Source organism: Amblyomma americanum, chromosome 9 (assembly GCF_052857255.1).
Source record: "Amblyomma americanum isolate KBUSLIRL-KWMA chromosome 9, ASM5285725v1, whole genome shotgun sequence".
Lineage (NCBI taxonomy): Eukaryota > Metazoa > Arthropoda > Arachnida > Ixodida > Ixodidae > Amblyomma > Amblyomma americanum.
Window position 1 is genome coordinate 60,329,582 of NC_135505.1, and position 144,179 is coordinate 60,473,760.

At 46.9% G+C, this 144,179-nt stretch overlaps 3 protein-coding genes and 1 long non-coding RNA gene across 5 annotated transcripts; 2 read left to right on the plus strand and 2 right to left on the minus strand.

Moving 5' to 3' along the window:
* Positions 1-1,603: 1,603 nt before the first annotated feature.
* LOC144104543 (uncharacterized) lies at positions 1,604-8,588 on the plus strand. Its single transcript, XR_013308566.1, has 5 exons — positions 1,604-1,681; positions 2,351-2,371; positions 2,612-2,626; positions 6,260-6,364; positions 7,907-8,588. It is a non-coding gene; the product is annotated as an uncharacterized LOC144104543 (long non-coding RNA).
* A 3,223-nt stretch (positions 8,589-11,811) lies between these two features.
* LOC144103367 (methylthioribose-1-phosphate isomerase-like) lies at positions 11,812-30,747 on the minus strand. The gene is made up of 4 exons (XM_077636106.1): positions 30,603-30,747; positions 24,300-24,481; positions 18,501-18,734; positions 11,812-11,930 (listed from the first exon to the last, which is right to left on the minus strand). The coding sequence occupies exons 2-4, from the start codon at positions 24,457-24,459 to the stop codon at positions 11,812-11,814; spliced, it is 513 nt and encodes a 170-aa protein (XP_077492232.1). The 5' UTR covers positions 24,460-24,481; positions 30,603-30,747.
* A 9,763-nt stretch (positions 30,748-40,510) lies between these two features.
* Positions 40,511-109,540, plus strand: LOC144104568 (uncharacterized). 2 transcript variants are annotated; one of them, XM_077637658.1, is made up of 9 exons: positions 45,110-45,373; positions 46,818-46,979; positions 47,401-47,505; positions 62,566-62,707; positions 68,486-68,542; positions 71,321-71,401; positions 79,294-80,484; positions 88,479-88,535; positions 108,919-109,540. In XM_077637658.1, exons 3-9 carry the CDS (start codon positions 47,503-47,505, stop codon positions 109,194-109,196), a joined length of 1,809 nt encoding a protein of 602 aa, XP_077493784.1. In that variant the 5' UTR covers positions 45,110-45,373; positions 46,818-46,979; positions 47,401-47,502; the 3' UTR covers positions 109,197-109,540. The 2 variants fall into 2 exon arrangements, with proteins under 2 accessions (XP_077493783.1, XP_077493784.1); XM_077637657.1 differs by lacking the exons at positions 45,110-45,373; positions 46,818-46,979; positions 47,401-47,505 and adding an exon at positions 40,511-40,730.
* A 19,584-nt stretch (positions 109,541-129,124) lies between these two features.
* On the minus strand, positions 129,125-130,387 carry LOC144103368 (uncharacterized). The gene has a single exon (XM_077636107.1). It carries the CDS (start codon positions 130,385-130,387, stop codon positions 129,125-129,127), a length of 1,263 nt encoding a protein of 420 aa, XP_077492233.1.
* Positions 130,388-144,179: the final 13,792 nt, after the last annotated feature.

Sequence of the window (144,179 nt, forward strand, 5' to 3'; positions counted from 1 at the left end):
CTAACTTATTATAATCCCACTTTTCCATGGGATGTGGCTCTATTGCTTCCTCTAATCACGCCGCTATTTGCGGTATTTGTTCGTCATTTAATTTTCCGCACTCTTTTTGACTCCCCTTCATTTCTCTTTTGAGCAGGGCTCCAATGTGTAGACTAATACGCTTATGATCACTACCGAGGCTGTACTTCCCCTCTTCGTCTATTTCCATCATTACAAGCTTGCTATACATCCCCTTTGCAGCGCAGCAGCGCCACCTGTACTGTGGAAGAAGAAATAAAGTGAACACAGCCTGCGATGAGATCCGAGAGGTGGAGGAAGGGGTAAGGACGCCATTTTGTCTCCGCGATTTGATGGCATTGGCCGTGACCGAGAGTCGTGACCAAGACTGTGTGCAACAGAAAAGTGCACGAAAACCTAGCATGCATGCTTATTAAAGCCAGTCATAGTAAAAACGTCTTCTCGCTCGATGCGCCGCTATGGAGGCGCCAGCTAGCAGCCACCTGGAGGGAAAGTTAACTGTGGAGGGAGCGTCCAGCGATCGAGAACCTTGAAGCCTAGTCATAAAAATCAAACGCGTACAAACGTGCATAGCACCAGTCGCTCGCGTATCGATTGGGACATGGGCATGCTGCGCGGTCTTGCGTGGGCATCGCTGTCGCTTTTTGCGCGAAGGCCAAGAAAGGGCGTGGTTTGCAGGAAGCAAATGCAAAAAAAAAATGTTGGGGTGTTTTAGTCATTCACATGAGTTATAGCCTGCCGGACATACACTGATAAGCGAATCCTTAAGACCTATTAAGCACTACCAGCTAAAAAAATTAAAGGCGCATTTAAGTCCCCTTCTCTTGCCTATTTTGTTACTTAGTAATGTAATTGATCACTGATAGTAAAGATTAGTCACAGATTTATTATAATTAATGATTAAATAATCTTTAATTGTTCATTTTATTAATTCAACATTATTAATACGGTTTATTAATTATGAATCAAATAATTTCATTTTTATTGCTCATTCAATTCTAAAGGAAGTACTAGTAATTCTTCAATTTCATCAAATACTCAGAGTAATTGGTGAACTTTATTGCTTTGTGTATTCAATTATTTTATTTAATCATTTAAGCTTTCCATTCCATCATTATTAATTATTACATGATATGCTGTGTCCACACTTCCTGCCCACAGCCCGTGGTGACAAATCCTGTCCACGCCACTTGTGAGGCAAGAAATTCTTTCGCATTAAATACCTTGAGTTCCCAGCCAGTGTCACTCCTGACCAAGGGCAGAATTATCGCTATGTAGGAGTATCCCGAAACGACTCGTTCGAGCTAATATCATTGCCTGCCAAAGTGCGTTGGCTCTTAATTAAATTGATTCATTATAGGGGGACACTAAACCTTAAATAGTAAGGCATTTTCTGTGCACGAGAACCAACTGCCCTCATCGCTGCACTTGCATGCAGCCGTGGCTCGATCTGCAAAAGGATGACACCAGTTACCACTGAGCAAAGACTGCGTTGTGAAAAAAATTGAAATGCCACAGATGCAGAAATGGCCACATTTCTAGGTACAGATCTTGTGTCTGGCTGACAGCAGACTTTCTCATTGCAGGATAGCTTAAGCCTGAACGCACCCTGTGGTTGCGATACGCACGATGCTCGCAGTGTTCCCTAACCAAGGCACAAGCGGTAAGCATTGCATATGATTAAGTCCGGCCTGCTGGCGTCTCTATTATGCAGGATCAGTCCACTCGCAGCGAATTTCTGGGTACAATTCACAAACGACACGTGGTGGTCATGTTCAGTATCACTGGGCTCAAATGTACAGTCGGGGTCAAGAGTCACTGGACCACATGTTACTCAAATGAAGCCGCTAGCTCTGCTATTAGCTGGTGGCTTGAGGTCACACTTGTGGAGATGAAAGAACAAAATTTTCGTTTTCACCTCCACTAGTGTGGTCTCCAATCGCCGACTAATAGCGGGACTATAGGCTTCGTTTTGTTAACATGTGGTCGAGACACTTTTGACCGTGACTGTACATCATAATTATAGAGTTCCAGCAACTTTCTCCGATCAAAGAGATTTGGAAACTAACCTGCATGCACTAGAATGCTTCCATGTCAACGTTCGATTGCCCCGAAGTGCTCCAGATTAGAAATTTTAGCACTCAAAGCTCGGTTTTCCTCGGCTCTAAAGTGCTCCAAATAGAAAACTTTGTTCTAAAAATTGCTCCAAATTCTGATCTAAGAACCTGCCTCACTGTGTAATGTCACTTCTGAAGCACGCATCAGAGCAAGTTTCATTATACCATAACAGCAAGCGTGTTGTGTTATTACGTGCTTATTTTCTTCTGTGCAGTCACACACAGGAGAAGCTTCTGTAAGTAAACCTGTGAAAATTCGTTTTGTGAGAGTGAGATCAAAATTGGTCTCTTCTGAGGGTATTGCAGAGGTCTAACAAATACGGTGAATTTCTTTGAGGGCTATAACAATTAATGCAATTTCATTCGAACAACACACATGGATAAGGGAGCACATTTTGTACCTTCCTACAATTACACTGTGTAGCACTCACCATGCTCTCGCAATGATTGTCACTGCATTTATCTTCCACTTTCAGTTGCTTTAAAGATATGTAAGTTGCACTGCATGCTATCTCATGATGAAACAAGCAGTTTAGAAACATTGCACAGTAAAAAAAATAGGTAAAAATACCAGCCTAGAAATGTTTTAGACAGCACTGTTATGTGGCGAATTCATCCGAACTTACAATTCCTTTTCCAATTCTTTGTGATTTTCGCAAATGCATTTTATACGGTATATATAGAGACCAAGATGAATGTCTGCACTTAACGCTGAAAAATAAACAAGAAATAATTTCTGTCTTGTATCGTCCACCAACTGGGAATGTTGCACGCTTCTTAGAATTTTATGAAGACTTCTTGGAATTTATTTGTAAAAACAACCTTAGGCTCATCAATGGTGGTGATTTTAACATAAACATGTTAGAGGAAAATAACTGTGTTCCTGACTTTAGCACAAAACTGGTTTCATCTGGTTTCATAAATGTGATTAAAACACCAACTCGAATTACATGTTCTACATCATCCATGCTAGATCTCATTGTTACGAATCTTGACACTGAAATTTACAATGCAGGCACAGTTGCCTGCGACGTTAGTGATCACTGTCCTACTTTCTTAACATATCGCACTGATTCACTGGACAGGAATGTGAAAAGGGAAACATTTTTTGTTCAGCGCATTACCGAAGGAAAGCTAATCTCGTTCAAGAATGAAATCATGAACCAAGATTGGTCTGCCGTGCTAAAAAATGTGGATGCGAATGACGCGTATAACGAATTCATAAATCGTTTTGTGTGCATCTATGCTAAACATTTCCCTTTGCAAACTATCGTTCCAACAAAAAAGATTAAGAAACCATGGGTCACTCGAGAACACTTACAAATGATCAAAAATAAAAATCGTCACTTTCATTCTTTCTTGCGTGCACGTTCAAAAGAAACTCTAAAGGAGTTTAAAATATTGCGGAATAAGCTAAACGCTGAGCTTCGGAGAGCCAAATCTTTATACTATGAGCAGTTATTTGCAGACTGCGCTCGACAACGCCCGGATGCTGCATGGAAAGCAATAAACACTGTTTTGGGTCGTAAAAGTAAAAGTTCCCTTCCGGATGTTTTAACACATGAAGGTGGTGAATTGAGCGGTAAAGCGCTTGCGGATTACCTTAACAATCATTTTGTGAGTATTGCAAATCCTTGTGACTATCCTCCAGATACAACTGGAATCTCCACTAGTACAATGAAAACAATATACCTTCAGCCTACTGATGAGCAGGAGATTTATAACACTTTCATGTTGCTCCGAAACAGTAAGGCGCTTGATATTGAAAACATTCAAATCATGCCGATAAAGTATGTATTGACCTTACTTACATCCGTACTTGCTTACATATTTAATTTAATACTGGATTCGGGCGTCTTTCCTGAAAAAATGAAATGTGCCAGGGTTTCTGTAATCTTCAAGGGCGGCGACCCAAACTTGGCAACAAACTATCGCCCAATTTCAGTCCTCCCTGTATTTTCTAAGGCACTAGAAAAAATCATTTTTGCTCGTATAACTAACTTCTTTAACAAAGAAAACATAATAACAAATGCACAGTTCGGTTTTAGGAAGGACAGATCGACGGAAACTGCTTTACTAACATTAAAAGAAAATATTTTACGAAACATAGAAAGTAATTTGTTCTCGTTGGCTGTTTTTATAGATTTCAGCAAGGCTTTTGACTGTCTGGACCATAACATTCTTCTATCCAAAATACAAGCTTACGGGATCCGCGGCACGTGCCTAGCTTTGCTGAAGTGCTACCTCAGCAACAGGTTTCAGAGAGTGTTTATCAAAAACTGCAGCTCATCCCTTTTTCCAATAAAGAGTGGCGTACCCCAGGGAAGTGTGTTAGGTCCGCTGTTGTTCAATACATACGTTAATGACTTGGTGAATATTGATAATACAGTAAAACTAGTGATATATGCTGATGATAGTACTATTCTTATTTCTGGCCCAAATGCTGATGGTTTAATCATGCAATGTAATGAATTTTTAGCTAAGCTATCCACATGGTCCAAGTTAAACAGACTTCAAATCAATTGCACTAAAACTAAAGCTATTATATTCCGCGCTAAAAACAAATTAGTTGAAATAAATCACACTATAACCTATGAGCACCAAGAAATTGACATCGTTGACAACCATAAAATATTAGGTGTACATTTTTCCTCACATTTAACCTGGGATGCTCACATTGATCACCTTCGTAAAAAACTTTCCTCGATTACAGGAGTTATATCGCGCTGTCGTACTGTACTTCCACCCAAGATAAAACTTCAAATATATCATGCTTTGTTTAACTCTAATTTAAGATACTGCAGTCTAGTTTGGTGCACAACCACAAAAACCAATTTAAATAAACTCCTGGTTTTACAGAAAAAAATCATCCCTTACATAGCAAATATTGAGCCCATGGAAACTACAAAGGGTGCATTTGAATCATTCAATATCATAAGTGTAGACAAGTTGTATGAATTTCGCCTATTACAGTCAATCTACTTTTCCTCCCCTGAAGTTACTAACATTCTAAAGTCCTTGGCATCCTTAGAGCGACGAAATATTAGCGTGCAAACAAGAAATGTTGATGCGTGGGCAGTTCCTCATTTTCGTACATTTTATAAATATCAGTCACTTACCCATAACCTCCCTACAATACTAAACAAATATAGACACACAGTGGGCTTGAACAAAAAACAATTACAATCCTGTTTTGTGCAGTTGTGATCCATTAATTTTTGTTTGTTGTTTCCGCGTATGTGCTTTTCAGTTGTTTTATTTTGGTTTCAGTTCATTACTGGTAGCTTTTGTGATTGACATCATTATTACCTGTCACAGTAACTGTTTTATTATTTCCCTATTACTGTCTACCTATGTACTATTCATCTATTATGTTTCTATTCTTTACGCTGCTGCCTTGTAATGGTCTCTTGGGCCTCGTCAAGCTTTTGTGTAGCTTTTAGCCCAAGAGACCATCCAGCTGTCTTCTGGAAAAATAAAGATGTATTCTATTCTACTAAATTCTTTGATATTAGCTGATTCTGTTGCTCTTATGGCTGCAGGTGCAGTATCCATGCGATGCCAGCAGTGGTGCTGAAATGGCTGGTCCCTCGCAAAGCATCTAAGAAGGCACAACTACTGCTATTTGCAAAGATCCGCTGCTTGCAGAGCAACACAATGTATTGCCAGGGGAGATAGCAGCAGAAGAACTCTAGGAACAAGAGGGGGGGTCCTGAAGGAGTGGGAAACAGGTTCTTCAGGAACCATACCTGCCAAAGAGGAAATACCAGTTCCTGTGTCCCCTCCGATGCAAAAGAAGCCTTGCCACAGGCAACTGCCCTTCGACCGCAATCAAAGTGATAGCTAAGATGCAGTGACAAGATAACTGCTTCATTTACACTTCTGCATTGTGCAAAAGTACGCTACACTATTTGCCTGTGCCGGTTGGCCAGTGAGCGCAACCCACTTTTGGAACCTTTCTATTTCCTAAGTAATGGATTAAATTTTTAGATTATTTTTCTTGTCCTCATTTAAGGCTGTGGTCGGCAGCTTCATGCGCTTGTTTTTTTGGTAGCATTCTGAGCGAAAATGTCAAGTTGACTTGCTTTTGTGTGTCCTCACAATAGCTGTGTGTTCTTGTCCAGGTCGCCGACCTGAGACAAGGCGCTGGAAATGCAGAAGCCACAGCGGGACCATCTCTGCAAGCCAGGAGGGTTGCAGTCACAACACCAGCATCGAAAGCAGGCATGGTGAGATCTCTACTAGACACTACTTGCTTTCACTCAAAGCAACAGGTGGAAGAAAGTGGGACTCCTGTAATCCCCGATTCGTACACAAATTGATCATTACTTACTTCAAGAACATTGTAGTACTTTGAAAATTATCAGTTGGATATTACATGTTGAATGTTGCAATCAAATGCATTCTGAATGTTGAAGTTTTCTGTGTTAACGGAAAGTAAAGGAGGTTCTGTGAGGTTGGACTTCACAATTCATAGATAGCTCTGTCAGGAAAATTATATTGTTTTTAGGCCTAAGCAAACGTGAGGCTTTACATTATAAATCAAGAGGTATTCTTGAAGTCTGGGTGTTCAAGTAAGTGCAGCAATAAAATCTGGCAGTTCTTCCTCCCCATACTTTTTGTTCCATACCTCTGGCCTTCGGAAACATGCCACAACCACTTATAATGCACATTTCATAAAATTCATATGTGATCGAATGTGAATTTGTTCCAAACTTGAAATTATCTCAAAATGATCAATGGAGCTATGTGGCCACTGAATGCAAAAATCAGATGTACACTAATGAACTAACTTGGAAGGCTGTGAGTGGGCCTACTATTACAATTAAGTTCTTGAAAGGATCACTGAGGCAACAGGGAGTACTTTCTAATTTCTGATGGCATGCCGGCTGCAAAAACTATATCAAGTATAAATTACTGGAAGCTCATTCCCCCAGCCTTATTCTGCCTACCGTACGCTGTGTCGGTGTGTTTAGCTTATGAAAAGCATGTAATAAATGTAATCTTATGAAAAAATATTTTGAAGTTCTGAGAAGCATTGCTTGAAAAGTAATATGTCCATCACCTTTCCTAGCAGGTTTTCTGTGAGAAGCACCTTAGTCTCAAATGTTTGCTTTCATAAGCCAGGTGGTGCTCATGGTCCAAACACCATTAAGTTCCCACCATATCCTTGCATGCGCTCAGGTTCTTGTAAAAAAAATTGCTCACCGTTAATTTTTTTGCCTGTGTACAAACTTAGGGCGATATGTGTAATCATATCTACAACATATCAATAAAGTGCAATGAGAAAATTCCGATATTTGTATGTGCTATTATTGCCAGCCTCCAGCAATGGAGTTGTGCTCGCTCTATGCTGCCCTCCTCATGATGAGCGCCGTTGCTGTAATGTTCTGTCAATTGCTACTCCATAATGTGCAGTCGTCCTGCCTTAATTCTCTGTGCCGCACGGCAAAGTTCTGGCCCACTTGCTTCGGCATGTTAAAGTGTGAAAGAGTTGCTAGCTACCACTTGTCCTCTCTCTCTCTTCCCAGGCCCTGTTCATGTCGTGGTTCTTTTTACCCTTTAACATCTTCTCAGTGTTTCGAGCGCACTGAAATATGGCTGTGCCATTCTTCCCAGCTTTCAACATTGCAACTGTAGGTAACAGTTGGGAACTGTCAGTTTGTTATTTCTCGCATTTGGAATAGCGGCCCAAGACAAATAATGCACTGTGAATCATTGTGGCAAGAGCTGGTGGAAGTCAACAGTGTGGTCCCATCTCTCTCATGCAGGATCCGCATTGGTACAGGAATGACGCGAAGCAGGGTCTGCTGGAAGGAACCAGGCAGCGGCTGCAGGAGAACGGGTGGGTTGCGTGGCGCCCCCTGGATTCCCTCATGGAGCTTTTTCAACCTTTTCCTGTCCCTGCTGCATTCTTGGCCATCCAGGGGGAGCTCGTGACCAACGTAGACAGAGCCTAGCTGGAATCATCACCATCAGCGACATGCTGTTTGCTGCACAGCAGCTGCAGGCCACTTCCAGTGGAAACTTCTAGCATATAATGCTGCTTGCTTTGTCAGCGCTCAACTTTTTTCATGGAAAAGCAGCAGTGGTGCGACTGTTGGCAGCTGATGGCTGCTTTGTGTTCGTGATACATAACTTGCTGCAGTGCCACCCACTGAACTGCCAAGTGTTACACCTACAGCGGGTGTAAAGTGACAGAACACTTTCTTCACTGCCTATTGGAAGTGAACTGAGTTACTTCTCCTGATGCATCAGCTCTGAGATCACTTGTCCTGTGTGCAATGTGTTGGCATGCTCAGAGGTCCTGTTTGATCCGTAACGCACTTGTTTCCCCTCCCACAGGTGGCACCAGTAGTCCACGAGGAAAGTGTGCTTCTCTTGTAGCATCAGCCATTATAGACAGACCTTACACCCCCCCAAGATTTCGTGGATGCTAACCTGAAATCACGATTACTAGCAAAATAACAGGCACAGACAGGACACAAAGCAAGTTGATAGTACGACTAGCAGTTGTCCTGCCGTTTTGTGTTCTGTCTGCATCTGTTGCTTTGCTAGTAATCGTGAATTCAGGAAGCCAGTACCAGCTAGCCCTCTAATCTCTCTAATGATTACTCATGGATGTCGGCATGAAATGACATCACCATGACCAGTGTGTGACCCATTCAAACGTCCTAACACATGCGAGAGTCTCTTTAACAGACAATGCTGAAGCTTGTGTCACATCATGTGAAAGCCTGCAACTTTTTTCCTACTGCAGAAAAAAGCCACTTTCCGTCCCCTTTGGTGTCCCAAAGTGAGAGGTTAGTACTTCAAATGGATGCTGCAATTTGACCAAGTGGAGTAGATGGCAGCACATATGATGTCAAGGGTAGAAGGTGTGGGAGGCAGCACAGTAGCACTGGCTATGAACGGAGCCCTTCAGTTTCGCTGGTTGTCAGACTCACCTAATCTGGGCATAAGCAGTAGCCACTTTCTGGTACTGGGCTGTAGAGCTGGCCATTGATGGCAATTGTGTTTTCTCCACCACAGCCATGTTTTGAGCAGCACTGAATGGTTCATGGGCAAGGGCAGGGCATGTAATGAAAAGGCAGGATAACCAGTGGTCCTTAAGAGTAACTGAATGGATTCCAAGCCAAGGCAAGCATACCAAGGAGCAGCAGAAATTTAGGTGGGCGGATTATATTAAGAAGTTTGCGGGCATACGGTCGGCGTAGCTGGCAGAGGACAGGGTTAATTGGAGAGGCATGGGAGAGGCCCCTGCCCTGCAGTGGGCATAGTCGGGCTGATGATGATGACGAACAGTTCATGTACATGCCACCTGTGGCACAAAAGTCTGCTGGCCTCAGAGTTTTGGGCCAGTCCGAGGCACAGATTTTAAAGCACGAGTGCTGTGGGGAGTTCTGCAACCATGGTGATCAGACAACTCTAAGCCGACAAAATGTCGCAGCAGGATTACTGTTCCATTTCCTGTTGCTTGTTTTTAGCTGTGCAGTTTCCCAGTGCTGACATTTCTTGGCGTCTTGAGCAAAAAGTCTCGGAGAGAGGAAAGGTTGGCTGAGGGAATGGGTCTCTGACCTGCTGCCTCTCATCAGGGCAAAGGGAAGGAAAGGAAGAGGCAGGGAGTACATGGCAAGTGGTAGTGTCATAATAAGATGAGCAGCATTTAGTGCTAACTTGCGATAAGTATTATTTTTATGATTGTGGGCACACAGTGCGCTGTAATTTTTCACACGTTGTACAGGATTGTGTCAACATGTTCTACAACTCTTTGTGGAAAAGAATTTTGGAGCAGCCACACCTTTATGAGTGTTGGATCTCATTGTAGCGATGTTTTGTCGTATGGCTGCATAACAGATGACACGAGCTGCCAAAGCTACTGACAACTTTACGTGAGCAGCCTGTTGCCTGGACACTGTTCACTTGGATCAGACTGAATTGGACAAAAATGATCATACCATACTCCTCCCCAATGACTTTTTCTGGCAGTGCAGCAGAGGCTACGGAGCACAAACGCCTTCTTTTCCTACACAGCAGTATGTAGTCCCTACTTGAAGTTATCAATTTTCTCTTAAAACAGTGTATTATCAGTATTCATTATTTAAGGCATATTTCTGACACAACTACTTTTAACCTTAGAAAGTCAAGAAAAAAATGTTTGTCATTACAGCAAATCTGCTAGGCACATCTTGTTACAAGAAGCTTCTATAGATGGTGCCAGTTCAGCCATTGATGAAATTAAAACAGAAAACAATGTGCCAGGCGGCCAGGAACACCATCGTGCAGCCACAGGCAAACTATTTGGTGGAATGACACAATTATGGATGCTCCGTCCCCGTAGCCTTCACTTCATTGCCAAGAAAAGCTGTCGCCCAGTATGGTCGGGATGCGGGCGATATGTGATATACTACATGCAATACAACGGCGTTAATGAGTATAGTGTGTATTTTCATATTTATACATTTCATACATACTGCATGTTACTGTTTTGGATATAGCATCCGGTGCTGTTCACTATGTCATAGCAGGTGTGATATTTTGCTGAAGTGGGATTGGTCAAACTGCTGCAGAATGCACTGCTTTGTGGTAGTTGTTGAACTTTGTTTGCGATTAAATGTGGTTACAGCACTTTACATTGCTCCTACAGGTCTCCAGTCTACATTTGAAAGGTTGAGGAATTTTCAGGCTGCTTGCTGTTAACAGGACATGAAATAAACATGCTTATCAAATTAAGATTTGATTCTGTGCAATGCCGAAGGCCTTGAGGTTCGGTACAATTTAAATTGTTTCAACGCAACTTCACGCTGAATTTTGCAAAAACAGGTTCAGTAACATTAGCTTTAATTGCATAAAGAACTGCAGAATCGTAATGACATCATTACAAACTGTAGGTGTATGTGTCACAAGTCAGAGTGATGGAAATAGGGAAGAAGAATGGGACACAAATGTTAGTGGTCCAACAGCCAAGCCACCGGTGCAGCCCTTTGAGTCGTCTCCATCTCCACTTGAAATTGTCGGTCTCGACGACGTTGGTCCTTTCCCGAAAACCCTGGCTGGCATCTGCTGTGACCTCATCACACTCTACCTTTTCACCAAGCGGGTTGAAGCCATGCAGTTGCATTCCATGCACACTGCCTGCTTTCACACCATGGCGCTCCCTCAAGTAGATCCACTTCCCATCACTTTGTTCAAAATACCGTTACTAAACACAAGAGCTGCCACATACCAAAATGTTAATCTACCTCCATGTCAGAACCTGTATGGAAAAGGCTCTTAGAATTTAATGGCGCTCTTATTTGGAATACTTTGCCTCTAAACATAAACCAAGCCCCTAATTTTACTCATGCTTTAAAGAGGTTCTTTTTTCAGAAATATTGTGAATAAGTGACTTCATATTCATTTTTGTATAAACTATGCATGTTATGAGCTATTGTGTTATGGATTGCATTTCCTGTTTCATTTGTTCGCATGCTGTATTTATTTTGTATCCTATGTTGATTATGGACCCGTTACTAGCCAGTGGCTATGGGTCCATCAATGTTTGTAGTTCGCAAGATATGCAATAAATAACGAATGAATGAATGAAAAAATACACATCATCATTTTCAGAAGGGACCATTTCAGAATGGCTGCCTACTAGTCACACTGCTGCAATCGTGCAGTGCTGCTCAACAATTCAGCTGCTGAGGCTGTCAAGCACTCGTGACGCTGGGAAGACTCCTTTCTTAGTGACGATGCCTCCGGTGATGAGCTCGGCTGGGGTGACATCGAGGGCCGGGTTCCAACTCCCGATGTCTGCAAGTGCGACAAACACACCAGTGCTGTTTTATCCTGGTGGAATTTACCGTATTTACACGCATAATTTGCGCCCTCGCGTAATTTGCGCACCATTAACTTTTCACCCAGGTTTATAAAAAAAATGTTTTACTCGCATATTTTACGCACCGTGGTGCGCTAGACCACCATCATGCACGCCGGCTCTACCCTATGGCTCTACCCAGTAGCATTCGGCTATTCCACGTGTTTGTTCGGAAGGCTTTTTGATTCTTTTGTGCACTGGGCGTTCGTGGTGGCGTCTGGGGCCGCTGTTACAATTGCGGCAGCACCAGCGGCATCGCCGCTCGGAACAGCCGGCAGCGCTTCCGGGGAGGATCGGCAGCTGATAGAAGAGCCGACACCGCTCTGGTTGATGCATGGGCTGATGCATGTGCCTAGACTGCCAGCTATGGTTTTCTTGTTGGTGGCTCTGACGGGTTGTGTTTGGTTGCTCGGTTGTGTCTTGCGATGGGGTATCACAACTATACGGCAAGTTTCAAACTGTTTGTGATACAGTTTGCGGAGGAAAACGGGAACCGTGCCCCTGCCAAGCAGTACAAACTGAACGAGAGCCACGTTCGTTACTGGCGAAAGCAAAAGTCCCGGGTGGAAAATGCAAACCCGCGAAGGAGAGCATTTCGGGGACCTAAGGAAGGTAAATTCCCCGCTGTTGAAGAGGAACTCGCACAGTATGTTAGTGAACATCGGGCCTCAGGTATCGTCGTGTCGTGAGAGATGCTTCAGTTCCAGGCAAGAGAAATTGCACTTGAAAAAGGAGTCCCTGCTGCAACCTTCAAGGCAAGCAGATGGTGGCTGACACGCTTCATGAAACGGCATAATCTGTCTCTGAGACGAAGGACAACCCTCTGCCAGCGTTTGCCCCCAGACTATGAAGAGAAGGTGCTGTCGTTTCACCGTTTTGTGATTGCGCTCCGCAAGACCGAAAACTTCATGATGTCACAAATCGGAAACGCAGACGAGACACCGCTGACATTTGACATGCCCCCCAATACCACAGTGAGCGAGAAAGGGGTCCAATCTGTCGCGGTGAAAACAACCGGCTGCAAAAAACAAAGGTGCACAGTGATGCTGGCGGTGACTGCAGATGGGAGAAAACTACCGCCCTTCGTCATTTTTAAGCGCAAAACGCTGCCGAAAGTGAAGGTGCAAGGACGCATTCATATCCGTGTCCACGGAAAAGGATGGGCAAACGAAACATTAATGCTTGACTGGCTGGACACTGCGTGGGGAAAACGCCCAGGCGCTCTGCTGCGGCTGCCGTCAATGTTGGTTCTCGATAGCTTCAAGGGTCATCTCGTCAACAGTATGAAGCAGAGGTTACGGGAGATGAAAACAAACCTGGCTGTCATCCCAGGCGGCCTAACATCAGTCCTGCAGCCCTTGGATGTTTCCCTTAACAAGCCATTTAAAGACAATGTGCGGAAGTTGTATGTGGAATGGATGGCCAGTGGAGAACATTCCTTCACTCCTACTGGAAGGATAAAGAGGCCTCCTTTGGAGACAGTCTGTGAGTGGATTTTAGCAGCATGGGATACGGTTTCTCTGAACATCGTGCAGTACAGTTTTAAGAAAACTGGCCTGTCAAATGCGCTCGACGGAATTGAGGATGACGCTATTTGGGACGCCAGTGATGGCGGTGAGAACAGCCGCGATGTTGTCAGCGATGGCTCGGAGTCCAGTTTTTCCAGCAGCGACTCCGACTAGTATATAGGTTGTTTGTGCAATAGTACCTCCCGGCCAATTCTTTAACAGTACCGCGTGCAGTTTGGTCGACGCTCGCGCGGTACTGTTAAAGAATTGGCCGGGTGTACATTTTGTGTGTGGTGTGATAACTGATTTATTGATTTGCGGTTGCTTTCTCGGATGAAGTTACGAAAGCAAACTTACGGAATCCGGAACTATCGAACAATTGGCAGGGCTGCGAGCGTTGGTGCCGCTTTAGCGTCTTACTGAGTTTCGTGCATGCTCCTTCATGCCATCCCGCAAAGCGGGGAGGGGAGAGGGGGGGCGGAGGTATGCGGCCTTTCACTTGGAGTTAACTTTTTTCAGGAGGCAGCCAGTGTGCGGCGCGGGTCCGGGTGCTGACTTATACGCAGCAACATACACTATGCCTATGTTGTGCGTTATGACCTTTGTGGAGATTTTTTAAGTCGCACTCACGAAATCCCCGCGTAATTTGCGCACCCCCTTCCTGGAGCCCTAATTTCTGAATAAAAAGTTCGCAAATTATGCGCGTAAATACGGTACGTTCTACAATCATGTTTAACAAAGCATTTTTTGTTACTGTTAGCCATTTTGGACAATAGTATACTGTTAAAGACAACAATAAAGTAATATACACACTACAACTGGCAACTGGCTTTTGGAGAAGATTGTGCAAAGCACTGCCCATCCGCTTTTGTACATGATTTGTACAATCTTCTTTTTCAACTGGTATAAAACCATATACCTTTGCTTCCTCTACCGCATGAAAATGCTTGCTATCTCCATCGCAGAGCATTGTGGTGTAGCGCAGGCCGTGCCGCTCCAATGATCGTTGGAAGAGCATCAGAGCTGCATCCACCTCCATCTGCCCGGATTTCCAATCTGTATTCTTTTGGCATACATTCTGTGCCTTCCATGCGTTGTACTGGGGGTCCTCCTCTTTGGGTGCATTTTTGCAGCCAAGGCAGTAGTTGCACAGCACTACATAGTCTAACACATAGCCTGAAAAAACCTCTATGACAGAGCCCACACCAATGTGGGACTGGTGCCCTCTCGTCATCCACGTTCCATCGAAACAGACTGCGATATTTCCGGGATTACCGAAATTTAGTTCTCTGTATAGTACTTTCACTGAGGAAGCACAATCAGTCAGCACACTTTCAGCAGTTAGCGTCACGGCAGGCTTCAACTTAGACTTGATGTGTGCTTGGTAGGTCTTGTTGTGAAGTCCCCTGTGGGAGATTCCCATGGTTGAAAAAAAGTCATTCAGTGCTGTTTGGCCGTTCCCTGTAGTTAGCGCGGCCCGGGCAGCAAGAATATTTACCTGGAAGGGATTGCACTTTGCGCTTCCAGGTAGACGCCGGGAACTCCCACTAGCGCATGACATCGCCGCAAACAGAACACTCCAAGCACAACTGTACAGCAACACCGTATTCGCGAGTGCTTTTCTGAATGGGCACGTCGCCACCGCACTGGCGGCACACGGTTTTTTCGAGCAGCCGGTTGATTGCTGAAAGATCGACGATCATGTACGTTACCGCTGCCGTCGCCGCCGGGCCTGTGTCGCCTCTCTCAGTGCGAATAGCCTGCAGCTTGCGCTCGGTAGCAGATATAGAAGAGAGCACTGAAATTCGGGCATCAACTCGTTCTTGTAGTCGCTCCAAGTCTTGGGGGCTCATAAACGTCGTGTCGACGCGCATTCGTTGCTGGCGGCCACCCGTGTCATCGGAATCGGCCGCGGAGACGCCCGTCGAGACACTTTCAACTGTCTCGCTTCGATCACCTGCTTCGAGAGCGCACGGACGACCTTCCACTGCATCCTCATGCTTGTTAGAAGGCTTTTTACACCTTTTACCGAACTTGTACGCACTGCAGAACTTTAGATACGGTGGAGACATAGCTCACTTCCGAAATCAGGCTGAGACTTTTTCAAAATGGCGTCGTGTCCATCGGCAGCACAGACCCTAACAAAATGGCGCGGGCCAATGAGCTGCACCGGTTTTGACACGTGACGGGCAATGACCAATGGCACAGCGAGATTCCGTCTTTCCTTTTTCTTCTTTTCATGGCTAACAAAGCGACGCTGCGCGTGCAGCTCCGATGGAAAGAGGAACAGACGCTCTTTCAAACGAGACCAGGATGGCGGCTTTCCGGCGCTTCATTTGAAAATGGTGGGCGGTGCAAAATGAGCATTTTTGAGGTTCTTTCGCGAGACTTTCGGCCAGAATACTCCCGTTATTTGGCTATTTCTGAAAAACTATGGGTTACTCCGCTTTGAAACTTCACCCACATATAGAGAATGACCTCACGGTCACGAATATTCCAAAATTGAAAAACTGATTTTTTTTTCGCAATTTTTTCGGCCGCAAAGACCCGTGTCCCCACTTAATCCCTGGAATAATGAAATTTCTCCATTAAACTTATTTCTTACAGAAATTATAAATGCACAATGATTTTATGTATTTTGTTGTGTTTACAGTATATTGCTCTCATTTATTTCATGTTACTACAACTTTCACATATACACCCATGTTACCATTTTACACTCGTTTCTTGTGCTCTGCCATAATTCATGTCAATTCTGTTTTTACTTTTTGTTGTTTCGGCATTAAGTTTACTGATGATCTGCTTACCCATTCCTGGAATAGCCCCACATAGGGGCTGTAGTATGAGTAAATAAATAAAATCACTGCCTTTGTGCACACTTTAAGGGGTCATTACCATCAGCCTAACCATGGACATTGCAGGACAAAGGCCTCTCCCATATCCCTCTAATTAACCCTGTCCGGTGCAAGCTGTGGCCACCATATCCCTGCAAACTTTTTTATCTCATCAGCCCACCTGTCTCTCTGACACCCCCTGCTGTGCTTGCCCGCTCTCGGAATCCAGTCCGTTGTCCTAATGGTATCTTGACTAGTCGCTTTCGAGTGCTCTAGAGCGCTATGAAAAGAGATGTTGCACTCGGCTTGTCGATGCCAAGCGCCCTTCTGTGTTCGGCCGGTTCCTTCGAAGTGTCGGCCTCCAGCGTGGCGCGCTCTCATGCGCCCGAAGAATTCCAAGCGACCAGATGCTACGGATCACGTGGATACTTCTCACTAATCCGAGCATAGTGTCAGCTAGCCGGCAATGCATGATGCCATGGTCACAAGTTGCGGGCAGTGAAGTGGCTTTGTGAGAGCATTTCAATGTTGTAGTACCCAAGTCCTGCACTAGCTTTAAGCCAGCAGAGTTCATCAGTATGTGCCAGAATTTTTTAATGTTTCTACATTGTGCGTAGCAGCAGTGGTCACTGCGATGTCAATGACTGCGCCAGTGGTATTTGCAAGTACAGAAAAGGCTTAGCATGAGGTACCCTGTGCGGCGCATTTACATCTGCATTTTACGCGACAGCATATGCAGCTCATTCGATTGAAAAGCGTCGGCATCGTAGTAATTGAAGTAGTAGTTGTATTTGTCGGCACCGCGCATTGGAAATATTCCGGGGCTGCGTAAAAATCAGAGGGCATGCACACTCAATGAATTAAAAACACGTGACCTAGGCCAGGAATCGAACAAGGGCCTTTGAGGTTTCAAGACGGGGACGCTTCCACTTCACCATGAGGGCTCGCTCGACATTTGAACATGAATAAAGGCACCTCTAGTGAACGCACGGGTTTCTTAGAACTTTACCTTCGAGATCTGTACTGAGGCGTACATGAGTAATTATGAGCATGTAAATTACAGATGTCGGAATTAAGCGAGTACCATGCGTTTCTGATAAATTTCCTCCGTGCTTGGCGTGCAGTCGTAGCGCCATCGTGCGGCAACCACTGCAAACCCCTTCGCCATGCATGGCGCTGGCCCGGCAGATGGCGTGCATGTAGGCGACCTTTCCGCGTCGGAGTAGTGTCGTTCATTTCTGACAGATACGATGGAACCGCAGCCAGCTACGAGCGCTAGTGCGGAGCAGCGTCTGTGTTTTGAGAGACCTCCTAGAGACTCAGAGCGTTTTGTCAAACGGGCAAGGCATCACGCCAAATGGGCAATAGAGTTCCGTGGACTCCTTGGCAGCGCTGCAATGCACTGTTGCATCCCACTCTTAAAGATAAAGTTTAAACGTCCTCCAATTTTTTAGACAACACATCTTCACAGCTTTATTTTGTGTTGTGCAAATGTAGTGAAGGTCTTCATTAGTGTCATCATCATCATCAATGTACACACTGCAAAAAATCTGTGTGTGCTTGGCGGAAGCAGTAGTATGTTTTGGTGGCTCATGGCAGCAGTGTCAGCTGGTGCAATAATTGGGTAATGATCACGCTAACCAAGCTCAAAAGTCATGTGGTGCTGAAAAGAGGAAGAAATATGGATGCGCTCTGACATAAAGGTATGATGTGCAGTCTTTTGGCTGGCACCAAGCGAAGCCAAGCAAAAGTTTTTCAGGTTTAGTGTCCATAATGTGACCACTATGAGAGCTTCTCACATAATGTCTTGACGATGCATCCTCCGACTAGGACTCGGCTTCTGATTTGTGTGCTCTGGGTCAGAGGATTAATGTGACCAGTTGAAGACATCATAAAAAACGTTTTATTTTAAATTCTTTTTTAATAATTCGCATCATAATAAAACACCAATAGGAACCATCGGTTGTGCTCTGTTTGCATTACATGCCCTGCTCATTTCTTGATTAAGAGGCACAAGTTTAGAGGGGCATAAATATGACAAAGTTGTTGGTGGCTCGCAAAACTGCCTTCTAGTGCTATTTGTGCACTCGTGCAAATATCAAAATCTCTTCAAAGTGTGCCACCTTTCTCAAGTCACTACTGGAAGGGAGAGGAGGGTACGCACCAATTTTGTTGGCCGTGTCGCCATTGGCGGTGACTCGGTCAGCCCCGACCACGACTGCGTGCACTCGTCCCGTGGCCAGCAGGGCAGCGACCATCCTGTCACTGATGAGTGTGGCTGGAATACGATCGTGGAGCAGCTCGTATGCCGTCAGCCGCGAACCCTGGTTGTAGGGGCGCGTCTTGATGCAGTAGGCGAGCTCCAGCCGGCCACTTTCATGTGGACGCCACACCACACCTGTGCACGTGCATATATGTCATTGTCACCTTGCGTGTCATTGTTTATGATACCTCACAGGAAGTACACATGCAGTACATGTGCAGTGTGAACTGCCTTCAATCGTATTAAATGAAACACTCAAAGAATTTGCGTTACGAACTGGCGCACAACGAAAAGCTAAGGATGTTTTCGTATTGCATGGCATTTTGGCAGGGCTCTAGAGGTTCCACGGTATTCTCCAATATCATCCAGGCAAATATCACTATCATCATCATCATCAGCCTAGCTGTGTCCACCACAGCAAATGAAAAAAAAATTGTTTTTTGGGGAAAGGAAAGCTTTAGTATCTGTCCCACATATCGTGGACAACGTAACTGCAGGGTAAGAGAACAGATGAAGGTAGGAGTGAAAAAATAAAGGTAGAAATAGGTGCCGTAGTGGAGGTCTCCAGAATAATTTTTACCACCTGAGGATTTTTAATGTGCACTGACATTGCACAGCACACACTGCCTTTTGCATTTCACCTCCATCGAAATGGGTCGGGTTTGGGTTTGAACTCAGGTACTCCCCCTATCGATGCTCAGTTAGCCCTGCAGAAGCCATAGCCACCTCATATCAGTAACTGATCTGATCCACCTACCTGATTCTCTGCTGTCTTATGCTGTGATTTTCTTTCCATGGTGGTATCCACTCTTTTAACTTAAAGCGGCCATGACACCATTTTTTCAGACTCAAGCTGTTCACTGCATGTTGTTCACTATACAACTCGGCACAACTGGACAAACTATGAGGTCATTTGGTGCAGGAAATAATTTGTAATTGAATTTTTAAAACTTCTGAATGGTGTGGCAGTAGGGCAACACTGGCGCAATCGCGGTTCGTGATGACATGAACTGACAGTTATATTCTTGCTCGCGACTGAACAAGTGAACTGCGCAGTGTGCATACGGGTGTGAGTTGTTCTTTGTTTCAGGCTTGGGGTGTAGTCAGGTGAAGGGGGGGATTTGGAGGGGAACAAAGGCCTGTGTCCTTCCCTTTTCTTTCTAGCTTTTGCCTGGTCTTGTGCCACGGCCGCACACAGGTAGGCGCGTGCTCTGCTCTGCACCGACCGCATGCGCAGCTGCTTTGCAGCAGACGACAGCACTGTCAGTTTATGACGGTAATCAGACTGCTTCAATACGGCCGTCGCTGCTAAGGGGAGGGGATTAGAGCCGATAACATTGCAGCCTATCTACGCGAAATGTCTAAGAACGATACTAACCGCTACAAAAAGCCTGGGACGTCCATTTGGTTGCTCATTGTGAACAAGGGAGCTGCAGCGCTCCCGAAAGGTCATTATTTGTGTTTGACCTTGGTCACTGACCAGTGAATCTCATTAAGCCATGATTCCTGACCAGACGGTATGCCGTCGAACCCTCGACTACACGATAACATTCAAATTACAATTTCTAGCTCAAATGCGTGCGTAGAGCCCTAAATTTTTTTAATGTATATATGATAACATCGTGGCTAGTAGCTGCAACGCAAAAGCACGATGTGTTGGGAGACCATGTCATGTCCTCTTTAAGGGTCCACCAGTGATCCGGTCTCCACATTTCATCCATCAGCGTGTTACCGAATCCGTGCTCCTCTCTGTCTCAGCACTACTCAGACAGTCTTCTTTTCATAGGTCACTGCACTGCTCTTTTAAATTTTATTTCGAGCCTTTTCCCTACCTTCCATGCTTTGGATGAGTATTAGCAGGACTGTATTTTCCGGTGTACAACTCGCTTTTTTTTTCTGTACTTTTTGGTCGATATGTATTGCAAAACAGTGCGATTTACAGAGCCAAAAATGACGTGCCGTTGCACATCATCATTTCCTGTTCCCAGCGACTATGCTTGAAAATAAAATTGACGAGTCAAGAAGAAAAAATTGAGTGAATCTTGAAATGTTATCTTATGAATAGAATCGCATAATTTCGCCACTGAATGAGTCGGCTGCTGCGTCTAGTCCAGCCAAGCTCTTCCAAGTGTCGATTTCGGCATCAGTTCTGTCAGTATCATTTCCATTTGGCTTTGCACGCATTGTGCACTGTTCTTGCTCAATATGACATTATCTGCGAGTTGAAGGAGCTACAACGCAAAATTAAAGTTGCGTGGCGTTTGGACTGTAGACTGGGAACTGGAAAGCAGAGAAGTTTGACACAAGTGAAAAAAACCATCAGAGACAGGCACAAAGCCATAAGGATGCTTAGGTTAATGAAGGCAACATAAAACAAAGGCAGACCGTGGGGAGAACGCACGCCAGCCAGAGCCACACTGTTTAAAGAAAGGATCCTCTGTGTGTTTTTACAGCACTTACAGAATGGACAGGTGCATCTAGTACACCGATGAGACTTGCAAATGTTTTTTGGAAAATACAGTAATACAGTAGCATCTCGACGATGCGATTCCGTCTGATACGAATCCTCACAATTCCCTGGGCAGAGCGCATTGTGTGTATAATGTGCCGGAATTTGGATGTTCCGAACACTCTTCCGCCCCGCTGTGTGGACGATACAAATGTGCAAGTCATGATCACACCTTCGAACATTAAGTGCTGCCTGTACATTGCTTATGCCGGCATTGCCACACATTTGAGCGGTACGCACTGTGAGCATGTGAGAGGCGGCACTCAGCCTGCACAATGGCGACGTCTCGAATGAGAGGTGGCGCGCGGCTGTAAATTCCGCCAGCCGAAAAGAAATCTCTGCAAATGCATTTCCAGTGCTTCTGCATATGAATTTTGCTCCTTTTGGATGATATGAATTTCGGATGATGCAAATATTTTTAACAGCCCCATGAGGTTTCGTATCGCTGAGATTCCACTGTATATATTTCTTTGGCGGGACACCAGCGCACTGCTTTTGAGAACTAGAGTGTGCCTTGTTTTTTTTTCCGCATTATTTTTAAGCCTACTGTTGTATGTTGTGTATTTGATTCCCTCAATAATGTGCTGCAAAAATTGCTTACCACAGCAATGTCATCAGCCAATCGGATGTGTTGCCCAAGTGTCATTAATTCTTAAACCTGGTTCTTTTCCACTAAACCCTCTGACTGTCTTCTCTAGGCATCAAGTGAATAACAGCAAAAAGATTGTTGCACTCCTCAAGCCATGCTCGGGATGGTACCTGTCGACGACGAATTCGGCACTAGGGCATGCAATGCAGCGCGACCGGTGTTAATAAACATGACAGTTGGAAACCCAACACTGCTCCGACAACATTGCTTCGACAATATCACGTCACTCTGAACGACACCCTTCTTAATTGGTATTTGCTCACTCCTCCCATGATGGACCACGGTCTGTGTGCCATCCTTGTAGATATTTTTCAACATATCTAAAGAGCTCTGCCATGCCCTGCTTATGCAGTGCCTGCATGACTGCTCACATTTCAACTGAATCAAATATTTCACCATAATTGTAAAGTATACATCAGGTGTATGTTACCGGTACACACCTATGGGACTTAAACATAGAAACGAATGAAAATGGTTCAACCTAAGTTAAAGACGACGTAGCAAGCTATGGAAAAGACAATGATAGGTGTAACGTTAAAAGACAGGAAGCGGGCAGAGTGGGTGAGGGAACAAACATGGTTTAATGACATCCTAGTCAAAATGTAGATGAAGAAATGGGCTTGGGCTGGGCATGTAATACGAAGGCAGTATAGCCACTGGTCCTTAACAGTAATGGAGTGGATTCCAAGAAAAGGCAAGCGTAGCAGGTGGCGGCAGAAAGTTAGGCGGGCTGATTAAAAAAAAGAGGTTGCGTGGGTACGGTGGCTGCAGCTGACACAGGGCAGGGTTAATTAGAGAGACATGGGAGAGGCCTCTGTCCTGCCTGGATGTAGTCAGGCTGATGATGATGACGATGACGAATCTACGAAGACTATAAGTAAGGATTTATTGTATTCTTCATTTCTTTATAGCCCGATTGATGGCATGATTACTGTAAGTTGTCGAATTGGCTGTGTGAATTTTAATGTCCCGATCCCATTACCAGTCGCCTCAATAAATATCATGTAAGCAATAGGTAGCAAGCTAAGCAATTAGTGCTCTATATCGTCCTTCCTATAGATTGAAATTATTCAAGACTTCTTCCATACTTCTAGCACAGTCAAGGCCATGAGACACTGCATGTACAGAATGACAAGATTTTCTAGCACAATGTCCCCACTGTCCTCCAACAGGTCTCTAGTTATCCGATCCCCACTTTCTGCTTCTTCCGCTCAGCATCGATTTCAAAGCTTTCCTTACTTTCTCAACCGAAAATTTCATTTCTTTGGGGCGCTACTTCAAATATTAGTACTATGACTACTCTAGCTTGCCCTGCCACTTTAACTACCCTCCTCATATAGCCAATGATGTTGCCATCTTCGTCTCTTAATGTCTACATCTTGCTTCTGCTCATGGCTTATCTTGTCTTAACTTGCATGCACGCTTCGTTCACGCTTCGGTGCTTGTTATGTGTCTTCTCCCGGTTAAACATCCGTGCGCCACTTAAACGGCTCAACAAGTGTTACCTTATCTGCGACATTCAAAAGAGAGCAAATCATTTCATTGGTGTTAGGACTTTCATGCTCTAGCTGTTCTTAATCAAGTTCTGTAATTCTGTCAACATTTCACTCCTACTACAAGCTGCCACGGTGGCTCAGTGGTTATGGCGCTCGGCTGCTGACCCGAAAGACGCGGGTTCGATCCTGGCCGCGGAGGTCGAATTTTGGTGAAGGCGAAATTCTAGTGGCTCGTGTACTGTGCAATGTCAGTGCCGGTTAAAGAACCGCAGGTGGTCGAAATTTCCGGAGCCCTTCACTGCGGTGTCCCTCATAGCGTGAGTCGCTTTGGGATGGTAAACCCCCATAAACCATAAACCAATCTCCCCTATTACTCTAGAGGCTATGTCGTCACTTCCTAAAGTCAACTCACCTGCCTTCCCTGTCTTCGCACTGAAGGAGACCATATGTACTAAGTTCTGCATTTTCACGTTACCCACTGCCTACTCAAAATCTTCATAGAACCTTTCAAACATCTCACCATCGTGACTGGTTGCCAAGGCGCACTATGGCACAAGTTATTTCATCATCCACACAAGACGGGGTCAAAGACCAATTTTCCAAGCCTTTTTTTTGCCGTTAAGCCAAGCTCCAGGCTAGGAAAAAAGCTTGTACCCGTCACCAATGGGTATCCGGTGGCATTGGGGATCAAACCCCGCACCTCCCGCATGACAGACGAATTCCCAAACCACTGGGCCAGCACTGCGGTCAACCTTGCACTATATTACGGCGGTTGCCACTCCCTCAATAATGCCAATGTGTTTGCTGATGTTGCTGCTGTGCTTTTACTGGTAAGGAACCCTGCATCATACCTGTGGTGGTGGATATTTGCAGTGACATGGGGATTTGAATCGACCACTTTGCGTACATGAAACTGTGAATGCCATGCAGCCATGCTATTGCGCTCCTCTAAATGGAGCAACCATGTTTCAAATTGCTTTCCGGTATTTAAATAGAGCGTCTAAAGACTGGCACTTCCCCTAACAGCAACGCGTTGGCCTGCTCACCGAGTGCAGTGTCGTAACCCGCCGTGGCCAAGCTGCCCGTGTTGCAGTGGGTGAGCACGCCCAGCTTGCCGTCACCAGCCACTGCCCGACAGTTGGCCACCATGTGCCCTGCTCCGTACCGGCCAATGGCTTGGTTGGCGGCCACGTCTGTGGCTAGCATGCCTTCTGCCTCAGCACAGATGCTGCGTGGACGTCAGCAGATCAACACTCATTCAGCCTCATTTGAGAACAAAACAAAGCCCAGATGAAAGACAAAACGTGCGATTCATGGTTCACCTCATTCCTTTTCACATCAAGGGCGTGCAGTGAGGACAAGGATTATTTTGAATAATAGTTCAAATCCACCATCGTAGACAGGAAGATAAATACACTTCTGGAAGATGCATGAGCAATAGAACAGCAGGCACTGAGTCAATGCTGCCTGTATTAGTGGTTTTTGACGAAAAGGAAATGGTGCAGTATCTGTCTCACATATCGGCGAACACCTGCTGCTGCACTTTTCCCCTCCTCGCTAACTTGTTTAAATGCTCCCTCCTAGCGACTGTTCCTAGACTAATTCCAGACCAATCTAGGCTAATCTGAGACCTTACCATCCTATGAACACTACCTCTCCTCTTGCCTAAGACCTCTGCATCTCAGATACTGCCAGGATGGGCACAATCTACAGTCAAACCCGGATATATCGAACTCGTAAAAAAACGGGAATCACTTCGATATATCGTGTAATTCGAAATACAACTTTTAACAAATTTGGCAATGTACAAACCGCACCTCAGTAAAAAGCATTCTTTATTTGATAAAAACATGTACGGTGGGACTATTAATGCGAGAAATAGTCGTTGATCTTCTTCTGCTTTTTGATTTTGAAAGCATTATTAAGCATGCACTTCTCAACGTTATCGAGCGACTGAGAACAGCTGAGCCCACAGCCTTCTATTGACTCACAGTGACGGCGAACAACGCTCAGCGCGTTAAGTGCGTCGGAACACGATGGCGGGTACGAACTCGTCGTATCCTGACAGTTACTGTCGCCGGCGGCATCCCTAGTGAGGTCGGCAATGATGTCTTCGTCAGCGAGCTCTCCGGTTGTCGGAACATCGTCGTCGACGGAGACGAAGTCTGTTGCTGCAGTCCCATCACAAACAGCACCCGGGAACTCGGCAAGCTGGCTAAACAACTCATCAAGTTCCTCCAGCGGTTCACCGCTATCCAGGGGTTCATGGTGATTGTTTGATGAGCTCGCGCCAGCCTCGCCGGAAGCAGAGAGTCCACAATGACGGAAGCAGTTCTGAATTGTTTCTTGTTTGACGTCGTTCCATGACTCATTCAGCATGGTTATTGCTCCCAGGAGGTCAATTTTCAGCTCCCGGCCAGTGCGGAGGTTTAGCAAAAGCCTCTGCACAAGTCGCTTTCTGTAGCCTGCCTTCAGTGCACGAATGACACCTTGGTCTAAAGGCTGCAGCACCGACGTTGTGTTCGGCGGAAGAAAACGAAGCTCGATGTTGCTGACGCTGACGTTGCAATGGTGGGCAGAGCAGTTATCAACCAGTAAGCAGACCTTTCTGCCTTGGCTTACCAGGTCGTCGTCCCAGGACTTGAGCCACTTGCCAAAAAGTTCGCTTGTCATCCAAGCTTTCCCATTCGATCTGTAAGACACCGGGACAGAAAGTGCGTTCTTTAGGCACCGCGGTGATTTGCTCTTTCCTATTACGAGCGGTCGAAGCTTGGTTGACCCGTCGACGTTGGTGGCGAGCAACACGGATATTCTGGCTTTATTGACCTTCCCGCCGTGGGACTTGTCATCACGACAGGCCAGCGTTCTGTTCGGAAGCATTTGCCAGAATAAAGCAGTCTCATCGGCGTTGAATATATCACGAGGATGGTACCTTGTTTTAATGTCGTTCCAATTTTCATCAATCCACTTTTGCACGCTGCCGAGATCTACAGCGCGGCTTTCACCGGTGACAGCACGGCCGACAATGCCGTGACGCTCTTTAAACCGCTGCAGCCAGCCTGAGCCGCCTCTGAAGTCGTGTCTGTTCAGCATGAAAGCGAAATCCTTTGCTTTCTGTTCGATCATTGGGCCAGAAACGGGGATGTTTTGCGACCTAACGTCAACAAACCACTTATACACTGCAGCCTCTACGTCTTCAAATGCAGCCGTCCGTACTCGTCGAGCGCTGGTGGTAGCAGCAGGCCTCTTGTCCGCCTTAGCCCTAATGTCGGCCTTATTTTTCAAAATCGTACTCAGCGTGCTTCTGGGGATGCTGTACGCTGCGGCGACATCCGACTTCTTTTCTCCGCGCTCAACTCTTCTGATGATCTCCAGCTTTGAAGATATGGTTAGGTTCTGTCGCTTCACAGCAGCCATCTTTCACGAAGCGGACGAGCTCACCGCTCCCACAAAGCAACGAAGCACACGGAACAAAGCAGTCGCAATGGCAGTCGCGCGAGTCACATACCAGAATGCAGGCGCACGTGGCTGCGAGTAAACAGAGTGCGCGGTCGAACCACTTCTGCTAGGGGTGGCTGGGTGGCTGTCTGAGGGAGCGAGAGCAGCGCTGGGACTCTATTTATAGCAGCGCCGTGCGAGCGCTGTTGGGCTAAACCACTTTGGCCAAGTGGGGGGGGGGGGGGGGGGGGATGGATGTTGGCGCAGCTCGCCCGGCCGCCACGCGGGAAAGCCAACTTCTGGAGCAGTTTTGCGCGGCTTGAAGTTCGATATATCAAGCGCGGCTGCTATTTTTGTTCGATATATTAGTATTTTTTGCTATATATTCTCATTTTAGCAATACAATGTTCATAAATTGTTCGATATACGGGGTAATTCGATGTAAACGGGTTCGATATAGTCGGGTTTGACTGTATTAAGCAAGTTTAATTTTCAGTCACCCCGTTCAGGCTCTTTTACATTCACTTCCTGTTCCAATGTTCATGGAAGAAAATATTCTGACTCTTCGATTACAATTTTGTCAACATTTCACTCCTACTACAAGCTGCCACGGTGGCTCGGTGGTTATGGCACTTGGCTGCTGACCCGAAAGACTCGGGTTCGATCCTGGCCGCGGAGGTCGAAGCTGTTCTAGGGAAAAAACTGTATTTAGAACTGTTAGTTATGCCGAAAATGGGAGAAAGTGGTTTGGTTTATGGGGGTTTAACGTGCCAAAGCGACTCAGGCTATCAGAGACGCCGTAGTGGAGGGCTCCGGAAATTTCGACCACCTGGGGTTCTTTAACGTGCACTGACATCGTACAGCACACGGGCCTCTAGAATTTCGCCTCCATCGAAATTCGACCACTGCGACCGGGATCGAACCCGCGTCTTTCAGGCCAGCAGCTGAGTGCCATAACCACTCAGCCACCCCGGCGGCCCAAAAAACGGGAGAAAGTGAATGCTCATGAACATTGAGTCATTCTCACTAAAGGAGGTTTAAGGCTCTCTGAAAGGTTGAGTTTATTTTGTCCTGTTAAGCTATGATAGAGGAAACCGAATGTCAATTGAGTACACTTTCTGCAGGTTTGCTGCTGCTGAGACTACCAAGCACTCGTACCGCACCGCATATGTACACAATGCAGACATTGAACAGCAACGCTTGCTGTGAAAAAGGTATTTCCCTAGTACAAAAAGCTTATGGACGGATGCGCATGGGATTTGTTATGGCATAAATGCAAGTCAAGCTAAACTCGTGCACTTAACAACAGGATGAAGAATGTGGGTGGGTGGAGCCTCAAGCAGGCAATTTTTCACAAGCATGAAGCAGTCAAGCAAAATACAATTAAAAGGGCCACAGAAATGAACAAAAAAATTAACTGATACACATAAAGGCAGTGTACAAAACACATCACGTTAAAGAGCCAAGCAGACACCAAGATATTGTTTAAAACAGCATAAGTAAAAGAATTTCACAGTTTGGTTTTTCTTTTTAAGCATGCGTCACAACCCACCCCCCTCCGCTGTCACAACTTGTGTTAGAAAGTTGGTAACTCTGCCCACCACAAGAGCTGGCGGCCGACTTCTAATACATACCCCAATAAAACTTTATTCACTCACTCAGATGCTTTGGAGTGCCTCTATGTAACCTGTATGAATGCAGGTACCATGCAGATATTAACGCAATTTTAACAAAGCCTATCTGTATTTTTTTTACTGGAGCATTAATTTTCCAGAGCATGTAATATAGAAAAAGTACCTTCCAACATTTTTTAATGATTGCTTGGTTATTTTTACTTGTTTTAGATTGTACACTTCTAACTGTTTTCTCACGTATGCATGGCATACTTTTTGGTATTCATATTTTTCTTTCATTTCGTAAGCAAAAACTAGGAGCAAGTCTAATAATGCAATCTCCGGGTTTTCCACTAGCCTCCTTTTGCCTCTTTGGACTGCTAATCAGCTGGTGCACATCTGAAGGTGCGTTATTACGTTCACCTCTCTTGCCTTGCACACTCTCCTCCTATTTATATTTTTAGCAAGGAATCTTAAAGCATTGTATGTGTATCGTTGGCACTTTTGTTGGGTTATTCTGTGACCAGCAATATTTGCAAAAATTAAATAAACAATGGCCGCTGAATTTGTTGTCGCTTGCCCTTACTGCTTTGTCTACGCATCTTGTCTCTGTAGTACCCTGTAGTAATAAATAGCGAAATAATTTTCCCACGACTCTGAGTAAATTTTTAAATCGCGGGGTTTAATGTATCAAAGCAGCACACAGGCTCTGAGGGATGCCATAGAGGAGGGCTCTGGATTAATTTAGACCACTCGAGGTTCTTTAATGTGCACTGACATCGCACAGCCCGTGGGCATTTCTGTATTTTGCCTTCATCGAAATGCGGTCGCTCTGACTGAGACCTAACCTGCGAGCTTGGACCAGACTCTGTGAGTGAAAGGGGATAGCGACTTCTGTTGATTTTCTTGCCTCTATCATGCTGGAAAATCATGGACTTTCAGAATGTCTATCTCCACTTTAAACAATTTGGACCTAAGGTGACTGCCTCATACTGAGTTTCAGCATTTAAGCCCTGAAATCTGGGGTGGTGGTATGTTGGGTTTGAACATTTCAAAGCTGCATGCAAGCCACGAGGGGCACAACAGCAGAAGGCTTCAGTTTAATTTAGAGCACCCATGGTGTTCTAGATTAAACTCCATTAAAAGCCTTCATTAAACACTTTCATTAAATGCGTTCATTAAATGCATTCAGTGTGCTCTAACATGACATCAGTACCTTCAGCATGAGCACCATTGCAGGTAGGATGAAAACTATATAACCATGCAACACAACTAGCTCACCTTTTCACCGTGCTTTTAGACAGTGCCGTCATAGATACACCCTCCTCATATGCAATACAGCAAGCCAATGGAATTCTTTAACCAATAAACTCTATACACAAAAGCACGTTAAAGCCAGGAAGGGTGATCAAAAATGGTCAAAAACCTGATGATGATTGCTCGGGACCCTTGAATTTAACTATGCTGTACTCATTTGAAAGGACTGAATTGTACTGAGAAGATGAAAAGATGCAGTAACGTACACGTGGTACACAGAAATATTGGCACATGTAATGATGTGCATTGATCTTGTTGTTCATGCATTCCTTGATCATGAATTACCACCAACCCAGCCATATTTCTGTACTTGTGAACTTGTGCTCTCTTGCTGGGCTCTGTTACACTCGGGTCTAAACAAGCATGTATGCCAGTGTAGAAGGGTAAGTAATGGACTCGGGTACCGCATGCAGCTCCACACACCTCATTTTACCGCTCTGCTTTTGAAACCCTTCCTTAAGACCGACCCTATAGTCTGTTGTCTGCGCTTCCCAGAATTCTAGGCAGACGACAGCGGCACACAACCGCACGCTTGGCAGTGAGCATGCTAATATAGCTTTAAAGGTTATTCACGAATGCCGTAGCTAAAGAATAGTTAGTGGCTTCCGCATACAGACGCAACCAACTGAGCACTAATAAGTCAAGGAGGTCACATATAACTTCCGTGTAATGATCCCACAAAAGCAACTCAGCTTACCCGCACTGCATATAATATGAGCGCGAACACTTACCGACCAGACGAGAGAGATTCTTCTGTACTGTACTATGAGAGAGCTTTCTGTACTTGTGCTCTCTTGCTAACAATAATATAGCTTTACAGACTATTCATGAACGTTATAGCTAAAGAATAGTTAGTGGCCGTCGCGTACAGACGCAACCAACTGAGCACTACTCAGTCAAGGAGGTCATATATAACCTCCAAGTAATGAGCCTACAAAGCAACTCAGCTTACCCGCACTGCGTACGAGCCCCAACACTTACCGAGCAGATGAGAGAGATTTCAGAACGAGCTTGCCGGCACACACGCCACATTGTTTCCGAGTACGAACGCCTGCATACACCGCTCGTAGTACTACGAGGAGACAGCGCTATCTTCCGATGGAGAACAGGCTCGCGATTGGATGCTCCCGATAAGTCGGTCGGCCGCTCTGCATGCACGCAAGATCAGCGAAGAACCGAATCACCCGTGTCCACCACTAGCCTCTGGCGTTTCCCAAGAGCTTCACCGCAATGTGCTGTTATCAGGTTTTCCTATGAGCGCAACGACACTCAAAATAGGCTGGTTCTTTGAGCAAGCAACGGCCACAGTTCCAGATTCCACAGGCGTCATGAAGCTGTAGTTTGCACAAAAAAATAACATACTAATTTTAATGCAAAGATTGTCGCGACACCTAGTCGCAAATATATAAACATTTATTGGTTATTTTTGTGTTTAGTTTTGCATTAGAAGATGCAAATTTTACATTCCAGGTGGCGCATATGTTTGTGACTGGGTTCAGGAGCTTAGCTGAGGCGGATGAGGCTAGCTTCGCATGTAAGATGTGTAAGTGGTTTGAGGACGCCGTTCATACATTAAAAGGGGAATGGGAAGCTGGGTTTAATGAACTTAGTGCGGACCTGAAGGTAGAATGAGAGGCACGGATTAAGCTGGAAGCTCAGGTCGCCGATTTGATTAAAAAGGAGGAGGATAATGCCGCCCTGTTGAAGCGAATTGTGGGCGAGATGAAAGAGCGGGAAAAGCGGACCCAGCTAAAAAACAGGTTGAAGCGCTCAGGTCGCGGCCGGCAGGGCACCCCAGTTCGGAGAAGTGTCAGGTGGGGGCGAGGCTCGTCGATCCTACAGTGCTGTAGCGCAGCAAGCTTTGAGTGAGAAAAATGAGAGATGAAAGAGGTTAAAGCGGGCATGGAGACTCGCGACAATAGCGTAAAGTGGCAGGAGAGTCAGCTAGAGCGATCCGAGAGGCCAACAGATGGAGTTAGGAAGCGAACGGTTAGGGCGCAGGAGGGTTCTGGTGGACAGGGACTCGAACGTAGCGAGGGTTGTGGGAGGCGTTCTGACGGCAGTGAAGGCAGACAAGCGGGTGCAGATGGAGGCTCAGTCGGGGAAGTGCATGGTGGATGCAATGGCCAAAGCCCGGGAGGTGGTGGGGGGCAGCATGGATGGCTTGTCGTTATCCATGCTGGTCTCAATGATGTGCTGCAGGGGAGGAGTCAGAATCTTGAGACGCAGTTGGAGGTGGGGATGCGTAAGCTTAGAGAGACCTCTGAGAGTGTGCATGTGACCATATACACAATCCCAGAGGTCCAGAGGCAGGCTGGCGAAACGGAAAGGAGGGTCGTTGAGGCTAACTGTGTAATTAGGCTATTGAGTCGACGACTAAGATACGGGGTGATGGAAGTCAACAGGAAAGTGTACGAGGTTAGGCCCCACCCTTTTGCACAGGATGGCATCCACTACGGTGGTGCCACTGGCAAGAAGGTGGGTAGTAGGATAGGTCGCCAGGCAACAGCTTTTTTGGGGGGACCCAGAGCTCTGAAGGAACCAGTGTAGAGAAGGAAGAATTAAGATCAAAGGGACAATGCAACCATAGGGGAAGAAAGAGATGCAAGCGCCAGGGCCAAGTTAATTCAGATATAGGTTTCATTAACATGCAAGGTGGCAGGAATAGACTGAATGGGAGGAAATAGAAGAACAGTTAAGGCAGGAGGAATTAATGGTATATGGTTTAGTGGAAGCACATCTTAAAGAGACATGGAGCAACCACCCTGTAACCCAGACTACGCATGGGAATATTGCAATAGAACAGAGGGCAGCAGAAAGGGTGGTGGAATTGGGGCATTCATTCATAAAAGTATTAATTTTCAAAGGGTTAGACTGGGATGCAAGGAACATTTATGGCTAAAAGGAACAGTGGCAGGCAAGCAAACACTCCTTGGCTTTGTATACCTGGGGACAGGGACTAATGCCAAAGAGGAAAACAGGAAAATGTTAGAATGTATTGCAAGCGACATTGATGAGCTAGGAGGACAGGGCGAGATAATTATATTAGGCGACATGAATGCACACATAGAAGACCTGGATGGGTACACGGATTCGACAGGAAGCATGCTGCAGGACATGTGTGACAGGCATGATTTAGTTGTATGCAACAGCATCGAGAAGTGTGAAGGGCTCATAACATGGGAGGCACTCGACGATAGATTATGCACTAATGTCACAGAGGATGTATAATAGATTAGGGGTAATGAACATAGATGAAGATGGTTCCAGAAGTCTAGGTAGTGACCACAAGCGTATCAAGTTGAGCTTCAGAAGAAAAAGCAATGTAGGACTGAAGCGAGATGAACAATCAGAGGGGAATTTTTACTCAGAAAAGCAATTGGAAGCAGCAGCCAAACAAATCGAGAAATTAATTTTTGAGAATAGTGAAACAGAATGGACTTATACCAAATTAACTCGATTACTGGAGCTAGAGCTAGCTAAGGTGCGAGTAAAGCTAAAAAGGAAAAGATACAAACCCAAGAGTTGGTGGGATGAGGAGGTCAAGAGGGCAATAGAAAAGCTCCAGGAAGCGTCCAGGGAACGCAGATATTCCAAGAAGAGGGGGGAACCAAAATCCGAAGTAGACAGAAAATGGGATACCTTCATAAAGTGTAGAAGGGACGCATTCAATTTGATTAATGAGAAAATTAGAAGAAAGGGTGCCCAATGGATGTCAAAAGTAAATAAAAAGGATAGAAAAGCAGCCCAAAAATTCTGGAAACATCTAAATGATGTGAGTAATAAGACTGGGCTAGAACAAAGGTTTATTGTTACAGATGAGGGTATTCGACTAGAAGGGGGTGAAGCAATAAAGCACATAGGAACAAGGATGACGGAAAAATTTACAGCAAGGCACGTGGTACATAATTTATCGAAGGAGGATAGACCGGTTACAGCAATAGCTTCACTTGAGCAAGGAGAGTGGGAAAGGGCAGAGAAGAAGGTTCCTAGTTGCACATCAACAGGACCAGATGGTATCCCGATTATGTTGATAAAGAAGTTAGGACCAAAATCCAAGCAAACATTAATACAGGTAGTGAACAAAATGATAGTGGATGAGAAAGTCCCCGATGAATGGCGATTAAGTAGAATGAACATGATATATAAGGGAAAGGGGGACAAAGCAGACGTAAGTAACTATCGTCCCATAACAGTGACATCTGTGGTTTACAGGGTGGTGATGCAAATTATAAAGGATAGACTGCAGGCTTGGGTGGAGAACGAGGGGGTGTTAGGGGAACTACAGAATGGGTTCCGGAAACAAAGGAGGTTGGAGGACAATCTATTTTCATTGACACAGTGTATAGAAATTGCAGAAAAGGAACACAGGCCCTTATGGCTAGCATTTCTGGATATTACGGGAGCCTATGACAACGTTACTCAGGAGCATTTGTGGGACTTACTGGGCACACTGGATGTGGAAAATGGAGTAATTAATCTTTTAAAAGATTTATATAGAGGTAACCTAGTGCTCATAAAATGGGAAAAAAATGTATCAGGGCCTGTAGATATACAGCGGGGGCTTAGGCAAGGATGTCCTCTGTCCCCTTTGTTGTTCATGTTGTACCTGCAAGGGTTGGAGACCAATCTAGAGGGGAGCGGACTAGGCTTCAACCTATCTTTTTTCAAGCAAGGGGAATGGATTAAACAGACATTACCGGAACTAATATATGCGGACGATATAGTGATAATGGCTGAAAACAAGGAAGACCTGCAGAAGTTGTTAGACATATGCAGTACAGAGGGAGATAGATTAGGCTTCAAGTATAGTAAGGAAAAATCTGCAGTCATGATAATTAATGAAGAGGGCGGCGAGCATAGAATACAGGAGTTTGTGCTAAAAGTAGTGAATGAGTACAAGTATCTTGGGGTGTGGATAAATAACAGTGCTGAGTATCTGACAGAGCATGAGAAGTATGTAATGAATAAAGCTAGTAGGAATGCAGCTGTCATGAAAAATAGGGCACTGTGGAATTACAATAGGTATGAGGTGGTAAGAGGGATCTGGAAAGGGGTGATGGTCCCTAGCCTGACCTTCGGTAATGCGGTCCTGTGTATGAGACCAGATGTTCAAGCAAGGCTAGAAATTAAACAACGGGGAGTAGGGAGGTTAGCTTTGGGAGCACATGGAAATACACCAAATCAGGGGGTAGAGGCGAGCAGTAAGATAGCATTTGAGGAACGATTGAGAAAGATGGAGGAAAAGCAGTGGGCTAGGAAAGTTTTCAGATACCTGTATATAAAGAATGTTGACACGAAATGGAGAAAGCGAACTAGAAAATTGGAAAACCAGCAATTATCGGTCAAGAAAAAGGTTAAAGAAACAGAGAGAGCTTTGTGGAGAACAGGGATGCTGACCAAATCGGCACTGGGAACCTACCAGACCTTTAAACAGGAAATTGCCAAAGAAAACATCTATGATAATTGTAGGGGAAGCTCTTTGTTGTTTGAGGCCAGGACTGGAGTTTTGCGGACTAAGACGTATAGAGTCAGGTACCATGAGATAGACACTTTGTGCATTGCGTGCGGAGAGGAGGAGGAAACGGCTGAACACGTACTTGATACTTTTCTGTAAAGGGCTTCACCCTACAGTGGAAAGCAGCAGGGCTGACTTACCCAAGGCAGTGAAGGGAAAGTGGATTTTAAGAGGTTAGAAGTAACCAAGCGAAGGTTATCTGATTGGTGGCCAAAAACAAGAGCCAGACAGGAGTAAAATTTCACAAGACATGGCTAGGTGGCTTGAGCCACCGCCCGATTTAAACGGTTCAGCCGTATCCATCCATCCATCCATCCATCCATCCATACATCCATACATCCATCCATCCATCCATAATTATTGTTGTTGTTGTTAGCCTATCAAAAGATGGCACATACCCACACTGGGGGATCGGCCAAGAATCGGGTGGCTATTCACCTGAACGCAGTTAACAAAAAGGAAAAGCACGTGGGAGCGTAACACCAGTGAATTTTTCGTCTTGAACAGAAAAGGGATGAGTGTTTTGATTTTAAAATTTTAAGAATAATAATAAAGAGAGGGATTAAATATTAATTATTTAGTCAAAATGTAATAATTGACAGAAAAGAAAAGGTTGGAACACTTAGCAAAGCAGTCGGTGAGATTCTATTAGGAAATTTTGAACAGCGGTGCAAACAGACCTGTGGCTGAACCCAAATGTGGTGGCGCCAAATGATAGCAAGAGCGGGCTGCTCAAACTAAGGCCAAAGATGCTGCAAGGGCTCCTCCAGCAACCTTTTTCTCAGTGAGTTGAATCGGCGACAATACAGCCAAAAATGTTCAATAGATTCAGGCTCACGGCAAAATGCACAAAGGGGAGAGAGCGCCAAACCCGACTTGTGTAAATAGAAATTTAGAGGGGGGATGCGGCAGCGCAGCCTCGTCAGTGATAATTCAAGCTGCCGAGAGCAACAAATTTTCCTGTTCCAATAATATTTAAGGTGCTCATAATCCACCGATGTTAAAAGTGATGTGTCTTGCGTGCTTAAAAACGCACGTCGCCGATATCTAGATGCTGTAATGTAGGCTGTAGCCGGGATGATTGGCAACACGGGGCCGCTGAGGGAAGCCTTTGCGAGATTATCAGCAATCTCATTTACTGTCACACTGCTGTAATCGGGAACCCATACTAAATGAACAAGGCTCAAATGCGGAGGAAGTAGGGATAAGAAAGTTGATAAAATGGGACCGTCAACCTGTGCAGCGGGGGACGAACACAAAGATAAAGAATCAGTAATTACTGCAACTGCTGTAACAGAGGGGTCTAGCTTGCGTAGATCAAGTACAACTGCTAGAAACTCTGCTTGAAAAATAAGGGTGAAATCTGGAAGGCGCAGAGAAAAGGACCAGTCTAAATGCGAGCAAAATATTCCCATACTTGCTTTTTCATTGCATTGCGATGCATCAGTGGCTATTGCTATATCTGTAGGTAGGGTCCTCAGATGATCTTCTAGAAGACCATTTAGAATACTCGGTGGCAAAAGTTTTGCATTTTTTGGGAATATGTCGTCGAAAACAATGTGGATAGTGGGCCCATTCCGAAGCGCAGGAAGGATATCATAAATGTCTACACCTAAAGTCGAAACTATGCGCATCTCAACGTTGTCGTGCGCGTGGTTATTGCGGCCACAGTGGCGCCTTGCTTGAAGATTTCGTTGCAATGACTTGCTGCGCAATTGGATGCAATAACAGATCTCGAAAAGGCAAGAAGCTTTTCTCCATACCTAGCGGCGAACGAAATGAAGCTCGGCGGAAGGAATGGCTGCGGCGTATCAGGCGAGCACACTTCAACCCGACGTCGACGGCTCGTCTGTGTGAGGTAAGTGGTACGTGTGAATTGCTTTAGTCTTCATGACACCCTTTGACGGCTTGCGATACTCTATAAGTTAGGCGAGTGTGCGTCCTTGCGATGCAGCGTTAGCGCGCTGGTGCCGTAGACAATTACGTTAGTACATGGACCTTGTTGCACATCCGATCGTACCACCGGCAGAGCCAGTTCTGGGGTTTAGGCGCGCAGCCTTCCTAGGTAGCCAAGTCAGCGTATGTAGTTGTCGTTTAGAAAATCAGATTATAGTTTGTGGTGCATGAGAGTCAGTTGATCAAATGAAAAGCTAGTGACAATCACCTGGTTACTCGTATGAGAGCGAGCATTTGTGCTCTCGGGTACTTTGAAAAACTCAGCTGTTTTAGCAATTTAATTACCCGAGCCGCAGTACCGCACTTATTTTGCTCCGAACCTCCGCTACTGTGCATCTGCTTTTCTGATTCCGTTGCTCATTTGCATCATACTATATATATATATATATATATATATATATATATATATATATATATATATATATATATATATATATATATATATATATATATATATATATATACAACTGGTTCTGTGGTTCCGCTTTTTGACCGTCTTAATGGAAACTTGCAGGGAAAAAAAAAATTGACAGCACCTCGCTGTCCACAGGGATCTACGACTCCAGCGCCAAAGTATCGCCAGTGTTGCCAGATTGGGCTATTTATAGCCAAATTGGGCTACTTAAAATATTTCCTGGCTGCTTTTTAGATAATTTGGCGTTGCGGCTATTTTTGGGCTATACGCTCCCAGAACATTTGAATGGCAAAAAAAAAAAAACGTGTTTTGGGAAGTGCGCTACGTTTTATTAGTAGCTGCTGCAGCTTTTTCGCGGTTTGCTTGCATTCTTTGCTTCCGTCTACGTGGCGTGTTTCCATGGTGACTGTCGCGGCATTTGTTGGCTAGGGATTCTGCGTACGGCGCTTTTAGCCAAAGCCGCTCTCCGGCTCGCTTGCTTGAAAGTGAAACTATAGTGCCTAGTGAAACCATGCATGCTTGAAAGCTGCTGCTGTTGTGCTCGCTCTGTGTGTTTGTCTCGCCTCTTCACCTGTTTACAATGGGGAAGTGGGCAAAATACCCGAGGAAATACCAGAAAGAATGGGAACAGAATCCACATTTCAAAGGTAGGTATCTGCTATTAGCTGATTTATAGTTTACGACAGATTTATGGCATAAATTCACAGTTTACTATTTTTTAAATAGACTGGATCATGCCTTCGAGACAGGAGGGCAACGGAGACGCCATCGACATGGTATACTGCAAAGCATGCAAGTGCAAGCTGAGGCCGCATGTGCAGGACCTCAAGGTCCATGTTACGAGGCACAAGCACATTCAAAACATGAAATCGATGAAGCTTGCGGCTGCAACCAGGCCCATCGAGTCGCACTTCAAGCCCGGGCCTTCGAAACCAACATCAACTCAGTTGAAGATTGCAGAGCTGCGCCTGGCAGCGCATGTCGCCGTGCATAGCTCGCTGTGCTCTGCGGATCACTTGGCTCCGCTGTTGGCGAGTACGTTTCCCGAGTCAAATGTCGCGGTCGGAGTAACGCTAGGACGCACCAAGTGCACGGCTCTGGTCTCAAAGGTTCTTGGACCTACCTTCCGCGAGATGCTACTTGAAGACATCGGAGAGCAGCCCTACTCACTTATCATCGACGAGAGCACGGACATTTCATGCGAAAAAGAGATGGGCGTTGTCGTTCGGTACTTTTCTATGAAAGCAGATGATTTTCAAACCAGGTTTTTGGGACTGATTCGTATCACTGATGCGTCTGCTAACGGCATGTTTGCGGAACTCAAATCTTTCCTTGAGTTATGCAACCTAGATTTAACTAAATGTGTTGGCATTGGTACGGACGGTGCCAGTGTGATGTGCGGCCGGCACCACTCGTTATACTCTCTGCTAAAAGAGGAAAACCCAAAACTGATTCTTGCGAAGTGTACTTGCCATTCCCTCCACTTAGCCTGCAGTGAAGCAACCGCTGCTCTTCCTGCTAACATTGAGTTTCTTGTGCGGGAGTGCTATAATTGGTTTTCATGTTCACCAAAACGACGAGAGCAGTATCGCCTTATCTACTCTGCTATCAATGAGACTGACCCAATCAGGTTGGTCAGCATAGCGAACACGAGGTGGCTGAGTGTTGCTGCAGCTGTGAATCGCATTATCGACCAGTGGACGGAGCTGCGGTTGCATTTTCAGCTAGCTCAAAGCACAGAGCGGTGTTATACAGCACGACTACTGCACGAGATGTTTCGAGACGAAAAAAATTATCTGTACATGCTTTTCATTCAGCCCATCATCTCGGAATTCGACAGAGTCAATAGGCTATTTCAATCGGAAAATCCTGATCCAGTTAAGCTTTTTGAAGATTTAGATATGCATGTCAGGTCGATGCTGTTTAGAGTGGTCCTGAAGGAGCATGCTTGTCCAACAGCAGATTGGGAGAAGCACTTGCTACACGTACGTGCGTGTAACTACGGAACCGTTTTCTCTGACGCCTTTCACAAGAGCTCGCTTTCAGACGGCGAGAAGGATCAGATGCTGGACCGCTGTCGTGTGTACCTTGTGGCGTGTATCAAATCACTGCTCAAAAGGCTGCCTGACAACCTAGAGCTACTCCAGAACTTCAAACTGTTGAGGCCCAGATGCATTCGTGACACGCCGTTTCGTACATTTCAAAGAGTCATTTCCATTGTTGCAGCACCGAATAGCACATCAACCCTTGAAAACGAGTACGGAACTTTGCAGTCGATGCTCCCGTCTCTCGCACTGAGTGACAATGTGAGTGAATTCTGGCGAGCGGTCACGAAACTCACTAACAGTGCAGGCGAACCTCTCTTTCCTAACTTGTCGGCAGTTGCCTTCGCACTTCTGTGCTTGCCAGTGTCAAACGCCGCTGTAGAGAGAGTTTTCAGTCAGGTCACGTAACTAAAACAGACCACCGAAACAAATTAAGCGTGCGTACTTTGGAAATGATACTCCATGTGCGATGTGGCTTAAAGGAGTACGGGTGCTGCAACAATTTTGAACCAAGCCCGCGTTTCTTGGAGAAGTTTAACAGTGCTGTCATGTACGAGTAGTGATGTGAATGAATGAAGGGCATAAACTGGTGTGCGGTAATCTGAAACATGTTCCTTGAGTCGCCATGTGTCAACGCGGGTAAGATTTTTATAGCCTAGTCAACTCGTTTTTTTACAAATGCGATATGTTTCACATTCTGCTGCTTCACTTGTTCTAGTTAACCGTAGGTATTTTTAGTCACAAGTTTATTGTTTTCTGTTCGAATTTTTAGTTCCGAATAAAAAAACTTCCTCTCACTTTCCGATGGGCCATGTTGGCTACATTTTGGCTACTAACTCTCTTGGCCTGGTGTGTGGTTGGCTATTTTTGGGCTACAATTTTTCTATACTTTGGCTACGGCCCTTCGCGCCATCTGGCAACACTGAGTATCGCTTGTTACTGGCTTGTATCAAGCTTGAGATGGCCGTACTGCTGCCGCGCTTCGCATCAACATTGCTCTGTATCACAAAATGCCGAGCTGTTGCTGTGCGTACGGTTGTAACAACCGCCCCACACCCGGCAGGAGGTCCTTCGCCCTTCCTAGTGGTGCTAACGATAAAGCTCGCAGAGCTGAGTGGATTCGCAGGATCAACAGAGCCAACTTCAAACCTACGCGCCACTCAAACTTATGCGAGGTAAGGACGCCGTTTTGTCTCCTTGGTTTGATGGCACATGGGGCCGTGACCAAGAGTGTGTGTGCAACAGAAAAGTGCACGAAAACCTAGCATGCATGCTTATTAAAGCCACTCATAGTGAAAACGTCTTCTCGCTCGACGCGCCGGTATGGAGGCGCCAGCTTGCAGCCGCCTGGAGGGAAAAAAATAACTGTGGAGGGAGCGTCCAACGAGAACCTTGAAGCCTAGTCATAAAAATAAAGAAACGCACAGAAAGAAGAGTCCTCCCCCCCGTTACCATATCACGCGATGGCGAGCGGTGATCTTTATCAGCGCTGCACGCGCATGCGGACCATCGCCGAGAAACTGAGACCATCTACCTAAACTATAACAGAGACACTTTGAACACGCTCAGCGGGCGCCGCATCATGAAGTGCTGCGTGCCCGAGTGCAGGAGCCGCACAGAAATTGTTTCGTCGGAGCTTTCGTTCCACCGGTGAGTGAATATTTCTTCAATAGTGCTGCGGTGAAAACATGCGCTTTGGTTTTGCATGGAAAAGAGCCGAACGGGTAAATTCTTTTTTTCAATATTGCGCAACAGGTTTCCGAATGACCCTGCAGCCGGAAAACAGTAGACTGACGCACTGCAACGTTCGGATAACTGGTTGCCGACAAAATGGAGCGTTTGCTCCCTGAATTTTTATGCAGAGGACTTCAAGGCTGCGACAGGCAGTTTTCGCCAACTGACAGAAAGTGCCATGCCATCGCTTTCTCTTGCTTCAGTAAGTAGCATGCGTGTATACCAATTGACCATTTGCGGAAAAGCGAGCGCCGCCTGTCGTGCAAATTGAGAAGCTCCGCCGGTACCTTTGGTTGGAAAGGGGCTCTCGAGCAAGCATGCGCAAGGCAGCGTTCAGCAGCTCACGTGCACTTGTTTTGTTGTTTTAGTGTTGTTTATTGGCCGGAAACGTGTGTCAGCTAACGAAAGAGTATGATGGAAGAGGAGAACATCCCATTTCCGTTTTTAGAAACAGGGTGTAGCGGATTATTTTCGCGTTGTAGCCTGAAAAACGACCATGTGTGGCAATACCTGCACTCTGCTACCTCAACGGAGCGCCGAATGACCAAGTGAAAATGTGCGTGAATGTGCGCCTATGCGCGGGCGAGTGTGACAGTATAATGGGATGCACTTTCCTAATGCACACACACGTTTACGTTTGCGCTTCCTTGATAGGGCCGGAGTTTCTGCTAACTTAACACACCTTTTGCCTCAGGGCACACTTAGCTGATTATTAAAGGACCCGTTGTACTATCTCAATCCCGGCTCGTGCTGATACGGCAGAGCGTTGCTTTGCGTGCTAACGGGCCTCTGGAGCGTTAGAATGCGCGGATATCCGCGAGGCTGCGCTCGGCCGTGCTCCCGCTGTTCAGGAAGCACATTGTAGCGTTAATGGTGAATGTTCATACTAGTATCTATCATTCGGTTTTCCTGCGTCGGTGGCAAAACTCTTCTAGAACGACCGAGCAGTGTGTACTCGGCAGTAAGCGCGAAATAAAGCAGCAACACCCGTTTCGAAACGTGCTGGATGTGCGCATTACTGGCCCCATCAACGGGTTCGTCTTTTGCGCCTTGTATGTCGTCGCGACCTTTATTACGTACAAGTCTCGCTGTTGCAAAACACGTGGTTAGCTTAGATAAATCGCGTTGCAGTTACATGTCAGTTACGTGGAAGTTACAGCTCACATCAGTCGTCGCACTACAGCGCAGGAATGCACGGCTGGCTCATGTTTTCCAACCAAAAACCAAACCGCCCAGAGAGGGCGCTGCCTGCGCCTTCACCACGCATGCGCAGAAACTTCTCCGCAAATAGTCAATTAACAGCAGTGGTTATGAGCAAGTAGATCACTGCATTACATCTTTGTGTGCTTAGTCACCCTAATATTTCAGTGAGAGTGAATACTTCTTTTATATGAGCGACTACAATGCATATATGCACAATTTTGTTGCATTGTATACAGCACGTTCAGAACTGTCGCGGTATACCACATGACACCAGGTGGGACAAGGTCTGCCGATCACCGTACATGGTTATGCCATGATGAAGTAAGGCTGATCGCACACAACGTGCTGTCATTCCCAATTGTAGTGCTCAGCTTAAAATCTATACAGCAATTATCAATCCGCTCTGTCTATGCACGAATACGCTAGTTCGCAGACATTGTGGTTTTCAAAGGACATGGCGTTGCAGAGGATGAAGAGAGGACGCGAGAATGCCGCTGCAGGTCGGACATACAAGATGCCTCAAGCAACCGCGCCGCTCATTGGTAACTTGAGATGCTTCACACCTGCGCGGCATCATCAAAACATATCTCTTCCTTCGCATTCTTTCGTTTTCAAAAGGCATTATCTGGTTCTGTTGCATTTTCCTCATTTTGTTCCCCCCCCACACGCTGCTTCTCGTTATCAGTGTTATCTCACTTCTTCGGCCCTGATACAGCCGTCAATTAGGCGAGCCTACCTTAGTCAATGATTGTATTTAAGTATGATGGCAATATCTGTTTGTAGGCCCTACATGTACGCACAGACATACAGTGACAACCAACTTACATGTGCAGCATATCTTTGCAGTCGAGCCCACTGAAAACGGTACATCTTGAACACTCGTTTAATAAGAATAAAGATGCTGCGATTGATATTGTAGGGTTGTTACGCAGAGTCTCATATGGTACGAACATCCGTGGACACAAAATTCAGTTACAACAAACATGCACAGCACCAGGCACTCGCGTATCGATTCGGACGTGCTGCGCAGTCTTGTGTGGGCGTCGCTGTCGCTTTTTGCGCGAAGGCCAAGAAAGGGCATGTTTTGCGGGAAGCAAATGCAAAAAAAAAGTTGGGGCGCTTTAGTCAGTCGCATAAGTTATAGCCTGCCGCGCACGCACTGGTCAGCGATTCCTTAAGACATATTGAGCACTACCAGCTGAAAAAAATTAAAGGTGCGTTTAAGTTTCCTTTTGTTGCCTCCTTTGTTACTTAGTAAAGTAATTGATCATTGGTGCTAAAAATAATCAATCATCAATTTATTAAAATTATTAAACAAATAACCTTTTATTGTTACTCTATTAATTCATCATTCATAATTAGTTTTATGAATTATAAATCAAATAATGTCATTATTATGTTTATTGTTCATTCACTTCTAAAGGAAGTGCTAGTAATTCTCCAATTCCATCAAATACTCAGAGTAATTGGTAAAATTAATTGCCTTATGTATTCAATTATTTTATTTAGTCATTTAAACTTTCCATTCCATCATTATTAATTATTACAAGATATGCTCTGTCCGCACTTCCTGCGCACAGCCCGTGGTGACACATCCTGTCCACGCCACTTGTGAGGCAAGAAATTCTTTCGCATTAAAAACCTCAAGCTCCCAGCCGGTGTCACTCCCGGTCAAGGGCGGAATTAACTGTAGTGCTTCACAGGCAATAATTAGCGCTACGTAGGAGTAACCCGAAACAACTCGTTTTTGTTAATATCGTTGCCTGCCAAAGCACGTTGCCCCTTAACTAAACTGATTCATTATAAGGGGACACTACAGCTTAGATATTAAACCGTTTTCTCTGCATGCACAAGAACCAACTACCCTCGTCGCTGCATGCGAGTGCAGCGGCGAGATGGCTGGATCTTCCGCAAAAGGATGGCACCGGTTACCACTGAGCAGAGACTGCATTGTGAAAGAAATTGAAATGCCACAGATGCAGAAATGGCCACATTTGTAGGTACAGATCTCGTGTCTGGCTGACAGCAGACTTCCTCAATGTGGAATACCTTAAGCCTAAACGCACCCTGTATTTGCGCTACGCACGATGCTCGCAGTGTTCCCTAACCAATGCACAAGCGGTAAGCATTGCATATGATTAAGTCCGGCCTGCTGGTGTCTCTATTAAGCATGATCAGCCCACTTGCTGCGAATTTCGGGTACAATTAAGCGACGCGTGGCGGTCATGTTCAATATAACTGGGCTCACACGTACAGTCGGGGTAAAAAGTCTCTGGACCACGTTACTCAAACAAAGCCACTAGCTCTACTATTAGCCGGCGGCTTTAGGTCACACTTATGGAGATGAAGCAGTAAAATTTTCGCTTTCACCTCCACTAGTGTGGTCTCCAGCCGCTAACTATTAGCGGGGCTATCGGCTTCATTTTGTTAACATGTGGTCAAGAGACTTTTGACCCTGTCTGTACATCATACTTATAGTTTTCCAGCAATTTTCGCCAATCAAAAAGATTTGGAAACTAATCTGCATGCGCTTGAATGCTTCCATGTCAACGTTCGATTGCCCCAAAGTGCTCAAGATTATAAATTTTAGAGCTCTAAGCTCAGTGCTCCTCAGCTCTAAAGTGCTCCAAATAGAAAACTTTGTTCTAAAAATTGCTCCAAATTCTGATGTAAGAACCTGCCTCACTGTGTAATGTCACTTCTGAAGCACGCATCAAAGCATGTTTCATTATACCATAACAGCAAGCGTGTTGTGTTATTACGTGCTTATTTTCTTCTCTGCAGTCACACACAGGAGAAGCTTCGACAGTAGCTGCAGCAACAGCAAGTAAACAATAAGTTCTGCATGAAGAGGATTATTATACAAACATGAAATGAACCTGTAAGTAAACCTGTGCAATTTAGTTTAGTGAGAGTGAGATCAAGATTGGTCTCTTCTGAGGGTATTGCAGAGGTCTAATCAATGCAGTGAATTTCTTTGAGGACTATTACAATTAATGCAATTTCATTAGTGCAAAACACATGCATAAGGGAGCACATTTTGGACCTTTCTACAATTGCACTTTGTGTAGCACTCACCATGCTCTTGCAATGCTTGTCATAGCACTTATTTTCCACTTCCAGTTGCTTTAAAGATATGTGAGTTGCACTGCAATCATGCTATCTCACGCTGAATCAAGTAGTTTAGAAACATTCCACAGTCAAGAAATAAGTAGATATACCACCGTAGAGATGTTTCAGACAGCACTGTTATGTGGCGAATTCATCCAAACTTACTGTTCCTTTTCCACTTCTTTGTGATTTTCACAAATGCATTTTATACAGTATATACCGGGTGTCCTAGCTAACTTGAACCAAGGGTTAAAAAATCAATTATTAGAGGCAGACGAGTGAAAACAGTTGCATATTACTGACAGCCGTCTTGCGCACCACAGACAATTTTTTGTTTTGCAAATAATTAACAATTTATTAAGTTTTATTATCTAAATTTATAAATATTGACATTAGACAACAAATTGCATTTGAAGAGTTGTCGAGCACCTTCAGAAACCCCCATTCCACCATTTACGATAAGGAAATCCTCACGTGCGTTTTTTTTTTCCCAGTTTAAAAGAAAGCCTGCGAAATACAAAATAAACCACGTGACTAACGCACTTGCGCGCTAAGATTGTGCTGCTCTCAAGCGTGGTTTGAGCAAACGAAATCGCTGCAGCCTTGACTTGACGGCCCCGCAGCTGTGGCAGGCCGATATGATGGTGGTGGTTTCTCGTCTGCGTCAGCCAGTGGCACACATGACGTTGCGGGCTGCCGCCGCCAACTTATCGGCCTGCCGCTGCTGCGGGGCCGTTGAGCTAAGGTTGCAGAGATTTTGTTTGCTCTAACCATGCTTGAGAGCAGCACGATCGTGGCGCGCAAGTGTGTTAGTCACGTCGTTTGTTTTGTATTTCGCGGGTTTTCTTTGGAGCTGGGAAAAAAAGACGCTCGTGAAGATTTTCTTATCATAAATGGTGGAATGGGGATTTCTGAAGGTGCACGACAACTCTTCAAATGCAATTTGTTGTGTAAAATCAATATTTATTCATTTAGATAATTTAACCTAATTAAACTATTCAATAATTGTGAAACAAAAAATTGCCTGTGGTGCTCAAGTTGGCTGTCACCGATATTCAACTGGTTTCACTTGCCTGCCTCTAATTATTTATTTTTTATCCCTTGGCTCAAGTTATCTGGGACACCCGGTATAGAGACCAACATGAATGTCTGCACTTGCAGTTAAATACTAAATTCTTTGATATTAGCTGATTCTGTTGCTCTTATGGCTGCAGGTGCAGTATCCATGCGATGCCAGCAGTGGTGCTGAAATGGCTGGTCCCTCGCAAAGCATCTCGGAAGGCACAACTACTGCTATTTGCAAAGATCCACTGCTTGCAGAGCAACACAATGTATTGCCAGGGGAGATAGCAGCAGAAGAACTCTAGGAACAAGAGGTGGGGGTCCTGAAGGAGTGGGAAACAGGTTCTTCAGGAACCATACCTGCCAAAGAGGAAATACCAGTTCCTGTGTCCCCTCCGATGCAAAAGAAGCCTTGCCACAGGCAACTGCCCTTCGACCGCAATAAAAGTGATAGCTAAGATGCAATGACAAGATAACTGCTTCATTTACACTTCTGCATTGTGCAAAAGTACGCTACACTATTTGCCTGTGCCGGTTGGCCAGTGAGCGCAACCCACTTTTGGAACCTTTCTATTTCCTAAGTAATGGATTAAATTTTTAGATTATTTTTCTTGTCCTCATTTAAGGCTGTGGTCGGCAGCTTCATGCGCTTGTTTTTTTGGTAGCATTCTGAGCAAAAATGTCAAGTTGACTTGCTTTTGTGTGTCCTCACGATAGCTGTGTGTTCTTGTCCAGGTCGCCGACCTGAGACAAGGCACTGGAAATGCAGAAGCCACAGCGGGACCATCTCTGCAAGCCAGGAGGGTTGCAGTCACAACACCAGCATCGAAAGCAGGCATGGTGAGATCTCTACTAGACACTACTTGCTTTCACTCAAAGCAACGGGTGGAAGAAAGTGGGACTCCTGTAATCCTTGTTTCGTACACAAATTGATCATTACTTCAAGAACATTGTAGTACTTTGAAAATTATCAGTTGGATATTACATGTTGAATGTTGCAATCAAATGCATTCTGAATGTTGAAGTTTTCTGTGTTAACGGAAAGTAAAGGAGGTTCTGTGAGGTTGGACTTCACAATACATGGATAGCTCTGTCAGGAAAATTATATCGTTTTCAGACCTAAGCAAACGTGAGGCTTTACATTATAAATCAAGAGGTATTCTTGAAGTCTGGGTGTTCAAGTAAGTGCAGCAAAAAAATCTGGCAGTTCTTCCTCCCCATACTTTTTGTTCCATACCTCTGGCCTTCAGAAAAATGCCACAACCACTTATGATGCACATTTCGTTAAATACAAATGTGATCGAATGTGTGTTTGTTCCAAACTTGAAATTATCTCAAAATAATCAATGGACTATGTGGCCACTGAATGCAAAAATCAGATGTACACTAATGAACTAACTTGGAAGGCTGTGAGTGGGCCTACTATTACAATTAAGTTCTTGAAAGGATTACTGAAGCAACAGGGAGTACTTTCTAATTTCTGATGGCATGCCGGCTGCAAAAACTATATCAAGTATAAATTACTGGAAGCTCATTCCCCCAGCCTTATTCAGCCTACCGTACGCTTTGTGTGTTTAGCGTATGAAAAGCATGTAATAAATGTAATCTTATGAAAAAATATTTTGAAGTTCTGAGAAGCATTGCTTGAAAAGTAATATGTCCGTCACCTTTCCTAGCAGGTTTTCTGTGAGAAGCACCTTAGTCTCAAATGTTTGCTTTCATAAGCCAAGTGGTGCTCATGGCCCAAACACCATTGAGTTCCCACCATATCCTTGCATGCACTCAGGTTCTTGTAAAAAAAAATTGCTCACCGTTACTTTTTTGCCTGTGTACTCAAACTTGGGGTGATATGCGCAATCATGTCTACAACATATCAATAAAGTGCACTGAGAAAATTCTTGATATCTGTATGTGCTATTATTGCCAGCCTCCAGCAATGGAGGATACCCCTGAAAAGGCGTTCCTGCATCATCGGGTGAAGCACTGTACTGGCATCCGCGTCTCCAGCAAAATGAAATAAAAAGACTGCAGCAAGTGCAGCGCTGCCTTCAACGCGAGGTTTCTCACCTTTGAAATGTGGTTGATGCTCTATCAAAAACAAAAAAACATTCTCATTGAGGAAAACATAGCTGCACTCTAAAGCCTTGCAGGCTCCAAAGAAAACCTACTGGTGCATCACGTTGTGCAAAAATCAGGCAAATCACAATTGATGGCCTACTCTCCTGAGTCGAGAGCTTTTGCACTAACTTTGCATTTTTATTCACCTAGGGCATATAACTTTGTAGGGGCTGTTTTTCACCCGTTTGCCTCATCTGGAGACATTTGATGGCTTGAGCTTATTGGTGGCTCTCCTGGTTTTTCTAAAGAAGCACTGGCTGTGCTCGGAATGAATTCCAAGTGGAAGAAAATTCAAAACTGGGCCATTCTACACTGTGCAACGTGGTTGTAGACAAAATGACGGTTAGGCGACATGTCGAATGGGACGGTGGAAGGTTTCATGGACATGGGAAATGAAGTCAATGATGACAGCTTCCTTGCTGCTAAAGGCTCCTTTGTTGCTTTGTTGCTATGCTGGGGCAATCATTGGGAGATGGAAGCTACCATTAGGGTACTTCCTTGTGGATGGCCTAGGAGGTGAGCAAATTTGTTCTCCAGGCTACTTCTCTTGCACATGAAAAGGGCGCACACGTAGCGAGCTTAACTTGTGATAGTGCAGCTGCGAATTTTTCTATGCTGCGCAACCTTGGTTGCAAGCTTGGCTTGGAAGAGCTGAACACTGCTTTTCCTCACCCTGTCACAAATCAGCCAATATTTGTTTTATTGGATGCCTGCCACATGTTTAAACTTCTTAGAAACCTACTACGTGACAAAAACGTTTTTGAAAATGCCAGTGGAGGCCTAATAAAGTGGAGGCACATCGAACAGCTGCATGAGTTGCAATACGCAAAGAAACAGACAATCCCACTGTAAATCTCAGCCAATGAAAGTATCCCTTGCAGCACAGGTGTTCAGCAGACCTATAGCAGATGATATTGCAGAATGCAGGGCACTAAAAGTAACAAAGTAACAAGCTTGTGAGATTCTGCAGCCACAGAGGAGTTTATAAGATGTGAACAATGTGTTTGACATTCTTAACTCACGACACCTGAAACAAAGAGGCTGGAAAAAGCCCCTGTGCCCTGAAAGTATGGCTGTTGTCACCACATACTTGCAAAAGGCAAAGGAATACTTCTCCTCTATTCGAGACCCAGCACAAAAAATAACTGATCACAGAAACTAATAGAAAGACAGGATTTATTGGCGTTTTAATTTGCATGTAGAGTGTAATATCTTTGTGCACGCATTTAATTCAGGATAATACAGTGTTAGCATACCTGCCTACTTCAAAATTGAGCCAGGACCATCTTGAACTGTTCTTTGCAGCGATACGTTCATTCGGCCGCTGCAATGATAATCCAACTGCACGACAGTTTGCTGCAGCATTCAAGCACATTATAGTTCAAAATGAGGTGAAAGATGTTGCCAGTGGAAACTGTCTTCCACTTGAGCTCATCAGCATTCTATACATGAGCTCATCTGTGGAGCCATCATCAACAGAATAAACATGGCCACCACTCGCAAAAGCATAACAGAAAATGAGCCTTTTGTTGAAACAGTGCCGAGCATTATTGAAGAGCATGCTTACTGCTCTGATCTAGGGAAAATTTCAGAAACTGCAGAGGTTGTTGTTTCATACATTGCTGGATTTGTAGTAAATAATCTACAGGCCAGTCTGAAGTGTTGTGAGTGTGTATCTGCACTAAACGCATCGTGTCATGAGAACAAAACCTACTCCCTGATTCGAAGGAAATCGCATGGTGGCTTAATCTACCCTTCAAACGATGTCCTCACAATCTGTCAGCAATGTGAGAAAGAACTGCGTCGAGCCATAGCTTGTTCTCCTTTGATGTCACGAGGGCTTGTAGATAAGGTTGCAGTAGCTGCAATGACAGCATTTATAGGTAAAGACCTTTTTAGAGTTCTTAATGAACACATGATTGATAACCTTCCCCTTGAAAATCACTCATCCAACCTTGTGAGGGCAATTGTACAAAAATATCTAGACATCAGGATGCATTATCTTCCCAAAACGGCCAGAGAGCAACTTCACCTAGAAATGGAGCGACAAAAGCACACAAAGCTGACACAATTCAAAGGTCAATAGTTAAAAAAATGATTGAAAACGCAGTACTATGCTTTGGGACAGATATTACTGCAGTAACATCTTTAGATCATTGGCTATCAGCCCTGCCAAGCTGCTAAGGCAGTTTTCTTGCGGCTGCTTCCTGTCTTGAGGTCAGTGAAAAATAATTTGTAATAATTATCAAGCATTGATTTATTAATTGTTAGGGAAATTGTGATTCGTGATTAACACAATTTGTTTCAACAAAGTGTGTGTATTGTCTATGAGCAAAGTGTCTTCTTTGTGTTTCATATGATGCTTGCAGTACACACTAACAGGCAAAGTTTTGAATGCATGTCGAGGCTGTTGCATGTTCTTTAAATGTTGTATATTGTTCAAGAGTTCATACAAAGTACGGGCAGGCAATGTTATGTTCTTACTATCGTCAGACTACACATGCATCATAATGCTTGTTGTTATTGTGTTTTTTAAGTGCACAGCATTTCTAGCCCAAATGCTACTGGAAGTTCAGTATACTTATGTACCTGTGTTACACTGTGTGTAATAATGATAATCACTTCAGATCTGTGTAATTATAGGGAAGCTCTACCTTAACCTATCTAACGATGAGCGCCCATAATATACATTTTGTTCTTATGCATCACGATGTTTTTTGTTTCTGCTGCTTATATTTAGTTCTCGAAATTGTGTATAACAGTCCTGAAATAAAATGTCTTGCTTACTGCTTCACGCATTGCTGTTTCGGTTCGTATTGCACCACTTCGTGCACCTGAGCATGAGGTTTAATTTGATCACACGCGTGTTTTGCATATAATGTGTTTCGCAATTAAACGTGCGCCATGTAATGCTTCTCTTAGCTAAACCGGTGAATTGTTCGAGCTCAAATTTTGCACACAAATGGAATTTCATCGCCAGTATTAATGTTTTAAACGACATTTTTGGGGAGTACTTGTCTGATTCTATCAAAGAAGTCGCATGTTTATATCGTCTACAGCGACGGCGAAGCAAAACTAGCCACGGCGCGTGTATAAATCCGAAATGCCATTCACTGCTACCTATTCCTACGAGCAGCACAGATAATCCCAGCAATCGCCTGATTCATTGTGTTTATTTAACGTCTTAGAATGACTCGGACTATGAGTGCCACCGTAGTGGAGGGTCCAAGATAAACTGACCGCCTGAGGATCGTTAACGTGCACTGATACACGGCCCTCTAAATTTCGCTACCACTGAAATGCAGCAGCCACAGCTGGGATCGTATTTGTCCAGAGTAATGTACGAGCGATTGCCTCGTTTCTTCATCTCTGGAGCAGGTGTGTCTTAAAAATCCAAGCAAACAATTTACGGCAGATCCTTTCCTGCGTTTTATGCTGGAAGGCGGGGAAAGGTGTCTATGCTAAGGCAACGGTGCCGCGCGTCATCACAGGCGGACGCCTCCAGTTATGTGTTTTCCCAGACAACCATAGTACAGTGAAAATTTTAGTAAAAGTACAAAGAGAGGTATCGGAAAGAGTTGCTTCACCTTTCGATTGAGTAAGTATTGAATCCGTGGAAGCCATCGTCGTGAGACGTACCAGATGTGCACACTTCAGCCTGGCGCCCATTTTATGCTCTCTTGTAGAAAAGGGCGGTTAGTTTGGTGAACGACATGCATGTTCCACCAAAAATACTAGTTACCTCTCATAAATTTCATAGGAATCATTGAACAATCGCACATACTGAATCAGAAAAAAGCGGCTTGAAGCTCGGCACTGCAGGCAGCCGTGCCGAGCAAACGCACACACTGAAACATATCGACGCCAAAACATTAGGGACTGACTCGGAGAGTGAAAAAATTGGGGGGGGGGGGGGGGATGGCTTGCCGCATGAACTGGACGCCTAGTGTATTCGCTTCAGCCCGGCCGCGTAGCTGATGTGCCCTGATAATGCTGCAAGAATGGCACCACGAGAGAATCCACGCCTGCTTTTCTGCAGATTTCAATGCACTGAATGTTTTGGCGTCACCGCTGCTATGTTTAGTTTCAATTGCTTTCAGTTTGGGCTGATCATCGATTGCGAGCAGCCATGACTGCATTGCAGTCACGACAGCATTACAACATCTAGCAGTTGAGCTAAACATATTGAGATGAAGTCCTCCTACAGTTTAAAAAACAAGTGTCTGTTTAACCCAGATATTGAAATCAGCTTATGCACCTTATATCTACAGTAAGGTTTGCGAAAAACGCATTCTTACTAAACACGGAGGATAATGCTCTGCATCCCAAGAATTCACACTGCTTTATGTCTATTCCCCTCACCGAAAGTATAGGTCTAAGCACACAGAGATGATGCGCTTTTATTTTAGGTATTTTATGAAGTCACCAAATAAATGAATTCCCAACAACAAATGCCCTCACATAATATTTCAGTTGTATTTTTCTATTAATTGATAAATACTCTAACTCCAGAAAGGGTTTTGCGGTGTTGTGAAATGCAAGAGATATATGAAAATTTCAACTTTCTGTTTTTTTATCCAGAAGAAGGTTTTAGATGTGAGGAATGTTACATTTAAATATAGAAAATTTTAAACCACTGTAGGCAATAAAATGATACAAACACAAAAATTTGACAAAGCAATGTGAAAAACGAATTAAGCGCTCTCAGAAGTGCATCATCGCACCAACAGCACACACATACATGGAAAGAAAAGAATGAACAACACGCGCTGAACCACAGAAAAGCATAACAAACAAGGGCTGACACTTGATGCTAGCTTCAAGGACTCCACCATAAACCATTTTGTGACTTACTTAGCGCATCCCGTCACTTTGCAAAAGGACACAAAGCAGTTCCAGACTCCTACCAGTGATGGCACATTCAAAACTTCCCACATAATGTAATGCTCTTCCCAGTTCACTCTCATGAATTTGGTTCCACAATGAACTGTTTTCCGGCAATCCTCTGTGCATGGGCAAGCATGCACTGTCTCCAAGGAAAGCGATAAACTTATATCTTCGGTACCTTGACTGCAGCATTTTATAGCTATTATGACATTGGTAAACACAGCAGTAGGTCAAACCACCCATAACTATCGAAGTATGTTATCGCTTTTCGGTGGAAACAGCTTGCCACTCACCTCGCTGACTGCTAACTGAACGTGAGAGCAGCGTCCAGCTTTTGCAGCCCCTGTTAGCCAGATGGTGCCGCTCGCGCTCGACAAAGTGCAGTGCACGGAGCCTGTAGGAGGTATTCACGTGATGTCTTCCGCAAGGGACGCAGCGGCTGGCGTGGCATTTTCCATGTTTGTGGTCATGAGCGTGGCCGCCGCAGCCAGCCACAGCATTTAACTTGCTTGTGGGCTGTGAAATGTCAGTATATTTCGCGTCTTGTAGCAGATAGTTTCTGTCCGACTTGTAACACCGTGTGACTGTGTGGTTACGCCGTGACCTATACGAAACAGAAAAGAGCGGGCACGCTGAAAACGTTCCACTTTGTGAAAACATTGACCTGCGGAGGCACAAGTGTGGTGTGTAATGTACAGGACTGCTGCTGTGCATTGAATTCACCGATATCAAGGTCCGCCTTGTGCACGGCGTAAGTTTGCTGAGAGGTCAAGAAATCAAAGCATACAAATCAAGAGAGGGTACAATTCCTCGACAAGCAGGCGAGCCAAGAGCCACGCTAAGGGTTTAAACAACCGATGTGCCGTTTTGGGGAGGTGAGTAATTAAACGCATCTGTTCATTTAGCTAGCCTAGTTTGCCGTCTCTACCTGCTGAAAGTGACATGTTACTAATGAACATAGCGTAATTGCTACACATCGCATTGCTGCGAATCGACCTAGATTCCAAGTCGTGCATCCGAAGCAGCACTAAGTTGTCATAACCAAAACTTCAAAACATTCTCACTGCGTCTACCGCTCATGCTGCAAGCACAAAACAGTCATACCTCGGCACCATGGGAGGTGGCTGAATAACACTCACTCATAGCCACTCGCTCTCACATCCACTCACATGCACTCACACCAATGTCAACTCGCAACCACTCGCTCGCATTCATGACGGCTCGCGCTTACAACCACTCACTCACGCTCGCACTCACAACGACTTACTCCCACTTATGGCCACCCTCACAACCACTCTCTTGCACTCACACTTACAACCATTCACTTACAAGGGTAGACGTGCGGGCTAGTTGGTGGTTCATACTTCTTTTAAACAGCGCAAAATACGCGGACGCAGAAGGGACACACAGGGCTGACTCAACTATGTTTATTCATGAAATTTACATGTATATAAACACATGGCTTGATGTGTGACAGGTGGAAAACAAATACAGTGCGCAAACGAGAGAGTAGAAAGAATGAACGCTAATCGCGTTTCGCGTGCTTATTCAAGTACGCTCGTTCTTTTCCTGATAGGGCAAGAGAAGGTGTGTTGACGCAAAGGTCACCTAGAGCTAAAATCCTTTGTGCTTCAATTATTTCCTTCGTGGTTCGGTCCTTGCTTCTTTTATACGTTATATCATAATTTCTGACGTTAATATAACATCGCAATGGGGACTGCAGCGGTGGCCAAGTGGTTGAGCATCCGCCTCGCAAGCGGGAGATGCGAGGTTGGATCCCCAGTGCCGCCGGGTACCCACCGGTGATACAATGGGTACAAGCTTTCCCCTGGTCTGGTGCAAGTCGAAAATACCTTGTGCCATGGCGCTCTTTGGCTATAGATACTCTTGCACCATAAAAATTCATAATCATAATCATCAACCTTACAGTGGAACATGTAGCAGTACTACAACTTACATAACATTTTTGTAACACTATTCTAATGTTAAGTGCTACCTGGAGCTCAGCAGTGAATATTTGCTTCGCTCAGCTGTCAACAACATGAAAATAGCTATGCGGATACCATCGTCGCGAAACACAAGTGGCAAACTTCTCTGTCACGTCCACCACTCACATCCACTTGCCACTCACGTCCACTCACAGCCACAGCTTGTAGCGTGGCCTTAGCGTGGCTCACTGGTCATGTGCATCCTGCGACCACAGTGGAAACAGTGCCTTCCCGTGAAAGCTTGTAGAAGCTAACAAAAAGGAGAAAAAATATGTGGGAGGTGTGCTGTATATTTGCCATAAATTCCTGTTGCTGTCACGCGCTTAATTGATTATCTTGTTCTGTGCGATGCTTTCACCATGGTGCCTTCAATGCTGTAAATTGGAATGTAGTTGGCAGAATGAACTGATTTTGTTGAAGTCAGTATCGAATCCGTACTTTTTAAAGGTAGGCAATGTTCTCGGCAGCCGTTTTGTGGCAGTGTGCTTGCATTTGTTTATAACTGCAAGTTGGTTAATTGGGGGCTTCGCTTTGCACTGCATAGCTAGTCGATTAATGTGGTGCAAATTATTCCTTTTTGTTTTGCAGAGGGTTGAATATTGCTTTTCATTCAGCTTAGTGCACTAAGGCATTGTAGTGAATGCCATGATGCAGTCCGAGTGTGAATCGACAGAGCAGAACAATGGAGACCAGACGATAGATGCAGCATCTGATATCTGGCTGGTCCCTGTTTGTTTTAGTAGTTTGGTTTATTTTATTGGATTTACGGTCCCAAAGCGACTCAGGCTATGAGGGATGTCACAGTGGAGGGCTCCAGAAAATTTCGATCACCTGGGGTTCTTAAATGTGCACTGGTATTGCTCAGTACTGGTGCCTCTAGCGTTTCACCTCCATCGAAATACCATTACCGGAGCCGATATCAAGCCCACATCTTCTGGGTCAGCAGCCAAGCACCATAACCACTGAACTTTCCAGTGCTATTAAAAGAAAACACACACCTCAAGTTTTTGGATGCATATTTTTTTCTTTGGAATGGTGCATAAGTCATGACGAAAAATTTGTCTGTGCCAGCTGCATAATTTATCATTGAATTTTATTTCTCGTGGCATGTGTGGTTTAAACAGCCGAACGACAGCTATGACTTAATGGATGGTTTGAGGTCACATGAGTCAAGCAAAATCTGCTATATAATCACTGTGTCTTCATGTTTTTGTCAACCCAATTCTTGGGCAGGCTTGCGTAAGAGCTCATATGAATTAAAGGACTATAGACACCTAATTTTGTTGCATGTTTTCTTCTTTCAGATAATGCTTTGGACTTTAGAATGCATGGATCACCAAATCATTTTCGCCTACGACCGCTAAATATTATCTAGTTGAATTTCTTTTTTTATGCCGTTTCGGTTCCATCAACTGAATGATGGCTGTGACGTGTAGTTGATGTTGAGGTCACATGACGCATGAGAAAAACGCCTGTATAAATGCTGATACATCGTTTTAACTCGCTACAGCACTTCAACCAGTGTACTTTAATAGCTAGAATTACAATAAACAACGTATCAACAGTTATATTGCCGTTTTTTTATGCATCATGTGACCTAAGCACTAACTACACGTCACAGCCATCGCTAAGTTATAAAAACCAAAGCTGAAACAGCGTCAAGAAGAAATTCAATTATAAATTATTTAGTGGTCGTAGGTGAATATTATCGGGTGCTGCATGTATGCCAACATCTAGCACTTGCTTCGTTTGAAAAAAAACATACAAGCAAAAATTTAGTGTCTAAAGCCCTTTAAGAGACAAGCAGCGAACATACTGCAGTTTTTGTATGCCTTAGGTGACCTGAATGTACCTTTGTATATTTGCAGCTGTTGAACAGAAATAGCATGAGAGAAGAGAAAATTCAGTTATAAATTATTTACGGCTTCTTGGCATAAACTGTCAGTTTTCTAATGTGCTGCGCATCATTCCAAACACAATGCTGACGTATCACGTTCTAAAGGCTCGTAGGCCATTTTCAGGAAAAAGAGAGCATCTTTAAGCAAGAGAGAGGAAAAAGAAAAAGTTCAATACAGTGACTGTTTTTTCGAACAAACCATATAGACGTTGGCTTAAGACAGTGCGCACAGTCTATGAGGCCATAGGCTATATTGCCTTTCTCTTCCAAACAAAACTGTGATCATCAAGTACCCTTCGGTATTGATGTCAGGAGGTTGAATCGAGTGGAGAGGAAAATGTAACTTATTTAAATCCCATTTTGTTGGCGATAAATGCCGTCTCTCGCCGCCAGACAAACGTCAGCATTGCTGAAAAGAGACAAAGAATCATTTTGTACTGAGAACAATAATTTGGCGGTGTTGTCATGAGTGCTAACATCTTTTCTTTTAATTTTTGTCCCCAGTTCATTAAATGGGCTTTGAAAGGGGCTTTATTAAAGGTGTGGTATGCGTGGGATGTTAAAGCCGCTTCACGAATATTGTCGAGCAAGAATTTTTTAATGCGCTTTGCAGAACCTAAGTTGTCTGTAGTCAGAATTTGAATTTCAGCATCTTCACGCCTTTCTCTCTCCTCTCATCACTTTTTGCACGGCACTGCTCCGCCGGCCCCACCTCCGGGGACAGAACTCCCCGACCCACCGGAGCTGTGCAGCTTATTGGCCGTGCCATGGTAGCTGCCTGTCTGAAAAAATCTGACCAATAGCGACCTCTAAATTTGTGCAAGCAGGTGTGAGCAAGCGGAGTGAGGGAGGAGAGTGCCAGCATGAAAAAGTCGCTGGGAAGGGCTCAAAGGGCTTGCCAGCTTTCGCTTGTAACTGTGGGTCCTCTGCTGCCGGTGGAAGTGTATTATTATTGTAGCGAAAGCTTCACTATACCTCATAACGATTCTTGGTGATTGTGGTTTTGACCTACAAGTGAGCCAGAGTTCAAACCCCTTACTGGGCAGTTCAGGTGTCCACGGATATATGTGAGACAGTTGCTATGCCATTTCCTTTCCTCAAAACCGGTTCGGGCGTCCACCGATATATGTGAGACCATCCTTGGCACACCAACCCCCAAACACATCACTTGGCATTGCAAACAAAGACCAGCAGTGGGAAACTCGCCCCTTGTCACATGCAACGAGCTTGAAAGGTCGTGGGAGGCGCGACTTGCCCGGCAGGACCTCGGAAGCCAGCAGGCAACCTTGGACCATGCCTAACGATCCCCTAGAGCCAGTGGGGTCCTTGAATAGGGTCTTCACCCCCAAGAACCTCAGTCTGCTATTTCATTAAAATGTTTATTCCTCCTCCTCCACCATTTCCTTCCTTCAAAACCAATTTTAAAAACCAATCTTCAGTTTTCTTCGAAAGCAAAGGAGAGGCACATAACTGACCCTGTGGACACCTCAGTAAGCGGTAGTGAGAGATATGCACATTAGCATTCCCAATGTTGTAGCAGAAATGCAGCACTGAAGCTATAGACTGAAGCTATAGGCCATGCATTCTTTGGGGTTAGCGTTGAATGATTTTGAGGAAAGGAAGGCGCATAACTGGCTCCCTGGGGCAGTGGACTCCTCAATCGCACTTTGAGGTGTATGTGCTATGGAGAGAGACAGGTGTTGGCTGCATGCATTAGCGCTGACAACATTGTGGCAAACATGTGCCACCACTGCAGCAATGAGCGGCAGCATTCATTGGGTGACCAACCTCTACCTCTCGCGATCAACCATTAATTTAACCACCACTTGGCAGGGTGGGCGTGTTGCCTATGCAGTGTACTCAATGCATTGAACGTTACAGAGGCCAAGCCGCGTCTACTTACCCAATACACCACAGTTTTTGCTCTCTAACCAGGTTCAGCAGTAGTTAAACCGTAGCTAATTTTTTTTGCTCAGGTTCTCATGACAACACAGTGCAGTGATTTGAGCGAGTTGATGTGCTCTCCTATGAAGGTGTTTCAGAGCCCTTTAACTTGTTTGGAGGTTTGTCTATCTGTGTTAGTGTGCGCTCGTGAATATTTTCCTCTGGTCTACTCTATAGGAGGTTGTTTAAACCAAACACTCCTATTTCTTTATGTCCCCTTTTCAGCGCGTCCAGTGTGAGGGGTCGCTTCATTGTCACTGCTGAATAGACCAGCTTGGTCTCTCTGGTGGCAGACAAGTGAATCATAAAATGCGATTAATGGACATGATGAAATGTGACACAAAAGAGATGACGCTTGGACAGTTGCCTGTCCATGTCTTCATGTTCATGCATCGTGTTTCCTATGCGTTACAGTTCATCATGAACGTCAACCAGCTCACCCAACTTTCGGTACCGATGCATGCCTGAGTAAGGATGGTGAGTGTAGAACTAGAGTGGGAGTGTGATATTGAATGGGCTGCTTTAGAGCTTGTCTTTCCACGGACAGTGGGCATTGGAATATTTTCATCCATTTATGGTTTGCAAAAGGGAGCATTATTAGTGCGTACAGTAAACACGATAACTATGGTTACTGTGACCATATGGTGAATGTGGCTGGGCAGTCCCGGTAGCATAGCAATGCGTTGTTGTATTAGCTGTATGTTTGTATGGCGACTCTGATAAAACTGCTTAATTTCAACCAGTTAACCCAGCACCGCAGCAGCTGCCTCTCCATTAATATACCACTTGGTCAGTTTCTGAAACACAACATTTGGCGAAAGAGGCAGGAGAGGCGAACCCTGAAAGCGCCATTATCATCCATCTTTCATCGGTCTTTATGTTTTAAAGGGGCTGCAAAACACTGCTTGGACGTATGCCAGTTACACTTCAAATGGATTCTTTATGTCACACAGATGCTGAATCAAAAAGAATTACGAGAATCGATGCATAGGAACGGGAGTTATTCAATGAAGAAATTTCAAAATACAAGCAAAGTGCTGCCCTCAGCTCGATTTTCGCGCAGGTTCCCATTCCCATTTCACTCTCCCAATGACGTCACTTAGTGCGACCAATCAAAACAGCCTATCTGAGCACGTGGCGGAAGTTTGCACTCCGTGGTTGCCTGTTCTCTGTAACTCGTTCATGCCAAGGCTCGCAGCGCCGTTTCCATAGTTACAACAACCATGTGAACGCCCATCTGACACAGCGATGCTTCATCGTCACGTTGACGGCGCAGAAGGGAACACTGATCAGTGACGTTCCCTTACTTATGGATCGGAACTCGAGCGCGAGATACTGCGATGGTGTGGCAGCCTGCGCAAGATATCAAGCGCATTTAGCACAGCGCGTACCGCTACTGCTTACCGCCAACCATCGCCCGTCGCTCCTAGCGCGCTGGTTGGTCACGGCGAGAAAGGAGTGCGCGCTGTTGGCGGGAACGTGGCGCCATCTGGCACCGCCGCCCGGTGATCTTCCACAAGCTGACGATGCGCACTCCCTGCTAAATGTGAAACGACTGCTTATAGAGTTCAATGGCTCGATTCGATCGATTCCGCAAAGCCGCTCTCAGATACAGAGAGCAGCCATAAGTTTTGAGTGCTAGGTCGTAGGATGTTTACAGAGAGGCGCAAAGTCCTTTGATGTAAAAAGTAGCCAGAGCCTCTGGGGGTGTATTTTTGTTTTACTTGCTTTACAGTGCTTTTATCTAAGGCAAACAAGTTGGTTTTGTTAATGCAATATAAAACACAAGAAGTTGACAAAATGTGTCTGTAGTTATTAACACAATTTGCAGTATATTTACTCTTTCTCCAATCATAAAGCTCGCCCTCCGTGACGTCATATCCGCTGCTAAAAACTGTCACTGTATGGCGACACCATCAGCACCACGACTTTGTTTTTGCGAGCTAAATAAAATATTAAAAACCGCAGTATAGGCAGTACGAGCGATGCTAATAGCATCACAATAACTCATTCTATGCAACCAACAGGCAAAACAATGCACTGAAAATGTGTTTTGGGGCCCCTTTAAGGAGACAGTTGTGTACTGCCAGTGACTCACCAAAGCGTGTGTTGGCGTCCTGAATAGTGGGCTGTTGCGGGAGTATGTATGTGCAGTACTGAAGCATTTGCACGCAAACGCAGTGCATGCCTGCTGTGTTCACTTTGTCACTACACTTCTATCCCTGAACCGCATTGCCTTCACTTTTGACCGCAAACTTTTCCTAGCCTTATCTGTAGCAACTTCTTTTTTTTGGGGGGCTTGTTTGCCGAATCATGTCATTTGTCCACACTCTCACTTCCCCCGCTCTTGTTCCTCGGTGCACCTATCATGCCGGACTTGTATGAATGTATGAGTGACCATGTGTGACGTATTCTTATGCACCATTCCCGCACTCCATGTCGGGTTGCTGCATTTGATGGTTGCTGTACCCGTCTGCTTCAACATTCTCTGCAAAAGGCATAGCTTATCCTTGGCCCTAATGAAAATCTAGCTTTGTCATCACAGCATGCATCCCATACTTGTTCCCAGGGTTATTGAACTTTTCCACTGGCATTAGCATTTTGCACCACCCCACTTGTCATTGCAATTAGCGTTACCACAACGGTAAATGTGTCAATTTCACGGCGAGAGCTGTTGATGGGAGTCCTCCCTGAGTCGTGTAACTGAAGCCTGTTGCAGTTGTTCATCCTTGGCTTGGCTTGTGCACCAAGCCAAGGTAAGCCACACCGTGAGTCAAGAAAAGAGAAAAAGAAAAGAAAAATGGAGAGAAAATGAAGGGATGCCAATGTGGAGAGACAAATAAATAAAATAGAACAAATATATGAAAAATTAAAAATAATAAATAAAAAATGGAATTGAGACAGAAATGGACATGATGGCTCTCATTGAATGTTGTAACTACGCTGCGGCCTAATTTAGCCATGTTTTGTTTTTCTCTTCTTTGTTCTCCTGACTGCCTGGTGTGCAAAGCTTTCCTGCCTGATAGGTGTGTGCTGATCGTTTATTTTCCTCCTCTCCCCCTAAAGGACCACTTTACTCTCGACCAGTTTGAGCGCATTGCCCTCGAACGGTTTGGCATCAAGAAGCTGCGTCGCGACGCTGTGCCCACCATCTTCTCCTATGACACCATTGCCAAGCAGGGCGCCAGGAGCAAATTGCTCGCCAAAGGTGAGTGTCCACCTGCACAAACTGTACGAGGCATTCTTGTGATGTCACGGTGTCACGGATCTCCCCGGAGAACACTCGGACCGAAAGAATGGACTATGCGACGGGTGTACCCACACAAACGCACATTTAATACAGCCTACATGACACACACACTAGAACACAAAACTAACAAAACTAACACAAAACACAAATACTATAAATACACATGACCCGGGCACACTGCTATCAGCGTGTACTACAAGCGTTCGGCGTTCGTGCTCACATTTGGTTCGGTGTGGCTGCGGCGTTGCATGGATCCAGTATCCGGAGTCGAGGCGGCGTTCGACGTGCTTGGGCTGGCGTCGCTGGCTGCGTCGTACAAGCTCCCAGTCCAAGCACCCGTGGAGGTGATGCCGGTGTTGTTGGCGTTGGGGGCACCACCTGGATGGGTGGCAACAGCGCTGGAGACACCCCTGGCCGTAGCAGGTGGTAGCGTCCTCCGTTGACTCCCCGGAACGGGCTCAGGCACAGCAGGAAGTCCCTGATGCGTTTTCGTAGAACGCGAGCTCACCGGAACAGTAGCCGGCGTCGCTCTCTTCCAGCCAAAGTGCCCCTGACCCGCCGGAGCCTCTGCTTCTCTGCTGTTCCCCCCCGTGCCTCGCTCTCACTCGCCCTTTTATAGCCTCGGTGTTAGTCCATGTAAGCCTTGTCGTCGTCTTCTTCTCTTCTCCACCAATCATCTCTCTCCACCTCACCGAATGCTTCTTCTTCCTCTTCTTTATTCTTCGGTTAATCTACTTCGTCTTCTGCACACCTCTTTCCTTTAAAATTTAATATAGGCTCCTTAATATATGTGACGCACGGGCATCATTTTGTTGTACAGATTGCAGCATCAGTGTTGCAGGCAGGAGTATGTGGCAATAAGTCGATAAGGCCTGCACACTGCATTTCGCAGTGCTGTATGAGCAAAAGTGGTGGTCACTGCGGCTTGAGTGAATACTCCCTGTACAGCATCGGAGGTTCCTTACTGTGAGAATTAAGCGCGTCGGAATATGTTGCTAAGTGCTAGATTTTCTGAACATTGCTCACCCTTGCCACTGTTGCGGACTTTCAGGTGTTGCAGTTTCCTACATTCTTGGGGTGCTGTGATACCTTGAGCCATTGCACATTTAATTACGAAAATGTCATATGTCGCTGCCGACCGTTGCGCCGATTGACGCTAGTCACAATCAGAGTGATGGACACATGACAGGTAAACACATGGATGGGGGAGGCGGAGGCTTGTTAACAGCATGCATATCAAGGGAGCCAACAGTTATGGAAATATAAGAGAATCATAAGCGAATGTATTTTTAATGCAATAGCATTACGGACCCTGCTCGCAGAAAAGCCGGCATCAGTGTCATCGGCAGTGAGAGAAAAATCTCCTGAGAAAGATCCTAGGTGGGCCGCCTGGGTCGCATGACCTTGTAACATCATCACAACCTGCCCACCAGATTTTGAGCAAATTGCCTACTGCACCAGGTGGCAGTTCAGTTAATGGTTTAGGTCTCGCAAGCCCCACCGGGGTCAGCACCTGCCATTGCAAGGCAGTGGCACACCGCTTAACCGCTGCACCACTGCACCAGGAGTGGTGCGAGGAGTCTCTAGGTAATAATGAATTCCACATATATGGGCATTAAAACAGTCGTGCCATACAGTAAGGCGAAGCTTAAGTGTCCCCTCCAGTTTCTTATAGTGATGTGATAATTATACGGGAAGTAGAAGAAAAAAACTTAATTTTTTCTTGTTAAGTTATTATCTTTTGTGTATAAAATGAACACAACAATAATTTTACTCTAAGCAGCACCCGAGTTAAAAGAAAATACATTGCCCTGTGTTTCCCTTAGGTTTCAATGAGTGTTGGCTTTTTACATAATCTCCTAACATTGCTTTTTTTTTTAAAGCAGTGCTTGTTGCCTCGGGGCAAAAAAGAGGGGTAGTTGTATGAATGAGCGGAAAAAAAAGGTTTGCACAACCTGACCATGTGCAGGAGAAATCTATGATGCAGTCCATGAGTGCGAGCAGAACAGGACGCAGCACTGTTCAGCAAAAGACCCGCTGTGCTCAAATGCTACACACTCACTCGCACGCATGTTCACACGCACATAAAAAGAAAAAACTTTGCATATGGCTAAAGAGTATTGCATCATGTCGTTGCCCTGTATTTATGTCAACGCTTCCATTATTTCAGTGCTCCCAGCAATATGAGCCAGTTTTGGCTAATGAAACCTACTCCTACTACCATATCATCTGCAGTCTAGTTCGCTTACCTTTTTGCATGCCGTGCACATGCAGTGAGTGTCTGATAACTCGCAGTGTGCCACAGGAAATGGGCGAACTGTTTTTCCTTTTCTCCTGGTTGTCCTGGGGACGGCGCTTCATAGAGAATTACTGTATAAGCTCCCTACAGAAGCTGCAGTTTCACGTTTGTTTTCTCTACCCCTCTCGCATCATACATGATACGTCATACAGATATAATGGTTCAATAGGATCTGTGTATTGCAGAGAAGCCAACACTTTCACATCGTTTAGCACTAGACCGCTGCTGAATATCCATTGGGTCATCTACTCTTCTCGTGCTTGGCGGCATCTCATTTTGTCCAAGTGCACATGTTCAATAAAAGTCTTTTTTTTTTAATCAAAAAACATGGAACCTTATGACAAGTTTTCCATAATTATTAAATAGAAAGTGCTTGTGACTTGTGGAGGTTTACAAAAGAGGACGTCACCCATCTACTTGGGAAGTATATTGTTCTTTATCCATTCAGATAGGTCATTGTAGAGCCGATGTGTTAGTAAAAGGTTGCGTCATTCACTGCAACAGCATTCTGGGTAGAACATTTACAGGGAATGTTTACTACATTCAAATCAGTGCGAAAGCAGAGATTTGTGCTACGTAGAAGACGAAGATGCGCAATGCATAGCATGAGAGAGTGATGCACTTTAACACAAGGTGTGCTTGGTTGCGTCGATAACATAGTGATCTCATGTGTCAGCCTTTGGAGTTGATCTGTTCGCGACGTCACGGGTTTAACTCCCAATTGTGGATATTGATGCGATTTCTTTTTGTGCCTCTTTTTTCTATGGAAACATACATCAGCAGTAGACGATTTTGCTAGGCCCTGAATCTCTGGATTAGTGCTTTTGAACTAACAAAGCAAGTTTGCAGCTGCAAATTGTTATATTGCGCCTGCATCTGCCCTAACAACTGTGCCTAGCCAGCCTCCTGCGTGCAAGTGTGGCTTTCACTCATAACTTGGATGCTCGGCAGTGCAGTTTGGTGGAGCTATGCACAACTCTGGCTCCTGCAGGGAGACTATGCAGTAACCCTAGAGCATTGTAAAGTCATCAGAAAAAAAAACTCCACAGTACACAGTAGCCTCATTCGTATACTTCACACCGGTGCTGCAGCCTAATGTTGCCAGAACAGCAAGCACCAACTTTTCCAGATAGTTTGCTAATTTGCTTTCGAACAACGGCGTTTCAATGTCTCTGGGCTATCCCCAGGACCTGCGTATGAGCAAAGTGCTACTGGAATAAGTTGTGAAAGTTTTTTTCCTGTTCACGATACCATCGAAGTTGGCTGTGCCAACGGGGGTTTATGCTATCACTTGTGACGATAATGTCGTGAATGCATATACGCAAGGCTTAAAAAAGGTATGTGATTGCTGTGGTGGAAAGTTAGACAGCGGCAGCCATATACCTTCCAAATCTGATAGTGTGGAGATGAGGAATGCCGTACTCTGGAAGAAGTTTCCAGCCACTTTAGAGCATTGGGCAGTCAGTCATGCCAGCAGCTTGAGCTGTGATGTAAGTGTCCGTTCCTGATGAGTGATGTCATGCTGTGATGGCCTGCGCCCAATGGCACAGAGGGCTATATGAAACGAAAGTGAAATCAAATGTTACAAATTCTGCCTCGTTCTTCGAAACTTCACTATTCGTTACCTGAGAGACTGCTTATCCTTTCAGTGCAGTTTTATTTGCCTGTGGGGTCGGTGCTTCATGTTTCTGGTCGCTGTATTTGCCGACACACATCATTTTAATGATTAGCTCGTCAACATTGTCTCTGCACCTTTCATTACTGTATACACTATGCTTTGTGTATGTGCATATTTCTATGACTGGTGGTCCACATCCGTCAGCGTGTTTCAGTTTTGAAAGTATGTCCTCTGTTTATGTAAATTGGGATAACCTTTTATGCAACAACCTCGTGGACCAGGACTCATTCCCTGATCTCTTTCATCTCGGCGGCCAGCACTTCACCATCTTGCCGTTTCTGTTGTACCATCCTCTCAAGCCATCACCATTTCGTGCGTCTCTTCGTCAGGCGCCGAGTAGTGTCACGATGAAGACGAAGATGGCAGTGGTACAGGACGGAGCACTCTCGCTAGGCCGGCAATCATTAAATCATCTCTTTGCCATTAGTCATCACGCCTTATTCTTGGCTAGCTGCCACTTAACAATGTATTGCAAGGCATTCTTTCAGGCAAATTGGTGCATAGTTTGCCTAGTTGCATAGCTACAATGACTCTTAGTAGCGCTCTGTTTTGTCTTCCTTATTCTTGTTGTCTCCGTTTTTCTGTGCTAGCAGTCCAGCAAACTATTCACCAACTAGCCTGCAAGAATATCCTTGCAACATCAGAGTATTCAGCTTGACACTTTGTTTTGTTCTAGAAGTACTTAAACATTTTAAATAAGGCTCATTTCGAAACTTAGGAAATGTGTGTGCATTTTTGCAATGTTCAGACAAGGCAGGGTGTAAAAGGACTGAACAGAAAAGTTATCTGTTAGTGCGTTAGTTGTCGTGTATCTTTGCCTGGTTCCTTGAGATGCAAACACATGACAAGGGTGGCAATATTGAACTGTGACGAGCAACTCATCAAGCATAATCCGAACCTGCTTTTGGGTGCACCAGTACTCATTTAGTTAAGACTTCATGTGGTTTAACAATATTGTTTGCTTCTGCAGAGTTAGGGCTACCCATTCCCATGAGGATAACTTCTCGATGTTTTGGTGGTCCTTGCCATTGAAAGCGGCCTTTTACAAAAGACTGCACCATGGGGGTAGGTGAAGCTAGAGGCGGAGTATGTAGGGTCTGACGCAACAGAGGTCTGTTCCTCAGCTGGCAGAAGGAACATTAAAGTGGTGGCAGAGTAGCTTATGCAGCACTGCAACTGTGGCCAGGTGTTGCCTGTGTAGAGAAAGGGTCACTCTGGGCATGTTTGTACAGGCAGTGTAATTGTGTAATTGCTAATCTGCTAAGACTAAGTAATGATAGGCAGACTTCAGGGGTATCCCATAGGTGCTTCGATAGGTCAAGATGGTCTTGGTGTAAGCACAGCATTTGTCAAAAGTATAGACACCACATTGTTTGCTTCTGGGTTATGCTTGTGCTATGTAACAGAAGCCACTGCGACAGGCTGTGGGGCCAAGTATGAGTCGCCAGCATTCCGAATCTCTTGAATGTGAGAGGAACTGTTGTCATCACCCCTCTGAAAGTTGTGCCTTTCACGGACGCTACAATAGTGCCACCTCACGGCTCAGAGGCAGAGTTTTTGTGCTCTTTGCTTTTTGCAAATACTGGATTTTCATATTGTGAGTCAATATATTTGAGCAACAGGGACCAGACCGGAGATCAGACTTCGTGCCGCTCGTTGTGTGGTCCCCTTTGTTCCGTTCTGTCGATTTGCACTCGGGACTACACCCGCACTGCTTGGCAGGCCTACTGCTGCATCGGTTGCATCTACCATTTTTCAGGTACCATCCGGACAACCAAGAACAGCTGCCTTTTCAAACCCACATGGCCACGCCCTGGTGAGTGTATCTGCATGTATCCTTTTAGTTATTTGTTGTGAGAAGACTGCTCTCCCTCATGGGCCGAGTTCATTTCTGGGTGGAGGGTTGACTCCGCAGGAAGATCGTACTGTCCACACATACTCGTAGTACAGGCCTTCTCCCACTGTAGGCTTTACCTTACTACCTGCTGTACTTCTGTGTGTGCCTGTTGCAAGCAGCACGGTGTAATGAGTGGTTGTGCTGGGTTCACACAGCAGTCTAATGATCAATATGGCAATGCCGACATTGGCTCAGAAATAGAAAACGGGCTGACTTTCAGACTTTCCTTTGGGGTGAAGAAGTGACGGTAATGCTGAAGTGGTTTGCTCAGTGCAGCTAATCCACCTTTTTCTCAAAGCCACTTTGCGGATGCGCATCTCTTCTCTAGCTCTACTGGTTGAAAACGAAACAGCCTGCTCCTTCTGCGCATGCACAGTTCATGTTAGTGACAGGTGCACGTGGCAGCTCTCAAGCACACGCTTGCCACTTCGTAGGCGCAGCTGGCTCTTTGTGGAACCAGATCGCTCCTGCATCTGCCATGTGCATTTGCTTTCCTTCAGAAGTCGACAATTTTTGCGCCACTCACCAAATGGAGCCACATCTTGTAAACAAGGCAGTTTGCCCGGCCGATCACTCATCAGCCACACAGGTGCTGTGCACTGTAGGAAAAATAAAACAATGGCTGGAGTTCAGCATGGCTTGAACCTAGTTATACGAGCAAAAGCTCTGTTAAGCATGGTCTCCACTTTCTCAAATCAAATGTCAAGGTCAGTTACTTAGTGGTCATAGTCATATGACCACATAGTCATATTACCATAGCTTGGGCCATACCACCGTGCAGTCAAGTTCGGTTTCACCTTGTGAGGCATTAAAGGTCATTGTCGATGTAGTGCCCACTGTTTCAAATCAAATGTCAACGAGTCAAGGTTAGGTACCCAATAGTTATAGTCATATGATCACATGGCCATACTACCGCGCAGTCAAGTTTGGTTTGACCTTGTGAGGCATTGAAGGTCATTGTCGATGTGCCCACTGTCTCAAATGAGATGTCAAGGTCAAGTACCCAATAGTCATAGTCATATGACCACATGGTCATATTACCTTATCTTGGGCCATAGCATCATGCAGTTAAGTTCGGTTTGACCTTGGGAGTCATTGAAGGTCACTGTCTCATCCACATCGAAGTCTGAAGTTATGCCCCAAGTTGTAGAGCTCTCGCTCCAAGACATCTACTGATAGAAAGCTGTACGAGGACATGGCCGGCCTTTCTGAAGCTCTGGATTTTAGGGACAGTGAAGGCAGATTTCAAGGGGACACTGAGGACAACAGCATCCAATTAAATATATATTTCTCTGTGAAAACTGATTTGTAGGTCTTTCTGCTTGTGTTGCTGTCTGTTCGGCACCTAAACGGGCATTTATTGGCAAGAAAATTGAACTTAGAAGTCTTCTCACCAGTCAATTCAAGCTCCTGATGTCCCTGCCAAAGAGGACTAACTGGCTGCCAGCGTTTTGAAGTGAATGGCAGTGTCGCATAGCCTCTGGGATCCATGCCGGAGAACAGGTGTCGATGCACGCATTTTACTTGCAAAATTGGCTGGTGATCGCGACACCTGTATTTTATTTTTTGGTCTTTTTTATCTTGTAAATTCTCAGTGTTCCTTTAACACATCATCTGTAGAGACGCGTATTAGAAGACTATAGATTACTGCAAATGTAAAAGCAGAATGGCAAAATTGTTCGAACTATCACTGAAATCAAAATAATATCGCTTAGAACTAGAAGAAAATTAAGCTTAGATTGACAGATATCTGGAATAGGATTGAATGTTTTAAGAAAATACAAGGTAAATAAAAGGGCTACATTTACTCAAAGAGGATGTCAGTAAAATTCACACATCCATCGTATCTCCAGTGCACATGCTTCCTAACGACTCAGGTACATGTGTTGGCCAAAAGACATCAGAGCACAGGTTCTTCGTTTCAGCTGTGCTCTGGAGCATTTACAACACCTCCGAAGTTTTGCAAAATCTCTGGAACGTGAGGAGGAGTGCCATCCTTACTCCCAAGGACTTTGGCAGGTTTGTAGGCACCGTAATGCTCTCGACGATGGTGCTAGAAAAGTACTCCCTGTGACCTGGAGATATTCGGCGCAACCAGCAGGTGTTGGTGCACACTGCAGTTTTTCGTAGCATTGTATATATTTTTTTGCAGTCAGTGCTCAGCTTGCATCAGTCGTGACATCAACCACACTCCTTATTCTTTCTAGCGCCAGAAAAGTAAATGCAAGAGAATCCAAGCTCAGCAGAAAAAGTAAACGAGTGCAAAATGAGAGTGCTTTTCTCTTCATTGTACTGTGTCCTTGCCAGCATTGACTGGAAGAAAAAAAATGCCACCTAGCTCGGCTAACCACAAAATCCTTCCACGATAACACTTTTCATTGGCCTCTTTCGGGGCCAGCCAAGCTTCTACAGTTGTTGCCAGTTACCCGGTTCATGGACCATGTGCCTCTGGCCAGCTTGGACATAAGTGCATGAAATGGACTTCGCAGTGCATGGAAGCGTCTAGCAGACCAATTGGCCTTGCATGCAAATACCTTACAGCCGTGGGCCTTCTTCCGAATGTATTATACACACAATATCACATGAATTACTGTGCCATACGAAGTCATGCTGACTGCAGCCACAACCATGCTCAAAAACCTCATGACATGCAGTGGTGAATGTAAGCGGCACTGAGACGTCTTATTCTTCATGCAGCCGTGACGCCCTCGGAAGACAAAAGCTCCCTGACCAAAGTGCACGTGCATCAGCTCGAACTCGATCCTCAAGCAGCGAGGCGTAAGTATACACCACCAGGAATCATTGCATGCTGGGGAAGCGTTGATGGTTTTTGTCAGGGACGTATACCAAGAGAGCTGTCCGGTGCAGTTTGAAGGTGATCAGTTCAGGTTTATCCTACTCAGATTAAATTGTTCTTACGTGGTTCGTACAACCTTTGTCTATAAAGTTCCGAGGCTGAGTCCATTAAAATAATGTGTTTAACATTGAAATCATTTGTGTAGCACCCCTTCGAAACAGTTTCCCTTGCAGTCTATACACAGCTTCCAACGCTTCTTGAGGTCTTGGAAACAGTTGGAAAACGCTTCTTTTGGCAGGGCTGTCAGCTCCTTTGTCGTGGAGTCTTAAATGGCCTCCATGCTCCCCATCCAGCGACCTTTTAGGGCTCTGTTCAAACGAGGAAACAGGAAAAAATCGCAGGGAGGGATGGGGAGAGGTCAGGCGAGTATGGCGGATGGCGAAGTACAGTAATGCTGTGCTTGGCGAGAAATTTTGTCACGCTGAGAGCAGTATGCGGCCTTGCGTTATCGTGGAGAGGGCTCCATTGTCCAGACGCCCATAAGTCAGGGCGACGGCGTCGCAGTGTATCAAGCATGTGTTGAAGCATACGGATATAAAAGCTCCCGATTCACCGTCTTTCCTTAGGGTACAAATTCGTGTTGTATGACGCCTCTGGCATCTAAAAAACTATCAGCATGGTCTTTGTTTTGGTCTTCTGTCGCCGCACCTTTCTCGATGCCGAAGAGCTTGTGGACTGCCATTCAGCGCTCTGCCTCTTTATTTGAAGATGGTATTGAAAATACCATGTTTCATCCTCAGCAATGATGCTGTCAACGAATGCAGCATCCTTCTCTGCCTCGGAGAGAAAATCAGCGCTCACTGATGCCCGCGTGTCCTTCTGGTCCTGTGTGAGGGAGTGCGGCACAAATCTGGCATTCAGCTTTCATTTCCTGAAGTTCTCACGCTAAATTTTGTGGCATGTTTAATGTCGAGAGCATCTGATAGCATGCGGACTGTAATGCTGCAGTCTTGCTGTGCAAGTTCTCTGATCCGAGCTATGTTTTTTCATTCCGTGAGTTTGAAGGGCACCCCTGCCTTGTGTCGTCTTCCACCGAAATTGTCCCCGAAACGAGCATCTTGTGCCACTCGAAAACTCGCGCCTGTAATAATGTCTTGTTGCTGTAAGCGTCACGAAGGAGCTCATACATCTGTGTGACTGTTTTGCCAAGCTTCACGTAAAATTTTATGTTTACACGCTGTTCGAGGTGGACGTGCATTTCTCCACATTCGCTCACAGTAATACCCCATTTCAAACATCAAGTGCAACGCTGTGAAGGCTATAGAAGTAGTCCGCAAAAAAAATAAAGAGAGGTGTATCACTCTGCGCTGTTCTGTGGCTGTGTGCTGTAATGCGTCACTTCGGAGAATCGACATACAACTGGGGGTGCATGGGTTCAAACCGGCATGGTGAAACTTTTTTTTGCACACATTTTTTTTTTCATCGCAAGTTGCATTTCACGTGACTTGAATGAGAAATCTTGTTTTTTTTCAGAATCGCATGAGTATTATGCCGCGTTCTGAAATGAACTGCATCCATCTATTTGTTTGATGCATACCGCGTTTATGTGAGCTGTCTGAAATCCGTTGTCAGTGAGCTCGCACCACCTTTTGGTCAGCAGTGGCTGTTTTTTTCCCAATTCTGCAGCATTGTGACCATACTTTGCGAGAGATTTGTGTGAAAAGATGACATTCATTCGTCGGGTTTAAATAATTAGCACAGTGGTGAGTGCTCCGCCGTGGCCCGATTAACAAGTGGCCGTCTGCAACTTTCGATTTCGTTGTTGCCAAGGGACGCACTCTTTTGTGGGCCTCTCTTAAGGTACTTGGCATGTTATGAATTGTTCTGTGCAACCGGTTAGCGGCGGATCCAGTCTTCGCCAAAAGAGTCTGGGACCAACTTTGGCACTGTGCTGTGGAGCAGCCCGAAGGACTTGGCGAGAGCAATTATTTTTTACTGATCGTAAAGTTCAGAAGGAAGACGTCTGTTAATTTAGACAGCTGGTTTATCATACATGAGCGCAGAAAACATATTCTAGACTAAATCGTCTACTATCTGACTGTATATATGCAACATTCTTGTGCATATCTGCGATTCTTTTGTTTTTGTTAAGGTATTTTTCGTTTTTAAGGAAAGCGCTTTTTTCTTTGTCATTCAAAACAAAGCTCTATAACTGGGCTTTGATATGCGGCAAAAGAGCAGTATATTTAAACTGATGGGTCAAAGTATTTTTACACAAACCACCCCAATATGGCCTGTTTTCCCGTGTTAAGAGTTAAATTTAGAACATAATCTTGATTCACACAGTGACAGAAAATAGTACTACCTCTAGAGTTAGATTTGTTGTCGTGCACAAATGTATATGAATGCAGTACAGAGGCAAGTCAGCTTGCCTTGATTTCCCTTCTCTCCTAGAAGAGCAGAAGCTGCTCAGGCAGGATTTTCATGCACCAGGCAAAAACAGTTCCGAGCTGTGAGAACGCCAAGAATGCAGTAAAAGTTGTACAATGGTATTAAGAAATACTTCAAAAGAGCAAACAATAAATGAGACAGGACAATAAAGAAAGTTGACACTGCAGTGTTTGCGAGAAATGGTTTATTCTGGAAACAGCCAGTGGCATGGATCACTGTGCATACAAATTGAAGAACACGTGCAGTGGAGGTACACCAACACACAATCAGTCGAGTGCTCCAAAATTGGAGAAAAAAAAATGTGCAGGCCATCGAACAACATTATTTCATACAACAAGAACCTGACCAATTTCTGGACAGGGTTCAAAAAGCAGTGCATTTTCAGTCAACAAAATCAAATTCCTGGGACATGTACTAACAAGGACATAACTCCAAACAAATTCACACTGAACGAGCAAGAGCCAGCTTGAAATCACTCACACCCCCAAGAATCGAGGAGAAAACATACAGTACTGGCTACCTCAACACTGGCACTGCAGCATTGCATAACGTGTCAAAACAACCAGAGATTGACAGTAATGCAAGACAACACCAAACCAGGTCTCCCATTTCAGGACATGAAGATCAGACACCTATACATACCAGTCCTCACACAAAATGAGGCCCATTCCTAGGGGTGTGTTAATGTTCGAAATTTTTGGACAGCAAACTGAATAAATTCCTGTTCAATTAGTCGAACGAATCAAACAGCTAATGTTCAACATTATTTTAAATGAATCGAATTTGCTCTCAAATTTTCAGACACTTTTTGAATAATTCACACAGTGTTTGATTAAGCTCCACTGTATTTTTCTGCACACTGCACACATTGACGACGTGTAACACTATTCCTATTCTAATTGGAAAAAGTACTACAGTCGAACACGGATATATCGAACCCACATATATCGAATTATTGTCTATATCGAACTCGTAAATTACCCCCTTGAAAATTCTGTGTAAAAGTATAGTTATTCGTACGTTTATATTGAACGATATTTTTACCCGCCATTGGATATATAGAACGCCGCGCGATCTCGGCACTCGCTGCATCCGCGAGACGCCAGTGCTTCCGGCAGGAGCTTTTCTACTTCAGCCAAAGTGAAACATTTGTTGCAACTTGCGATGTATCCCTTCACCTGTCTCCAGACCAAGTTCAGTGGGATTGAACTCGCAGTGGTACGGTGGTAAACGAAGCATTTCGTGGCCATGGGTAGCTGCCAGGTTGTCGATGCGGTACACAATGTTGGGTGTGTTTACCTTTTGAGAAAGCTCCAGCAGTTCTGCCCTCACCATGTCCTGTGACCACAGAACACCTTTCTTTGTGAGCCAAAGCTGAATATCAGCTTTGCGTGTAGACTTGGTTGGTGCTTTCTCAAGAACCATGCTATGATATGGAGCATTGTCCATGACGACAATCCTATTGGCCGGAGTGTTTGGCAAAAGCTTGTAGGTGAACCACTTCTCAAAGTAGTTGCCATCCATGTCAGAGTGGTAGTCAGCGTGGTTTCCCCTTTTTGCTCTGAAGAAGTCGGCAGCGTCTTGCACGAATTCTGTTGCACTGCTCCCAGCATGTACAAGGATCAAACGGGCCCCTTTGCCCAAAGGCGCAGCCAATCCCGTTGTTAAACCTTTCAGGAAGGCACCCTGAGATGACTTCACCGTCTTGTCCTGCCAGATGTATTCTTTTGTGTGCCCTGCGTTGACCCAGGTTTCATCGTGGTAGATGATGCACCTGTAAATGCGAAACTACCGAGCGCATGAGTTAATGCTTCTAAGTAAACAAACACACTGCAGCATGTAAGTAGGCAACGCACTGAAACAAACAGTGCTGACCACTGTCTCACGAACAGCCGCTCAGAGACAATTGAGAAAAAGAATTATCTCGGCCTTATTGCTCACTCCGGTATCCTCGCTCGCAGCACTCAGTGCTTCCCGAACTGACTTCTCCGGAAAACGTGTCCTGGTATGGGAGTACACATTTGCAATTACTTGCTTGGCGTGCCTTGACAGCTTGGATGTACGAACCTTCGAGAAAATGCGTACAGGAAAGGTGGCCGGGGATGCTGAGTTGGACACCATTTTCTCAAAAGTGAAGGGGAGCCGGAAAAATAAACACGGCGGCCAGGGTTGCGGGGATAGCGAAAACGTGAAATGGAAAAAGATGACAAGTGCAAAATACAAGATCACAGATCTCGATTGATTTGCTCGCAATAAGAGCGTTTTCTGTCACGCTTATGACAAATGTGTTATCTACGAAGCCTGCCGGCAAAACATTTGTTATTTTTCGCTCACCACAAGCAACACACTATTTTGTGTCGCGGATGCAGGTTGCACAAAAAAAGAGCACTAGCTATGGCAGCGTTGAAACAGAGTATAGTGACAACGTATTTTTCTACATATAGTGCCATCTAGCAGTTGCCATAGCAATTAACTTAAATAGCTCAGGTTAACCCAACAAGATGGCGCTACTCATACGCACCAACATTTGTTTTGAGGAATCATTTCTAGAGAAGAAAATAAATCAGTCTTGAAACTTTATGGACAAACTTCGTTCTGGCAAAAAGGCTGAAAGGGATAGTTTATCTAACCAAAGCATCCCTCTATCCTGCAATGTCATTTTGATTGCTGATTAAGAAACCGTCACTCCTGGAAAAAATTATTCGTTTTTGGCCGGAACAAATGCAGTGACCTTTATATTGTGTGAGAATGTGCAGCCAGCTAAATCTTTAACTGGTGTGATTTTTGCGTCCCTAATTGCATGTTGTGAAAGGCTTCTCTCGGCTAAGCTGCTGGCATATTCGTGCTGTAATTTGACGCATGTGCTGACATTTAATGGTCTAGTTTTTTTTTCTTATCATCCTTAAGTAGACTTGCCAGTGTAAATCAAAATTATTAATATTCATCGTCTGCGGTTACAAAGAACCAAAACAAGGGGTATACATAGCAATCGTCCTAGTGGCGCAATCACATTTTACTCTGGGTAAACGACTTGTCTAGCATGGGAGGAGAGGTAGTTTACCCAGAGGAGGATGCGAGATGAACCAGTACCATTGCTGCATGCACCGCATATTATGGCTCTTCTTGGCTGCAGACGATGCAGATTTTTAATAATTTTGATCTAATCGGGAAGCACTCTACTCAAGCATAATATGAAAAAAAAGTGGACCACCTAATTCCACGACACACATCAAATTACAGCATGAACATGCCAGTGGTTTAGCTGAGAGAACTCTTTTACAAGCTGCAATTAGGAATGCAAAATCACGCCAGTTAAGGTTTGGCTCGGTGTACAGTCCTCTGCACGCTTCACCTATGCCAACGCAGCATAGGTGCGTTGGCAACCTATGCTGCTGCCTCTTTGACGCGATAGAGCTTTCTGACGCATTGAAGGTAAGCCATGACCCATATAAAAGTACACATACTAGAGTATTGTTTCGGGCCCCAAGCCATTCGTATGCCAAATGCCTTCCCAGTGCGCCATTCAAGCGCTGCTGGCAAGCATGTGGAGAACTGTACAATGCTTCTGCAGTGTTGTTAGCCTTGACAGCTCTTGGATGGCTTTGTACTCTTACCCGGACGACAATGCAAAAGTATTTTTGCAGCGTTTGCACTCTTCACTTAAGTCGCACTTGGCGGCGCACAGCTGTTGCTTGCTGCTAGGCTAGCCTAATAGATTGCAAGTTGAATCAGAGCTATTTAGTCATGATACCCTTTGAGGCGCTGTAGGATTTCTCAAAAGAGGGGCATTAGTTTATGCCTCTACAGATGAGGTGTGCCAAAGTTATAGTGGCCACCATATATGCGGCGAGCTATGGCGAAGCTTGTGCTTTTTTACTGCAACAGCAGTAACGGTGGCACTTGACAAAAACGCGAGTGTTGTCGGTGTGAAGCCGCGGTGCATGAAGCCTCCACCTTCCAGATGCACCAGCCACGGCCATCTCTGGACACTGACTGGTGGTTGTAGAAAGCATCGATGGAAACCTTACTTTTGTAACGATGAAAGTGATCATACTGTGGTAGCTGAAAGGTCCTGTCAATGATTGCAGGTAATTTGTACCCACTGAAGAAGGCGTGTAATTTAGGAATATATGGGATCAGCAACAATAAAAGCACTCAAAGTGAACACGCAGTCACTCTGGGAGTTCCTAGAGTGTTCGCTCCTGAAGAGAGGGTGTTGACGCCCGCCTTTGATGTCCTGTGCTGCTCCTGCCTACAACAAGGAAGTCCCGGCACCCTTCATGGAGGTACAAATTCGGCATCTATGATGCAGAGGCGTAACAGAACACATTGTCATTTCGGTCACACTGTCATTTCGGTATAAGCCAACCAGATGGTGCTGCCCTGCTGAAACAGTTGCAACTGTCACAGACAGTCAAGTGTGAGAAAACTTGGCAAAGACTATTGAAGTGCAGTAGCCTTCCAGGTCAACACTGGGTGCAGTTATGAGCTTTGCATAGCCAAAGAGTTGTAAACATGCGAGGCTGTGTATATGAGACACTAACCATTCAATACATATCTACGTTGCCTTTAGCCATCTATAGATTGCCAGTGGCTGCAACTTTTTTGCCCTCTTTCTTCTTACTCGTTCCCCTTCATGCGTGGCTGTTCCACTGGCAGAGGGAAGGAGAGATCAGCACTCAGTATTTTTGTTTGTTTTCTTGCTTACCGGTGGCTGTTTAGGACAGTGCCATGATTTGAGCCAGGTACCTCCCACTTACAAGGCTTACAAGGCATGGGTGCCTTCTATGCTGCCGGTGCATCACTAAGAACATCGAGGGCAAACTCTTACCATACAGATGTGGGCTGCAAGAAAAAATAAAATGCTGATGCCGTCAGTGTCTTTTGTGAAAAGCCTGCAATTATCCTGAGCACCCGTCTTCATGCTTGTCTTGCAAAAGTGACTGCTCTCGTGTAGCTCGTGTAGTTCTGTTATTCTTTCTGCTTGCCCGAATTTTTTCATGAGCAAGTGCGCAGGCAAGTTTTAAGGGTGCAGATTTACCAGTCGTGGTAGGCTATAGTTCTTTGCACCATTTGACGCGGCCTGTATAGAACTGGGCCTGTAAACATGGCAAAGATGCAACTAAACCACTCGAAATGGTGGTGCCATTACCAGTACCCTCTGTAACCTTTGTTTTATAGCCTGTCTCATAAAGAAAGACGAAAGGCACAGCATTTCTTCACACACCACCGGTCAATGTAGCACCTTGTTTCTGATTGACTTCGAACGACTGGTTTAAATATGGCCCAGATCTGGGATTTTCTGATGCTCTGCTTGTACTTCTCTGTGCTGTGTAGGCGCATGCAAGAGGGTTACTCATCTGTCCCACTTGCATTGCTTTGGATCATAACAGCGTGTGCCTGTTGTCTTTTGAACGTGCAGGTCCAGAAGACCTCCAAGAAAATGGACTCTCCTGCCAGGACTCCACTAGCATTGGACCCGAAGAACTGTTGGAGGTCACAACTGGAGAAGAGGGAGACTTACAGTCTGGTAGTCCTGCTAGTGACGAATACCAGAACTTGGTCATTGTCAGCGTATGTGGAGCAAGCGAGCACGAGATGGCAGAAGACACAGAACCGGCACCACGAGCAGAGTTTGCTGGTGGTCACACTTATTGCCAGTCTTTCAGCATTTTCGGGCAGAAGGACCAGTACGAGACTGGGACAGTGGAAACAGAAGCACTGGCAGTTAGGAGCGGGTCTAGAGTGCAGCATGAGAGTGTAGACAGCGCGAATGAGCTGCCAACACGCCAGGACGTGTTGAGTGTAGAAGGAGGCAATGGACTGCCGAATGGATTTTCCAGTCATTCGGGCCAAGGATTGGTTCAGACTAGCACTGCTTATGAATGCTTGCTTGCTGGACTACGAGGTATTTGCACACAATCGGAAATTGGCATTGCTAGTTGCCCGCTCGAAGATTTTGACTGCGCTTTTCAGGCTATGGATCATCAGCATGAAACAGAGCCAGAGAAGGTGCTGTCACATGGCCTGGCCACTCACCATTCCCAGGCTCCAGGATGCTCTGGGGCTCAAGATGGAGTCCAGCACAGGCATGGGGCGGAAGAGGCAAGTGTGGCTGTAGCAAGCAGTCTAGCACCGATCACCTTTTGTGATGGGCAGGAGTGTGTGGATAAACCAAAAGAGGCATCGGCAGATGTAATCCTGCCTTATCCCTTGGTCTGCAGCAGTGTCCCATCTGAACAATGCAAGGGCACAGTCCAGGTAGAAGCAACGGGAAACGCTTTACTGAATGGTGCCATAGGTCATGTCCACCAAGGTCCCATTCACAACGACACGGGGTGTGGAAACTGGCAGGGAACTGCTGGAACGGGAGAAACTCGCGTGGTGGCTGCAAACAGCCTTGCTAGTTGTCTCCAGAACTCTGTGACCTGCACCGATGTTGGGAGTGCGCACTGGAAGGAGATCGTACCTCCATATATAGGAACAGGACCACCAGGTGCTTTTGTGAGTGACCCCCACTGCGGATTGGTGCTCATCGAGGGCAAGGACACATATCAGCAGGGTATCGCTCCAGAACGGACTGGAGAGGAGGCAGCAGCTGCTGCTATATCTGGTGAGTCCACTTCATGGTTACTTGAAACAGGAGAATTAAGTTGTTATTGCAGAAAGAATTTGGATGCAACGCGTGACAAAACCAGCTTTCCTCTAAAGGTTGTTTCAAAGCTGTGGTGGCTTCCATCAGAAGTGGCTTATAGTAGCACGTGAGTGGCAACCGGAGTACCTGCCGCTGTCGTTAAACAGTTACACGAGGCCAAATTTATGGAGATTAAATTCGCTGGCATTCTCTAGCATGTGTTATTCAGATTATGTGACTTGGAAAATATAGTGCCCATGCAACTGTAGTACTTCTCACGCATCCTAGATACGTTTGTCGCCTACAGTTGTCATGCTGTCATGATGGTATCATGCTTTCTGTTCGAAAATCGACGAAAGACTTGAAGGTCAACTCTTAAGTCGTCTCTTGCTTTTATAAAAGAACCAAAATTCACACATTCATGACAGTCGTTGGTCAGAACCCTCGCTGCTCTCGCCACTGCTCATTTTCGGCATGACTCGGCATTGGCGAAAATAATGAAGCGCCGACCAAAAGGTGTTGTCAAGATGGAAGGACGTTTCGACTTCCACACGGAAGTCTTGTTCACTGATGGAAAAATTTCGCACACAAAGCTTAAGTACGTTGTGCTAATCGTCGCAGGCATCTAGCGTACGAGGGCGGTAGATTGCCGATGTTACGGTTGAGCGTCTGATCTGTTGTCTAGATAAACAGAGACTCCAGATATTGGCGTGACATCCAGTTTTTCTCACGGCCAATAATTGCCGCTTCTTCCCAAGCGATATCATGCTTCGTGTTTTCAACGTGTTCAGCCAGAGCGTTGGAACAAGCCTTCTTTTTCTTGACGTCATTCTTGTGCTCATTCAGCCGTCTTTCAAAGTTTCCGCTTTCACCTATGTAGGAGTGATCGCAGTCTGAGCAGGGGATTTTATAAATTACTCCGGGAAATTTTCCTTTTTTAGCTTGTTCTTTACGGACACCAACTCGTGACGAAGCTTGCACGCAGGCACGTGAGCTATATGCACATCGTAGGTGCGAAAAATGCGGGCCAATGACTCGCTCACGCCTGGCACATAGGGTATTGCAGCTCGGGCACGGCAAGGTAGGCGAACGGGCTGAGCTGGTCTCGTTGTCTGCTGTATTACAGCGTTCACGAAGTGCTGTGGGTAGCCACAATTGTTGAGCTCGCGTCGCGCTTGGCGTATGTCAGAGGCTTTTTCTTCGGGTTTCGAGCATATTCTTTCCGCACGACAGACGAGGGTAGAAACGACGGAGCGCTTATGGCACGTAGGATGGACTGAATTAAAGTGAAGGTATTGGCCTGTGTGCGTGTCCTTTCTGTACACCTTGAATGATAGGCGGTCATCACGTCGCTCCACCATGACGTCCAGAAAAGGAAGACGGCCAGAAATCTCCTCCTCGACGGTAAACTGGATGTAATCTTCCATGCTGTTCAAATGGTTCATGAAAGCAGCCAAGGCATTCTTTTTGATTATGCAAAAGCAGTCATCAATGTACCGCAGGAAGACCTTCGGGCGCGGCTCGAACGAAGCCAAAGCGCGGCTTTCCAGTGCTTCCATTGTGAGGTTTGCGGTTGTGACCGAGATAGATGCTCCCATGGCAGTGCCATGAACCTGCTTGTAGACAGTGCCCCGAAAGATGAAGTACGTGTTCTTCAAGCAAAACTCCAGAAGCTTCAACAGGTCCGATGGATCGATGGGTGTCCTAGCACTCAGTCCGTCGTCGTCTCGAAGCGCTGAACGGCATACCTCCACCGCCAGATCCACGGGGACGCTAGTAAACAGTGATCTGACGTCAAATGACACCATTATCTCGTCGCTGTCAATCGTGATTTCGCAAATTTTTTCAGTAAAATCAAAGGAGTTGCATACGAAAGTCGGTCTCTTGCCAACGAGTGGCGAAAAAACTTTGTGCAAGTAGCCTGAAAGCCGGTACAAGGGAAAGCGGGTAAAATCCACTATTGGTCGCATTGGAACGCCTGGCTTGTGGATCTTCGGGAGGCCATATAAAGCAGGGGCAGATCCATTGTGGCAGAGGAGCGTGAAGTATAACGACCTGTGCTGTGGTGGAACCAACTGGAAGACGTCTGTTAAAAGCCTTTGCAACCCTCGCTCTACCTTGAGTGTAGGGTCCCGCTTGAGTCGCATGTACGTGCCATCATCCTCCAGAAGCTTTGTCATTTTCTCAACGTAGTCGCTGTGGTTTAGGATGACGGTGGCATTGCCCTTGTCAGCAGGTAGGATTACGATATCCGTATTGCTCCGCAGGCTCCTGACTGCATCACGCTCCTGAGCAAGGAGTGGGGTGGGGTGCCGATGTGGCAGCTTGGCGAGTATGCTGATCGCACGGGTACGAGCTTCTTCTCGGCAATTGTTTTCCACACGTCCCACAGCCTGTTCCACGGCACAGATGATTTTTCTTGCGTCCGGAGCCGCTCTCGTATTGAAGTTCAAACCAAGCTCCAGAACGGCGAGCTCTGTTCGAGTAGGCCTATACGAAGACAGATTGTGGACGGTGGGGGTAGGTCTGTTGGCCGGACTTCCTTTACGGCCAGGTAGCAGTCTGATTAGCTTCTCTTTGTGTGTGCGCCCATGCTGACCAGACTGTAGACTAGCTACGAAGTTCGCGTGCAACTGGATGCTGACGAACTCGTTCGGACACTGGTGTTCAAGGCGGCGACGGGCAAAAAAGGCTTGGTTCTGAAGGTGCCTTATTGAGTCCTTGCACTCCAGGATTCTGGCTTGAAGCAACTGTCGTTCTGCTCTTGACACCACGCTATGACCGAAGGGCGTATCGACCGGTCGTAGCAAGCGGAGGGACCGCGGGGTTAGGTTCCTGGCTTTGCATATGAGGTTGAATTCTAGATGAGCCTTGAACGCAGAAAGCCGGACGGTTAGCGAAACGAACTGGCGCACTTCAGTGATGAAATTCTGGCCATACGACCGTCGTAGCATGATGAAATCTAAGGTTCGACGAAACCTCGTCTGGTCGGGTGAATACATTGGCGAAAATAATACATTGGCGTACATTGAATACATTGAATAATACATTGAATAATACATTGAATACATTGGCGTAACATAGGCAATCTACCGCCCTCGTACGCTAGATGCCTGCGACGATTAGCACAACGTACTTAAGCTTTGTGTGCGAAATTTTTCCATCAGTGAACAAGACTTCCGTGTGGAAGTCGAAACGTCCTTCCATCTTGACAACACCTTTTGGTCGGCGCTTCATTATTTTCGCCAATGTATTCACCCGACCAGACGAGATTTCGTCGAACCTTAGATTTCATGACTCGGCATGTTCCAACTAATGTGTTTGCATTGTCGCAAGAAGTGGTATAAGGAAGGACAGTTTTGGCCGAAGAGCGCCGTGGCACAAGGTGTTGCTGTGGCAGTGCGGGCCGAACTCCATACCTCCCACACAGGAGCCAAAGGCTCAAACCACTTGGCTGTCGATGAGGGGCGTAATGAAACAAACGAATGAAGTTACGCACAGGTGCTAGGCGAAGAGGAGTGAAAAAGGATGAACAAAGAAAATCATTCCATGAGCCAGATGTATGGAACTAAAAAAAACGCTATTAGAGAAGGCTGCGCAAGTCAGAAGTCTGAAGCGTTTGAATCTGTTCAGATGTCGTTGCTTTGCTCAACGCTGATGGGGCAGAGTGATGCAAAGCTTGGCAGTGATAACGATGGTGACCGGGAAGAAGGGCCGAGACCTGTTTCATTATACCTGCCTAAAAATAGGTTAATGACTGGCCTTAGTGCTGTAAAACAAGGACGGTCATGAGCGGATCTTCGAACAGCTTTCCTTGGCGCTTGCCCAATGGCATATAGGAGAGGATTGTTCATAATCAATCTTTTTGAATGTTGCTATCAGGTATTGATAAGACTGTATGCATGCCTGTTCTTGGCTTTACCTCCAGCTGTTCGCATGGGTTTCAGTCATTAAAGGTGATGACAGGCGTAAGGTTTCAGTTTCATGGAGGTGCTTCGTGGCACTCCTGGCAAAAAAAAAATACCATTGGGTCAAATTGGGCTTTCCAATTGGAGAATTCCAAATTGTGTTTTGGAACCATTTGGAATGCCTGGAGCATTGTGATGGAATGTTTCATTTGCACCATCCAATTTGGTTCCAATTGTATACAACTGGTTCCAGTATATGATTCAAATCAATTGGAATGTCCATTTGGTTCCAGTTTGTATCATCATCACCATCATCAACCTGACTACACCCACTGCAGTGCAAACGCCTCTCCCATGTCTCTCCAATTAACCTGCTCCTTTGCCAGTTGAGCCCACCCTATGCCTGCGAACTTCTTAATCTCATCCGCCCACCAAACCTTCTGCCGCCCCCTGCTACGCTTGCCTTCTCTTGGAATCCACTCCGTTACCCTTAAGGACCAGCGGTTGTCTTGCCTTCACATACATGCCCTGCTCAAGCCCATTTCTTCCTCTTGATTTCGACTAGGATGTCATTAACCCGCGTTTGTTCCCTCACCCACTCTGCCCGCTTCCGGTCTCCATGGCTCACTGCGTTGTCCTTAACTTAAGCTGAACCCTTTTTGTTAGCCTCCACGTTTCTGCCCCATAGCTGGGTACCGGTAAGATAAATCTGTCGTATACTTTTCTCTTGAGGGATATTGGTAAACTTCTATTCATGATCTGAGAGAACCCGCGCTCCACCCCATTCTTGTCCTTCTAGTTATTTCCCTCTCATGATCCAGATCAGCTGTCACCACCCGCCCTAAGTAGACGTATTCCTTTACCACTTCCACCCCCTCGCTGCCAATTGTGAACTGCTGTTCCCTTGCTAGACTGTTGAACATTATTTTGTTTTTTTTCATGTTAATTTTTAGACCCACCGTTCTGTTCTGCCTGTCTAAATCATTGATCATGCAGTGAAGTTCATCTCCTGAGTGACTCAGCAAGGCAATGTCAGCTGTGAATCGCAGATTATTTAAGTATTCTCCATTAACTCTTATACCCAAGTGTTACCAATTCAGGCCTCTGGATACCTCCTGTAAACAAGCGGTGAATAGCATTGGTGAGATCGTATCTCCTTGCTCGACGCCTTTTCTTTTAGGAATTTTATTGCTGACTTTATGGAGGACTATGGTACCTGTGCAGTTGCTGTAGATATCTTCCAGTATTTTTACATAAGGCTCTTCTACACCCTGATTCTTCAATGCCTGTATGACAGCTGGGGTTTACACAGAGTCTAATTTTTTCTCGTAATCAATGAATGCTATATATAGGGGTTGGTTATATTCAGCGCATTTCTCTATCACCTGATTGATAGTGTGAATATGATATATTTTGGGAATATCCTTTACGAAAGCCTGCCTGATCATTTGGTTGATCAAACTCTAAGGTTGCCCTGACTCTATTAGCAATTACCTTAGTAAATACCTTGTAGGCAACGGACAGTATTCTGATATGTCTGTAATTTGTGTAATTTGGAACCAACTTGATCCTATAAGGAGATTAACAGCTTGCTCCTACTGAAGTGGCAACTCCAAGTGGGCCACAGATAAGCATGCATGACTCATAATTTGCAGTGAGTAAAGCTGAGATTTGGGCGTGTTGGTAAGCATTCATGGTGGGTGAACAGCGCAACAAAGGTGGGACAAAGGCAAGACAAGCGCTGTCTTGCCTTTGCCCGCCTTTGTTGCGCTGTTCACCCATCATAATCCACAGGAACACCAAAACCCTGGAAAGGTGACACGACAGCAAAGCGTTCAGATATGTCCACTGATATTTTTTTCTTTAGGCTTATGCAGTCAAGCCCACTTTATAACGAACCTGACGGTCATGCGGGTCGCGTTCATTGTATCCGACGCTCGTACTAGCTGGACTTACCGTAATAAAGCCAGAAATACTAAGTCTTCCAAAAGAGGCGATTATTCCTTAAAAACTGCATTGTGTGTGTCTATTTCTTCATAGCAGATTCTACGGCGGCACTTTCTGTACTTCGTTTCATACATAGTAGTCAACGCTGAGGAGGCTGTGGAAGTAGTGCGTCCACGAAACCATATTACTCCACCATGTATCATTTGTCCTTCTCGAAGCTTCGGTGGGTGTTTGATCGAAAACGAAAAGCGATATAGATTGAAGTACTTGAGGTTTGCCACAACAAAATATGTATATGGTCAGTGCGGTTGTGTGACAAACTAATTTTTGGGCGCGGACTTGGCCTGTTCGTTCCAGGGCACTGTCGCAGCGGCTGAGCGACACACCTTGGTCTTTGCACTAGCTGTGGAAGTGCAAGTCTTTCAACTTCGGGGGCCAGTTTGTGGCGCCTCCTCATTCACTACAACCGAGTGGTGCAGCCACAGTTGTTCTTTGTGTCCGGGGTGAACTGCCATTGCCCCAGCGCATATTTTGATGGTAGCATCACACTCATTCATATTAACCGAGCATTTGTTATATCTAAGGCCGTTCAAGTGGCGTAGCTGTATACCGCGTTCTTTGAATCCTCCTCCTAAAGAGACGCTGTGGTGGTTCACTGGTTATGGTGCTCGGCTACTGACCCGAAAGTCATGGTTTGATCCCCGCCCAAACAGTGGCATTTGGTGGATGTGAAATGCTAGAGGCCCATGTACTGTGCAATATCTGTGCACATTAAAGAATCTGAGGTGGTTGAAATTGCCCGGAGCCCTCCACTGCAGCTTCGCTCATAGCCTGAGTAGCTTTGAGACGTTAAGCCCTACAAAACTAAACACAAACCCCTCTGGTCCTTATACCAAAACAGAACCCAGTGGCACTGGTTTGTTAAGTAAAGTTATTGTACTTAATCACAGTGCATTGGCAGTGGAAATGTTGAAAACAATTCAGTAGATAAAGCTGCTAATATTTTTTTTTAAAGAACCTAATCATTTCACTGTTCTGTATTTGTAGCTAGCAATGTGCAGATTTCAGTCATGCAGATTATTGGCTCTCAATTAGGCTTTCCGATGGGAAGCTTCTAGACCTCCCACTTTGATGATCTAAGTGGATCCAAATGCACTGCCCAACTAGAAGTAAAGAAATCAATTGGACTACCCAGTTGGATTCATGAGTCCATTTGGCTCACCTATTCTCCATTTAATTCTAATTGGGTCCAATTGGAATGCCCTATTGGACCCAGTTGTTATTCTTTTGTAAAAAAAGGTCCCCAGACATATGCCTTTGTGGTAGTGGCGTGGCAGGCCGATGCCAGTCAGGGTGTTTTCTTTAAAGTAATTCTGGGCTGGGGAACCTTTAACCGAGTGTGTTGTAGTAGCCAAGTTCAGTAACCAGTCATGGAACTTGAGTTGCATCCAATAGATTCTTCATAATCTATATGAGCACCAAGGTGTTGATATAAGCCGGGGCATCCGGCATGAAAGAAGCAGTGAGGGAGAAGGATGAGTGGTGAAATGATGGAGAGGGGAACTGGTGACGTGTGCGGGTGATGATAAGCAGCAGTGGCTCGATGACGCTCTTATGGTCTACTCTTAAAGGCAAAGCGTAAGCGCCATTCTAGTTCTTTTTTCTCTCTTTTCCCTTCCATGTGTGGAGCACTTGTTCTATCATTCTTGCTGTGGCAGCTGGACTGATGGAGCGCGATCATAATTGGAACAGCATTTCTTCATGTTCTGGCCGAAGTGCTGATGTGCATGTCATTTTGTTTCGTTCTGTGCATCAGAAAAGACCGAGTGGTATAGATTGAGGGTTCAAATTGTTCTACCATGGTTTTTTGCTGCCGTGTCTTTCTCGCCCCCTTTAGAGAATCATGAAACCTTACCTTGAAGTCTTCCTTGGGAAAGTAATTCTTGAATTGAGAAAGGAGACTTTAAATTGGATGTTATGACCTGGCGATAAAGCATTTAATCTTGCTTTCCTTTGGTGGAAGCATTGTGTAGGTTCATTTGTTCACCACGCTTGAAGAAGCGCAGTTGTCATCAGTGCTTTCTTTTTTTAATGACATTTTTCTCTTTCCTTTCTTAGCGGTTGGGACCACCTTCTCTCCAGTACCTGGGCTCGAGCATGTGGTCACTGTTGACGGTCAGTATTGATTCCTTTCATTCATATATACTGCGCATGTTGCGTGAACTGGGAAGTAGAGCTCACTGTTGTGATGACTTATGTCTGGCATTTAGTTCATTTCAGGCTTTGCACCCTCATCGCATGCTAGAGACAGGCAACTCCTTACTTTGTGTCAGAAAAAGAATGAATCTTCTGTTAAACTTATTCTTGCCAGCGTCACTGACTGTCAGACATTGTCACCATCAAACAACTCAAGTGCAGTGCAGGATCAAGGCTTGTTCAGCAAGAATTCCTGATCCACTATTCCACCGTCCCCTTGGTATCAAATGCAGTACTCTATAGGTAACCGCTGGCTGTCAGGTTTGGGCATTTATACGTGGCCCGATTTATATATAGCTGAGCTACCTTTGTTCTTGAACCCAGGCTACTGTCTTTTTTGCTTAATACGGCACCTACCATTTCCCTTTTCATTGCTCCCTGAAAAGGGAAAGCTAGCGTGCCGTGTCTTATGATGAAAAGGGTGCAAGAATGGTTTACATCATTCCATGCATCAGCATGGCTGTACAGGGAGTTTTCAGTGGCTTCATTACAAACAGCGTGGCTAGTAGTTTTTGAAAGGGAGACAGTGCTGTGTGTATTTGCGCAACACAGATAAGGAAAATAGATTTTCGCCCTTTCACAAATAGTATGTGCGAAACACATACCATGTTTGCATGAAGTTACCTCTTTTTCACTCGCTTCAGATGGTTGTTCACGTTGCCGAGTAGGGGGAGGAGGGAAAAAGCTTTACTCAATAGTCATGCACTTCTGGCTGGACCCCCTACTCTAGGAGCCCTCTGGCTGGTCCCCCCAGCATGGCCTGCTCCATCAGTCCCAGCTGGTCGTCGGGCTTTGTGGCCAAAAGAGTGGCCTCTGAGGATGAGGGGGAGATATGGATGGGGAGGAGAGGAGCGTCGAGAGTATTTGGGCATTCCTAGAGGTATGGTAGAGTGGGTAACTGACCAATGTATTACTATTATTAGTATTTATGCCGCTCTCTGATAAACCCTGCAATGCACGGCGTACCACCTGTGAGACAGAGTGTACAAAATTGACAGACAGTTACGATAGTCTGTAAGGGCCCTGTCACACTAGCCCGACACGCCGCCGACCCAACAAAGACACCAATGATCGGCCAACCCGGTCGGTAGACCTTGTCTTTGGCAGACCGAGCTCTCACACTAGGCCAACTACGACACCAATGCGGCTGACGACCAGATGTCTTCGTAGTGCGACAAGCTTTGACGCCCGCGACGGCGACAAAACCAGTCTGTCGACTGTGTTGTCGCGAGATCGGTTGCCGAGCAAAAACATTGTCGAAACAAGGCCCCGCTTCCATATCCAGCCTGCGGAGAATAAATTTCGGATACATTTCGGCGCTCACAAAACGTTTAAATTATTATGACAGCCGAATTGACATTGTGTCAACAATGCTTTAACCCCCCTTTGGGCAGGTTTTTAAGCGTGTGCTGGTCGTTTCAATCGACACCTCGCACAAGAATGACTGCAGCAACATTTTCTCTGGAAGTGGAGACTGAGCTGATCTCCCTAATCGAAGAGCGTCACCTGATATGGGATGTTAAAGGTCCTCATTACCACCGCCGCGACATTAAAGAAGTAGCATACGCGGAGGTATGCGAGGCACTGGGAGGCCAATTCACCGGTACGTACGAAAACATACCACGTCACGCGGAGTATCGGAGACTATATCTGATGCTGTGGTGTCTGTTCTTTTTTTTTAGCACTGCTTATCTGGTTGGTGTGGCGTCGTGACTTCCCGACCATGGATTGCATAACTATGTGACTGGGCGCCGTCCGCATGAGAAGTCAAACAGCAGCCACCAACTTTATTTGACTGCCACGCTGTGCCCAGTTCTTCTTTTTCTGGCGTTACTTTTCAGTTGCCCAAGTGCGCGTGCGATTCGCGAACTTGCGAACGCAATTTATGCGTGAGAGGCGCAAGATCAAGGCCCGCTCTGGCGCAAGCCCGGACCACATATATCAGCCAAAGTGGGCTCACTACAGAAACCTGATGTTCTTGGCTAGCTCCTGCTCCTCGCAGCCAAGTTTTTCAACACTCCACACGCAGGAAGAAGGGGAGGTATGTTGTGTTTATTCCTAAATAGCTGGCGAGTATGCAGAAGGCATTTCTAAGTGTTGTATTGAAGCTGCATTTTGAGTACGTTTTTTGAGCATCCAAGATAAAGTCTTATGTCACTGAATCTTGAAATAATGTTAAAAACTCATTCTGATAAAGCATGTTAGAGGATGAAAACTGGCATGCTTTTTGAAATCAACGGTGCATCACACCTTCCATCAAGCTGGCCTGAAGCAAATCGTTGTGGCCTACACAGACAACAGAAATTTGCTGCAGGCCATATCACATTATGTCTACACTGGCGTACAGTTGTGCCCCATCAATACAATATTCTTTAACATGCATGGCTCAAGTTATGAGCAATTTTTTAAAAACCCAACTTTTTGCATTCCTTTTAACCTTGTTAATGGAAACTCATTGCCCAGACGGTAGACAGGGTGAAAATGCGCACAGCCTCTTGGGAATTTTGTCACATTAAAATTAATAGCACTGAGAACAAAATATCGACTTCCCCAACCAAGTATTTTCATTTTTGTGTTTGCTGCACACCACCGCAAAGGAGTAAAAAAGCCAGCATGTTAGCCGTTCTGCGGTTTAGTGCTTTTCAGTGTCATGATGCCTGGCCGAAAGGCTCCATCATTTCCCATGTTGCATGTGTTATTGTTCTCTGTGCTGCTTTGTTACATCGAAGACTCCTTCAGGAGCACTTCGAACTGTATCTAAATATTTTAAAAGTAATGGCAACCACAATAACACACTTGGAACTTCCCAGCTTTTGACTAATGACCGCGTCACTGCCTTCCCCTGTGCACAGAAACAAATATTGTCTTAATACCCATGTCACACGGCATTCCTCGAGGGCCTTTCCAGCAAAGGCACCTTTTTTCACCAAAAGAGCGCAAGCTTAAAGGAACAGTGACACAGCTACACGGTGCAGCCCAAAGGTGAAACAGCCGTTCAGACTTAGCACCCGCTGCTGTGCTCGAGGCGGCTTAAGTGAATGTTTTAAAATTAAGTGGGGTATTGTGTTCATTCGTTGAGCTCGGGCAATTTTTTTTATTCTGAATGCTTCCTTAAAAGGACTGCAACAGCTACTCTCATCAGCAGCAGCAGGTTTTGTGTATTGCCTTGGCCACCAGGGGGACTCGGTGTTGCTGCAACACTTTCACTGTCTTGAAATCTGGGCATAAAATATAAACACCCGTACAAAAAGCAAAGCCAGACACACCTTTCGTATTTCTTGAAGATGCTTTCAAACATTTTTGGCTGCATCTATGTTTTCTTTTAATTTATTTTACTTTTTCATGTTGGATGGCACTGCGATCGCAGGTTCTCGAAGGCCGCGCCTTTGGGCTCGAAAGGTCTCGGACAGGCGCCTTCGCCTCCAAGGCTCTTAGCGGCAAAGGCGCAACATTTGTGCCGTGTAGCTGCACTCCTTATGCCTTTGGATATAAGGACCTGATTCTCAAAGGCCTTTGCGGTGCCCGTGTGACAGGGGTATAAGTCAGCAGCAGGGCCTGCAAGAGTGAGGAACAGAATGTTGCGTAATTCAGACGACAGGTCCATCGCCAACCTCTCAACATACATGCAGGACTGCTGGGAGAAGGGGATGATACCGCAGGAGTGGAAACTCCAGAAACCTCATTTAATTCCCAAGTCAGGGAAGAAACCGGGCTTCGAGAACCTCAGACCGATATCGCTCACCTCCTGCATGTGTAAGCTAATGGAGCATGTCATTCAGGCGCGGCTAAATAAGTATACAGAGGACAATGGGCTGTACCCGGACACCATGATCGTTTTCAGACCAAAGCTGTCAGTATGCGACGTGATGCTGCAGCTCAAGGACCAAATTATAGACAAGCAAACCCGAGACTCGAGTGGTCGTTGTGTTGAATGCGGCAAACGCATTTGACAATGTGAGGCACGTGTCGATCTTGAAGAATCTGAACTCACTTAATGTCGGGACGAGAGTGTACAACTACATCAAGGACTTTCTTACAAACAGGAAAGCCGCTCTCAAGCTAGGAGAAGACTCCATCGAGGACATTACAGTGGGTGACAGGGGGACGCCACAGGGTTCGCTGTTATCGCCAACTCTCTTCAACATTGTGATGTTGGGACTCCCCGACCAGTTAGCAGAAATTGAGAATCTAAACCACACCATTTACGCGGATGAATTAACATTATGGATAAACAAGGGAAGCGACGGGAAATTGAAAGCTCTCTACAAAATGCAATTGACATCATTGAAGACTGCCTGAAACCCAAAGAGGTAAATGTTCAGCCGAAAAGTCGGAAGCATTGTTCCTCATGCCCCTCGGAAAATGACGGCTTCACCAAAAGCGCGAGGCAGACATCCGTTTGTATGTGAACGACGGAGAGATCCTCGCGGTCGTAAGTATCCGCGTTTTCGGGCTTAGAATTCAGGCGAACAGGAAGAAACACGAAACGCTTGCTAGGTTAGAAGCCAGCGCAAATCAAACATGTCATCTTATCAGCTGAATAGCAAACAGGCACGCTGGGATGAAGGAGGCGAATCTCTTGAGACTTGCACATGCCTTCATAATAAGTTGGATAGTGTATGTGGCAGCCTACTTCAATCACAACACAGTGGAGCGGCACAAGCTAGAAGTTATTATTAGGAAAAGTGTCAAGGTGGCACTCGGACTCCCCCCGAACATGTATACTGACAGACGTGAAGCTAGGGGTCTCGAACACTCGTGGAGCTGGCTGAGTCTGCCATTACAGTGCAGCATGAAAGACTATTTAGATCTAAAATGGAGAGGAAAATTTTAGACATATTGGGCTACGAGCTTAAGTAGTAGCATGTGCACTCAAGAGACATACCGCGACAAATGGGGGACAAGGTTAAAATCGCTCCGCTGCCCAGAAACATGCACCCTGCCTTTCATGAAGGCAGATGTTAAGACTGAGCAGAGGCATTACAAACTAGGTATGCAGGTTGACAGGACGTCCTGTGTACAGACGCTGCAGTATACGAGATCAAAGAGGCACATGCGCCTGTGGTGGTTAGGGAAGACTGAACTCTGGTGGCATGCTGCACAGTTTGTGGCATGGAGACCGTAGAAGCGAAGGAAGCGGCCATAGCCTTGGCCATGAGCCTAGGGGGTTTAGGGTGGTCATCAGTGATCCAAAAACGCTGTAAGAATTATGAATTGGGGACGGTGACAGAGGCTGCCTTCCATATATTAAACAGGGAAGGAGGACACAGAGAACTGGTTCTGCTGGTTTGGGCACCAGTTTACCAAGGACTTAGAGAAACGAGGAGGCTCATTCGGTCGCCCGAAGTCTCAATTACCGGTCGACCCGTGGAACCTCCCAAGTCACCGAAACTATAAACAGCAGAGAGGATATGTGCTAATACCAGGAAATCGCGCTATACTACAAACTAAATCGACAAATTTATCTGCCAGTGGACAGAAAGCTCAATAAGAGGAGGTTGTGTGGAGAAAATTACAGACGGGGGTTTTTCCCAACCCAGTACTATACAGCAAGTGGTACCCTGAACTCTTCATGTCACAGTGCAAATTTTGTGACTAGGCAGCAACTTTGGTCTACATAGTGTGGACATGTCTCGCTAAGTAGGATAGCTCGCACACTCTAGAACCCTTGGGAGGCTTTGCTCTGTAGCCCAGACCCTAACTTCCAGCAGGACATCATTGGTCAAGTCTTTGCTGCTGCTGTGTCCCAAGGGATTCCGGCCGACGGCTAGGGGCGATGGAGTTCTCTTGGCGTTCATAGGCTAGTGTTCCATTCAAGTTGTTTCTCTCTCTCTTAATGACAACGTACAAAAAGAAAATAGGGCTAAAGAAGTTCACATTTTGTTCTCTTGGCTGTCCACAATTAATGCGACGAGATTACATGAACCCCAGTAGGCTCTATTTTCACAGATGGCTTCCTTTATGGATCGCTTGGCTTGGGAACTAAGGTGTACATGTTAATGAAGCACGACTGCATTGCCTGATGTCAGCACTACCTATGTGTCAAAACTGTTGGAAATTTATGGAAACTTTGCAAAACGTTAAGTTTAACAGAACAAAATGTATGCCTTTTAGCATTATTTCTTAAAAAAGCATCAGAACAGTCATTGCTCAGTATGTAAAAAAGACGAATATTCAAGATTCTGGTGTTTCTCTACGGCATTGCACCCTCAACGAATGTGATCACTTGCACTGTGATATTTTCACGTGTCCAGTGACAGTGCAGTAATCATGCCGTGTAGTTATTAAAAGCCTTTGCACTGTGTTCTGCCTTTCTGCGCTTGAGTAACATTAGCGCAAGGTACCTCTTTGTTTATTGCAATTATGGTGTACCAGTCATACACACATTCCTTAAGATGTACTGATAAGGGTTCCAGTCTGTAACAGCAATGGGACCCTCCATTAAAAACTACAAAGAGAACATTGTGTAAGGAGAGCAGCAGATGCTTTTTATATAATCAAGATAGAACAACTACAGTGCACCTCAAAAACAAGATTACAGCAGAAGAAAAGAACACAACAAATATGAACATAACAGTGCATAAAGGAACTTACACCCAAAATAAATTCACAAACAAGAATAGTGAAGGAAACAACAGTTTAACAAAGCATAACCAGTCAATACTCAAGAACTCTATGAAGTGTAAAAAAAGGGCAATGAAATAAAGGCATGGAGGTATGAGGTGCAACCGAATCTCATATTGCTTTGAAAAAAATTAATTCATAAATGAGTGTTTCAACGCCTTATCTAACAACAGACTGTGTCTTGTGTTATACTGCAGCTCACTTCAGAAACGAAAGCCGTACTCTGGGTACATTAAAATAGGTGGCAGAGAGCTAGGTTACTCATAGTAAGAGCTTTCATCACAAAGGATTACAAATGGATACAAAAGACATTGGTGTCCATCAATTATTCACACAAAAAAGTAAGAAAAACTAGGCTGTCATGAAAGTAAGAAGAGATCACATCGTGGCTCAAGAGGGTTCCAGCTACAAACAGTATAATTTAGGTCTGTGCATTTTGATTTTTATGTTGCTGCTGCACAAGTGGAAATGGCACATAACCATAGTGCGAGATTGGACAGGGTTTGGTGCAGACCCAATGACTAATTAGGGCTGAATTAGGATGCACTATATATAAATTTCGAATTAGGAGTCACTGTTCTGGAAGTTTTTGAAGTGGTAATAGCACTCAAGAAACAAATATGTTTGAAATAAATATTGGGAAAAGAAAACTGAATTCCAAAGAAAAATCAAGGAAATTAAGGCTTAACACAAAAACTTTCCAATCCGATTGCAATATAAGTTTAGAGTAACTCACACACCGACTTTGAGGCATACCCTTTGACGGTTGCACCACTGGCTCAAGACTTTTCTTTGACATGACTTAAAGGGCCACTGCCCACCCTCCAGTCGAAAATGTTTTCTGCCTTGGTAAGAGCTAGGCAAAAGCCCAGAACGCACAGCTGCAAACTTTCTTTTTAAGATAAGATTAATTAATAGCGCGGTTACATCCTTGGAGCTGCTTGAGGCAGCAAAAAGCCTCAAAGCAAGGGAGGCAGCCTACCTTAGCTCCCATGGAAACCACAGGCCACCCAGCCGGGGCGGAAGCAAGCGTGTGTCGGCCACACCAGAAGGCGTGGAAACAAAGCCGAAACAGATCGCGCTCTATAGCGCTGAAAGGGCCACAGAGCTGAAATGTTACAGATGCCAGAAATATGGTCGTGTTGTTAAATACTGTCCGATGCCTGTTCACTGCACCAATAATGAAACCACAAAGCCAGGGGCTGGACAGCCATCACAATATGTGTCTGCGTCATCGAGTAGCGAGCTACCCAACATCAAATACGTAAAGACTGTGGTGGTCAACCAGAAGAGATATGATGCACTCGTCGACACCGGAAGTTCAGTCTGCACGATCATTGCATCCGACGCCATGGATTGTTGCTCTTGCTTCGAAGAAGACAACCTGGAGTTGTGTAGATTTGGCCAAAGCCCTGTCAAATGCCTTTCAAGATTCAGAACAACAATAGAGATAGATGGCGTGAAAGGCGAAGACGTCATGCTTCATGTCATGCCGGACACAGCACTTCTCTCTAATCATTGGTCGCATGTGAACGGAGCTGCCTAACATCGCTTATGTCAAGGTAGACGACACCTTCAAAATCGTGGACAAGAGAGACGAAACATTCAGGCATCTTGAACCCTTCACCAAAAACCAAGCCATAAAAGTCACGACAAAGAATGACATAGCCATCGAGCCACATTCAGTGAATTTCATTATGGCAAGCGTAGACCATGAAGGCGAGACTCACGTCCTGTACCAGCGAAAGGGTACGGTGACTGGAAGCGTGTTTCATGTTGCCAACAAGCAGCTCAGTGTACCTCTGGCAAACACTTCCAACTGCGAGAAAATTCTGAAGAAAGGGATGAGCCTTGGTCGAGTAGAAGAAGTAGAAATAAACACGGCTAAGCTCAGTACAACAAGTGAAACAACGGAAGTGAAGACTGCAAGCGCGGATCGGATTCACAAAAAGGATGTTGCAACAGGTAACAGCGTGACGACGAAGGAGCGTCAAGCCGTACTCAAACTACTCAGCCAACACCGCGAGTGCTTCACAGCGAATATTGACGAGCTAGGTTGCACCAACCTCATTGAAATAGACATTATCCTGAAGGAAGGAAGTACGCCGGTTTCTTCTAGACCCTACTGAACAAGCAAAGAACAGTGTGAAACTATACAGAAAATTGTAAGCGAGTGGAAGGCCGCAGGAATTGTTACGGAGTCATGGTCTCCTTGCGTAAGCCCTGTACTTCTCGTGCGCAAGAAAAACGGTGAACCGCGACTTCTAGTCGATCATCGTAAGCTGAATGCACAGACAGTCAAGGACAAGTACCCCTTGCCACTAATTTATGACGCTGTCGAGCAGCTTGCAGGAAGCAAGCTCTTCAGAATGCTTGACCTTGTGCACAGCTTTTTTCAGATTCCTTTGAAGGAATCTGCAAAAGAGAAGACCACCTTTGTGACCCCAGACGGAACATGGAAGTTTGAAAGACTCACTTTTGGACTTTCGCATGGACCGACAGAGTTCCACCGCCTTATGAACACAGCTCTGGAAAATCGCCGTAATACTATAGCAGTATGCTACTTGAATGACATCCTTGTACCTGCGGAAAATTTTGAAGAGATGCTAGAAAGGCGCAAATGGTCAAGTTGAGAGGGTCAACCGAACCCTTGTTTCGACCATCATGACCACTATGGACGGAAAAGACCAGCGAGAATGGGACATTGGATTAAATGATGTCGAGGCTTTCCTCAACACGTCCTACAAAAGTACCGGAAGGACTATTCGAGGTGCTTTATGGCTACAACCCGAAATTTAATGACGGAGTGTTGCGTGAGATTGCAGAGACAGAAGATAATGTCGCCTGGACGAATCCAAAACAACTTCAAGCTGAAGTGCAAACGAGTATACTGGATTCTCAGGCAAAGTACAAAAGGTTCGACATGCGTCACTACAATGGAGACGCACTCAAGGCTGGTGACGTATTCATCATGCGATGTGTGCCTGAACACACCGGCAAACCGACAAAGATGCAGCCTCGTTACAAAGGGCCGCTGGTTGTCACCGAAGTTGAACCAAACGACTTGTATGGAGTCGCGGCACTGAAGGGAACACGAAGCAGGCACTACGCAACAACGGCTCACATCAGTTCGCTAAAAACATGGTTCACGTCGAACAAAGATGTTGAAGGCTTTGACGAGCCTTCGGACGAAAGCGGGGGCGCTTCTGATGCCAGTATCTTGCAACTCATTGTTCCATAGATGGCATTATTGTTCAGCCTTTTTTCTTTACATCATACAGTTTTTCCATGACTACATCCACAGTTTTCATTTCAATATCTATATCAGTGGCAATTGGCTGCTGAGCCCAATGATGAAGGATCAAGTTCCGGCCATGGCTGCAGCATTTCGGAGAAAGCAGCACATAAAAATGGCAATGTTACTGGGTTATAATAGTGCAGAAGAGCTCAGGTGGTCAAAATTATTAGTGACCCTGCACTAGACCATTTCGCATACCCGATGTGTGTCACGGATTTCCCCGGAGAACACTTGGCCCGAAAGAATGGACTAGGCGACTGGTGTACTTACACAGACGCACATTTATACACCCTACATGACACACACACTAGCGCACAAAACTAACATAACTAACTTAACACACAAAGACTAAATACACACGACCCAGGAACACTGCTGCTACCAGTGTCTACTACTAGCGTTCTACTGTTAGCGGTCGGCGTTCGTGCTCACTGTTGGTTCTATCCGGATGCGGCGTTGCATGGGTTCATTAGGCGGCTTCTAGATGGCGTTCGACGTACTGAGGCTGGTGTCGCTGGCTCTGTCGTTTAAGCTCCCGGTCCAAGCGCCCTTGGAGGTGATGCCGGTGTTGTTGGCATTGGGGGCACCACCAGGATGGGTGGCAACAGCGCTAAAGACACTCCTGGCCGTAGCAGGTGGTAGCGTCCTCTGTTAACTCCCCAGAACGGGCTCAGGAACGGCAGGAAGTCCACGATGCGAAGCTGTAGAACGCGAGCTCACCGGAACGGTAGCCGGCGTCGCTCTCTTCCAGCCAAAGTGTCCCTGACCCGCCGGAGCCTCTGCTTCTGTTCTTCCCCCTGTGCATTGCTCTCCCTCGCCCTTTTAAAGCCTTGGCGTTAGTCCATGTAAGCCTTGTCGTCGTCTTCTCCTTTTCTTCTCCGCCAATCATCTCTCTCCACCTCACCGAATGCTCCTTCTTCATTTTCTATAGTCTTCGGTTAATCCACGTCATCCTTATCGCCAACCTCTTCGTCTTTTTCGCACCTCTTTCCTTCATAATTTTATTTTGGACTCCCTATTATATGTGACAATGTGCAACATTGAGCATTGGGGATTACTGTATGGGATAAATTAGTCATTAAATTCTAGTACTGCCACAATGGCTCAGTGGTTAGGGTGCTCGACACCTGAAACCAAGGATACAGGCTGAATCTCAGCCGCGGTGGCCGCTTTTCGATGGAGGCGAAAAGCAAGGCACCTGTTTACTGCAGTGACATTGTACGTTAAAGAACCCAAGGTGGTAGATATTTCCGAAGCCCTTCACTGTAGCGTCGACCCTGAGTCACCTTTGTAATTTTAATACTAGCAAAACTATGTTTCAATTGTGGCCTCATACCTTAAATAAGATACAGTTCAGCCTGTGTTGTTTTGACTTAAGATTTTGTGTCCTTTTGTTTTAGGAGACTAAATGGCAGTGCGAGCTCTGGAACAACGAACCCGCAGATCCCAAAATGGATTTTCCTTGTTCACCACAAATTTGTTCTGAGCCAAGTCAGCCAGCACAGAAGAGTGGAGCTGGGACTTCAAGGCCTGCAAAAAAGAGAAGACAAAATGACGAAGAAGAAAGAGAACAAAGAAAAGCTCTGCTGACATCAGCGGTAGAAACGCTACAGAGGAGTCAGCAACGCCTGGCAGCCAGTGACGAATGCGACACATTTGGCAGTATGATGGCGCATACTGTCCGCCAAATACCACCAGGGCCAGGCCGTCAGTTGGCCATGCTAAATGCCCATCAGGCAGTCATAAAAATTAACTTGTCAAGGCATAGTACTCCAGTTGAAGTGCTAAATGTCATCAACATGCAGGAATAAACAGATTTCTATTTCACCTGGACACAAGTTTCCACTGCCAGCTAACTTGGCCTTCATTGCAGAAGTAGCTCTTGAAAACTTCTCTAGTTTCCCGAGCACTCCTGCTGCAGTTCCCGCCAGTTTTTGAGAGCAGCTTCATGGCACCACAAGGGTCTGCCCAGTCACGCCAGGTTCCTTGATGGACATGTCATGCGCATGAGCAAAGAATGCAATGTACGGCAGCAGCATGAACCATTTCTTGTAGCATAAGAACACAACACTACCTTAGGCAGGGCTAATAAGAACGTCCACATAATGGTGCATGCTTTGTTTCAAGGGACCCACTTTAAAATATTTTTGGAATACTTAAATAACAATTTAAATGCACAAAGTCAACGTTATTCTTTCATAAGGTGTTTTCCATTCCTTTTCCTTTATTAATACCCCCAGGGCTATTTGGCATTACAGAGGGGAATGTTAATGTGACTATTTGCGTAACCAATGACATTTCCAACACATGCATAATTTCTATTTTTAATGAAAGCATCATCCTTCTGTCTTTACGCATGTTAGGCCATTTGGTCAGAAATATACACTGCTGTGTTTAGAGCTCAGCTCTTAAGTGCCGTTCCTTAACTCCTGTTGTAATTAAAGCGCAGCTCAGGCACCATTTTCTAGATTCCTAGTCAGTGGCCTAACACGCCACCTGCCAGCTGTGGCAGGTAGTAGCAGAGCGAAATGCCACGGCGAGCAGGTGGTAGATTGGAGAGATGGAAATCCCCTTCCTGGCATTTGAACGTGGCAGTTTTGGATCCCGAATCAGGCATGCAACCCTTAGGCCATGCACGGACATTAGGACAGCTTAGTTAAAGCGGCATTATACCTATGTCAGGTGGTCTTTCACACAGTGTGTTAGTTTACGAGTGTATTCAGTGTATGTTTCAGATTATGTGTAAGATGAGTATGAGCGAATTTTAATGCGTAAGCATTGTATGGCTATGTTTGCGGTTTTGTGCCCTCACGAGCTTGTCATCATAATAACGTTCGAACAAACTGAGTTATAAGAGGGGCCACAGCGAAAGTGGCACCAAATTTGAAAGAGAGGTGACGAGTTGAGTAAACAGAGGTGAAGAGGGGCGAGGAGGAGTCAGTGCTTGGGCATTCCTCCAATGTGGGTGGCGCAGTGATCTTATAAATTTTAGAGGGAGTTTAAGGGTGTAGTGATTAAGCAGGCAGCAAAGTGCATTAAGGTGAACTTAAATCTGAAAAGAGAGCCGTAGACAAGAACCAATAACGCGATCACAACGTAAGGGCAACTCAAACTTCGCATTACCGAGTATTGTAATCGTCGGTAAATCTCTTTTGAAAAAAAGTTGTCTGTTTCACACTGCACGGACAGGAATACAGTCAAGCCTTATTAATATGAACAATTTGGTTGCTGAGCAAAACTGTTCATAGAGCGGCCAGTCCAGTGAATCGTGAAGGGCAAAAAGTTCAGAAAAAAGAAAACAATTCTATGGTTAATATCTCCGGATCACCAAGTGTAGTAATGAAAGAGCCGTTACACTTAATTAATGTGGTGCAGTTTGAAGCACCTAGTGGTCCATGAGACGTGTCTCAGAGTGATAATACACCTCCTACTGTGGCTGCTGAGATCTCTCAAACCACTGTGCACATCTGTACTCAGTCAGTTCACAGCTGCTAAAAGCGAATTTATATGCAGCATATAAAGTAGACAGAGATGTCTTCACAGCCATTCAATGAATATAGCAGACAGTAAGGGGTGTCAACTGGACTCTTGGCACACTAAAGCAGGAAACCACAGAAGAGAAGCCATGACTAGAGACATTTCCCCGTTCTCACTGCCATTCAATGATACCCTGCCGTCAAAATATTGGAAAGCTCCAGTTTGGACAGTCAACATTCTGCTACAGCTGTGGCTCGTTAATATGGATACTTCAGTTCTATATTAACCGACAAAAATACATGACCTGGAATGGGTGCTATACTTCCCCCTGTCCATTGTCTGGACAAGCTTCCATATTAACAAGGCACAAAATATATTGAAAAAGCTTGGTCCCCAGAAAAACTACCCATAGTTTGAATCGTCCACATTAACTGGGGCCGCATTAATGGGACACAACTGTTCTCAACTTCCACATTGGCAAAGCTCACACAGCACTTTGAAGACTGGCACTGCTGATCTGATTGCAAAGTAAATGCTTGGCAGTGGCCCTCCTCTCAAGGCCTTGCAAAAGTAATAAACGTTGCAGAGTAGAGAAGACTGATATAACAAATGCAAATATTGAACGAGGCACTGCACATAGCAGTACACAAGCGGGAATGATCTGTTGGGTTGAGAGTAGTTGTCCATGAGGAACCGAAACACTGAAGCGGAAGGCCGTTCAGATATGCAATCTTGACAAATCAGACCCATGTATGTTGCATAAATAGAAAAAGAAGCTAGGAAAATGTTGCATGACATCTATTGCAAGCCATAAAATTATTGTAGGCACAGCATTTCCTGCTCTTTGTCCTGATCACTTGTAAAAGAAGGAGAGCACTATATGCATCTACGATTGCAGATATGTACAGGTTTCAACAGAGGTGAACAGGACAGGCTATTGGCCTGCTCACCTTTTTCACACATGGTCTAAAACTGGCAGGTATCAGATGAATGACCTGGTAGAGCCTGCTGGTGCTGTGTGAAGAGGCGAGCTACGATTGCACTCGCAAAAGGGTACAGTGCTTCATTTACTGATGTCTGCCCCTGTGCGTACTCTCGTGATCAGTATTCCATATAATTAGAGGCGCATTAGTAAACTGCTTATAAGAATGCGTTCTGTCAAGTCATCAACGGCATACACAGTTATACAGACTAGGCAGGCCTCGTGCGTTCCTAGCAGTGCAACAGCTTCAGGACAGACAAAACAAGATTGCCATGAATTTCGCAAAGTAGGAGAAAGTGGTGTCTTGCCTGTTAGCACATCTTCCACATCAAGGCCTTGGGTGGAGTATACAGTTTTCTGGATGCCCTCTTAGACCAAAGATAATTGTGCAATGCAACTGTGGCAAGCACAAGTTGCACTGCCTTGAAGGGCTTGTGTCGCATCGGCGCCCTGTATATCTGCCAGCGGCTGGCTATAATGCCGAAAGCGTTTTCCGGAGTGCACCTAGCACGAGAGAGCCTGAAATGAATGGGTTCAAGAATGAGGACAAAACTACAAAAAAAGACATGTTTCATAGCTGCTTCATCCGTTAATGACTGGGTAGTAAATGCTCCTATCAAGTACATAATATTCCAAAGGAACAGTGGAAGCATGGCTTACTGCATTACAAGATTGTCTGGATGCAAGAAAGTTGGTTACAATGCAAACTAAGTTGTTAGGCCACCACTCCCAAACTGCACCCAGAAAAATGGGGAATCAGCTGGGTGAAAGCAAATTCCGTCATTGTGGAACCCGCACCCTGACCGTCGTCATCCTCTGCCCGAGACCCAAACAGTCCGCACACCAGGAAGGTACCTTTTCCGCGAAACTTCTTTTCGTAATAATTGTACGCCTTCAAAAAATAAACTTTAGTGACCAAAACAGGTGCAGAAATGGATATTGCGTACGATTTTACGCAGGTCGCACTTGTATTTAAAAATCCTCTTATGCTGCACCTCGGCAACTGGATATGGCCGCATGAGGTATGGTTTGAGGCCAAATCCCGCATCTCCCACAATTACATAGGGAGCACTGGTACATGAGTTGGGCAGCTGCTTAGGAGGGGGAAGGCATGTTGGGTCTGACTTGATTCTTAAGTGTAGCTTTGCCTCGGTCCAGACCCCACTGTCATTTGGGCGTCCGTTTTTGCCAACATCAGCAAAGATGAAGTTGAGGTCAGCATCCACAAGTGCCATGAGAACTATACCAAAAGTTCCCTTATAGTTCCTGTACGCAGCTCCACTCCCTGGTGGTGGCGTGATGACAACGTGCTTGCCATCCAGTGCCCCTATGCAATGTGGGAACTGCCACAGTTCTTGGAAGCCTTGCGCAATTGTAGCCATTCTTCGTGCCATGTGGGTGCCTGTAAAAGGGGAACCAAAAGTGCAATGTTGCGAGATGCTATGCTCAACTATATATTAGTGGAGGCACGCAATTTCACCATAAAATTTAGTGTCAGACTCTCCATGACTTCTTTCAGTGTAGCCCACAATTTATACACATGCATTTTTTTTATTGCTTGTCAAGGAACCTTTGCAAAGCACTGTTTGCTGAGATGAACTTTTCTAGTGCCATACATTTTTGTTCAGCAGTATTTTGGTTGAATGTGTACACCTGTAGATTGTCTGCAGCATTACATAAACGACAATACTTCAGCATTGGTTTCCATCCTTGATCATGTGTAAAGTGTTGAAAATTACAGTAAAGTGCACATACCTTCAGCACTTTCGGCTTCAGAACTCGGTCGATTGCTTGAGACACCTCAGATATGATTCCAGATATGTTATCATGTGCCACATAATATGCAAACTGTAGCGACATTTCGCTGTTTCCTGAAAGAGAGAATGTGGGCATTAGTGTAATGTGGACAACTACATTTTCTCCAGAAGGGGATTTGAATCTGTGGCATACACACACGGCAAAATTATCTGCTAACCCAGCTTGCAAAACTTACCTGAAAATGGCCAAAAAAAAAAAACTTCCCAACTGCCCTTGCAAAGGAGTAGCATTCAATCACTGCACACCAGAGACAACTTTAGGTGCGAGTGCTGGCAGGTGCAAGTGCTGAGATGCCTTTTAAAATGTAACCTGCAGAAAATGGCTAAAAAATGCAGACAGCAGATGCTTTGAATGCCAAAATTATGTTGTAGTGGTGAGTCCCACTCGAACTGTCCAATTCGTCTGCCTGGCTTGTTTCTGTAAATAACGCCATGATATTCTGTAGTAGGCACTATAAATGCAGTCTATCGCACTGTTTGATTTTTCTGACTTGATCCTTAAGTGCAGCTTTGCCTCAGTCCAGACCCCACTGTCATTTAGGCATCCGTTTTTGCCATTATCAGCAAAGATGAAGTTGAGGTCAGCATCCACAAGTGCCATGATAACTATACTGAAAGTTTCCTTATTGGTGCTTTCATTTGACTTCAATTAACTCTCAGAAAATGTAATTAAAATGCTCGGCTGGTTCACACTAATTAGCATTAATAGCAATAATTGCGATGCTTGAATGCACGTTATAACCACTGTGCGCACTTAATACAGGGAACCTAGATCTTGCTACTGATGCGCAAGAGCAAGCCCTTGAGGAATTTTGACATGACCGCTTGAACGGCAGCGATCGAGCAGTATGCTGCAAATCATGTCATTCAACTAAATTTCTTGCACAAGTTTAGGCATAAAATGCAAATGGTAATAAACGTCGCCTCCAGGCCACGCACCTGAATCTCCGCTGACTTTAAAATGTGTCGGATGTCATAGCATGCGACGTCGCGCTCGCTCACCTGTTACAAGGCACCGTAGAGTAATGGCGAGCCGTTCTCTTGCCGAATAGCTTCCCAAAAGGCGTATCTTTCTTGGTGATGTGCGGCCTCACTTCACCAAGGAGCTCTTCAAAGGTGGCCATGTCCATGTGGATCCAGCGGTGATAACTTTCGCTGTCTTCAAGGGCCAGCTCCCGCATCAGATTTTCATAGGCGCCCTGCTGTTTTCTGCGCTGCAGCCACGAAGACACCCAGGAAGTGGAAGTCTGCGGCTTCTTCGCAGGCGGCTCCTCCAACAGCTTCAGCATTTCTAGAGCTGCTGTAGCAACAGCAGCCGCCGATTCAGCTTCCATTTCAGATGCGCAAAAATTGCCAGAGTGTTGATGCTTTGATCGATGCCCAGTAGCGCGGAAGGGCGGCAGCGAGAACGGAATTCCCCCGGGAAGCTCCAAGTCACGTGACGAACTACCACTGTGGCCCGCCGTTTTCGTGCCAATGCGAGAAGAGAGGGCACGGAGTCGGCCGATGGTTTTCGAGCGTTGTCTTGCTAGTGTGACGAGAGTTTGCAGGCCATCGGCCAACACCTGTTTTGCGAGTGAGGGAGCTGACGCAGACTGTCAGCCGGCCATTCACGTTGGCGCAGTGTGACATAGACGCAGACATCCCGAAGACACGGTGTTGGCAGACCGAATCGGTGTCGTGTCGTGCTAGTCTGACAGGCCCATAATGCGAAATTTGAGCCTAGCTGTTCACTTGCCACCGCTGGCAGGTGGCGTGTTACGATGCTAGCAAAGAAAAAAAAAACGAGCATGGTGGAAACTGCCACCACCCCGTTTCAAATGGGACCCTACTATCTTCCATCCGTCCATCCACACTCCAGGACCTTCTCGTGGTAGCCTCCTTCCAGTTTTCAGGTGGTGGTGGTGGTGGTGGAAACTGTATTAGACACAGGGGAGTTTGGGACGCGCAGGTCCTTGGGCCCCCGCACGGCCCCACTGCACTCAAACGTTCATGTCCCGGAGGCTCATGACGCTATCAGCCCGGCCTGTGGCGATGGCTTGCTTGGCCGGGTCCTCGGAGCGCAGTAGGGTCTCCCAAACTTCCCAAGTGGTAAGGTGCTCCAGGCCCCGCAAGGGGGGATCCGCTGAGCAGGGGAAAAGGATATGATCAGGATTATCTTTGGGGTGATGGCAGAGGGTACAGGAGGGGACTGTGTGGACTTGGTGATAGCGCGAGCATATATAAGGGGAGGGTGTCAAAGTGTATGTTACGCTGACAATGCCGACGACTTGCACCTAAGAGCTACGCTCTAAAATGCAAAGAATTTTTAATTCTGCTCGCTGAACTATATCGATTGCTAAATGCAAAAATATTGGCAACGTCAGACTGTTAGCCCCTAGACGCACCGGAGGTCTACTGAAAGATAAATTCATGCCACAGCTAATATTAGCAAAGCAGCCTAAAATTTCGGTGGTCGTAATGCTGCAGTGGCATGGAAAGGAGCAGCTTTGAGTTTCTCTCGATTCAGTATAGGCATCTGCATATTTATGTGCAGTTTTATCCTCATAAGGCATTGAGAAATCATAAAGATCAGCTCAATTTTTTATGCTGTAATTATGCTTTGCTAAAAAAATTCCTATTTTTTGTGCAGTTTTGTGATGAATAGACCATCATCATGGAATAGTCTAATTTTGTAACTTTAATCCAAAATTGTCAATATGTAAGCCGCTTTGGCACTCCTTTTAAAAATACGGACATAACACTGCCCACATCCCCTGTGAGTGGCAGGTCACATGTGTCAGCTGCTCTGATCAGCATCTCAGTTCGTGAAGAGAAAAACTTGCTAACGTGTATAGTCTGATTTCTCATGTAAACGTGTTCCTCTAATCGTGCATTTCGCATTGTTGCGAGCCTAAGCTGGCACAACATTCATTATTGCCGCAGTGGCATATGTTGCTCACAGTTCAGTCGTGCCAAAGCTGATGCAATGTTTTTCTCTTTTTTTTGAGATACTCCCTGCATATCTCACGTTTCCTCAGGAAAGGCAATATACAGGTAGTTTCAACGAAGGGGACCGGAATCTTTATGAATAGGCTTTTTCAGGTACAGACATGGGTTTTGCAGCTTTGTAATATGAGTGTTGGCTGAAATTGTAAAACAGGTGTATCATGTTCACTGATAAGCTTTTTAACTAATTTATAATAGTTAACTGCTTAGCTTTTACAGTTAGGCACCTAATTGCAATTAGAGAGTTGTAGCTGGCCTTTGTTAGTAACCATATCACCTCTTCATATTTCTAAAAGGCAATTACATTCGGCATTGTGACTCAACAATTTTTGCCCTTTGCTGGCACGTTTCTTATATTGAGCATCTTTTGGCATGCACACTGCAGCGCCCACCACTTCATGTCACTTCATGGTGCACATATCATGTGACCCTCAATCCCCGTCTGCTGCGGAGCACCGGCGAGCACTGCACCGCGGGCATGAAAAACGAGACCGCTCGACTGTAGTATGTGAAGTGTCGACTTGAGTAAATAGAAAGTTCAGATTAAACGAGTTCTAATTAAATATGACGGGGGGTCACGAGAATTCTACATGGTGCAGCGGCGGTCACATTCATTACACTCTGCGGCGAGCACCAGCGCCGAGAGGCCTAGTCAATTGAAGAGCGAAGCGTCTTAGCTGTTCATAGTCATCCAGGCCGCTGTGTTCGATGCTGACGCGAAAGGCATGGTGCCGCGATGATGAACGTCATTACAGGGGTAATCAGAGGTCACTGGTAAAAAAAAAAACTTTCCTGCAGTGGAAGTGGTTGGACTAACATGCTTCACCTTATTTCAGCGACATGTTGAAGCATTTCTGATTTTACTTTTCTTGCGTAATGCCCATTTTTCATGCAAGTGAATGTGCTAACGAATCCTGCCGCCAAGGTACAACCTTTTTTGAGTTGTCGCTGCGGTGAGCAGCGAGGTCCCAACAAGTTGGAAATTTTCACTTGGACTCACCGCTGAGCTGCTTGCATGTGAACCAGCCTTAACGCATTTGTGGCGCGCCTTATATTACATTACACGTGTTCCAGCCGGCAGGTGCTTGAGCAAAGTGTGTTTACATACTCATGCAGCTGGAGCCTTGTCACCCATGTTGGAACGGCGCCCTCTGAAGACCGAGGAGGACCTGCGGGAGCGCATCGACGACCTGGAGGAGAAGCTGCTTCGTGCCCAGAGGCGGCTCGCCGTCGCCCTCGCCAGGGGCCGGCGTGTGGAGTTGGAGAACTGCTCACTCAGGGCACAGGTGCGAAGGCTGCTGCAGGCACCGGCCGTCCGCTACGCACGACACCGCCGCAAAAGGCCGCCCTCTTCAGGAGGAGCTGCCGATGAATCCTCTGTGATGCCAGGCTGAGCCCTGGACAGGAGCATTTTCATTTATTTATTTGTTCATTCGCCCGAGAACCTTGTGGGCTGGTTATCTCATCGAAGTTGTGCTAGGCAGCACATGCCAAAGAAGGAAAGTAGAGTTAATTAAGTTCGCACCGCACTTTGAAGAAGGTGTTCACATCTTACTGTGTTAGTGAATAGCAGAAAGCCAGCCGGGAAAACGCGCATTTCTGAAAAGTCACTTCCATTCGTGGACAGGACAAGGAAGCAAAAAAGGAGACAAAAGACTTAAGCAGTGGCATTATGTAAAGCTTTCATTTGGGCTAGTTCGTTGTGGCAGTGAAACATATTGACTAGCGCAAACACAGATAGGCACCAAAGTAAAAGAAGAGACAGGATACACGCTAGAGTGTGTTCTGTCTCTTCTCTTACTTTGGTGCCTATCTGTGTTTGCGCTAGTCAATATGTTTCACGGCATTATGTAAATGAGTCATGTTTGTAACCGCTGTTGCCTTAGCACACCTGGGAGAACCGGCAGATCTTCAGCAGCGTCGGGAGTTTTTCCTAGTACAAAGCACTGCAGGTCTCCTTAATGGTAATAGCGAATATGCAGTAATGACTTCTTGCTAAACGAGGTCAAGACCACAGTATTTAATAGACTCATCGTTCACCACACACAAACGCATTTTTGAGGCTGTGTATTTTTGATGGCGTCAGTTCCAAAGTTGGGGTAATCACCCGCGTTAAGCTGAGCTAGAGACAACCAACGTGCTGAGTAATATGCTAAAACTCCTGCAGACTGGCACTTCACTGTTTGCAACTCCATGTCTTCAGTGCGCGTGAGCCCTTGCTGACATCTTTTGCTCAGGCTGGAAAAGCAGATGGTTGACGTTGGAAAAAGGACATGTCCGCCTTCCCTGTGTACAGAGTTGAAAAGAGTCAAGAGCCTTTGGTAGTTTTTTTTAAATGCTTCTATATACTTTGTTCATAAAAAATGTTTTTCACTTTCTAGCTGTTTTACTTCAAAATATGCGGGAGTGTGTGCCCTGCATTGCCCACACCAGGTATGAATGAAACACCGTGGAAAATAATGTATAGGCAACTTGCAATGGCCAGGCGACTCTACTGAAGCGCAGCGTTCAACATCACCACCGCCGGCACTGACAAGGTTGGATCGGCCGGCGCAGCCGGGCTGCTTGAGACAGCCATCGGGCAGTTGAGCAAGGTGCTTCACAAGGTTGCTGTAATCATTTCTTTTTTTATATGGTTTTGGGGCCACTGAGGGTCCTTTCGACTGTCATAGACTGCCGATATTTTCTCGAGGATGCGGTCTAGTTACAAACGGCTACGTATACAGCATTCAGAAATAGTGGCAAGAGCCCCATGACGAAGCGTCTGTCGCACCAAAATAAGCATGCGTGCGATGCTGAACTTAACTCAGTGTTTTTTTTGTGCTATAGCTTATTTGCGCGCTTTATGTCCGTAACCTCAATAGATCGATCTGTGTGATGTTTATCTCAGAAAACATTGAAAGCGAGAATGAAGTTACAGCAATACCAATTTCTTCTTGTATCTTTCGCTACAGCATATACATAGTAATTTCACATCATGCCTGGTATTTGAGTTCGCTGCTCATAGCATGCGACAACGCCGAAAAAGGTCAGAGGAAAGGCAAGTGGAGCTGTCGACATAGTTGCTCTGATTATCACTGGTTGGAAGTAGCGCCCTCGTAATTGAGGCCGAGCGGGCACTCTGGACCAGTGTGGGGAAAGGCAGTGGTTAAGCAAGCGCTCAGCGGTAGAGCGCTCATAGAGCACTTTGAAAATACGATCCACATGCTTGAACAATGCAACGCGCAACCACCCACCGCGAGGCACTCTGGAATCTTGCCTGGTATGATTAGCTTGCATCAAATCTAAGTAGTCTCTGACCACTAGCTGCACACCTGATGGCGCAAAATTCTCTGTGTAAACCTGACATATTAAGTTAAACCAAACGCACTATAGCATATCAACCGATTTATTGCTTAATGATCGGTTATCCTTCCTGGTTTTAGCGAAGATCAAGGCCTTTCGTCGACAGACAACAGCAGATGAATTATTGCCGTGTGACGTACTGAACTGCTGTAAAGGTTTTCAGTTCCTTCATAGCTGTGCTCGAACGCAAGAGAAAGAGTAAGAAGTTATCCATTTGGAAAGAGACATATAGCCGCAATCCACATCCGTCACCAGCACGTTCGATGTTGTTGTTGAACTCAGTAAACGTGGCACATACCCCTTTGGGGGATTGGCCAAGATACAGTGGTGAATGCCAAGGAAGTATTTGTGCGGGAAAAGAAAGGCGTGAGGTGACAAAGTAGAATAGAGGAATGACAAACTGTATAAAAAATAATTGTTGAATAATTGACATAATTTAAACATAACTGAAGTACAAGGAATAGAATAAAGTCTTTTTTGGATATGCAGCAGATTTTTTAACAAGGTAACCAACCAGTTGCAGTAATCATGAAGGTAGCTCCAAACACTGCTTAACGAGAATCCCTTGGTGCTCGCACCGAACAAGAGAACTGCAAGAGACACGGAGTCCTAAGCTCGAAAAAGAGACCTGCTTTCTCTGAAATGCAAGCCACCAGCAAGAGGCGAGAAAATCTATTGCGTCAACTTTGCCACATGGATTGCAAAGGTTTGTCATAGCGAACCCACATCTGCGTAAGTACCAATTTGAGTGAGGGATTCTGCATTGCAGAGGCGTCATTGACATCTCACACAGCCTTGATTTACACAACCGGACGTTTCATGGGTACTTTAAGTGCTGAAAATTAACACCTCACACAGCCTTAATTTATTGGTTGGTTTTTGGTGGAAAGGAAATGGCGCAGTATCTGTCTCATATATCGTTGGACACCTGAACCGCGCCGTAAGGGAAGGGATAAAGGAGGGAGTTAAAGAAGAGAGGAACAAATAGGTCCGTAGTGGAGGGCTCCGGAATAATTTCGACCACCTGGGGATCTTTAATGTGCACTGACATCGCACAGCACACGGGCGCCTTAGCGTTTTTCCTCCATAAAAACGCAGCCGCCGCGGTCGGGTTCGAACCCGGGAGCTCCGGATCAGTAGTCGAGCGCCCTAACCACTGAGCCACCGCGGCGGGGCAGCCTTAATTTAGATGACTGGACATTCCATGCATACTTTAAGGGCTGAAGATCCACAGTATTGAACAACCACTCAAGCTGACCGAGGTATGTCGGAACCACTGGAAACTGGAGCTCTCTAGCAGAGTGAGGTGAGGGACAGGATAGATTACAGGGGCACTAGGAGGTGACTTTGCCATTAAATCTGCCACCTCATTAAAATAGACACCTGAATGACCAGGTACCCAAACAAAACGGAGTGAGATCTCACTCACTGCTCGTGGAACAAAAAACCTAAGGAAATGATTCAATAGAGATTTTCTGGAAGAGCGAGACCTGAAAGGCAGTCTGCAAGGTTAACCCGGAATTTTGAGAAGAGCCAAACCCACAACCAAAAGCAGTGCAAGGAATACAGGAGTATGTAACCAGGAATACCGATGACGGAATAGCTCCAAGCCAGATCCTGCAAATATATCCCAATCGCCACCTTCTCACAGGAGGCAAAAGTGGAGACAGTATGATGAGCAATCGTAATCACGGCCTCGTCCTCGTGCATGACCGCTTCACGTACCGCTACCCCCACTCCTCCCCACACCGCATGACGTGTGCGTGGGAAAGGGGGGGGGGGCGGGTGTAGCGGAGGCAAGCGCCTTTCGCGTAAACTCCGCCGTTGCACAAAACCGCATCTGCCAGAGTTCCTAGGGTGCTCGGCTACTGATCCGGAGTACCCAGGTTCGAACCCGACTATGACATGCGCGTTGGGATGTCGGTGAAATGAAAATTGGTTTTTAGGGGAAGGAAATGGCGCAGTGTCTGTGTCACTTATTAGGGGAAGTCTGAGCCGTGCCTAAGGGAAGGGATAAAGGAGGGAGTGAAAGGAGCTCCGGAATGATTTCGACTACGCCAATGAACTCTATGAAAGCCGTCGGCTCACTTGTTTGGTTTTGTGAGGAAAGGAAATGGCACAGTAACCATCTCGCATATCTCGGTGGACACCCGAACCGCGCCGTAAAGTAAGGGATAAAGGAGGGAGGGTGGTGGTGGTGGTAGTGATTTTATTAAAAATAATAGTAAAAAGGAAGGAAAAGATTTTTGCTAGCCCCGGCATCTGCCATCGATACTGAAGCACCTGAGCTGGGGCAGCGGAAATAAAGGACAGCAGGCAGAATGGAGAAATGAAATGAAAGAGGTGAGGGGACAGGAATAGAGGACAGGGGGAGAAGTAATATGTACAAACTATTTACACAATAAGAAATGTGTCCAGGAGGGAGGGAAAGAGAAAAATGAAAGTTGGATTTTGAGGAAAGGAGCGGGCGGAACACCTGTGGTTCGGTGCTACTAGTGGCGCATGCGCAGTAGTGACCAGGGAGCGAGAGAAAGTAAATCGGCAGTGGCTTAGCTCGGTTATGCCAGGATATACGTAGCGAAAGCTAAGCATAGCATGGTTGGCTTAGGTTGATCTTGATTGCAAGTCCAGGTTAGTCTGGTTGTCTAGCTATGTTGTCGCATTAAAGACGGCATTACTGTGGTTGCGGCGCACGCGAGCTCTCTTTTTCAATCCTCCGACATGTTATCAGGCATGCGACGCAGTTGGCAAAGCGAGCGCAACGACGAGGAACCTGGTGTGACGTCATACCAAACGGCGGTGGCGGCGAGTCGCGTGGTGTGACGTCATGCCAGATGGCGCGGCGAGCGCGCAAAGCACAGTAACCGTCTCGCATATCTTGGTGGACACCCGAACCGCGCCGTAAAGGAGGGAGGGAAAGAAGAGAAAATTGAAAGTGTCATTTTGAGGAAAGGCACTGCGCAGCGGCGGAACAACTGTGGCTCGGTGCTACTAGTGGCGCATGCGCATTTGTGACGGGAGCGAGAGAGAGAAATGCGCCGTGTCCCCTCACTGCTCGCGCATGCGCAGCACAGCTGTCCAGGAATCACGCGAAACTGCTCAACCTGCGGCGAGTAAAGCTTTCCCTTAAAATTAGGCGCGGTTCAACTACTTCTGAACCTGGTTAAAGAGCGAAAGCTGTGGTGTAGCGGGTAAGTAGACGCGGCTTGGCCTCTAGCGTTGAGTCCGTTGTGCACACTGGATAGGCAACGCGCCCACCCTGGCAGGTGGCAGTTAAATTAATAGTTGATCGCGAGGTCACGCCAGTGAACGCTGCGGCTTATTGCTGCAGTGGCGCGTGTCTGCCACAATGTTGCCAGTGCTAATGCAAGCAATCCACATCTCTCCCCACCGCCACGTCGCTCAAAGCGCTATTGAGGCGTCACTGCTCCAGGGAGCCAGTTAGGTGTGTTCCTTTCCTCAAAATTAACCGCGTCTAGAGAGTTGTCAACGCTAACGCCAATGAACACAACACCGAAGGTCTATAGCTTCAGTGCCGCGTTTCTGCTGCAACGTCGTGAATGACAACGCATGCAGCGCACATCTGTCACTACCGCCACGTAATAATCGCATATTTTCTTTAAGGAAATATGTGATTATTACAAATCCACCTACCAAATTCTTCCCACCCCGTGCAAAGGGCACGGGAAGGCCAACGGGCGGGTACTCCTGCGCCTGCTCACTAACACGATGCTGTGCCCGGCAACTCTAAAGCATTTCGATCTTCAATTCGATGGGCGGTGCTCGCACTGTGGGGAGGTGTCTGGTACCTACCACATAGTGTGCGCCTGCCAGCAGAACCCATCCCTATCCCAGACCCCACCCGAGAGGACTGGGAGGCGATTCTGTCCAGCTGCTGCATCCTTGAGGCCCAAAGGGCCTTAACGCAGCGCGCATGGGCTGCGGCAACCACAAATGGGGTGCCTGACGGCATCTTACCTAGTGGTTGTAAGGGTGTGACCTTTCTGGTCACGACCCCAACTCTCTATGATTACAGAAATGTTTTCACTACCACCACCACCTACGGCCACGTAGCTTACGTACGTACGGCCACGTAGCCGTTTTATGTGCATTTTCCTTGCTTTCGAAAAAAATTGAATTTTGAAGAAAGCAATTCTGAAGCCCGCCGCGGTGGTGATGGTGGTGAAAACATTTATTCAAGGCTATTTGAAAAACAGTGTGGGAACTGGCCTTAAGGACCACCCCTTTACTAATTCTAGGAAAGGTTCCTAGAAGTGTGCACTTCGTTTGTCCTTGTCTTTTCGCGCTGCATTCTTTAACCATGATCACTGACCAACAAGCCCAAACAGCCGCTATAGTTCCTAGTCCGGGACCCCTGTGGCTTCCGTGGCAGCTCGGATCCCAGCGACGAGGGTTCTTTGACTCTAACGTAGAGCAGCCGAGCAGGGTAGACTTCCAGCTCTCTTCGGTAGGTGCCGCGCTGGCTCAATGGTTAGGGCGCTCGGCTGCTGATCCGGAGTACCCGGATTCGAACCCGACCGCGGCGGCCGCATTTCGATGGAGGTGAAACGCAAAAGCGCCCGTGTGCTGTGTGATGTCAGTGCACGTTAGAGATCCCCAGGTGGTCGGAATTATTCCGGAGCCCTCCACTAGCGCACGTATTTTTTCCTTAGTCCCTACTTTATCCCTTCCTTTACGGCGCGGTTCAGGTGTGCGCCGAGATGCGAGACATACTGCGCCATTTCCTTTCCCCAAAAACCAATTTTCAACAAGAGCCTTAGGAGACGATTCGAAGCATTATGAAGAAACAGAGAGCTCTACGCGATTAAATTGTGCGAACAAAACTGGTGCAGCAGATGCGACGAAATGGAGGGAGGCATGAATCTCTCCAAAACGTGGAGCATGTTCCGGCATATGCTGGACCGTACAAGTTCTAAAACTGAATCGGGAGTAAGATTGACAAGAATCAGGCACGCTTTCGAAGGAGACGATAATAATTGATAATTGGTTTTTTTGGGAAAGGAAATGGCGCAGTATCTGTCTCATATATCGTTGGACACCTGAACCGCGCCGTAAGGAAAGGGAGGGAGTGAAAGAGGAAAGGAAGAAGAAGGTGCCGTAGTGGAGGGCTCCGGAATAATTTCGACCACCTGGGGATCTTTAACGTGCACTGACATCGCACAGCACACGGGCGCCTTAGCGTTTTTCCTCCATAAAAACGCAGCCGCCGCGGTCGGGTTCGAACCCGGGAACTCCGGATCCAAGCTCCTTTACCCCTTCCCTTACGGCGCGGTTCAGGTGTCCAACGATATATGAGACAGATACTGCGCCATTTCCTTTCCCCAAAAAACCAATTATTATTATTATTATCCAAGGAGACGACGCAGAGGTCATGAATAAGTTAGTGAAGACCTCGGCCTTCGTGATGGGGCGTCATGCGCCTCTGGCGCCCCACCGTAGCTCGGTAGAGGGGAGCGTTGGGTCTCCCCAGCGTACGTCTTCACTAACTTATTCATGAAGGAGACGACGCAGAGTTCATGAATAAGTTAGTGAAGATGTACGCTGGGGAGACCCAACGCTCCCCTCTCCCGAGCTACGGTGGGGCGCCAAACGTCTCCTTCATGAATAAGTTAGTGAAGATGTACGCTGTGGAGACCCAACGCTCCCCTCTCCCGAGCTACGGTGGGGCGCCAAACGTCTCCTTCATGAATAAGTTAGTGAAGATGTACGCTGTGGAGACCCAACGCTCCCCTCTCCCGAGCTACGGTGGGGCGCCAAACATCTCCTTCATAAATAAGTTAGTGAAGATGTACGCTGTGGAGACCCAACGCTCCCCTCTCCCGAGCTACGGGGGGGGGGGGGGGGGGGCGCCAGACGAGGCGCATGACGCCCCATCACGAAGGCTGAGGTAAGGGAAGAAATTGTAAGTGCACACGAAATCACTCCCGGCCCTGATGAGATCACAAATAAAATACTAAGGAATCTGGACGATCAATTCATTCGATGATGATTATGGATTTTTATGGCGCAAGGGCAGCTATGGCCAAAGAGCGCCATGTCACAAGGTATTTTTCTTTTTCTCAAGGTGGGGTCAAAGACCCATTTCCCAAGCATTTCACCCTAAATAAGCCGAGCACCAGACCAGGGGAAAGCTTGTACCCATTGTATCACCGGTGGGTACCCGGCGGCACTGGGGATCGAACCCCGCACCTGCCGCATACGAGGCGGATGCTCAACCACTTGGCCACCGCTGCGGTCTATCAATCCATTAGAGTCCGAACGTAATTCTCTGTTGATGATGGAAGTACTCTGGAAAAGTTTGGGAGACAGGCCAGTTACCAGATACCTTGGTACCGATTTCCCTGGCCTCATGCGTAGGGAAGCTGGTGAAGTACGTAATTCAGACGAGATTAACGTGCTTCATGGAGCAAAAATGGCCTGTAGCCGTGCGAGATGGTCGGTTTCCCACCACAATTGTGCACGCAGGACGTGATGCTTCGACTAAGACGTGATGTTCCGACTAAAATGTGTTATAGATTTGCGATCGAAAAACGCCAAAGTGATCCCGGGCCTAGGCTTCACCAAGGCATTCGACAATGTCACACACGAGGCTATCCTCGAAGAGCCCTCAGGAGTCGGGGAGCGAACGTGTAACTACATCACAGACTTCTTATGGTGCAGAAAAGACTGCATGAGATTTTAAACATTAGTCTCCCACGACCGCAGCGGCCGCGTTTCGATTAAGGCGAAACGCAAAAAAGCGCCCGTGTGCTGTGCGATGTCAGTGCACGTTGAAAATCCCCAGGTGGTCGAAATTATTCTGGAGCCCCCCACTACGGCACGTCTTTCTTCCTTCTTTCACTTCCTCCTTTATCCTTTCCCTTACGGCGTGGTTCAGGTGTCCAACGATTTATGAGACAGATACTGCGCCATTTCCTATCCCCAAAAACCAATAGTCTCCCACGATAGAGTTAGGAAACAAAGGCACACCGCAGGGCTCAGGGCTCTCGCCTTTCCTATTCAATGTGGCGATGAGACGCCTCCCGGGGAAACTCAGCCAAATTGAGGAGATAAATTTCAGCATGTGTGCGGACGACATCAACCTTTGGACATCGTTGTGGAATACGCGGTCGAAAGGGAACTTGGTCAAATGTTTTAGAGGAAGTCCTCAGGGTGGAGTAAATTTGTAATAAGGGAGTAATTACTCATTGGCATCCACCCAAGCGCAGCCATGCGGCTACAAAGGGAAGCGCTTGGGTGGATGCCAATGAGTAATTACTCCCTTATTGGAAATTTACTCCACCTTGGGGGATTCCCGTAAAACATATGACCAACACTGTTCCCACTTAGAGTCATTGATCAATTCGCTCTCGCCCTACCATAAGCTTGCCGTGCCGGTTAGCTCAGTATAAGAGCGACTGCTAAGGTGAAGCGGTGCTCCTGGACTCGAACCCCGGACCAGGACGAATTTTTCTTGCACTGCGAAGTTTCTCAGAAAGCTACGCCCTACCTCGACATCAAAGCCAGAGGGAAAGACAAACGAGACTCACTAATACGGAGATGTGTTAAGAAGTCGCTAGGACTGCCCGTGGGCACCTCGACCAAGCGACTGCTCGAACTCGGGGGAACAACACGTGGGCAGAATTGGAGGAGGCAGTGCGAGTCTCCCCGTTAGAGAGACTGAGTGCGACCGAGACGTGCAGGGTGACCCTTGCAAAAGTGGGACTCAAGCCAGACAGAGGGATCCAAACAATAGTCGAAATTATTAGGGAAAGCACGAACGCCTTGGCAGTCCCCCCTCCCTCTCCCCTAGAAACATGCACCCAGAATTTAACGTAGAAAGGCCAAACGATGCGAGGCTCTACAGCGGAGGTTCGAAAATAGTAAAGCGAAGGAAGTCTCCTATGTCGATGCGGCTAGTGGCAGAACGGGTGCGGCGGCAGCCTCGGTAGTCGAGGCCGAGGGTCGCCGTATCCGCGGCAGCCATCCGAGGCCGCAAAATTGAGACTGAGGAGGAAGTTGCGATAGCTATCGGCCCCGCCGCGGTGGCTCAGTGGTTAGGGCGCTCGACTACTGATCCGGAGTTCCCGGGTTCGAACCCGACCGCGGCGGCTGTGTTTTTATGGAGGAAAAACGCTAAGGCGCCCGTGTGCTGTGCGATGTCAGTGCACGTTAAAGATCCCCAGGTGGTCGAAATTATTCCGGAGCCCTCCACTACGGCACCCCTTTCTTCCTTTCTTCTTTCACTCCCTCCCTTATCCCTTCCCCTATGTCGCGGTTCAGGTGTCCAACGATATATGAGACAGATACTGCGCCATTTCCTTTCCCCCAAAAACCAATTATTATTATTATTATTATAGCTATCGCTAGCGTAGGAACGGAAGCCAAGTTCATAATTAGCGACAACAAAACTGCCATCCAAAATTTTGGAGAGTGGAGGATATCGCTGGAAGTGACAAAAATCATCACGCAAAAAAAACGCTGAATAGGCAAATTCAGTTTATTTGGACAACCGCGCTCGCTGCCGCCCCTGGTAACGAGGCGGCTCACGAGCTAGCCCGAGCTCTCTACTGCCGGGTAGCCGTCGAGCCTCCCGCACAGTGGGCATACGACGAGCGTCTGCAAAATTATGGGGAAATCATCGGTCATTATAGATTGGGATGTATACTGGTACCCCTACCTCTTCCCCCCCCCCCCCAAATGTTGGGCGAAATAGTAGAGAAGCTTTCGCATGGAGGCGGCTACAAACTGATACCTTCACGAACACGGTCTAGTCTTTTCACGCGCTACCAGAGCTTAGCGAGAACGATCAGTGCTAGCACTGTGGGGAGAGAGGGACCCTCGATCACATAATTTGGGCGTGCCCACAATCCCCAGGGGTGGGACAAAAATATAGTAAGAAGAGAAGCCTGGGAAACCCTGCTACGAAGCGCGGACCCTGCCATCCAGCGACGCACCATCCATTTGGCTGAAGAGGCTGCAACAAGTCAAAGTCTGCCTGACAGCCTCTAATCTCCGTGCGCAGGACTCCCCGTCTTCCCAGGCCTGCGTGCCGGTGACGGGGAAGGAGGCGCCTCTTCAAAAGCTTTTGCCACATCAATCTAAGGGCCACTTGACTGACCTCATCTGACGCTGTCTCTAACACGGAACGTGCGATGCGGATATGGTTTTGAATACCTCGGTATTTGATTCCGCACACTTAATATGGGCCTAGTAAATCGAATGCCATAAGCTGCAGACGAAAAGAACCTTCGCAAATATCTTACAATCCACTTTGCATAAGGATGTCGGACGATACCCTTCAACACTCTTCAACGTGTCTGCGTCTGTGCTTTCGGAATTAGTATATGGTGTGACCATTGTAGATGCAGAAACACCGGAGAAGAGGAAGATCTGGCCTGGCAGCTTCCCCACTGTGCCCTTTTTGTGCCGAACCTGAGACAATAGATCACTTCCTGCTCTTCTGCCGCCGCTTTTCTCATTTGAGGAAGAGTATTTTGCAGATTCCATTTCATCAACTGGGCTTGCCTGTGTCTTCCGCGGTTGTTCTGTCCATTGGCGCTTCTTTGCTTGGACGAAGCGTCATGAGTGTGCGCTCTGCTGTGCAAAATTTTCTTCAAGAATCGCAGCGACTCCCATTCTAATTTCTTTTTCCCGCCCTCAATCAGTACGACATTGCAACATTACAGGCATCGTGTACTATTATGCACATTAAGCAATTGTCCCGTCTTTGATCTCCAAGTTAACTGGACCCCTTTCCTTCCCTTTTCCAATCTCTCAGACTACATACTATTACCACTCCTTTTCCCGTCAAAACTTTCCTGTATCCAGTAATTAACCGCCTGTGTCTTGGCCACTCCCCCGTAGTGGGTATGTGCCAGCAACGTCTGAGGCCTTCCTTCCTTCCTTCCTTCTTAGATAGTTGTTGATAGGCTAACAACAACAACTATCTAAGCCCAGTCCCTAATTTTCAGTGTTTCTTCACAGTCTGATCACTCTTTGATCTTTTCTGGCTTGTGTATTCACTGTGCGGCGACCTGGGGCTCCCCGTTCACCGAGAGAAGCACGTCAAGCGAACGTCTGGGCGCTCGGCGCCGTACCCGCCCTTACCGGAAACGTCTCCGCCGGCTGCGCTCCATGCTGCACTCATGGAAGCAGTGGCAACCACTGCTACGGTGGCCGCTGTAGCTCCGGCCACAGAACAAGGCCCGGCAAACAAGAGACTGCGGGAAGAACAACAAGCCACCTGCGAGCCTTTGAGCGGTAATGCAGAGGAGATGGAACAGGCACCATTCACGGTTTTATCCTGCATGAAAAAAGAGCTGCTGGTGTTCGTGTGGTCTTCAGTCCTAGCTTGGAAGAAGGAAGCTCACGGAAAGTGAACCCCAACGTCGTAGCGTTGGCGGTTGTAACGTCGGCTCAAGAAAAATTTCTTAGCCACCGAATTAATAAGGATGGAAGTCTCATGGTTACAATTTCAACACTACAAGCTGCCAACCGCATACGCGCAGTCACTACATTGACTGGAGTGGTTTGTGGAGGCCCATGTACCTTACTCATACATGGCTAATTATGGAAAAATTCAAGACGTTCCCATCACGTACTCAAACGAAGACCTACAAGAGTACCTATGCGACCAAGGCGTCATCTCAGCAAGGCGGCTCATCTCTCACGTTCCTGAAGATGGCGGCAGGATCAGAGAGGTACGTCTTAGAACAGTTATCTTGGAGTTCGCCAAGAACTCACCACTGCCTAAAAGGGTAAAACTTGGATTCTGCAGTTACTCTGTAACTGAATATGTTGGGGCGGCAGCACAATGCCACAAATATCAGAGGCATCCATGGCCATATCTCGAGGCATTGTACATTGCTTGTTCGCTGCAAAGTCTGTGCCGGCCCCCATTCGCACAAGGAATGCACATCCAGATCACAACCTAAGTGCGCGAACTGCAGTGGAACGTACCCTGCTTCATACGGAGGATGCATTAAAAAGAAAGCTGCTACGCTTGCACGCACTGCGGCGCAAGCTCAAGGGAGACCGCCCAAGCGATATGAACCATCTCCTAATCCTGACATGGTTTTCACGAATATGCCAGACATTAACCAAGATGCAGCAACGCAGCGAAACAAGAGAGCTGGAAACCCTTGTGCAGCAGCAGTAAAAAAGAAACGTGGCAAGCCCGCCGGCTCACCGCCTCCTTCAAAGCTGTCGGGGCATTCGACACAAGTTCCGACAAACGGTCACTCTCTCTCTCTCTGCCTAAGGCGCCGCAACCTGACAGGATGATCACCGAAAGGCAGCAAAATGGCAGCACAGAACAAGATATCGCATGCCTACTGATTCCGATGCTGTTTGCAGCTTTCAAAGCTCTTATCCGCGCCAGCCCGTTGTCACGAGGTCTCCCAGAAGTAGAAGCTGTACTTGCAATGGAGTCGTTGGTGTCGGCCTCCTATGCTCCTCACGGGAGTAATACTAGACAGCAATAATCATGGCTTCCGCAGCGACAGCTTGTGGGCTCTTCCTTAAATGCCTCCGCGCACGGGGTCAGTACATAGCCTAAGAGTTGGCTTCCTTACGTGTCCCGGGGGCGTGCGAAGAGAGAGACCCACTGCGTGGTTCGAGCACCGAGCCGAAAGGGGTCCGGTGTGGTCTTGCCGCGCTCGTGCGCTCTCAACCGAGGAGAACTAGCACGTTCACAGTACGCGTATTTATTGTACAGACAACACAAGCACTGTATGGTACTCCAACTACTGCGCACCTGGCGTCCACCGCCACCCGACAACGGGCCGCAGCAGATGCGCGCGCGGACACGGGCTGGCGCGCGCAGACCGGTGCGGCGGGAAAACTGGTGCGAACCGCGGCTGCCTCAGGTCAGCGGCGGCTGTTACTCGGCCGGCTTCGCCGGGCGCTCGCAGGTTCCGCAAGGGCGGTGCGCGAGGCTCTCGGCGTGGGATGTTAGGGCCCTGTGCGACAAGGCACGCGAATGAACGTCGGCAAAGGCCTCGGGGGCAGCGAATAACGGTCGTTCACGTACCTTGCCGCGTGTGTCCGGCCCGTGTTCCGCCCTCGTCGCCCGCCTGTCTCCAACTCCCCCCCAGCCCCCGCGACCGGCAACGGAGCAAGCACAGCTTTTCGCCTACGTCACGTCCCCGCGGCCCAATCAGAGGAGAAGGTAGCACGACACCGCGGAGCGCAGCCGGGATCCCCGCGCGGCCGGAGGGCCCAGCGGGGGTAAGGCGGCATCCCGAGCCGTACCAGGCCTTCGTTAGCGGACGGGGTTTCGCAGGAGTCGAACAGGAACAGCACGGGCTGCCCTGGAGACGGCGCTAATCCCCACATCCCTCCCTCCTTAAGTGCCCCGGTCGGTCTGGAAAGCCAGCCGTACACCCGTCGACAACATGCAATGACACTGCAAGGACTCCTTCCTGCCAGCCTCTATTCCAGCACTTCCCCCTTACGCGCTACGATAAAAAAAGGTGGATGCTATATATGAATTAATGCAGAACACAGAAATATAACGACAAGGGATAAGCAGACAACGGACGGTAAAATACTGTACGGATGATCAGAAACCAAGTAATGCAGGATAACATTCACTCCGGGTTACAAAATGTTATTGGTTAGCCACTATACTAAGAAACGAAACAAACATAGAAAATCTAGTTCTAAAAATCACAAAAAAAACTCATGGACTAAAGAGCGTCCATCGACTGCCCAGCGTCAGCTGCGCTCGCGTCGGTCGCCTCCCTCACCACCAAGGCCCGCCTCTCCGCGGCCACCAGAGCTGCAAATGTCGGGTCGACCTGCATGCGGCCGCGCACCATCGCCGCCAGCTTCTCATTCGACATCGATGGTGCCTGCTCGCAGGACACTGCCGGCACGGTGGTGGCCTCCTTGGTCTCGGGATGCAGGCGCCCGGTGTAGTGCGAGGCGTGTGCGACAAGCGTACCGCAGGCCTCGCAGGTGACATCGTCCGGAGAAAGGGGCAAGTGGGCTCCGCCCGATTCCGCGTCCCGCTCGGTGATAGTGTGGCCCCGAAAAGGGAAGGGCACCCGGAGCTGGCCCCACTCCACTCTTCGCTGGGCGGTCCAGGCGTTGGCCGACACGTATGATAGCGGCGGTGCCGCGCCGTCTTGACAGGTCCAGGTGGCGACGCACCGCATCCTTGGGCCGCCGTCTGCTGGCCTCCGTAGATGTGTCGGAGCCGCTAACCCCACTCCAGCCGCCCCGGACATTCGTCTTTCTTGGCAGCCCCCCTGCGACGACAATTGCGAAGATGACCGGGTCTGGTGGGCGTCGGCAGCGGTGGTGTCGGCGACATGACGGGCGATTTCGCCGCTGGTACGCCGCCGTAGTCCGTTGAGCCAGTGCACCTCTCTAACGAGCTGTCCTCGAGCCTCGAGCACAGAGGGGACACTGGCGAAGCAAGGCGGTCTCTGCGAGGCCAGAGCCCACTGCCGCGCAGGCAGAGCCTCGGAGGAGGGAGGCACCGGCGACCCACGTCTTACGCTGAAGCTGGACAGCCATACGCCCCCTCCCCCTACACACACGCACACACACACACACACACACACACACACACACACACACACACACACACACACACACACACACACACGCATACATGGTTAGCAATGATTCCGGGAGAGGAAGAGGCGGCACACAGGCAGCAGGTCCAGACGCCCCGGCCCGCTGGCCCTCTACCCTGCTAAAGGGCACGAGGGGAAGAAAGGGACAACATCCCGTCCTGCATTGGAAGCTGCAAGTCTGTCCCCCGGATGTGGCCGTTCCGAGAAACTGCAGGCTGCAGAATCCCTCTTCCAATGGCTCGAACGGCGGTTTCGGTGGCGTTCGTCCTGCTCTCCCCTCTCGGGCCACACATCTACGCCTACAGTTCACATTGGCGCACACATGGAGGAGAAACTAAATACATGAAACAACCGACGAAAACTGTTCCGCATGCACTTTTTTTTACATTTATACAAATGCGCGCGCCCGCCTGTCTGAGAAAATTCTCGGAAGAGGCGTGCGCTCGCGGAGGCTGGAACGGACAGCGAGGCGTTTGTACCGGAAAAGTCCGGAGTCAAGGGCGCGCTGTCACTATGATGCACGGCTCCTGAGAGGGTAGCGATGCGGCGGCCGAAAGCGGTCGGACGCACCAGGCGTGCTCTGTCGCCTGGACGCGAGGTCACCGGGCCCCGGCGTGGATTCTTGCTGCCTACAATGGTAGGCTTTCAAGTCGGCGATATGAACGCGGCCGCGGGTGAGCCCCATTTGGGGATCCACCAGCTCATACACAAGGGGAGAAAGCCGTTTCTCCACCCGGTAGGGCCCCAGCCACTTAGGAGCCAAAGAAGCGGAAAACCCTTTGCTGGCGTCACTGAGGGCATGGTTGCGTTTGAGCACTAAGTCACCTGCCTGAAAGCAGACGTTTCGGTGGCTTTTGTCATACTGAGCCTTCTGCTGGGCTCGAGCAGCACCTAGGCTTTTCCGCGCCCTGCTAAGGGCTTGCGCTAGCCTGGTGCGAAGCTGCGCCGCGTAAGAAGAACGCTCCCCCGGCGCACTCTCAACCCCTTCTTGGCGCTGCGTGACAGCAGTCAGGGGATTTTCCAGCTCTCTCCCAAAAGTGAGAAATGCGGGGGAGAAACCCGTAGAACGGTTCTCAGCAGTCCGAATTGCGAACGCGAGCTCGTTTAGGTGGTCTGCCCAATCCTTCTGGCTCTGAGCAAAGGCCGCGAGCATCGACTTTACGGTGCGATTGCAGCGTTCCGTCAGATTAGACTGGGGGTGGTAGGGATACGTGAGGCGGTGCTCTATCCGAAAGGAGGAACACGTTTCGCGAAACACCCGGGCCGTGAAGTACGACGCATTGTCCGTGATCAGGCGCTCTGGGAAGCCAAAACGCGTGAAAACTTCCATCCGCTTGTCTAACACAGCCCGGGACGTCACCTTACGGAGCGGAAAAAGCTCCACCCACTTAGTAAAGTGATCGACCACTACCAACAAGTGCTGGAAACCCTGCTTACTTCTAGGGAAAGGTCCCATTAAGTCGCATGCAGCGTATTGCCACGGCCGCTGACTGTCAACCGGTTTCATCAATCCCGGCGGACGGCCACCGCGAGATTTCACCGTCTGACAGACGTGGCAGGTCCGACAATAGCGGAAAATGTCCCGCTTCATGCCGGGCCAGGTGACAGTGCGGCTGAGTCTTGCAAAGACCTTTGAGCCGCTCAAATGCCCGGCCATTGGCTCGTCATGAGCATAACGCAAAGTGGCGCATCTCAGACTTTTTGGTACCACTACCTTAAACGGATCAACGGACTCATCGTCGGTAGCGATGTACCTCAGCACGAGCTCATCCGGGTCCAGCAGGAACGAATCTTCGGGGCTACCAGCAATGCAGGCTGGCTCTGGCCCTTCCGCGCTCGTTGCAACGCCAGCAGAGTTACGGCGCTCTGTTTCAACCAAACGTCTTCTTATCTCTCTACAGAATGAGTCGGCCTGCTGGGCCCTCAGGAGCTCTTCTCGGCTGAATATGATTGCGGTATCCCTGATGGGGAAGCCGTTTCCATTGCGGCTAGAGGGAGACGACGCAAAGGCGTGGTCTTCCCTCGCAGTGCGGAGCTTGCCCCAAAGGGGAGGCCCCTTCGGCACACGCGAGGTGGCTGCGCCCTCACAGGAAGGGACAGCTCGTTCAACGCTTTGTAGGTCATTCTTTTTTGGCCCACTTTCGGCTTTCGTACCGAACGACTGACACTGGCGCACCCCACTTAGTGAACCGACCCTGTCAGCCCCTCCACGGGGGGAGGCAACTTCCGCGTAGCTCTTTTTGCCCGCAACAACCACGCTCCCGCTCTCCGTCTGCGCTCGTGAGCCGTCGCTTTCCCCAAGGGGGGGAGGACGTCCGCTCTCCACGTCGACCCCCCCCCCCCCTTCCTTCGGCCGAGCGGGCGGAACAACTGTTCTTCCCCGCCGCTTGCCTCCGGCAATGGCGGTGGCTGGCAGAGGGGCGCGCGAAAGCGCGTCTGCAACGACGTTCGTGCTCCCCTTTCGGTACTGCACTGAAAAGTCGTAGTGCTGTACGAGGAGCGCCCAGCGCGCCAGCCGGCCCGCAGGTTCACGAAGCCTCATGAGCCAGCTGAGCGCGCTGTGATCGGTCTGCACAAAGAACCTCGTGCCGTCCAAATAGACGTCGAAATTACGCAGCGCAAACACGATCGCTAGGCACTCCTTTTCAGTAACACAATAGTTCTTCTCCGCGGGCAGCAAGGACCGGCTGGCAAAGGCCAGCGGATGCAGAACGCCATCGTATTCCTGAAGGAGTACAGCCCCTAGTCCCAGATCACTCGCGTCCGTCTGAACAACGAACTCCCTGGACAGGTCAGGCAACCTGAGCTGCGCCGTCTCGGCAATGGCGCGGGACAAGCCGCGAAACGCTTGCTCTTGCTCAGGGCCCCAGTGCTACTCGACAGCCTTCCCCAGCAGCTTTGTTAGTGGAGCCTGGAGTCTGGCACAGGACGGAATGAATGACCTATAAAAATTGGCCATTCCAAGGAAGCGACGAAGGTCGCGCACGTCCTTGGGTACGGAAAAATCCAAGATCGCCTGCAGATTCTCCGAGTTTGGTTCAATGGAACCTCCACCCAGTGTGAACCCAAGTAGCTCCACTTGAGTTTGCGCCACCTGCGCTTTCGCCGGGTTTAGCGTTATACCCGCTGCACTGATTCTCTGCAGAACGTCCCCAACATGTTGGATGTGCTCCTCAAACGTGCGCGAGTATATTACAATGTCGTCGAGGTAGCACATAGCATGTGACCATTTTTCTTCGCCAAGTACCCTGTCCATTAACCTTTGGAATGTGGCCGGCGCGTTGCACAGCCCGAAAGGCATCCTTTCGAACTGAAACAGGCCTCAATGACAGGTAAAGGCGGTCTTAGCTTGGTCCTCGGGCTCCATTTTTACCTGCAGGTAGCCCTTGGCGGCGTCAAGTGTGGTAAAATACTTGGCCGCGCCCAAGCCACCGACTATGGACTCAATGGTGGGCAGCGGATAAGCATCTTTCCGGGTCAATGCGTTCAGTCGACGGTAATCGACGCACAGGCGAAAACTACCATCTTTCTTTGGGACGAGGACGACCGGAGACGCCCAGGGGCTATCCGAGCGTTTTACGACACCGGTCGCCAGCATTTCGTCTAGCACGCTGTCGATAGCTCGCCTTTTGGACAGACTAACTGGTCTGGGGTTGCTCTTAAAGGGGAGCGCGTCTCCGGTGTCGATCTTGTGGCGCACCAGATCGGTACAACCTGGCTTGTCGGTGAACAGCTCTTCATACCGGAAGAGCAAATCCGACATGCGAGCCTTCTGTTCCCGTCCAAGCGCAACTGCCCTAGCAATCAAGGGGTGCAAAGCCCCGTCTTGCGCAGGCGCGCCCCCCTGCAGAGCCACGGAGGCGACTGTCGGCTCCGGCGAGGGGCCGGACCCATTTCTCACAGCGCAGCGAGGAGGAGGCGCCCACCTCGAGGGGGCAAGAATACGAGCAGAGGGTGGGCTGGCGAAGGGTTTCAAAGAGGACACGGGGCCGATCCGGTAGCCACCGTTCGCAATGTCTACCATGATCCTGGACTTGCGAAGAAAGTCGCGCCCAAGGATCACGGGGACAGTCAGTCCGGGAAGGTGAATAAAGCGAAAGCGCCCCACTTCTCCGTCCCATCTGACCACCAGCCTCGCCGCGCCAGCCGCACGGACGGTGCCGCTGGCAAGGCTAAAAGTCGCACGACACTCTCTCAAACGAACAGAACGCTGCTCTAAGAGGGAGGAAACTTCATCTCCAAACAAGGAGGCACTGGCCCCCGTGTCAAGAAGCGCCGCGACTTCACGACCCGCGATTGTGACATTGATGAACGGAGCTGGCCTGTCGGAAGGCAGGCCAGCACGGCATGCGGAGGGAACAGCAATTATCTCGGCCGAGCGTGTGTCCTCACACCCGACCCCCGACCCCGTTTCCCTGCTGGACGGGCCCACGTGTGCAGAGACGAGAGATATGGCCCAGCTCGCCACACTGAAAGCACCGCACTCCGCGTGCAGGCGTGTTTCCGCGTCTAGGAAATGCCTCCTCCTGCTTGGTGCACCCTGCTGAGCGGCCTTCCGGCCGTTTCGGGAATGTGTCCCTTTGTTCCCTGCCCTGCGCGGAGGTCCGACTTTTGTTCGGATAGCAACTAGCAGCAGCAGCAGCACTGCTTGCACGCCGGTGAAAAGTAAACGGGTCAAGAGCGCGTTCGCTCAATTTCCACTCTTGGCGGGTGTCCGCGCCGACTGCGTACACAGCCTGGGCGGGGGAATCATGGCGCGCATAGGAGAATGCTCCAGTCCACGCGCAGCGCGGCTCCACAGCTTCGCTTGCGGGAGGTGGAGGGCGATAGGCGCGCATGGCGAGGATGTTGCCTTGTATGCGCTTGGCCTCTGCAGCCAGATCCTCCAGGTCGCGAAACCGACCGCCACGCAGGTAGGCCGCAAAGGCGGGATGCGCCTGCCTTACGACTCTTTCGACACGTTCGTCATTTGAGGCGCTCGATTCGGCGATCTGGAAAAGCTCCTCCATCGTCCGCACATATTCGAGCAATGACTCATCAGGCGCCTGCGTCCGCAGTTCAAGCTCTCGCCGCATCCTACGCTGGTAGTCTACGGGCAAGAATTCCCGACGTAGAGCCGCCTTAAACTCACCGAGCGTGGTTGCTCGGCGACCGGAAAGCCGGTACCACTGCGCTGCTCGCTCCACCAGGGCAACAGGCACGATGCGTGTGAGCATCTCGCTGTCATCCAGCCCTACCGCTGCCTGATAGTGCGTTAGGCTTTCGATGAAGTCAGTTACGCTGACCGTGTCTGCGTAACCGCGGTATGTTGGGACGGCCACCTTCACCGCCGGCCGCCAGTGCTTGGATGCTTCCAGGGAAGCCTGAAGAGCGCCCGATATGGACTGAATTAGCCGCGTCGCATCCTGCAGCAGCACCGACGCGTCTGGTGCGGAACCTGCAGTGAGAGCTCCCGCCTTTTGGGCCGTAGTATGTCCGGGATCCACAAGCAGCTGCGCTCTCTCTTTCGCCTGCCTCGAGCTCTCAGGAGCCTTGGGCGCGACCAATTCCTCGCTTTGTCCGAGCTGGCTAGCAGCCTTTTGCTCGATAGTGCGGGCCTCTCTATGTTCACCATTAGCAAGTGGCGTGCTCGGCAATCTGCCTTCTTCCATCAAGGATTGCAGACCTCCATTACATAGTTCTACATCAAGCGGGCTCAAACCGGAGCGAACGGGTGTCGAACCTTCCTCTGTTACGCCCGAAACTGCAGCCCGTTGGGCTGCTGATTCTGCTCTCCCCGACATTGAAACATCACCGGCGACGATAGAGTTTTCCCACTGGGCGACGCTCGCGAGAAACGTCAAAGGTTACGCCTCCCTAAAACTGGAGTACATGACGCGGCAAGCTGGTCACACCGGTTCTCAGCTCGTTGTGCGTGGCAGCAATTGCACAGACACTCACTGCCCCACGTTGGGCGCCAGAAATGTGGGCTCTTCCTTAAATGCCTCCGCGCACGGGGTCAGTACATAGCCTAAGAGTTGGCCTCCTTACGTGTCCCGGGGGCGTGCGAAGAGAGAGACCCATTGCGTGGTTCGAGCACCGAGCTGAAAGGGGTCCGGTGTGGTCTTGCCGCGCTCGTGCGCTCTCAATCCCGGAGAACTAGCACGTTCACAGTGCACGTATTTATTGTACAGACAACACAAGCACTGTATGGTACTCCAACTACTGCGCACCTGGCGTCCACCGCCATCCGACAACGGGCCGCAGCAGATGCGCGCGCGGACACGGGCTGGCGCGCGCAGACCGGTGCGGCGGGAAAACTCTGGTGCGAGCCGCGGCTGCCTCAGCTCAGCGGCGGCTGTTACTCGGCGGGCTTCGCCGGGCGCTCGCAGGTTCCGCAAGGGCGGTGCGCGAGGCTCTCGGCGTGGGATGTTAGGGCCCTGTGCGACAAGGCACGCGAATGAACGTCGGCAAAGGCCTCGGGGGCAACGAATAACGGTCGTTCACGTACCTTGCCGCGTGTGTCCGGCCCGTGTTCCGCCGTCGTCGCCCGCCTGTCTCCAACTCCCCCCCAGCCCCCGCGACCGGCAACGGAGCAAGCACAGCTTTTCGCCTACGTCACGTCCCCGCGGCCCAATCAGAGGAGAAGGTAGCACGACACCGCGGAGCGCAGCCGGGATCCCCGCACGGCCGGAGGGCCCAGCGGGGGTAAGGCGGCATATTTTTTGGCAGCGACAGGGGACACGCTGACAACTCCGGCTAAGGCAATTTTGTGACTTTTTACAGTTGGCATCGGCAGCGCTTGACCTGCGCGTAGCACTGTGTGGCCTGCTGCAGTCGGCGAAGCCATATCAGAGGACCATCGATTACGAAGCGGAATGACCTTATCATAGCCGTGGTGAAGCCTGCCGGGAGCCACGCCCACCTGCAACACGGATTATAAAGAAGACACGGCACGCATCTGCGGGCATTTTGGCAGCGACAGGGGACACGCTGACAACTCCGGCTAAGGCAATTTTGTGACTTTTTACAGTTTTTACACGCATCTGCGGGCATTTTGGCAGCGACAGGGGACACGCTGACAACTCCGGCTAAGGCAATTTTGTGACTTTTTACAGTTGGCATCGGCAGCGCTTGACCTGCGCGTAGCACTGTGTGGCCTGCTGCAGTCGGCGAAGCCATATCAGAGGACCATCGATTACGAAGCGGAATGACCTTATCATAGCCGTGGTGAAGCCTGCCGGGAGCCACGCCCACCTGCAACACGGATTATAAAGAAGACACGGCACGCATCTGCGGGCATTTTGGCAGCGACAGGGGACACGCTGACAACTCCGGCTAAGACAATTTTGTGACTTTTTACAGGTCAGTCTTCTTTTTCTTGTACCGATTGCGCGGTTCACTTTGTGTGTTCTCTGTTGCTGCCAGAAACTTGTGCTGTAAACATGGGTGATGATTTGATATGTTTGACATGTTCAACAGAAATAGACAAGGATGAATCCTACCTGAAGTGTAATGAGTGCAATTATGTCTATCACTTGGGGAAATGCACTGGTATCGCCGAAGCTCAGTTTAACAGCATGAGGGAAACGACAAAAAAGGCATGGCGATGCCAGACGTGCCGAGTAGGGCGATCACGAGGTGCATCGAAGAAAGCTAGTTCCTCAGAGGCTGCAGATGAGACTAACGAAATGTCCCACATTAGTCTAGCTCTTGTGGACATACAGGAAAAACTTGCAACCTTTCTGAGCCTGAAGAGCACCGTCGAAAACATCGAACAAGCTGTGCAATTAATGTCTGACAAGTACGACCAGATTCTCGTGGACTCAGCACGTCATGAAACAGAAATCAAGGAAATTAAGGCTAGGGTTGAAAAACTTGAACAGCAGGACACAGTGGGAGTGCAAACTATGCAAGAACAGCTAAATGACCTTGAATGGAGGAACCGTAAGCAAAACCTAGAGATTCACGGAGTCGCAGAGAGTGAACAGGAAAATCTGCTTGACAAAATCAACGCTCTCGCTGAGACAATTGATGTTCCAGAGTTAGCCAAGCATGAAGTTGTAGCCATTCACCGCCTTCCGGCAAAGCCCGGTAGGGTTCCTGGCATTATACTCCGCTTCGCCAGACAAGACACACGAGAAGAATGGTTTGAGAAGAGGCGTGCCTTAAGCACCCACTCATCGCAGGTTTACATACAAGAGAACTTGACAAAGCACTCACGGGAACTACTTTTTGAAGCGAAGAAATGGGCCAAAGAGCACGACTTCCAGTATGTGTGGCACAGAAATGCTAGGATTTTTCTACGGCGCAGAGACGGAGAGCGTGCATGGCGCATCCAGGCTTTGAACGAACTGAACAAAGTTGCAAGAAGTGGCCCTCGATAGTTCCACGTTAGTGCTTTTATTTTGTTCCCCTCAGATTCTGCCATGGATACACAATATGTTTCTCTGAATAACTTTGACACTTCTGTAGGCAAAGACTTTCACTCGTCCTTTAAAATATTTCATGCTAACATGCAATCTGCTCGAAATAAAAGCACGCCACTTGAGGTTCTTCTCAGTCAAATTAAGACCCAGTTTAATATACTCATGTTGACAGAAACATGGTATCGGCACGAAGATGAGGCACTTTGTACGGCGGAATATCAGGCATGTAATCTCAACCGAAGTTACGGCAGAGGAGGCGGTGTTTCCATGCTGATAAGGAAGGACATAAAATACGAATTGCTGACAGCTTTCACGGAATCAACAACAGATTTTGAGGTATTGTCTTTACGTTGCAACAAGATGGTTCTTGTTGTGGTATATAGACCCCCCGAAGGAAACTTGCCAGTTTTCTTCGATTTTCTTGAGTCCCTTTTCTCTTACGTTAATGACTGCGAACTTGGCCTTGTTTGCGGGGGAGATTTCAACCTAAACATGCTTGAAACAACTTCAGGTCGTATCAAAGAATTTAAGCTGTTGCTTGAAGCACAAAATATAAGAAACACCATTTACCTTGCAACACGAATTACATCCAGCACATCAACACTGCTTGACTTATTCTTAACTAATTACACAGCCAATAAAACTAAATCAGGTGTCCTTGTATGCGATCTCAGTGATCATCTTCCTATTTTTATATGTGTGAAGCCTCTAGAAAAGGGAAAAAAAGTAAATCGCGTAGTTACCTACCAGCAAATTTTACCAGCGCAATTAGACCAATTTCGGGATGAACTAAATAAGGAGGACTGGTCACACGTTCTAGAATCAGATGATCCTAATGTTTCCTTCTGCTTATTCACAGATAGGTTCAATGAGCTTTACAGAAAACATTTTCCTTTCCGAACTATTAGAGTGTCTAGGAAGATCAGGAAACCTTGGATAAACGATCACCTATGGTGTAAAATTAGAGTTAAGAATGACTTGTTCTATAGGTTTATACAGACCCGAGATATGGCTAAGCTGAAAGAATTTAAACAATATAGAAATTGTCTTAATAAAGAAATAAAGAAAGCTAAAAGTGCCTATTTTGAAAACTATTTTAATGCAATCAAGCATGACTGCAAGTCTACTTGGCGAAAACTCAATGATGTTCTTGGCCGTTCATCAATTTCGGGCTCGGTTAGCGAGCTAAAGATAAATGGCGCGACGGTATCTGGCCATGCCTTAGCGGATGCATTCAACGACCACTTTGCCAATTTACCTGTACCAGCATTACCTAATCATGATCATGCAAAGTCCCTCAATAAAGAATATCCTAGTAGTATTTTCCTGAATCCTGTTACCCCCAATGAAGTGTACTTAACAATGATGCAACTAAAAAATTCAACCAGTTGTGATGTCCATGACGTGAAAATCAAGCCCGTAAAGTATGTCCTCGATGTTATATCACCTATCCTGTCATACATTTTTAATTTGTGCATAAGCTCTGGAGTCTTTCCTAATGACATGCAAATAGCAAAAGTACGAGCTATACACAAGAAAGGTGATCATAACAATCTTAATAACTATCGCCCAGTTTCTATTCTTCCCGTGTTTTCTAAAGGGTTAGAAAAACTTATTCTAATACGCTTTGTAACGTTTTTTGAAAAAAGGAATAGCATAACTGATTCCCAGTACGGTTTTCGGAAATTTCGATCTACCCAACTTGCCTTGCTTGACCAGAAAGAATACATTTTAACCAATATAGATAGTAAAAGGTATGTAGTAGGCATATTTCTGGATTTTACCAAGGCATTTGACTACCTCAACCGAAATCTCCTCCTCGAAAAATTAAAAAATTACGGTGTTCGCGGGCTACCATTTGAGCTAATTAAATCATACCTCTCAAATCGCGTACAATATGTTGAGCTAAATGGTTATTCTTCAAGCGTGACTTGTACTAAATCAGGAGTCCCGCAAGGAAGTATCTTGGGGCCATTTTTATTTAATATATACTTAAATGACATTGTGAACGTGGATATGCAGACTAAGTTCGTCATCTATGCCGATGACACTAGCATTTTTTGTGCTTCCGATAAATGTACAGAATTGTTTAGCACTGCAAATTCCGTGTTAGCTAAAGTAAGTGATTGGACAAAACACAATGGACTAATAATTAATAGCCTGAAATCAAAAGCGATCGTTTTCCGCGCGAAATCAAGACTAGTTCCGTCTGAGTTAAGACTTAAGTTGAATGGTTCGGAGATAGATGTTGTCGACGAATTTAAAACACTAGGGGTTATTTTTACAGAAACGATGTCCTGGAACAAGCACACAGAATATATAGCCTCAAAAATCGCGAGTGTAGTTGGGATTCTCCACAGAAACAAATATTTTCTACCGAAAAATGTCATGATGCTTCTATACAACTCTCTTTTTCTGTCTTACTTAAATTACTGCATACTCGTGTGGGGAACGACCACAATGGCCGGTATCCAGAAACTTAGCAGACTACAGAGTAAGGCAGTTAGAGTCATTACACACTCTGCCCATGATTCTAATGTACAGCCATTATTCCACAAGCTGGGCCTATTACACATTAAAGAGATGTACAAGTACAACCTATGTCTCGCATTAATTCGAGAAAGGAGGCAAAATAGCACAATCCTAACAAAATTAGCACAACTAGCCGTTAAAAGTTCGTCAGGTCACTTCACAAGAAATCCAGAATACTGGAAAGTTGGCTCCTGCAGAACAAATTACGCTGCACAAACCCTAAAACACCGCATTCCTTCGGTCTTAAACTCCTATTTGTCTGAAGATGTAGACATTTTAGCGCTGAATTCTACGCAGCTTAAGAATATTTTTCTTCAATAAAACGCAAACTGTATGTAACCGCTATTAATATTGTATAATTCATAGAGATGTTCTGTTGTTAGTCGTGAAATCTGATGTATCACTTTTTCGGTAACCATGTTCAAATTCCATGTTCAATTAACCATGTTCAATGTACCTTCCTGATATTTTTTATTATTTTTTATTATTATTTTTTTTCATGTTTTGTGGCCATGTATTGTTACAATAGGCATTTCTTCATTTAGTCGTGTCAAAACGACTGTTCTTCTGACATGCTTTTTGTTGTTAAATGTTTGTCAAGTGCCACCTGTCGTTTTCATATAGGGGGGCGGGGACCAGTCAAGCTGCGGTTGCAGCTTTTAGCCCCGTCTCCCTCCATCTTTTTTTTTGATGGAAAATAAAGTTTATCTTATCCCGAGCCGTACCAGGCCTTCGTTAGCGGCCGGGGTTTCGCAGGAGTCGAACAGGAACAGCACGGGCTGCCCTGGAGACGGCGCGAATCCCCACAAGCTTCACCGCAGCTGACCACCCACATCTTTCGCACATGCGCCATTTTTCAATGGAACGCTCGTGGTTTACGCCCGAAGCTCTCCGATTTCCGGCAGTTCGTGCGCGCGTACCACTTCCCTTTTTGTAGTCATCTCATACCCCTGTCACACGGGCACTTGTAAGGCCTTAGAAATTAAGGTCATTTGCCCCAAAGGCGCGTGACGCGCATCTACACGGCAAAGCGTCGAGACCTTTGCGATAAAGTTCCGTAGCAATAAAGGCGGCCGTCAGTGGCCTTAAAGTTGCTTAAAGGAACAACCCAGACGGCAGCGCCAGCTAGCGAGCTCAAAGAATAAAAAATTGACGCAATTTTTAGTTTTGAAACCGTAAAAAATATCTAATTTATCTTATTCAATGGTTAAGTTTGCGTTACAGTGCACTTAACCGTAGAGGAGGCTAAGACTAAAGACATCCACACTGCTAAGAAAGGACTTGAACGCTTTTCAGCAGCCGCATCGACACACACGTGCTTGCGCATCTCGCTTTGCTGTTTTTTCTTCGTTTGCTCTTTGTTGAGTGCGTGTTTTGAGTTTGCTTGTGTGCACAAAGAACGAGGAGCCGAACGGAAAAGTGCGCCTACCGTGGTCGGACCGAGAACGATGAAAAAAAAAAGAAACTTTGTTTCAAAATATCCGTTTCTCACCATCAGAACGCTCGTTTATTATCGTGATAGCTACTTTTTCCAACATAAACGAATGCACTCTTAGCTGAAGTGCTACCGTCTGCTTTAATTTCATAATGTTACTAGCGCCGCTTCACACACAGCGGTGACTTTTGGCATTCACGGAGGCCGCGTTCTAGCTCCTTTGGATTTGCCGTGTAGCAGCGTCGCTGCTCCTTTTCGGTTTTCCTCCTTTAGTGCAATAAGACAACTTTACGGCAAAAGCCGAGAAGAAGTCCCGTGTGACAGGGGTATCAGAGTCGCGCGTCGAGGAAGATTTGAGACTGCACGAATACTATTTTCAGCATTCAAAACGACTGGATGACTCCAGCAGAATGCTATTAGGCTTTCGCAAGGATATCCCGGCCTCCTTGGTTGATGTCACGCCTCACAGCGATAACGAGTACGTGTGCGCCGAAACGCTAATTGGCAGACAAGTGTGCACTCTCATTGGAGTATATCTTGAGCGAGGCAAGCGATTCGACGCTCCGAGGCTTGGAAACTTAATAGGAAGGACGCCCTAGCTATGCGCATAATATCTGCGGAGACCTCAATGCGCACAATAAAATTTGGGCCGGCTCACATACATGCGCCCGCCGAGGCACCAAGCTTGCAAAACTTCTCTGAACACATATTTTTCAATTGAACAGCTCAATGATGGCAGCATAACCTAAATCCGCGGCCTGACGACTGCCATGAGCATCGACGTGACGTTTATAACAAGTTCATTTGCCCGCAACTTTGCCTGGTGCACTGATTTAGAAACACGTTACCCAGTCCTCATATCTGCTGTCCGCGCGCAGACGGCGCCAAAGAAATTCCTTATAAAATCTACAGACTGGGATGTCTATAAGGACGCTGCAGCAAGCAGAGAAATTAGTGCCGCAACCCGGAATGCGGAAGCGGTATCGACAACGGCTCAGTGCCTGAGAAAAAGTACAACAATTACAGCTAAAAATGATAGGCAACCTTCAAATTATGAGGTATTTCAAAGGCTGTGCGCTATTCGCAGGCGGGCTGAAAGGAAAGCTTTCCGCACCAAAAACATTGAAGACCTTCGTGCCTGCCGACGGGCGCAACGTCACATTTGGCGCTATCTGGGTAAAATCAGGCGGAAAAGGTGGCGTGACTTTTGTTCTATGCTGGATGTCTGCCAATCAGTAACCAAAATTTGGCGGATCGTTAGAGGTATGAGTACACCACTTCAACAGCTTCACTCCTTCACTGCACTCTCTCTGCATGAACAAAAATCCCTAAATGAATTAAGTATCAGAAGAATACCGCAGGTTACTGTCAGTGGGGTCAGGGCCTTCGACATTGTCCGCAGATGGTCACTCAGGCATCCCGCAGGCGGCAGTGCTAGCGTTGGACCTGCTTTTCACAATTGAAGAGCTATCCGCAGCTATCACGGAATCAAACAGACGCACGTCTCCTGGTCATGATGAGGTGACCTATGACGCAATCGCAAAGCTACCCCGCAACTCCCGTTTTTGACTCCTGGAATATTACAATTTTTCCTAGATGACTGGTGAGGTCCCTACCGAATGGAAGCTAGCGAAAATTGTGCCTGTTCTGAAACCTTGTAAGCAGCCAACAAGCTACACGTCCTTCCGGCCCGTCGCTCTGTTGAGCTGCGTATATAGGTAAGCTAATGGAGCGAATGATCTGCAAACGCATCACGTGGTTCCTTGAAAGCCGCAATTAATATCCCTAAGAAATGAACGGGTTCCGTCGCAACAGGTCTGCGACTGAAATGTTGCCTTCGTCTCATCAGTTGAAGAGTACCTTCATGCTGCGTGCATACCGACAGCCGTTTTCCTTGACATCAAGGTCGTTTTTCACTCTGCTTTTCACCATGCAATTCTCGCTGCCTTGGCGAGTCTTGTTGGTCTCGGAAAAAGCTGTACAAGTGCATTGGACGCTATCTGAAAGAACGACAAATTTTCATGAGCACTCCTACACTCTTTCACGCAGTGGAGAGGGGTGTACCTCAGGGAGCGGTGCTCAGCCCTCTCCTGTTCAATATTAACCTTATGCACCTAACGAGAAACCTTCCGCGAGGAGTGCGCATAATGATCTATGCAGATCACATGTGCATCTGGAGCGCGTTAAGTTCACGCTACATAAACCAGCAACGTCTACAGAGAGCGTTACTGCACACTTCAATGTACTTGGGCCGCCGAGGTCTTCGTCTCTCACCAGAAAAAAGTATTTCCATGGCTTTTAAAAGAAAAACGGTCGCTCGATATCCGCTCCTTCTAGGTGGATGGTCACTACCTTATGTACGATCACAGCGATTTCTGTGTGCTGTCTTATACAGTAATCTCTCTTGGTGACCTCAGATAAAAAATTTCGTGAGAGGATCAGTGCAGCATCGCAAGTTTTCAGATCCATGGCGGGAAAACGGTGGGATAGCAACTGCCGGTCATTGGTTCCGCTTGAAAAAGCTTACGTTGAAGGAACCTTGCGCTACTGTCTACCGGTGCTTCAAAGATTATCTCCAACAAGCAAGAAGATCCTCGAGGCCTCGCGGAACAACCGCTTGCGGATTTGTCTTGTCCTCCCAAAGGGTTCTTCTGTGTCAGGAACAGTGGCAGAAGCAGGCTGTCTGCCGCTAGATGTGATTGCCGCCCAGACAACTATGCGCACCCACCTCCGCCATGTCATCCAAGGGAAGAAACACTTCCTGCACAGTGTCCACCTAAGTCACTGCAACTCTGGCTTTGGCCAAGCTGTGCACCACCTGCTCTTACCCACTGTTAATCAGCCACAGAAACGACTACATATGTCGTTTTCTCCCTGAACGCTCTCGCCTCTTAAGGTGAAGAAGTTTATTCCAGGTGTAGATGCAAAGAGCCGCATGCCGCAGGCAGCGCTACCGCAATCTACTCTAGCCTACTTAGCTGAGGAATATACGCAGCACACTTATGTCTAATTTATCGACGGTTCAACTACTCGAGAAACCTCTTCCTGTGGCCTTTATGTGCCCTAAACCAGCCTTGTCGTTTCTAACTGGCTACAGCAGAAGACTCTCCATGACAGTTGAGCTTTACAGCATTAAAGAAGCTGTGTCGTATATCCTGCGCCGATCCCCATGCCGATGGGTTAGCTTCACCGACTCATAAGCATCCCTGCATATGATATCCAACCTGCTGAATAACACCAATTATCAGCCCATTTCCCTTGACATCATTTGGCTATTGTCACAGGCCACTGCATAACATTTCAGTGGATACCAGCACGCTCTGATTCTGGTCAATGAAAAAGCAGATGAAGCGGCCCCCAAAGGCCACCAATATAGGCGATACATTCGGGCCGCCTTCACAAAATCTGATGTGTACCAAATGGCTAAAAGATTTGCTTCAGAAGAAATGTATCAGCTGTGGAGCTTGCCAACACATCACTGCCAATTTCTATAATCAGTCGACCCACAGCTGAGATCAAGACTCCCGCCTAAAATTACTCGCCATCTGGAAACACTTTATCACCTACTTCGCCTGAACGCTGCGTTTACAAACGCCTGGCAATACCGTTTCAGTGTAGCGAACAGTCCCCCTTTGTGACAACTGCGGCTCGATTGAATCTGGAACATATCCTGCTTGAGTGCCCCGCATATGCTGACGAGCGTACGTGCTATGAGCAGTAACATGGAAAAGCTTTCCCCAGTGCCTCTAACAATGGAGAGTGTTTTAGGTCCCTTAGCCTGCCCTAGGCAACAGAGACATGCAATGAACTTTTTCTTTGCGCACTTAAAAGAAATTGGACATCTCGACAAGCTCTATCACCTAGTATGTTGCTCTCATGCATTTTTTCTCGCAGAACTTTGTTCGGCCATTTAAAAGACTTTGCACCTCACCTTTTCATATGTTACATCATTTCTCGCTGATGCCGCTTAGTAGTCACTTCATGGCCGCATTTTATGTTCTCCCCCTTTTTTCTTTCTCTACATTAACCTTTCCCGCACTCCTCTCTTTCCACGCCTTTACCTCCCAAATTCCCTTCCCCTCGCAGAGTAGCATGCCAGCGATTTTTAAACGTCGGCTTAATTCTCTGCTTTTTCATTAAAGGGTTTTCATCTCTCTCTCCGGTGAGGAACGTTTGTTTAGGAGGATAAATGGAGACCTTGTGCGAGCGCCTCACAGCGCACAGTCGGCGAATTGCATTACAGAAGCACATAGTTACATACTAAGGGTCATTAATTGCGGTCACCGAAAAACATTGTGATGTGTAAGAAAGCAGTATGTAAGGGCAATAAGCGTGTCAATGTCTGCAAAAGGGTGCGCTAGGAAACACCCAAGCGACCGCATAGACACTTGAACGCTATCGTGTCGTGCTCATGAGTGTCTTCCAAGGTTTCCTTCTGCGATCCTTGTCTCGCACCTTTCATTCTCGCAATGAGGTTACAGGTCGTTTATTCCACAAACCACCTCCGGGTTCAAGTTCTGCCCGAAATTTCGCCGCTAATAGCCAGGAAAAGAAAGAAGAAGAAAAGCACGTTGGTGGCTGAAGCCACGTCGCCATGTGCAGCACGCTGCATTCCGAACGTGGCGCGTGGTGCAGCAGCAGCAGCGTTGCGGTCGTTGAAGACAGAACGAGCGACAGCAACAGTGCAGCTGAGACTTAATCCGAGGATCTTCTTCCAGGCTCTCACTGAGGTGCGCACAGAGGACGCAGGGACGCCATGCTGAGGCGCACAGGCGACACGGTCGAGTTGGGAGACGCCGCCGAGGCTGAGGACGACGTGGAGAGATCATCGTACAGCAGCACAGCGAGCTCCTCCCCGGACTCCGAGCCAGGGGGACCACAGCGGCGCCCTGGGCTGCAGCGGCTCACTCGTCACTCTACGCGAGGCGGTGCGACTCGGCGAGACGCGTCAGGATGCCCCGAACGCGGCTCACTGAGGAGATGCCCAAGCTGCTGCGGGTGCTTCATCCCGGGGCCAGGACTTGCAGCAGCCACCTCTAGCCGGTACGAATCACTTCACAAGTATCGTCGATGCACTCCTATCTTATACGGACTATTTCAGCTGCCCACTTTTTCCGAGCACTCATGGAGGACGGACCGCTGCTGAGGCTTTATGAATGCGCTGGGGAATCAGCCACAGCGCTGGGTAATAATAAGCTTGAGGAAACAATGAGCTCGGTTTGTATTGCAGGAAATTTATTCTCGCGATGCACAGAAGCCTTCATGCGCAATTACTACAAACTGCAGGCCCCACGACCTGCTTTGATATGCACTCTGCGGTGGATTGCCGCCTAATTCTTGTTTCGTGCTGTCATACCTAACAGACGAGCGTGTCGCATCCAGTGATTGTGGGTTCTCCGCTACGTGTGGTTGAGCAAGCTGATGCGCTCTCCTCGAATGGTGTTTCAGAGCCCCTTTATGGGGTGAATTTATCTGGTGGACGGCTTTTCCACGTAGACCTGCGCTGTGTGGCCGTGGTCGGGCTGGTACAATCGGCCACATTAGTGGTCTTGTTGGTGCAAGCCGAGATGCCTGGAGTCAGAACTGTAGTGGTGGTAAATGGCTGGCCGTCCGGGCTGGACGACTAGTACAGTTGCTGGCTCTTCTTTCTGGCCCTCACGACTGCCACTTTATTCATAGCCTTCTTCCGCGTCATTTCTGACGCCGCATCCGGCGAAGGCCCCACATTGGCTCTGTTTGCTCGCTTGGCGTCGCCTTACTAGCGTGCTTTCTCTTGATCCCCGTGTAGTCAGAGGCTGCATCACCCCACTAGCCCTGCGAATTTTAAAAGTGCCTTGTTGGGCGAGTCGGTCAGTCATGACAAAGATGGGGTACTGCACACGCAAAAAAAAAGAACGAGAAGGGTACACAAAAGTGCGCTTGTTGTGTACCTTTCGGGTCCTTGTTTCTATGTGCGCAAAACTCCTGCTTCATCATCGCTGCACATCCTTGGTTCGTCATGATTGTAAGTTTCTTGATATAACTAAAGGGAAGACTGGCTGCGCTACACTTCATCCACGATGGATAGGCGCAGGAAGGCCGGACTTGTTTCTTCCTTGCCTTGGCTATTGTAGGGCACAAAGTGTGGAGCCAGTTTCCAAAGTACGACTCTTCTCGAAGCAAATCTCGCAGAAATGCTTCGAAAAGCTTCCGTTCCTGGCTAACACCAAACTTTTACTTCCGTGGAATGTATTGAAGAAGTAAAGAATGTAATCTTGAGGTCATTTATTCTGCGCACGGGTGAGAGCACCGCGACGCAGGCTACCGATTTCGGTGTACGAGTTCAATTCACGTTTTCGGCCCCACACTAGCCAAGCCAAACACGAAACCTCGTCTTCCAGGTATTTCCGCAGTGGATGAAGTGGTCTTTTGAGAAGCTGGCATAGACGGAGGGTGCCAGGTTTCCCTCTAGGTAATATTCAGAAACTCATATCGGTCATTATCGTCGAGCCCCCGCTGGTACTCGAATTACACCTGTACTAGCCTTCTTCCGCACCATACTTCTGTAGACAGGCTGGCCTGTGGGCTGCCCATTCTTGCCCGTTGTGCGGAAACTGGAGTATTCTCATTCTGTGTCGGCATGTGGCGATAGCGGAGCAAGGTTCGGTTCAACCTTGGTATGCAGGGTCTCCCGCGTGTTTTTGTAAAGGGCGTTCTTCAACGTTCTTACAGCCCTTGCAGCCCATTCGACTGCCGATGGTATGGAGCTGCGCGCAAATGCTCAATACCACATTCGTGGTATACCGCAATTGATCAGAACTGGTGACCTGTAAATTGTAAGCCATTGTCCTTCATTGTAAAGGTCTTAAAAATTCATTAAAAACGAAATAAATGTGAGACGAAGCCCCCACCAAACCAGAGGATATCGCAGGCAAACCCAATGAATATAAAATAAAAGGAGCCAACGCCCGAGACAAAATTTAAGAAAAACAAGTACAATAAAAAAGGCACCAATGACGGCCAGGTAAAGGTGATTTATAGGGCAGAGAAACTTCAAAACGGGGGGGGGGGGGGACTCGGACGCCGGCG

Coding starts and splice junctions, on each gene's coding strand:
- LOC144103367 (XM_077636106.1), bottom strand. CDS start 24,459: ATGCTAGCCACAGACGTGGCCGCCAACCAAGCCATTGGCCGGTACGGA. Junction 18,735..24,299: donor GGGTTACGACACTGCACTCG/GTGAGCAGGCCA, acceptor GCACGTGCACAG/GTGTGGTGTGGCGTCCACAT. Junction 11,931..18,500: donor CGACACGGCCAACAAAATTG/GTGCGTACCCTC, acceptor TCGCACTTGCAG/ACATCGGGAGTTGGAACCCG.
- LOC144104568 (XM_077637657.1), top strand. CDS start 40,566: ATGCCGAGCTGTTGCTGTGCGTACGGTTGTAACAACCGCCCCACACCC. Junction 40,731..62,565: donor GCCACTCAAACTTATGCGAG/GTAAGGACGCCG, acceptor CTCCCCCTAAAG/GACCACTTTACTCTCGACCA. Junction 88,536..108,918: donor GCATGTGGTCACTGTTGACG/GTCAGTATTGAT, acceptor ATACTCATGCAG/CTGGAGCCTTGTCACCCATG.
- LOC144103368 (XM_077636107.1), bottom strand. CDS start 130,387: ATGGAAGAAGGCAGATTGCCGAGCACGCCACTTGCTAATGGTGAACAT.